The 144,179-nt window shown below is 39.8% G+C and overlaps 2 protein-coding genes and 1 pseudogene across 9 annotated transcripts; 1 reads left to right on the top strand and 2 right to left on the bottom strand.

Annotated features, from left to right (window-relative positions):
* Positions 1–30,036: 30,036 nt before the first annotated feature.
* Positions 30,037–103,649, bottom strand: CPNE3 (copine 3). 5 transcript variants are annotated; one of them, XM_045186102.3, is made up of 16 exons: positions 103,511–103,649; positions 97,554–97,693; positions 97,114–97,293; positions 87,370–87,444; positions 85,398–85,469; positions 73,990–74,073; positions 72,130–72,219; positions 67,665–67,763; positions 63,935–64,021; positions 63,229–63,288; positions 62,584–62,717; positions 51,689–51,743; positions 51,559–51,610; positions 47,805–47,938; positions 46,523–46,759; positions 30,037–31,822 (listed from the first exon to the last, which is right to left on the bottom strand). In XM_045186102.3, the coding sequence occupies exons 2-16, from the start codon at positions 97,683–97,685 to the stop codon at positions 31,760–31,762; spliced, it is 1,554 nt and encodes a 517-aa protein (XP_045042037.1). In that variant the 5' UTR covers positions 97,686–97,693; positions 103,511–103,649; the 3' UTR covers positions 30,037–31,759. The 5 variants fall into 5 exon arrangements, with proteins under 5 accessions (XP_045042037.1, XP_024434023.1, XP_024434024.1 ...); XM_024578255.3 differs by lacking the exon at positions 30,037–31,822 and adding an exon at positions 41,755–44,863; XM_024578256.3 differs by lacking the exon at positions 30,037–31,822 and adding an exon at positions 41,755–44,863 and having other exon boundaries at positions 103,515–103,626.
* Positions 103,650–110,326: 6,677 nt separating this feature from the next.
* RMDN1 (regulator of microtubule dynamics 1) lies at positions 110,327–141,619 on the top strand. Of its 4 annotated transcripts, none has more exons than XM_024578265.4 (10): positions 110,327–110,602; positions 118,053–118,170; positions 127,499–127,595; positions 129,708–129,867; positions 132,441–132,530; positions 135,796–135,851; positions 137,526–137,613; positions 138,781–138,811; positions 140,923–141,056; positions 141,500–141,619. In XM_024578265.4, the coding sequence occupies exons 1-10, from the start codon at positions 110,450–110,452 to the stop codon at positions 141,548–141,550; spliced, it is 978 nt and encodes a 325-aa protein (XP_024434033.1). In that variant the 5' UTR covers positions 110,327–110,449; the 3' UTR covers positions 141,551–141,619. The 4 variants fall into 4 exon arrangements, with proteins under 4 accessions (XP_024434033.1, XP_024434032.1, XP_045042067.1 ...); XM_024578264.4 differs by having other exon boundaries at positions 110,329–110,659; XM_045186132.3 differs by lacking the exons at positions 135,796–135,851; positions 137,526–137,613 and having other exon boundaries at positions 110,329–110,659.
* LOC123478464 (sphingomyelin phosphodiesterase pseudogene) lies at positions 129,874–131,805 on the bottom strand (annotated as a pseudogene).
* Positions 141,620–144,179: the final 2,560 nt, after the last annotated feature.

Raw genomic sequence — 144,179 nt, 5'->3', positions numbered from 1 at the left:
GTAACTGTGTCCTTTTCTCTTGCTGCTTTGAAGATTCTCTCCTTATCTTTCATCTTGGGTAATGTAATGATGATGTGCCTTGGTGTGTGCTTCCTTGGGTCTAACTTCTTTGGGACTCTCTGAGCTTCCTGGACTTCCTGGAAGTCTATTTCCTTTGCCAGATTAGGGAAGTTCTCCTTCATTATGTTTTTAAATAAGTTTTCAATTTCTTGCTGTTCCTTGTATCATTCTGGCATCCTTATGATTCAGATGCTGGAATGTTTAAATTGTCCCAGAGGTTCCTAAGCCTCTTCTCATTTTTTAAAAATTTTTCTTTCTTCATTCTGTTCTGGTTGAATGTTTATTTCTTCCTTCTCCTCCAAACCCTCGATTTGAGTCCTGGTTTCCTTCCCTTCACTGTTGGTTCCCTATACATTTTCATTCATTTCACTTTTCATAGCCTTCACTTTTTCCTCTATTTTGCAACCATACTCAACCATTTCTGTGAGCATCCTGATTAACAGTGTTTTGAACTGTGTGCATCTGATAGTATGGCTGGCTATCTCTTCATCACTTAGTTGTATTTTTTCTGGAGCTTTGACCTGTTCTTTCATTTGGGCCATATTTTTTGTCTAGGCATGCCTGATATGTAGTAAGGGGGAGAGGCTTAGGTATTTACCAGGGCAGGGCAACCCACATCGCTGCTTTGGAGCACTATATGGAGGGGAGGTGTTTGAGAGGGAACAATGCCACTTGTTCAGCTCTTGGCCAGCTTTCAGTCACTTCTTCCGCTACCCACAAGCAAATTGGACCCTTCTGGTGCTGATTCCCAGGTGGGTGGTATGTCCTGGGACCCTGTGGTTCTCTCCAAGGAACTGTCCTGTGAAGCCAGGAGTTTCTGCTACCATCTCAACCCTCACAGATTTTCTCAGTCAGAGGTTTTGAGGCTTTATTTTCCCACACTGGAACCCTGGGTTATGGGGTCTGTCTCACTCTACAGTTGCTCCTCCCAGTTTATCCTCATACAAATGTGGGACTGCCCACTCGGCCAGCCACTACCTCCCACAATCTGCCAGCTGCCACCTTGCCCACCCCAGTCCTCTAGCTGCCACTTGCTGCGAGTCCTCTCCACCCCAGCTGCCTGTCTTTCCCCTCCTACCAGTCTGGATGAATATTTCTTCCTCAACTCCTTGTCCACCAGACTTCCATACAGGCCAATTTTCTGGCAGTTCATGTTATGTTTTATTTTTAAATTTGTTGTTGTCCTTCTTTTGCTTGTGCGAGCAGGCAAAGGGTATCTACCTATGCCTACATCTTGGGGGAAGAGATTGACAAACCTTTAATCAGACTCATCAAGAATAAAAGAGAAATGACCCAAACAAATAAAATCAGAAATGAAAGGAAAAATTACAACTAACACCAAAGAAATACAAAGGATTATAAGAAAAAATTAGGAATAACTATATGCCAAAAAACTGGACAACCTGAAAGAAATAGATAAATTCCTAGAAACGTACAATCTTCCAAAACTAATTCAGTTAGAATCAAAGAACCTGAATAGACAGATTACATCTAGTGAAATTAAAGCAGTAATGAAAAAATTTCCAACAAACAAAAGTCCTGGACCAGATGGCTTTACAGGTCAATTTTACCCAACATTCCAATAACTAACACCTCTCCTTCTCAAATTATTTCATAAAATTCAAGAGAAGGGAAGTCTCCAAAACTCATTTAATAAGGCTAGCATTATCCTAATGCCAAAACTAGATGAAGACACTACAAACGAAGAAAAGTATAGACCAGTGTCCTTGATGAACATAGATGTTAAAATCCTCAACAAAATATTAGCAAACCAAATACAGCAGTGCATCAGAAAGATCATACATCATGCCCAAGTGGGACTTATTTAGGGGATGCAAATTGGTACATTTGCAAATCAGTAAATGTGATTCACCACATAAACAAAATGAAGGATAAAAACCACATGATCATATTAATAGACAGAGAAAAAGCATTTGGTAAAATCCAGCACCCATTTATGATAACAACTCTCAGCAAAGTGGGATTAGAGGGAATATACCTAAACATAATAAAGGCCATGTATGACAAACCCACTGCCAACATCATACTTACCTGTTAAAAACTACAAGTCTTCCCATTAAGATCATGGAAAAGACAGGGTAGTCCACCTTCACCTCCTTTATTCAACACAGCACTAGAACTCCTAGCCACAGCAATCAGACAAAAAGAGGAAATAAAAGTTACCTAAATTGGAAAGGAAGAAGTAAGACCTTCTATATTTGCAGAAGACAGGATACTCTACATACAGAACCCCAAAGATTCCACCAAGAAACTACTAGAACTGATACATGAATTCAGCAAAGTAGCATGATACAAAATTAATATTCAGAAGTCAGTTGTATTTTTAATGCCAGTAACAAACTAACAGAGAGGGAAATTAAATAATCCCATTCACAATTGCTTCAAAAAGAATAAAATATCTAGAAATAAACTTAACCAAGGATGTAAAAGACCTGTACTCAGAAAATTAGAAGACACTGAAAAAAGAAATAGAATATACAAATAAGGGGAATCACATAATGTGTTCATGGATAAGAAGAATTAACATCATTAAAATGTTCATACTACCCAAGAAATCTACAGATTCAATGCAATTCCTTTCAAGGTTTAAATGATGTATTTCACAGAACTGGAACAAATATTTCAAAAATTTATATGGAATCAAAAAAGACCTCACATTGAAACAGCACTCCTGAGAAAGAAGAACAAAGTTGGAGGAATCACACTTCCTAAAATCAAACTATCCTATAAGGCCATCATAATCAAAAACATCATGATACTGGCATAATAACAGATACATAGATCAATGGAACAGAATAGAGAGCCCAGAAATAAATCCAGGCCTTTATAGTTAGTTAACATTTGACAGAAGAAGCAAGCACATACAATGGTCTAAAGATATAGTTTATTCAATATATGGTGTTGGGTAAATTGGGCAGATACATGCAGAAAAATGAAACTAGACCCCCTTCTTACACCACATACAAGAATAAATTCAATTGTATCAAAGACTTAAATGTTAGACCCGAAACCATAAAAATGTAGAAGAAAACATGGGCAGCAAAATATTGGACATTGCTCATAGCATTATTTTATCAGATATATATCTCCAGGCAAGGGAAACAAAAGAAAAATAAATAAATGGGACTACATCAAGCTAAAAAGTTTTTGCATAGCAAAGGAAAACATCAACAAAAATAAAAAGACAACCCACAGAATGGGAGACTATATTTGCTGATACATCTGATAAGGGGTTAATATCCAAAATTTATAAAGAACTTATAAAACTCAACACCAAAAAACAAACAACCCAATTAAAAAATGGGTAAGGGATCTGAGTAGACACTTATCCAAAGAGGACAGATGGCCAATAGACATATGAAAAGATATTCAATGCCACTAATCATCAGACAAATGCAAATTAAAATATCATCTCACACCTGCCAGAATAGCTATATCAATAAATCAACAAATGGCAAGTGCTGGCAAGGATGTGGAGAAAGGGAAACCCTTTTGTATTGTTGGTGGAAATGCATATTGGTGCGGCCACTGTGGAAAGCCAGTATGGTGATATCTCAAACAAATTAAAAATGGATCTGCCTTTTGACCCAGTGATCCCACTTCTGGCAATATAGCCAAAAGAATCCAAAACACTAATTCGAAAGAACATGAGCACTATATCTGTATCTATATCTATTGCAGCATTATTTATAATCTCCAAGATACATAAACAGTCCAAGTGTTCCTTCAGTAGATCATTGGATAAAACAACTGTGGACATTTACACAATGGAACAATTCTCAGTCCTAAAAAAGAAGAAAATCTTACCCTTTGCAAAAACATGAAAGGACCTAAAGAACATTATGCTATGTGAAATAAGCCAGAAAAAGACAAATACCATATGATTTCATGCATATGAGAAATCTAATGAACAAACTGAACTAACAAGGAAAATGGGGACAGATTCATAGATGGAGAGCAGGATGACAGTTTGTGGGGAGATGGTGAAGGTGTGGATGGACTGAGCAAAGATGAAAAAAGGCTCATGGACACACTATTGTCCATGCCCAGGAGTTCTTTCTTTTTTTTTTCTTTTTTGCCTTGTGGTTCTATTTTGCATTTTTCTGATGATTAGTGACATAGAACATCTTTTCATATGTTTATTAACCATCTGTATGTCCTCTTGGAGAAATGTCTATTCAGGTCCTTTGCCCATTTTCCCATTGGATTGTTTTGTTTTTTGGTGTTGAGTTTTATAAGTTCTTTTTAAACTTTGGATATAAACCCTGTATCTGATGTATCAGTGAATGCGTTCTCCCATTCAGTAGATTATCTTTCATTTTGTTGACGTTTTCCTTGCCACCCCAAAACTTTTTGGTTTGTTTTAGTCTCATTAGTTTATTTTTCTTTTTGTTCCCCTTGTTGGCAATTTTTAATTAATTAAATAGTACATTGTGATTTGATTAAAACAACAGAAAATTATATTTGGGGCCCTCACAGCATAATGTGAAATGCCTCAAAGATGAGGCCACACATGGCTGGTGAGCAGGAAATAGTTGTTTTTCTCAATGGCCTTTAAACAAGTGAGACAGGAAACAGAAGTTTCCAGCAGCAAACAATTAAAAGTATGGATTGTTCCCATGTACTGTGTCCACATTGACAGATAAGTGAGCTGTACAAAACAGCAACAACAAAACATGTGGACGGTGTCCACTGTGCACGCACAGGATGTGGTGGAGGAGTAGTATGTCCCCTTGGATTTGACAATTTCCTCAGGATACTTGAGAACTGAAGGGAAACCTTCCAGTACCCGTGAGATGGCATATGGAGACAGTGGTGTATGCGCATAGACCAGTGCTAGCCACTTCCCTCTAGGGCAGGTAAAGGACTGTCTATGTAACACTTGTTGTTGGTAGAACGGATCTGTTCATGCCCTAACCCCTGGAACCTGTGAATGTGACCTTATCTGGGGGAGAAAAAAGGTCTTTGCAGATGTAATTAAGGATCTCAACATGATAATGTTCTGGATTATTGGGAACAGCCCTAAATCCAAAGATAAGTGTCCTCGCATGAGGCAAAAGAGAAAACACAGACACAGGAAGGAGAGGCCAGGTGAAGAATGAGGCAGAGATTGCAGTGATGCAGCTGCAGCCAAGGAATCCTGTAGCCTCCAAAAACTGGAAGAGGCAAAAGAGATTCTCTCCTGAAGTCCTTGGAGGGAACTCCTGACAGCTTGCTTTTGGAGTTCTGGCCTCCAGAACTGTGAATAATAAACTTCTGTTATAAGTCACTGATTTTGAGGTTTTTAGTTAAAGCAGCCCTAGGAAAGGGATATAATACCAAACTCTTTTAAATTGTTAACTTTAGAAATTACAAAAAAAAAAAAAAAAGGTACACTATCTACTTCTCTTTACTTGCCCTATGTAGTCAGTCACCTCCAAGGCCTGTGGATGTCACTACTTCACTGTGTCTGCCATTGATGCATCTGACCTTGTCCATCTCTCCCCAGACAACTTGCTGTGGCCACTCCAAGCCTCCCACTCCAGCAAGCACATCCTCTGCATCCCAGTCCACTCTGCCACCAGAGTGATCTTTTGGAAACACAGACATGATCAGGCTACTACCCTGTGGCTTAAAACCATGCAATGCTTTTGCAGTGTTCTTAGGAATGAGATCAGAGGTTTTTATCCAGATCTACCAGATCCTTAGAGTCCAGCCCTTGCCTACCTCACTGCTTCACCATGCCCTTACTCTTTAATCCAGTTCACAGTTGCTTAAGTGTGTCCACACTGGCTGCCACAGGGAGCTTTCTGCACAGGCTGCTGCCTCTACCCAGATGCTCTTCCCACCACCCCTCACCTCATCACAGATCTTTCGGAACCTCTTTGATCCTGCACTGCGGGACTTCCTAGTTCTCCTTGCTCCATGCTTTGCTTGGACTGTGTTCCTTTCTTTCAGAGAACATATCGGGGTAATCATACACTCATTGGTTCATTTATTTCTTCTGTGTCTTTATGGTTGTGCTAACTGTGCTGTGCACGAAGTGAGGGGCTGTACCCCACTCCTGGGCCCTGAGCCCTGTGCTGTGCCTGCCCCAATGTGAAACTTCCTCCTACTTTGCAAAAGGGGCACTATTCTTGCCAGCTTTGCACCCACAAAACTTCATGTGCCCTGTGTTTTTCTGTTCTGCACAAAGACACAGCTCCCAGGGGCCCTGGCAGACATATTAGATTTGTTCTGCACAAGACTCCCAGCTCTTGAGGCAGTGCCTGGCCCACTTAGTACCTGATAAATAGTTATTGAATAAGTAAGTGAATGTAATTATCAACCCACCTCTGAAAATGGACTAAAGTACATTCAGTTTACCGTGAATATGCATACTCAGCCTTGTGCCCTATTGTCAGCTTTTTATTATTGAGAATAGCACTACTGTGTTAATCTTTGTAAAATTACATTGCTTTTCTTTTATTTCTTTGATGTTTATTCCCAAAGGAGAAACAGGTAGGTCAAAATGTAGGAACATTTTGATGACTCTTGTAAGATATGGGCAGATTATTTTCCAGAAAAATTGAACCAATTTACAATATAGGATGCAGTGTATATCTATTTTTCCCTAGCATCACTGATATGACTTTATTATTCCCAGTAGTTTTGCATTTTAATACATTGTTTTCACTTGCATTTCTCTAAATAGTGCCTAGAAAATAATAGGTCCTAAATAAATATTTGCTAAATAAATTGATTTTCTATGGGCCTATTTATTTTCATCAATGTGACCTTTTACCTTCTGTATTTGTTCCTTTGTTAGCACCTTTTTTTCATCATACGTAATAATTGAGTAGGATTTAGGCATTGATATATCCTTATATGTTTTTAGATAGTCTGGTTTTCAATTAAAATATTTGAGTTCTGACTTTTCAAATTGTCAATTTTGTGGACTTTTTAAAACCCTCACCTAAGGATAAGTTTTTATTGGTTTTTAGAGAGGAAGAGAGAGAGAGAGAGAAACTTCAGTGTGAGAGAGATCCATTGGTTGCCTCCTGGATGCACCTCGACTAGGGATCAAACTCACAACCTAGCTAGGTACATGCCCTGATTGGAGATCAAACCCACACCATGTTTGGTGTATGGGACAATGCTCCAACCAACAGAGCCACGAGGCCAGGGCATCTGTGAATTTTTTTATATTTACTTTATATCATTGTGAAAAGGCCAAATATTTTGAAAAATAATTCCAAACAGTGGAATTCTAAACCTATTTTTTCCCCTTCAAACAATGTTTGCCTGCTTCTTCTCAACACTCAGTTTTTAAAATGGGAATACCAATTTACTTCTTTGGATTATTTTAATTCCGAACTGTTAATCTTCATCAGAATTCCTCCTCTACCCACACCCCTGCCTTTCCCTAAAGACAGAAATAGTAGATACATTTAAAAGTATGTAGAACATTGCTTAATATTGAAGGAGAAAACTTCTCATTTGCATTTTTTCCTATTTTAAACCTGTGAACACTGTCTGTGTTAAAGATAAATGTTTGTACATGTGGGAGTTGTGGTGGTGGGAGACATTGACAGTATCTTGAAAGTGGGGTGAGAGCCAAGCAAGTGGCATTTTTCCCTCTTTGGCCCCTCCCCCCACATATAGCACCACAACATAGCAAAGCGAGTTGCCCTTCCCTGATGAATACCTAAGGTGGACCCCTTACAATGTAACAGGTGTGCAGATACAAATAAATAAGGCACAAATAAAAGAACAGATAAATACTCTAGAAAAAGAACTAAGTGATAAGGAGATAGACAACCTATCAGATGCAGAGTTCAAAACACTGGTAATCAGGATGGTCAGAAAAATGCTTAAGTACCACCACAAAATAAATGAAGAAGTGAAGGCTATGTGAAGTGAACGAAAGGAAAATATACAGAGGACCAACAGTGAAGGGAAGGAAACTGGGACTCAAATCACTGATGTGGAGCAGAAGGCAGAAATAAACATTCAACTGAACAGAATGAAGAAACAAGAATTCAAAAAAATGATGAGAGGCTTAGGAACTTTTGGGACAACTTTAAACATTCCACTATCCAAATCATAGGGGTGCCAGAAGGAGCAGAGGAAGAGCAAGAAATTAAAAACTTAATTGAAAAAATAATGAAACAAAACTTCCCCAATCTGGCAAAGGAAATAGACATACAAGTCCAGGAAGATCAAACAAATTGGACTCAAAGAGGAACACACCAAATCATATCATAATTAAATTGCCCAAGATTAAAGATAAAGAGAATCTTTAAAGCAGCAAAAGAAAAGGAGACAGTTACCTACAAAGGAGTTCCCATAAGACTGTCAGCTGACTTCTCAAAAGAAATCTTACAGGCAAGAAAGGACTGGAAAGAAGTGATCAAAGTCATGAAAACCAAGGACCTACATCCAAGATTACTCTCTATTAAGCAAAGCTATCATTTAGAATAGAAGGGCAGACAAAGTGCTTCCCAGATAAGGTCAAGTTAAAGGAGTTCATCATCACCAAGCCCTTATTATATGAAATGTTACTATATGAAAAGTTGTGACTTATCTAAGAAAAAGAAGATCAAATTTATGAACAGTAGAATGACAACAAACTCACAACTATCAAAAAATGAACCTAAAAAAAAGAAAATAAACTAAGGAAAAACTAAGGAAACACCTAGAACAGGAACAGAATTACAGAAATGGAGATCACATGGAGGGAGATCAGTGGGGAGGGGAAAGAGGAGAATGAGGAAAAGGGTACAGGGAATAAGCGTAAATGGTAGGTACAAAATAGACAGGGAGGTTTAGAATAGTATTGGAAATGGAGAAGCCAAAGAACTTATATGTGCAACTCATGGACATGAACAAATGCAGGAATGCTGGAAGGAATGGGTGTACTGGGTGGAGGGGAATAAAGGGGAGAAAAAAAGATAAGACACTGTAATAGCATCATAAATAAAATATTCTTAAAAATAAGAAAAATAAAAATAAATACATGTTTGCATTTTCACTGCACACCTCTGTATACAGTCTCTTGGATTGTGTAGCACCTTTTTGCCTAGAGCAAAAAGCTAACAATCTAAGTTTCACCATATTTCTGTGAACAATGGTATTATCAGTATCATTGTTTAAATATGTATTCAGACACTCTCAGGACTCCTCCTAAAGTGACTTTAATCCAGTATCCATAACTCTATGAAAAGCCAGGCTCACTCCCACACTCTGGAACAGCAGAGAGGACAGGAAGATGCTGATCATCAGACCTCAGCACAGCTCATCACAGCAGCCTGACCAGCCTCCTCTCCTCTCTCACTTTTTCTAATGTCTGTGGGAAAATCTGTATCATTCAAGCCATAGCAATGGCTTCATCGGCATCAATAGTGTTAAGGTGTAAAGAAAAGACCTTTTGATTTGAGGTCAGCTCTGGTTTTGTGTTATAATTGCAACAAGACTCATCATAAGTGTTTGCTCTTAAACAAGTCACTTTACTGATTCTGGACCTCAGTGTCCAAGTCAGATCATATAGGTAAGAACTCACCTCTCCCAGTTGTGTTGATCAGTAATGTATGATATTGTTAGCTATTTTTACTCTGAACAAACAGTTAAGCTAGTATATGAGTTTGTTTAATACAGTGTTTTCTAGAAGAGTATCGTAGAGTATTCTCCTGGGCATTTGCAGGAATAAAAATCAACCAGGCATGGAATACAATGGACATGTTATTCTTTCTTTCCTTTCTGTTTCCTTAGAATTTTCACCTAGATTCTTCATTGTTTGTCACTTCCTGTAAGGCTGATTCAACTCTGAAATCAAGACCTGCTGGGGGAAAGGCAGCTACATGTTTTATATCTGTGAAATATGACAGAAATCTAAGCATGGAGATTTTCCTAAACAAAAAAAGAAAGAAATTCCAGGTTCACACATGTTTACCTTGCAGTAGTTTCATGCACACACACACACACATCTCCATGTTGCCATTGTGCCTGACATGTACAGAGCTTTGCATACTCAGGACCTCTTATGCTGATTATACCTTTTCTCTCTGACATCAATTTGCTGCTCTCATTCACTTATCCACCTGAGCTATACCAGTACTATGATAATTAATTTTATGTGTCACTTTGACCAGGCTTCGAATGCCTCCATAGCTGACACAACATGATTTCTTGATGTGGCTGTGAGAGTGTTTGAGAAGAGATAGCATTTAAATCAGCAGACTGAGGAAAGATCATCACCCTCACCAATGCAAACGGGATCCTCCAATCTGTTGAGGGCTCGAATAGAACAAAATGGCAGAGGGAGGTCAAATTCACTCTCTCTGCCTGAGCTGAGACATCCCCCTTCTCCTTCCCTTGGACATCAGACATCAACACTCCTGGTTCTTGGGCTTTTGGACCCAGATCTGGGCTTATACCATTAGCTCTCCCTTCTCCCCTCCTCAGGCCTCTGGACTCAGGATGTTATAGCACCAGATTTTCTGGGTCTCTAGCTTTCAGGTGATAGAGTGTGAAGCTCCTAGACCTCCACAACCATGTGAGCCAGTTTATATTACACATATACATATACCTCCCTCCTATACAGTTAGTATACTTGTTACTTAGTACAGCTACATAACACAAATTCATCTTTAAAAGTTCTCAGCCAGAAATTTTACATCTTTTTTTCATAATTAAATATCAGGAATCTATAAACAGTATTTCTGCATAGAGATGATCAGATATGTGTAGCAGGTATTAAGGTGGCCCTGCTTCCTTAGAGAGAGATTAAATATCCACTCAGAAATGCACTTAATAAATGGTAGAGTTATCTTGTTCCAACACCTGTGTTCCTTCCACAAAACTATACCAGGCTGTAAAAATTCTCCTTTTGCCCAACTTCATTTCCCCATGCTGAATACACGGCATGCACTTAATAAATACATAATTGAGTGAAAATCAAAATGGCCCTTAAGTTTTCATCTGAGGTCACAGCAAACAGAGGAGGAACAAGAACTAGAGCCATTCCTGTGTTTTCTGTCCCATTGCTCTGTTCACTGTGACATGAAGACGCTAACCATTAACTTCAACTATTTATTCTCCATTGTGTGCTCTTTCAGAAACTCTACGTGGGGTTAGGGGGAATATTTAAGGATCTTCTTACTAAGCTATTCAATGAGTGAAACTTTCCATTGGTAGAATGCTGGAGAAGAATTCTGTGGACAGGAGGGGGAAAATACTATTTTAAACACTACTAAAAGAGTTTGGGCAAAATCCATCTGGCAGACTAATTGTTTCTTCCATTCAAACACTCATCAAGCACTCCAAACATGTAACCTGTAGGCAAGTTTAAATAAACCTTGAGACATCCCAAAATAACCTGACATTTAAATATGTTACTTCCATTCTGCACTCATAGTCTGACAGCACAGAGACATACTCAGGTCCAAATTAAGCTCCTGGATTCCATCAATCCCTGCTTCACCACTGGAATACCCAGTGTCCAAGGCAACAGAATGTGAATGAAAAGCTTATCCAATCATCATATCTTCAAGTATTAACATCCATTTCATAGAGAAATGGGTAGAAAAATAGATAGGAAGTTGGCTAGATATGTGACTAAGGAGATGATTGTTATGGTAGAGAGATAGATATAGATAGATAATAGAAAGATTAATGGATGGGTGGATGACAGGTAGGTAGATAGTAGATAATCAGATAGATAGGTGGATAGATAGATGATAGATTTAAATTTTATTTTCCTTCCTTAAAAAAAAAGGTGAAGACAGAGCCTATTGGGGAGAACCTCAGGAAAGGCCAAAGGTCAATGTTTTTTTGCCATGGAGTAATAAATTTAAAATGTAAAATCATTGAGTAAAATGAGTAGGCCATGGTCAACATTTGTAGATTCCAAGCATATACTTTCTGTGTTAGAGGAGTAATTCCATTCTTAAGTGTCCTGGATAAGTCCTGGACCCAAATTTAATGTATAGTGCAGGTAAGGGGCCCTGTCTGATGCTTCTAGGTGGACTTTCATTAGGGTTTCCCCTTTTTCTGTCTTCTCTGGTTTTAATGGAGCATTTTATATGATGCCATTTTGTCTCTTCTCTTAACATATCAATTATACTTAATTTCAGAAAAGTTTTGTGGCGGCCCCATCATTTTGCAATATACATTTTAAACTAATCTAAGTCTGCCTTCACATAACACTTCACCATTTCACATGTGTGCAGGAATCTTGTTAGAGAGTTTTCCCAATTATGCCCTACCAGCCTCAGGACACTGATGTTAATTGTTTCACTTATCCATTTTTTGTAGGCACCTAACATTGTGTTGTTTTATTTTTTAATTATCTTGTAAATCAATTAAAATTAAGAGAAATAAAAGATTTTAGTGTTATTGTACTTCTATTTGCTCCTTCTCCAAAGTTCTTCCATTCTTTATGTAGACCTGTGCTTCTAACCTGTATCATTTTCTTTATTTGTGAAGAACTTCTTTCAACATTTCTTGCAGAGTATGTCTGCTAATGAAGTTCCTCAGTTTTTGTTTCCTTAACAAAATCTTTGTGTTTCCTTCACTTTTGAAGGATAGTTTCACTATAATTAGAATTCTAGGTTGGTGATCATTTCACACACTTCTTACTTCCACAGTTTCAGATAAAAAATCTGCTGTTACTATTGTCCTGCAGTTCTTTTCAAGGTTTTGTGTTTCTCCTTCATTTATTAGAGCCTGATCTTATATGCCTAGGAATAGAAGGGGGTTTCTGGTATTTTTTATGCTTGGTAATCCCTGAGTGTTCTGGATCTGCGGTTTGGTGTTTCTTAAGTTTGGAAATTTCTTTGCCTTTACTTCAAATATTTCTTCTACTATTAGAGAATGACATTTGCTTATATACATATGATAAGAACATTTTGAAATGCTCCCCCCCCAGTTCTTATTGTTAGCTTTTTAACATTTAACAACAAATTGGAATGTTCCCTTTTCTGCAGCAGCAGTTGGAGAAGTACATTCTCTGCTATAAACCTTCAGGCGTAGAGCCACAGACCTCCTCATGTCGCACCCCACAATGCAGGGCTGTAAAAGTGCAAACATTCCCATTCCCGAGATCTGTCTCTGTCCTTCCCCCTCCCCCCCATAGAGATTGTGTTTTTCTTTTTATTCCTTTTTTTATTGTTGTTCAGGTACAGTTATCTCCATTTTCCCCCACCGCTCCCCCACATGACAGCCATCCCCAACTTCGACCCTCCATCAAATCAATCCCTTTTTGGCTTTGACCATGTGTTCTTTATACATGTTCCTTGAAAACCTTTCCCTCGGTTTTCAGGAAGATGGCAGCGAGATAGGTGGGAGCGGAGTCCACTTTCCCTCAGCACCAGTGAAACACCTACCTGATCTGAGGAACAGAGCGAACAGGCAATGGTATTCTAGCATATATGAGGATTGGAGGCCAAAGATACAGAACATGAAAGATCTGATGGTAAGAAGAGCGCTTAAGGACAATACGGTCCCTGGGACCTGCACAGGGACCAGGGCTGCTAAAGCCCCATCCCGTGTGCAGGGTCTGCTGCAGGATTCTTGGGAGAGAGCCAGGCTGGGCTGTGTGAGCAGCCAGGTGCTTGTTTGGACCAGGGGGGCTTGGATAGGAAGAATTTCTCAAAAAGAAAATAGAGGCACTCAGCGGCTAGTTAGAGAACTCACCACAGCAGCCCCCACCTCTGGCACCCCTCCCCCACCAGCTCCTGGACTGTCAACGCGAGATAAGCAGCCTGAAGCCCAGTTACCTGAAGCCCAGTTACCTGCACCCAGATTAGCACACTGGGCACTCACACCTGAAACCTCGGGTGGGTGCCCACCGAAAGCAGAGGCTAGCTGCCCCATGCACAGGCCCAAAGCGGCAGACTGGTCAGCCACGTGACCCAGGCCCAAATCGGGGGATCCCTGATCACCTGCCTGCTGCCGGTGATCGACCACACCTAAAAGCACCAGTTTTGAACAACTCCTACATAGCCCCTGCACAAAGAGCCCTGCAGGGCCTACTGGCTCTCTAGGACTAAGGCAGAATGCCTAGCAGAGGGGAGCTGCAGGACTAGGGGAGAATGCATTCCCGGGAAAGACTCAACCCAGTAGGGGCCTGAAGTACCCCATAGCAGCACCAAGAGCCCCTAGCATCTAAGACAGCAAACAGCAAGAAGGGGGAGTGTGAGATGCCCCTAATAGGTGCAACTCAAGGACAGCACAACAGGTGAACTAAAGGCCTTGTGGGGAGCAGAAGGACCCTGAGGAACTGGACTGGAGGCTGAACAACAGCAAAGAGTGTGGCTCAGGAAGGGAGAAAAGTGAAACCAATCCTTCCGAACACCCCCTCCTGTTTCACAGACAGGAAGACCAGCAGAAATAACCTGACAAGTTTAAAGCAAGCAAAAGACTTTTTTTTTTCCTCCTTTCCCCCTGAATTCCTTCTTCCTTTCTGTCCTTCTTTCCTTTTTTATTCCTTCTTCCTTCCATCCTTTACCTCTTTTATTCCTTCTTCCTGCCTTCATTTATTTATACTTTTGTTTTAATTTTTGTTAAAATTCCTTCTTATCTTGCCTCTGATCTTTCTTTATTCCTTCTTCATTCCTTCCTTTCCTTTTCTATTCCCTTTTTCCCTCATTCACTTCTCCTTTTGTTCTTTCCCCCTTCCTCTTTTTCCCACAGGTGAGACAACAAAACCTGGAGTGCTGAAAAGACTAGAGTTAGACCGTGTTAAACCCATAAACGTCAGATCAAGACCAGTGAGCACAGGAGATTAAGGAGACAGCACCACCGAATCCCATTGGCATTCTACAATAGAAGTTCATACCATAAACCCAGGGAGTCAGAATAGATCAATGTAAGAAGCACATGCTAACAAGAAGAGTCTCAAAAACAATGGGAAGACAAAGAAACAATACCCAAATGAAAGGAAAGAAGGAAACCTCACAAAGAATGCTAAATGAAATACAGGCAGGTCATCTATCAGATATTGAACTCAAAGCAATGGTTATAAGAAAGATCAATAAGCTCACAGAGAACTACCAGAAACTACAAGGAAACTACAATGAACTCACTGCAAACTATATCAACATGAAAAAGGAAATAAACTATCAACAAGGGCCAAGAGGAAATGAAAAATACAATTTCTGAATTCAAGAACACAGTAGAAGGAATGAAAAGCAGACTTGATGAAGCAGAGGATCAGATCAGCGAGCTGGAGGACAAAGTAGAAAAAAACACCCAGAAAGAGCAAGAAAAGGAAAACAGGCTCAGAAGGAATGAAGAGGCAATAAGGGAAATGCAGGACAACATGAAACGTAACAATAGCCATATAATAGGAATACCAGAAGGAGAAGAAGAAGAGGAAGGGATAGAAAACCTATTTGAAAAAGTAATGATGGAAAATTTCCCTAATCTGAGGAGAGAAAAAGTCACCCAAATCCAGGAAACACAGAAAGTCCTAAGCAAGAGGAACCCAAAGAGACCCACTGCAAGACACATCATAATTAAAATGGCATATTTCCAAGACAAAGAGAGGATCTTAAAGGCAGCAAGGGAGAAAAAGGAAGTAACATACAAGGGAGCCCCAATAAGGTTAGCAACTGACTTCTCAATGGAAATGCTCCAAGCCAGAAGAGAATGGCAAAAAATATTCCAAGTAATGAGAACCAGAGGCCTGCAACCAAGGCTCTCAATCAAGATAGAAGGCCAAATAGAGAGTTTCCCAGACAAAAGAAGTCTAAAAGAATACACTTCCACCAAACCAGCTCTGCAAGAGATGCTAAAGGGACTGCTTTAAGGAAAGGAAGGAAAAGAGAAAGACAGAGGAACACAGGTAGGAATAAAGGCAATGAATAACTACCTATTGATAATAACCTTAAATGTAAATGGATTAAATGCTCCAATCAAAAGACATAGAATAGCTGAATGGATAAGAAAACATGACCCACACATATGCTGCCTACAAGAGACCCATCTCAGGACAAAAGACTTACACAGACTGAAAGTGAAGGGCTGGAAACAAATTTTCCAAGCAAACAGGCAGGAAAAAAAAGCAGGGGCAGCAATACTCATATCAGACAAAATAGACTTCCAAAGAAGGGCCATAAAGAGAGACCCAGAAGGTCACTTCATAATACTCAAAGGAAGAATCCACCAAGAAGACATAAACATTGTAAATATATATGCACCCAACATGGGAGCACCCAAATACATAAAGAAAATCTTGGAGGACTTCAAGAAAGATATTGACAGCAACACAATTATAGTAGGGGACTTTAACACCCCACTGTCAAAAATGGACAGGTCTTCCAAACAAAAAATCAACAAGGATATTGTGTCACTTAACAATACTCTAGAGGAAATGGACTTAACTGATATACACAGAGCATTTCATCCCAAAGAAGCAAAATACACATTCTTTTCAAGTGTCCATGGAACTTTTTCAAAGACAGACCACATGATAGCACATAAAGCAAGCCTCAACAATTTCAAGAAAATTGAAATCATATCAAGCATTTTCTCTGACCACAAGTGTCTGAAACTAGAAACCAACCCCAAAGGAAAAAACGCAAAACACTCAAAATCATGGAGACTGAATAGCATGCTATTAAACAATGAATGGGTCAAGAATGAGATTAGGGAAGAAATCCAAAACTTGCTGGAAACAAATGAAAATGAACTCACAACAACCCAAAACCTATGGGACACAGCAAAGGCAGTCCTGAGAGGGAAGTTCATAGCAATACAGGCCTACCTTAGGAAGATAGAAACATTTCAAACAAACAACCTAACCCTACGCCTACAAGAACTGGAGGAACAACAACAAAGACAGCCCAGAGCAAGCAGAAGGAAGGAAATAACCAAGATCAGAGCAGAATTAAATGACAGAGAGACTAAAAGAACAATTGTAAGGATCAATGAATCCAGGAGCTGGTTCTTTGAAAAGATAAACAAAATCGACAATCCTTTAAGTAGGCTCATCAACAAGAAAAGAGAGAGGATCCAAATAAACACAATTAGAAATGAAAGAGGAGAGATTACAACTGACACCACAGAAATACAAAGGATTGTAATAAATTATTACGAAGAACTGTATGCCAAGAAATTTGAAAACCTAGGTGAAATGGACACATTTCTAGAAAAATATAATCTTCCAAATCTGAATGAAGAAGAAGCAGAAAACCTGAACAGACCAATAACAGCAAAGGAAATTGAAGCAGTCATCAAAAAACTCCCAATACACAAAAGCTCTGCACCAGATGGTTTCACAGGAGAATTCTCCAAAGCATTTAAGGAAGAGCTAACCCCTATCCTTCACAGACTATTCAAAAAAATTCAAACTGATGGAAGACCCAAACTCTTTTTATGAAGCCAGCATCATTCTAATCCCCAAACCAGATAAAGACACAACGAAGAAAGAAAACTTTAGGCCAATATCTCTGATGAACATAGACGCTAAAATTCTCAACAAAATATTGGCAAACCGCATCCAGCAATACATTAAAAAGATCATCCACCATGACCAAGTGGGATTCATCCCAGGGATGCAAGGATGGTACAATATTCGCAAATCAATAAACATAATACATCAAGTGAACAACAGCAAAGACAAAAATCACATGATCATATCAATAGATGCGGAAAGAGCATTTGATAAGATACAGCACCCATTTCTGATAAAAACACTCAGCAAAGTAGGAATAGAGGGAGCATTCCTCAACATAATAAAGGCCATATATGAGAGACCTACAGCCAACATCACACTCAATGGACAAAAACTTAGAGCTTTCCCACTAAGATCAGGAACAAGACAAGGATGCCCTCTCTCACCACTCCTATTCAACATAGTATTGGAAGTCCTAGCCACAGCAATCAGACAAGAAAAAGCAATAAAAGGCATCCAAATTGGAAAGGAGGAAATGAAACTGTCACTGTTTGCAGATGACATGATAGGGTACATGGAAAATCCTATAGACTCCACCAAAAAACTACTCGACCTAATAAATGAATTTGGGAAAACAGCTGGATACAAAGTCAATACTCAGAAATCAAAGGCATTCCTGTACACCAACAATGAAACTGCAGAAACAGAAATCAGGAAAAAAAATCCCATTTGATATAGCAACAAGAAAAATAAAGTACCTAGGAATAAACCTAACCAAGGAGGTAAAAGACCTATACTCAGAAAACTACACAACACTGAAGAAAGAAATTAAGGAAGATACAAACAAATGCAAGCATGTACCATGCTCATGGATTGGAAAAATTAACATCATCAAAATGGCCATACTACCCAAAGCAATTTATAGATTCAATGCAATCCCTATTAGAGTACCCATGACATATTTCACAGATATAGAATGAACATTTCAGAAGTTTATATGGAACCATAAATGACCCCGAATAGCTGCAGCAATTTTGAGAAAGAAGAACAAAGCAGAAGGGATCGCAATACCTGATATCAAACTGTATTACAAGGCCACTGTAATCAAAACAGCCTGGTAGTGGCATAAAAACAGGCACATAGCCAATGGAACAGAACAGAGAACCCAGAAATAAACCCAAGTCTATACGGTCAATTAATATTTGACAAAGGAGGCAGGAGCGTAAAATGGAGCAAAAACAGCCTCTTCAACAAAATGGTGTTGGGAGATCTGGACAGCTACGTGCAAAAAAATGAAACTCGATCACCAACTTATGGCATACACAAAAATAAACTCAAGATGGATAAAAGACTTAAATATAAGTTGTAATACCATAAAAGTCCTGGAGGAAAACATTGGCAGGAAAATCTCAGACATTCCACGCAGCAACATCCTCACAGACATGTCCCCTAAAGCAAGGGACATAAAGGAAAGAATAAACAAATGGGACCTCATCATAATAAAAAGCTTCTGCAAGGCTAAAGAAAACAGCACCAAATTACAAAGAGAACCAACAATATGGTAAAACATATTTGCCAATGATACCTCAGACAAGGGCCTGATCTCCAAAATATATAAAGAACTCACACGACTCCACTCCAGAACTGGAGAGCATTATGCTAAGTCAAATAAGCCAGGCGGTGTGGGACAAATACCATATGATCTCACCTTTAACTGGAATATAATAAATAGAAGAAAAAAGGAAACAAAATATAACCAGAGACATTGAAGTTAAGAACAATTTAACAATGGTCAGGGGGGAGTGGGGAGAGGACAGTGAGGAGAGGGGATTACAGGAACTACTATAGAGTACACATGGACAAAATCAAGGGGGAGGGTGGAGGTTTGGGGAGGGAGGGGGTTTCAGCTGGGGTGAGGTGGAAGGATGGGGAGAAAAGGCACACAACGGTAATTGAATAACAATAAAAAATTATAATTGAAAAAAATAAAAGAATGAAAGAAAACCTTTCCCTCTTTACCCCCATTATGTCCTCCCACCTCCCCTCTGGTTACTGTCAATTTTTTTTTAATTTCAATGTCATTGCTTATATTTTGTTTGCTTGTTTGTTTTGTTGATTAGGTTCTACTCATATGGTATCTTTCTTTCACTGCCTGGCTTATTTCACTTAGCATAATGGTCTACAGTTCCACCCATGCAGTAAGGAAGGGTAGGAGCCCCTTCTTTCTTTCTGTTGCATAGCATTCCATCGTGTGAATGTCCCATAGTTTTTTGGTCCATTCATTTACTGATAGGCACTTAGGTTGCTTACAGCACTTGGGTATTGTAAATTTTTCTGGTATGAACATTGGGGCACATAGGTTCTTTTGGATTGGTGATTCAGGGCTCTTAGGATATAATACCCACAGTGGTTTTGCCAAGTCAAAAGGCAGTTCCACTTTTAGTTTTCTCAGGAAATTCTACTCTGTTTTCCACAATGGCAGCACCAGTCTGCATTCCCACCAACAGTGCACTAGGGTTCCTTTTTCTCCACATCCTCTCCAACATTTCTTGTTTGTGGATTTGTTTATGTTGGCCACTCTGACCGAAGTGAGATGCTTCCTTACTGTGGTTTTAATTTGCATCTCTCTGATGGCTAGTGATGCTGAGCATCTTCTCATATGTCTCTTGGCCTTCTGTATGTCTTCCTTGGAGAAGCGTCTGTTCTGGTCTTTTTCCCATTTTTTATTTGCGTTGTTTGTCTTCCTGGAGTAGACTCATGTGACGTCTTTATTTTGGAGATCAAACCATTGTCCGAGGTATCATTGGCAAATATGTTTTCCCATGTAGTTGGTTCTCTTTTCATTTTAATGCTGTTTTCTTTAGCTGTGCAGAAGCTTTTTATTTTTATGAAATCCCATTTGTTTATTCTTTCTTTTATGTCCCATGCTCTAAGGACATACCAGTGAAATTATTGCTGCATGGAATACTGAGATTTTCCTGCTTATGTTCTCCTGAAGGACTTTTATGGTGTCCTGACTTATATTTAAGTCTTTTATCCACCTTGAGTTTATTTTTGTGTATGGTGTAAGCTGGTGGTCGAGTTTCAATTTTCTTCATGTAGCTGTACAGATCTCCCAACACCGTTTGTTGAAGAGGCATTTTTACTCCATTTTATGCTTCTTCTCCCTTTGTCAAATATTAACTGACCATAGAGATTTGGGTTTATTTCTGGGCTCTATATTCTGTTCCATTGGTCTTTGTGTCTGTTCTTATGCCAGTGCCAGGCTGTGTGGGTTACAGTGGCTTTGTAATACAGTGTGATATCAGGTATTGTGACCCCTGCTACTTTATTCCCCTTTCTCAAAATTGTTGAGTTTATTCGGGATCATTTATAGTTGCATATAAATTTTTGAAATGTTTTTTCTATGTCTGTGAATTATGTCATGGGTACTTTAATAGGGATTGCATTGAATCTATAAATTGCTTTGGGTAGTATGGCCATTTTGATTATGTTAATTCTTCCAATCCAAGAACACGGTACATGCTTCAGTTTTTTTGTGTCTTCTTTAATTTCTTTCTTCAGTTTTGTATGGTTTTCTGAGTACAGGTCTTTTACATCTTTGTTAGGTTTATTCCTAAATACTTTATTTTTCTTGTTCCTATATCAAATGGGATTTTTTTTCCTGACTTCTGTTTCTGATATTTCATTGTTGGTGTACAAAAATGCCTTTGATTTCTGAATATTGATATTGTATCCCGCTGTTTTGCCAAATTCATTTATTGGGGTCAGTAGGTTTGTGGTGGAGTTCACAGGATTTTCTATGTACACTACTATGTCATTTGCAAACAGTGACAGTTTCATTTCCTCCTTTCCAATTTGGATGCCTTTTATTTCTTTTTTTGTCTGATTGCTGAGACTAGGACTTCCAATACTATGTTGAATAAGAGTGGTGAAACAGACATCCTTGTCTTCTTCCTGAACTTAATGGGAAAGTTTTTAGTTTTTGACCATTGAGTATGATGTTTGCTGTATGTCTCTCATTTATGGCCTTTATTATGTTGAGGAATGCTCCCTCTATTCCCACTTTGTTGAGTGTTTTTATCATACATGGGTGCTGTACTTCATCAAATGCTTTTTATGCATCTACTGACATGACCATGTGATTTTTGTATGTTGTTTATTTTATGTGATATATTACCTTTATTGATTTGTGAATATTGTACCATCCTTGCGTCCCTGGGATGAATCCCACTTGATCATGGTGTATGATCTTTAAATTTATTGCTGAATGTGGTTTTCCATATTTTGTTGAGGTTTTTAGTGTCTGTGTTCATCAGCCAATAGGCCTGAAGTTTTCTTTCTTTGTTATGTCTTCATCTGGTTTTGGGGTTATGGTGATGGAGGCTTCATAGAAAGAGTTTCGGAGTCTTCCATCCTCTTGAATTTTTTGGAATGGTGTGTGAAAGATAGGAGTTAGCTCTTCCTTAAATGCTTTATAAAATTCTCCTGTGAAACCATCCAATCCAGGGCTTAGGTCTGCTGGGAGTTTTTTCATTACTTCTTCAATTTCATCAGCTGTTACTGGTCTGTTCAGGCTTTTGGCTTTTCTTCATTCAGGTTTGGAAGATTATATTTTTCTAGAAATTTGTCCATTTCACCTATGTTTTCTAATTTCTTGGCATATAGTTCTTTGTAGTAACTTCTTACAATCCTTTGTATTTCTGTGGTATCTGTTGTAATCCCTCGTCTTTCATTTCTGATTATGCTTATTTGGATCCTCTCTTTTTTTCTTGATGAATGTGCCTAAAGGCTTGTCAATTTTATTTATCTTTTCAAAGAACCAGCTCCTAGATTCATTGATCCTTAGAATTGTGCTTTTAGTCTCTCTGTCATTTAATTCTGTTCTGATTTTGGTTATTTCCTTCCTTCTACTTTGTCATTGTTCCTCGAGTTCTTGTAGGTGTAGGGTTAGGTTGTTTATTTGAAATATTTCTATATTTTTTAGGTAGGCCTGTATTGCTAAAGGCAGTCCTGTTTCCTCTCAGGACTTCCTTTGCTGTGTCCCATTGGTTTTGGATTGTTGTGAGTTCATTTTTGTTTGTTTCCATAAAGTTTTGATTTCTTCCTTAATCTCATTCTTAGCCCATTCATTGTTTAATAGCATGCTATTCAATCTCGATGAGTCTGAGTTTTTTAGTTTTTTCCTTGACGTTTGTTTCTAGTTTCAGTCCCTTGCAGTCAGAGAAAATACTTGATATGATTTCAATTTTCATGAATTTGTTGAGGCTTGTTTTGAGTCCTATGATGTGGTCTATCTTTGAAAATGTTCCATGTGCATTTGAAAAGAATATGAATTTTGCTTCTTTGTGATGAAAGTTTCTATATATATCAGTTAAGTCCATTTCATCTATCCCATTGTTCAATGCCGCAATATCTTTGTTGATATTTTGTTTGGAATATCTATCCATTTTTCACAATGTGGTGCTAAAATCCCCTACTATAATTGTGTTGCTGTCAATATCTTTCTTGAAGTCCTCCAAGATTTTCTTTATGTATTTCAGTGTTCCTATGTTGGGTGCATATATATTTACAATGTCTGTGTCTTCTTGGTGGATTCTCCCCTTGAGTATTATGAAGTGACCTTCTGGGTCTCTTTTTATGGCCCTTGTTTGAAGTCTATTTTGTCTTATATGAGTATTGCTACCCTGGCTTTTTTCCTGTCCATTTGCTTGCAAGATTTGTTTCCAGCCCTTCACTTTCAGTCTGTGTAAGTCTTTTGTTCTGAGGTGAGTCTCTTGTAGGCAGCATATGTGTGGGTCATGATTTCTTACCCATTCAGCTATCCTATGACTTTTAATTGAAGCAGGTAGTTCATTTACATTTAAGGTTATTATTGATAGGTACTTATTCATTGCCATTTTACTCCCTTCATACCTATGTTCATTTTTCTCTCACTCTTTTTCTTCCTTTTCCTTAAAGGAGTCCCTTTAGCATGTCTTGCACTGCTGGTTTCGTTCAGGTCTATTCTTTTATCCTTCTTTTGTCTGGGAAACTCCTTATATCCCCTTCCATTTTAATTGAGAGCCTTGCTGGGTACTGTATTCTTGGTTGCAGGCCTATGCTTTTCATTTATGGAATATTTCTTGCCATTCCCTTCTGGCCAGTGTTTCCATTGAGAATCCAGTTGCTAGCCTTATTGCGCTCTCTTGTGTGTTACTTCTCTTTTCTCCCTTGCTGTCTTTAGTATTTTCTCTTTCTCTTGGAATTTTGCCATTTTAATTATGGGACTTGGAGTGGACCTCTTTGATTTCTTTTTGATTGGACACACTGTGCATTCTGAATTTTTGTGATTTTTTTCTCATCAAATTGGGAAAGTATTCCATCGTTACTTTTTAGAACAGTTTGTCTATCACTTGCTCTAGTTCTTCTCCTTCTGGTATCCCTATTATATGGATATAATTATGTTTCTTGTTGTCCTGTAGTTCCCTTAACAACTCTTTGTTCTTTTTGAGTCTTATTGCCTGTTCTAGCTCTTTCTGGGAGTTGTTTTCTACCTTGTCCTCAAGCTCGCTGATCTGATCCTCTGGTTCATCTAGCCTGCTTTTGATTCCTTCTACAGTATTCTTCAATTCAAAGATTCAATTCTGCATTTCCTCTTGGCCCTTGTTGATAGTTTTTATTTCCTTTTTCATTTGATATAGTTTGCAGTAAGTTCATTGTAGTTTCCCTATAGTGTTTAGTAATTCTCAGTGAGCTCCTTGGGCTGCTTTATAACCATTGTTTTGAACTCAGTATCTGATAGTTGACTTGCATCTATTTCATTTAGCATTCTTTCTGAGGATTCCTCCATTCCTTTAATTTGGGTGTTGTTTCTTTGTCTTCCCATTGTTTGTGAGACTCCTCTTATTTGCCTCTGCCATTTAAATTCCTCTGTTTTGAGTCCCTGAGTTTGTGGTGTGAACTTCTATGGTAGCGGACCTGTGAGATTCAGTGGTGCAGTCTCCTTGATCTACTGAACTTGCTGCTCTTGGGCTGTTGTTTATGTTGGCTCTCTGCATGAAATTGGGTTTTGATTGTTGTTGAATCGTTCTTTGGTGGGTTCTTCTTCCAGCTAGCTGGTTGAGTGAGGATCACTCTACCCACCACATCTTGTATGCGCTTGTGAAGGTGCTGCCAGAATAAAACCACAAAGCCCAGGGAACAAACCTATATCCACAAATATTTCTCCCCCCACACCTGCAATCCCAATATCATTGGCAAATGAGCCAGTATTAATAATGGTGTAAAGAGATCAAGGCTACTATAAGAAAGGAGAGAAATAAACTACAGTATAATTTCTAGTAACTTAATATGCACTTACTTGCTGGATAAGAAATGAATGTTAGAAAGCTATGCAGGATAGAAAATATTGCTGATTGTGGAGAAAACCACAGTGAATTTCATCCCGGTAGCCTCTAGTATTTACCAGTTTTTTTTTTTTTTTCTGGATCCGCCTCTTGTGATGTCAGATGTTGACCCCATCTGACCTTAGGCAGCCTGCTCCAAGACTGCCAGGGATCTGCTGTCTTTTGCTGTTTTCCTTCTGTTCTTAATCTAATCACTCTGCAGTCAGTAGTGAGGCTTAAGCCTTACAGGGCAAGACAGGATCCCTCCTGGGATTGTGGCTATTGTTTCTCCTCAGGCTGCTGCTGCTCTGAGGGGAGTGGTCTCCCTGAGCAGGATGGCTGCTGATGTTTGGGAGATGACTGATCACTGGGATCCTGACAGCCACTCTCTCAGTTCTTTCTCCAAAGCCTCTGTCCCCAGCCTCTCCTCGGGCATCTATAGCTCACTCTGCCCCTGTCATTGCTGGAACCACAATTAAGTGACTACAAATGAAAGTTTGTCTGTTGTCCCTTTAAACGGCTCTTTACATCTCCAGCTGTCTATCTCTGGTGGAGATCAACCCTGCTGCTTTTCATCACTGGTTGTTATCTGTGTACTTTTGGGGGCTCTGATGTTCTAGGCTGGGGATCCCAGCTCAGGATTTAGGTCCCATTCTTTTCAGGGGGATCCAACTGGCTGTTTAATTATCCCTCCAGTGCTGCCACCTGTGGGTGCCAGCCAACCCTCTCAAGTCTCTACTGCTCTCCTTACCAAACAGGCTGAGCTGAAGCTGATTCTTTGGTCTGTCCAAAGTTATAAGGCTAATCTTTCACTATTGTTCCATTTGTTTGTTCTGGGTGATTTCTTAACAATTTAGTTATAAATCCAGATTGGTCCAGGGAAGAGGTTAGTGTGGCTTCCATTCACTCCTCCACCATCTTGTCTCCTTCAAGATTGTGTTTTTTATTAATGTGAGCCTTCTTTCTCCATGTCTAACTGGTTGACTCTAAGATATTCCATCTATTCTGTCATGTTTTCACTGCACAGCCTGTAGTGTTTTTTTAAACATTTAAATTGTGTTTTTGATGCCTTGGTTTCAGAGACAAACCCTTATTTTCCATGTTACTGGAAATATACCATTACTGGAATGTTAGCATTTTTATTCACTTGTTTTATTCATCCATGTGTTTTATTCATCACTATTCATTGGTCACTTCCTGGATGCAAAATGCCCAGCTATATCTCTGAGAAATACAAAGCCCAGAATTCAGTGACACTCTAGTGGGAAGTTGTATATGAATTACTCTACTACAGAGTAATTTATGATATTGAGAAACAAGGTGATTTTAAGTGTTAAGTATTAAAAGAAATTGGATTCACCTGATATAACCAGGCATCATTAAGGTTTGATGTCAGAGCTCTGTCAGTCAGAGCCTGGGCAGGAAACAGTAGGTGCACTCAAATAAGGTAACTAGGAATGCTTTAGTAAAGGAAAATCTAAGGGGACACAACAAGGATTGTGATACATCATGAAGCTCGTGACAGCAAGAGAGCTGTTTCCATGGAGGGACTGGTCAGGACAGGAGGGCACATTAGGGAACCCAGAGAGTGCTGTGGGAGCTGTGCTGTTAGGACTGGGTGCATGTCAGGAGCTGTGGATTCTGTGAAGAACAGCCACTGTTGACCTAAGTCCTGGAAGGGAAAGGACTGGGTGACAAAGGCTCTGGCTCCACTCTCCTCGTGCTTTCAGACTGGTATTCAAATGTATTCACATTTGGCTGCACCCAAATGGAAGACAGAGGGCAAACCTACAGGGGTGGGAAGGATGGAAAGTGAATCCAGAACAAATAGAGGATACCGAGTCCGGAAAGAGTCTACACTTCTGGCATCCAGAGTGGAAGTCTCATGGACACTGAGAGCTTCATGCAAAGTGGGAGTCAGAGACAAAACTTATCAAAAATTGTTGCCACCACATCTGCATCTTGACCCTCTGCATAATCACCCAAGCTCTCAACAGGAAATGATCTCTGAAGCAGTAGAATGATTACAATTTGATATTTAGTTTTAGCAGACTTGGTGTGGGGATGATACTAGTGACAAAGCATACTTATCTCTCACAGCCTTCTGGCAGCAACAGGAGGAAACTGCCGAACAGCCACCATGGTGGCTCATGGCTTCGCCAACCTTTTAACTCTGGACAAGAAGACAAGAAGACCCTCCAAGATATTCTAGTGCATTATCCAGATGCTGAAAAGCTCCTCATGAAGAAAGCCAGATACCACCTTTTAAACCCCATTTGAGAAGAGTCGGTTTTATTTTGTAACATCCAGGAGAAAAATTATATGGTGATAGCAGTGATCAGCTTTTTCCATGATACACACTTAACAACTGCTGTGCAGCTGTGCATGGAAAACTTCACAGATTAGGGGGAATGCCAGTATTCGTGGGAGATGTGTCCAGAACTCTGCCAGTGCTCTCACACAGCCTTTCTCTCTGTCCACAGTGCTTCTCAAAAGAAGGCTCCTGCCACAGGGGCGACCTCACCAACAAAAGAACTTGCCTTCCTCTTTCTATCAAAACCAGACACCAAAAATGTTAAAAGCTCTCCTGGAAGCACAGGCAGAGCCAGTCTTGTATGACTGTTCAGACTGAAGAGAGAGCAAACCATTCAGGTGAGTAGGGAGAATGGAGGTTGTAATCCAGGGGTCCCCTACCTCCAGGTCACGGACCAGTACACAGTAGTAGGAGCTTGAATGTAATGCTCTTGAGTCATCCTGAAACAATCCCCTTCATCCCAGTCAGTGGAAAATTTGTCTTCCACAAAACTGGTCCCTAGTGCCAAAAAGTTTGGGGACCAGTGATCCATTAATCTTCACAGGTCTATTACAGATTATCTTAATGTGTATGTAAATACAGTCAATCCTCATTATTTGTGGATTCTATATTTGCAAATCTGCCTGGTCGCTACTCTTTACTTGTAACCCCCAAAACCAATACTCACGGTGCTACTGTGGTCATTTGCAGACTACACATGTACAGGGGAGCAAACGTCTAAGTTGCCCGGTACACATTTCCAGTAGACCTACTGCAGCTCTCACACTAAACAAGTGATGCTTCATGTCTACTTAAGTGTTCTGTTTCTCGTAGTTATGTACTTCTTTTTTTCCCCGTTGAAATAAGCACCCAAGCACAGTGCTGAAGTGCTGTCTAGTGCTCCTAACAGCAAAAATGTTTTGATATGCCTCCCAGAGAAAATCTGTGTGTTAGGTGACCTTCATACAGACATGAGTTGTGGTGCTGTTGGCCATGACTTCAATGTGGTGAATCAACAATTCTATTAAATAAGTTCCTCTAAACAGAAATACACATAAAACAAGGTTACATATTGATCAGTTGACAAAAGCATTGTAGCCAGATGCTCCAAGGAACATAACCCTGCATTCCCCAGGGGGCATGGGTCAGGATTTGCTTATTCAGCATTCATGGTAGCTCTGGGACAAAAGAACTGTGGATAATGAGAGTCAACCACTCATGTATAAACAAATACACACCTGTAAATATATAACACATTTTACCAACAGGCCAGTGAACAAATATCCAAAGCCAGAGTAACCTCATAGATTTCATCCAAGCCCTTCATGTTATAGATGAAGAAACTGAAACCCAGTTCAATGTGTTTGATGAGATGACAACCAGTGACAACAAAACTGTTCCTCAGGGAGTCAGACTTCTCAGCCTAAACTGTGCTGCCTCCCAATTCGTAGAAATGTCAAGAAACTCAAATGTTACTGTTGTTTGCTTTCTTTTCATAGTTTTCTGATTCTCATAATAAGCCTATGAGAGCAGATACTGAAAAGTAGAGCAGGATTTCAGGTGTTCTAATCTTATCATTATGTTTTCTCTATAACTGAAGGAATGGGTGGCTGTGGCTCTGCAGAAAATTGGTAAAGCAAATAAAGTCACACTCGAGAAGACTAAAACGTGCCTCTTCCTCTTCCACATGCCCCACTGTGGTGAAAAGTAGGGATACAGTGTAAACCCCTTATTTAATCAGTGTAAACATGAGAATCTGTGTAAAGACTTATGGGGTAAAGAAATGTGTAAGTCACTGTGCAAGTGAAGTTCTGCAGTTCATACAGGCATCTTCACACCCGGTACAAGCCTCTCACAGTATCACAGCAAAGAGCATAGTATATTTTTTCACTATGAAATTTCTACAGTTTATCCTAAATACTACAGGTTCTAAAACTATAGCTCAGGCATCTGCGAGAGGAATGGAGAAGATTGTAGGGGAAGAGATATGAGTTTCTCCCTGAGGATCTGCCATCAGCTTATGCAAGAGGAAAACCACACTTTCTATAGTATTTTATGGTAGTTGGCTAATACTTTTCATTAAAAAATAAATATTTTAAATGTTATCTTTATTAAATAAATAACTAAATATTTTAAAAGCAAAGCAAAGAGTCTTGAACACCTAATTCAGAGAGAATGAGGACCAACAGGAAGAGAATCCTGGGCAGGACAAAAAGGCAGTTCAGATCACCCTGAGAGTCACAGGTGGAGCTGAGCCCCAGTCTCCAGCACATGAGAGATCTCAGCCAAATGACAGTGCATACAAGGCAGACATGATACCCTTCTTAACTGAATTCAGGCCATCTCTGCCTTGATGGCCACCCTTAGTCTGTATAGGAATCAAAAGACTCCAGTGTCTTTGGTTATGATTTCAAAACTAATTCTTTGCAACTGTTTCTTCCAGAAAAACAGTGATCAGTGAGTACTCCAGAGGAGGAGAAGGTAGAGGGCAAGGATGTGAAGATGCAGGAAGAGAGCTAGCAGAGAGACCACTGGACAGATCCAGACACAGAGCAGGATTTGTCCCAGCAGAGGAAAGGCCCCAGAAGATCAGAAGGGCAGCATCACCAGAGGAACTCTCAGTCACTCCCTCATAATCAGCATGGCTCCTTCTGCTGAGACTGGGGAAGAGGTGCTGACAATTGAAGTCAAAGGAAAGATTCAGCATTCAATGTCTGATTACCTTAGATGTAACCTCGCTAGTTCCCAGAGACATTGTCCCCAGTATGGTGGCTTTCATTCATGATGGGGAAAGATCTAAGTGGGACTCAGAAGCCACAAGCCAATCCTGGGCTTTGTTTCTAGAACACGGAGTGTTTTATGCGGTGGTAACAAGATTATTAAGAAACCATCCCTATTCTCTGTTCATTAGCTTCGTGCAGTTGGTAATGTTTTTTGGCTTCTTTTTTCTTGATGATGTTTCTTCCCTTCATTTGATTACCTTAGTCTTGGCTCTAACTCACTAATGTTTTGTCTTAAAAATATGTGTGTGTGTGTGTGTTAAAGTTTTGTATGGTGCTGCTAGTATCTGTTAAATGTTCTATGTATATGAATATTAACTCCTTTGGGGAAGCAGAGATGCTGGGGAGCCCATGGATGTGAGCTGACCCTGCAAAACCACCCCTGGAAGTCAGGTTCCTCAACAAGACTCACAGCCCTGAGAACATCACACTGCAGCAACATGCTGGAGAGGCCTTTGTTACATCTCCTTTGTTGGAGATGTAAACTCCAATGTTTTCCCTCAGACCAGCTGAAATGGCATCAGTCTGCTTCAGTGACCTGGCTCAACAGACTCAGATGGCAGGAATCAGATCATTTCCAACTTCTTGGAAGCAAAATGGACATTTCTCAGAACCTTTCTCAAGCATTTGCTTCAAAAGGTGCCAGATTTGACCATCAGCATTAGTAAGAAGTGATGAAGGTAGGAAGACAGACTGTACACATGTCAGACTGACATAGCTCTGTAATTTGCAGAACCTACATATATAGCCGTTTACAAAATCTCCAAGTTAATAAGGTGCACTTTAGGAAGTTGTCCTCATGAGTCAGCTAGCATTAATATAATTACTAGAGTCTCGTGCTGTGCAGAGGCTAAGAAGCCAGGCTGATGTCAGAAGTAATAACACATATACAATTCTATTCTAATAAATGCCATTAGTATACAACATTAAGTTCTATATAATAAGCCTATTCCCAAGCCCCAGAAGGTGGACACTGAATAGCATTTTTCTCAAAGAGCTTTGACAAATTCTATTAGTCAGAATGCCTAAAACATAGATGCATTTAGCAAATGATGTAAAAATCAATCGCTATAGTAAATGTAGCATTTAGCAGAGTCACCATTTTTTTAATCTTGTGTTAGAGTTCATAAAAACATGCTGTTATACAAAAGGTTGGTGGTGTTTTCAGGGTTTAAGCAAGGGTGTCCAAACTTTGGGCATCTCTGAGTCACACTGGTAGAAGAGTTGTTTTAGGCCACACTTTAAATACATTGCAAAACGTAACCACAAAAAAATCTCATAGTGTTTTAAGTAAATTTAGAATTTTGTGTTGGGCCACATTCATAGCCATCCTTGGCCACATGCAACCCATTGGCCACTATAGGGAACCTATCTGCGAGCCCTATTGGAAAGCCCATATGTGTGTGTCAGCACGCAGGACGCCAAACCCATGAATTGGCTTTTCTGTGGGAAATCAGGCCTGCATTATACCTAGGCTGCTTTGAGGCTTGCTCTTGCTAAAACTCCCTCACCCTGAGGTGAAGCATCAAATGCTTACAGCATGCATATCTTTAAAGTAACTTCCTGAAGTCTGTGCTAATTCTCCCAAGGACTGAAGTGTAACCAGACCAATTACTCTTACTGTTCCCTTGCATTTGCAACATTTTTTCCTTGTTAATCTATAGGAAGTAATCAGTAACATCCTTTCCTTTGTTATCTGTAAAAAGTAATTACCTAAAGCAAATCTGAACATAATGAATGAGAACCTTCTTTGATGTGTGCTATTAGAAAGCCAATAAAAGCCTGTCAAGGCAAGGGTCAAGGTGCTCTCTCCTTGAGAGAGTGGCCGTGCCATCCCTTTTTCTCCACAGGACTTCAGTAGACCATGTGAATTTGTTTCATCTCATCCACAACACCGTGGACACTGCTTGGCTAGAGTCCACATCAGGCCGCAGGTTGGACACCCCTGGAAGAAATGTAGAGAAATTGTTAAATAGTACCTTCTTGATAAAAGAGAACTTATGCATAGAAAGAGTGATTAGAAAATCAGAAAGAAAAGGTGAAAATAAGGCCTGAAAAGAGACTAATAATGGGGGGGGGGAGAATCCTGAACTTATGATTTTATTCTGTCCCCTTACACCCTGTAAAGAAATTAAAATAGAATACCATTGCAATTTTATGCTTTTCCTGTCACTTATTGCTCCTCTGAAACTATCATACTTCAGATACTATCATTTTCATTTTCCAATCTCTCAAACTAAGACCTCAGAATAATCAATATCTCTTCCTTTGTTTATAGAGTATCACCAAATCCTTTTCCTTTCTTAGATCTTTCTAATTATCCTTTCTTTTTCAAGGAAGCGTGGGACAGAGCCAAGGGAGATCTCTAGGGCAGAGGCAAACAGTGTTGGTCAGGTTGATGGAGTCTCAGATAGGCACCTGCCTGCCAGCTCTGTGGCTCTGCCTACCTTTCTGTGTGGGAGAAAGCTGTCCCCCAGCTCTTGGCTTGAGGCCAACCACTTCAGCTCCTCCCAGTATGCTACTAGTGCCTTTCAACCTGCTACCCCAGTGCTGGAGCTCAGAGACAGTGAGTCTGAGTAAGTTTATGTGTGGGTTCTTTAAGAAGAACTGCTTGAGACTCTAGAAGTTTCTTCCACTGACTCAACCTCTGTTAGTTTTTGCAGCCAGAAGTTATGGGGTCTTATTTTCCTGGCACTGGTGCCCTGGGCTGGGGGGCCTATTGTGGGGCTGGGACTCCTTGCTCCCAAGATATCCCTCCTGAATTTTTATCCACCACACGTGTATGTGAGACCAGCCCATTCCACATCTCCATCCCTCCTATTTTCTGGGTGGATGTGGTTTCTTTAATTCCATAGTTGTCAGACAGTGGCTTTTCCACATGAATGGCTGGGCTTGGCTCAAACTTCACAACTTTCTAGATCCTTTCAAACAAGCTGGTCTCAGTGAGCCACCAGCCCTGTACCTCTTGCTAAGTGGCCCTAGGCACTGCACGGCAGCAGCCGGATTATACTGACAGCTTGGCTTCACCTGAGAATCTCCAAGCCCAGCAAAAGTAGTAGCCATCTCAAATTGCTCTATAGCTCAGGCAGAGTGGCCCTGGGCAAAATACAGGTGGGGGCTGACCTTGCCCTGCACCACCCAGAAAACCCCAGAGCCTGCACACCTAGTAGACAACTACAGACGATGTCAAAGCACCACCACCCTTCCCCTGCACAACTGATCTTCCATGGAGGGTGAAGGATGGTGGTCAGTGGCCACAGCCAATACTTGCAACTGACTGGCCTGGCTAAATTCCTCCCATTGACCTGCCAACAGCCCTGAGTCTTAACTACAAGAGGAGGCTGTACTCAGCCCACAAGAAGGGCACACCTCGAGGACCCAGCTTGGGTGATAGGGGAGGGTGTGCCACTGGACGCTACAGGACACCTACTACACTAGGCCATACTATCAAGACAGGGAGTCATAGCAGCTGTGCCTAAGACATAGAAACAAATACACGGAAGCTGCCAAAATGAAGAGACAAAGAAACATGGCTCAAATGAAAGAACAGATCAAAATTCCAGAAAAAGAACTAAACAAAATGGAGATAAGCAATCTTCCACATGCAAAGTTCAAAACACTGATTACAAGGATGCTCAAAGAACTTAGTGAGGACCTCAACAGCATGAAAAAGATCTAGTCAGAAATGAAATAAATTTCTAATTATTGAAATAGAGAATAATTTAAAGGGAAACAACAGTAGAGGGAATAAAGCCGAGAGTAAAATCAATGACTTGGAACATAAGGAAGCAAAAAACAACCAATCAGAATAACAAGCAGATAAAAGAATCCAAAAAAACAAGGATAGTGTAAGCAGCCTCTGGGACAACTTCAAGTGGTCCAACATTTGCATCACAGGGGTGTCAGAAGAAGAGAAAGAACAAGAAATTGGAAATCTATTTGAAAATATAATGAAAGAAAACTTCCCTAATTTGGTGAAGGAAATAGACATGCAAGTCAATAATATCCAATAAAAGAGATGGGCAGTGGGGGAAATATTCAAAGTGATGAAAAAGCAGGAAACTACAGCCAAGATTGCTCTATCCAGCAAAGCTATCATTTAGAATTGAAGGGCAGATAAAGAGCTTCCCAGACAAGAAAAAACTAAAGGAGTTCATCATCACTAAACCATTATTATATGAAATTATAAAGGGACATACTCAAGAAAAGATCAAAACTATGAACAATAAAATGGCAATAAATACATACCTGTCAACAACTGAATCTAAAAAACAAAATAAGCAAACAAGAACAGAGACAGAATCATGGATATGCAGAGCATTTTGATGGTTGCCAGATGGGAGAGGTTGAAGGGGAATGGGTGAAGAGGTGAGGGGATTAAGAAGTACAAGTAGGTAGAGAATAGCAATGGAGATATAAAGTATAGTATAGGAAATGAAGTAGCCAAAGAACTTACATGCATGACCCATGGACATGAACAATGGTGTGGGGATGGCCTGAGGGAGTGCAGAGTGCTGGGTGGAGGTGGGGCAAAGGCAGAAAAATCAGGACAACTGTAATTGCATAATCAATAAAATAAAATAAAATAATAAAATAAAATACCACTGTCTTCACCCATTTTAGCTACTGTAATAAAATATCACAGACAGGTGGCTGATAAACAGCAGAACTTGACTTCTCACCACTCTGGAGGCTAGACGTCTGGAATCACAGCCCAGCATGATGAGGGAGGGCCCTCTTTCTGATTCATACAAGGCTCCTTCTTGCTGTGTCCTCATGTGGTAGAAGGGGCAAGGTATCCCTCTGGAGCTTCTTTTATAAGAGGCTCCAGAATGATCCCATTCATGAGGGCAGAGCAACTCCTTCTACTGTCCTCTTTGGGGGTTAGGATTTCAATATATAAACCTGAGAGGAAGGTACCAACATCCAAACCATAGCAATCCCTTTGACCATGTGACTTCTCTGCTCAGGGACCTATGAGTCCCTCCTACTGATGAAATCTTATTTATTCAAATGTAGTTAACACTACCCAACCAGACCCTCCATGGAAGCTAGTCTTCTTGCTTTTTCTGGATCTAGGACCTACCCTTCTTCCTCTGGCATTTCTCCCTGCCTCCTGGCAAAGTTGGAATGTGTCTCTTCTCACTTGCCTCTGCCCTATACTTCTGACTCTCTGCCAGCTGCCTCTGAAAACATCAACCCATGATGAGTCTAACCTCATGGGACTGTCTTTGCACTATAGGAAGTACCACATAGTACAGATCCATTGTTTTCTGATTTCTGCTTAATTGTAAATTATAACAAGGCAAAGATGAGCTCTTATTCTTTCTTTGTATAAAGACAGAAAGCCCAGGGTTTTTTTTAAACAGAGAGAGAATATTAATAGGAGATTCATGAAAGAAAAATAAGTAGGTAATGAACATAGAAAAGATGCTTGACTTCCTGTGCTCAAAGAAACACTGCTCAGAATAAAAATGGAATACCACTGTCTATCCATCAAATTGGGAAATATTTGAAAGCAGAAAACAATACCAAGTGCTGCCAAGTGTGAAGTTGGAGATGCCATTCTGGCAGGACTTAGCATAATCTGGCAGCACACCCTAGAACTCATCCATACTGCTTCAAAGACATACCCCAGAAAATCATCAAGCAGGTTTGCAGAGAGAAGGTGAGAGGAAAGGCATTGTTTGTAGTATAAGCAAATGGAGGCAGCTATGCTGTCTGTCCCAGGATACACCAGGGCTATGTGTGCAAAGAAGAGCAGTGTGTAGAGACATGGGGGAAGACAGTGCCTGCAGGACAAGGAGAGAGGCCGCAGGGAAGCCCACTCTCTAAGTGTCCTGATCTTGCTCCGTCCACCTCCAGAACCATGGGAAAATAAATTCTTAGTGTTCAGTGCCATGCTGTGGCATGCTGCAATGGCAGCCCTCGCAGACTAATACACTTAGTTGCAGGAATCATGGTAGGAAACAGCTGTTGGTTGGAGAAATAGGACAGAGGCACAGGAAATGGGATGAGAGGAATGTCTTGGGGATTCAAGAGGCAGTGGTAAGAAGGGCCCAGGAGCAACCATGAGTAAAATGTTGAGTCCCAGCCTTAAATGTCCTCAGCTCATTTGCTAGGTGCATAACAAGCACATTTCTCCCAAGAAATCTTAATAAATTCATTCTTCTTCATAAGGACCATAGCCTTATCATTTCCTAGTTCCTAACAGACCCCAGGTCCAGAACTTATTCTTGATAATATTAATTCCAACTTTGCTTAAAAATGTGAAGTATGAGAGAAGGGTAGGCATACAGTAAAAGATGGATGGGGAGACTTTTTCCCTACATTTTCTGATTTAAAATATTTTTTAAAGATTTTTTCCAGGATAGCATATCTAAGTTTGTGTTCAGTAAAAAGTAGCTAAGTGGAATCTCCAAATGAAACATGGATGGAGCAAGACCCAGACTCCTGAGTATACCTCTATACCTCTGCCAGGCTCCAAGGTTACTGCTGAGGTTTTTGCTAAAGTAATCTGCTTTACAATGCACAAGCCCTCCAGGTGTCAGTCTTCTATACTTTCTTCACTCTTCTCAGCTAGGAAGTGCTCACACATTCAGCTTTAGCAAACCTCAGAGGTGAGGTTCCCAGTGAGGGAGTCTTATACCCCTAAAGTCACAAAATGAAGGCAGGCTGACTACCCAGTGAGGACACTGGAAAAACTTCAGTGACGAAATTGACTGTGGGGTGTCACTGGAGTTTAGCACTTTAAACACTACATCATAAATCCCACCTTATCTTGGCCAGAGATGTAGACTGAGCTTCCCCTACATCTTTCTTCCCCACCACTGCAAACCCATCTCTCTTCTGTGGACCCCCACAGTCCATGGTCACTAGTTACATGACTAGTCAACAAGTTTCTTTTGATGATGCATAGAGCTCTAAAAGCTCTTCCCCACCCCTGCCTGGATATGACCTCAGGAGTCAGTCACCAGAGCTGTAGTGTGGAATGGGAGGGCTGAAAAGGATGTGCCCTGAGAAGCTCTCCAGAGGGAAAAAGCAAGGAGTCACTCAGCTGAAGCTCCACCCTTCACAAACAAATAGTTAAGGAAGCAAAACAATGTGTTTCTTATAGAAGTGATTTTTTTTCACTGTGGGCCTATTTATTCAACAAGCAATTTTCTCTGGCTCCCTGAAGCCATTCCCAAGTGTTATTTGCTCAAAAATGATTATAAAAATAAGCTCTTATACCAGTTTCATCAGTGGGCTTCAAAACTCAGCACAACCTTTAAGTTGTTCTCTACTTTTAAAAAGTGCCAGTTCTGCTTTACATTGTTAGATTATATCAATTAGTCTTTGGTAACAAAAACTCAGTGACTTAAAATAACATCCATGATTCTATAGTTTGCCGGTGTGGGCTAGGTTCAGCTGGTGGTTCTTCTGAGATTAGCTAATTCTGTTCCAGCATTAGTGGCTGGTTTAGCTAGGGGCAGCGAGTCTAAGAAGTCTCAGATGGGACAGCGTATCTTTAATCCATGCGGTGTCCCCTCCTCCAAAGGCTAGCCCAGACATGGAGTATGCACAGGGTTGCTAGAGAGAGAAAGTAGGAGCAAGGCTGTCAAGGTCTGGGCTCAGAATTGGTGCATCATACTATTACCAAATTACTGTAGGTCCCAGGACCAGCCAAGGGGTAGAGAAATAAGATCCACCTTCTGATGGGAGGACTGCAAATTCCCATTGCAAAAAGGGTGGATACACAGAGGGCGAAGGGTGTGGCCACTTTTACAATCTGCCACATAGAAAGGATTGCCAGATAAAATACAGGCAACAGGTAATGGATAACTTTTTAGTATAGGTATATCCCAGGCCATATTTAGGACATGTCTATACTAAAACATTATTCACTGTTTATCTAAATTCAAATTTAACTTGATGTCCTGGATTTTTAATTGTTAAATCTGGGAACACATGCCAAAATAAACAATGCCTTTCTTTATCTAAACCAGACAACTTTTTATTTATTTTTTTATCCTTACCTGAGGACATTTTTTCATTGCTTTTAGAGAGAAAGGGAAAGAGAGAAACATCAATGCGAGAGAGAAGCATTGACTGGTTGCTTCCAGTAAGCACCAAGACCCTGCCTGGATAGGGGATCAAACCCACAACCTAGGTACGTGCCCTGACTGGAAATTGAACCCACAGCCTTTTGGTTGTAGGACACTCCAACCAACTGAGCCACACTGGCCAGGGCTAACTAAAAGAGACAACTTTAAACTTGAAATTAAAGTGTAAACTACACCAAGTGTTGTATCAGAATCCATTAAAAATCTCTAAGTACAGCCACAGAAAAGGAGTAACTGGGCCCTTCTCCATATTCTAGGAACCATCTTTGGCTAAACACTGGCATTAAATAACCATAAAATAATATATAGCAGACTCTGTTTCATTTCAGTTATACATTAGGTGTAACATTGCTACATAGAACACCAACAGAAGAGTGTACTTTCATTATTTTGGGCCTATTCTGTATTTATAATAGTTCTTCTACTTTCCTATGAGGAATTTTTTTAAATCTTTGAAAGACATTAATCATTAATTGCTATGGAATTTATTATATTGAATCAGACCAAAGGTACTTAAAATATGAAATTATATTCATATTTTTAATTCATATTTTAAGTAACTTATCCTTACACTGTAGTAAAAATTGATGTTTTCCTCTATGAGTTTTTATTGGCTGTATTTTTCCTGCTATAACTTTTCTGAGTACAAGTGATGGTGCAAAGGTCAAATAAAATGCTTCATTAAGCAATACAACCTGACATTTCTTGACAACAGCTTCCTCGGGGGAGGAAAGGGAGGCACCCTGAAATGCAATAACACCCCTTACTGCTACTCTGCTCCTCCAGTCACTCTGCACACAATGACTGTACAGAAGTACAGGGACCCTGTCTCCCCACAATCCTGAGTAATGAAGAATTCAGGCCCAGGGCATGCTGAGGCATGTTAACAATTCTTTGATGCAGTTTATTGTACCCAGCTTTATACAAATCTGCCTCTGTTGTTTATTTCAGAATCTTAGACTCTAAAGGGAATTTAAAGATTCCCACTACCAGGCCCTGTTACACAAATCACAAAACAAAATCCTGTGCCCAGGATCACTGCAGAGGGCAGCACAGCTCAAGGAAAAAGGTACCACACTATCTCAAACATGAAGATCCTGGATGTATAAGTAGCTTCCACGTCAAGAAGGACTTTTTCAAATAATACATTCCCCAAGATTTCATGGGGCAAAATGGCAGTCAAGTCTGACATGTTAGGATATTTATATTCCATATCAGAAAAGAAAGTTTCAGATTTCGCTTGTCCTTCAGAAAGGGACTAAACATAGTTCACTAAACTAGGAGTATGAAAAATTATTACAGTTGGAACTCTGCTGTCCCATGTGTAAAATGAGTAAAGAGATTCAGTTATGAAATAAAAAGGATTTTACAGCATGTGTATCATCAATATTGACAGCCCAGCCACTTTCTGACTTCAAGACACTGTCTGTTTCTTTATCTGGGACTCCTCTGGCTTCATCATAGAACCTGATGTGACCTTCGATTTCCATGTCTGTTAGGGAGAGCCGCCTAAACGCTGCACTTTTCTCTGGGCCCTGGGAATGCAGGAGTGAACAAAATGAACAAAAAGCCCTGCTTTCTCAGCACTTGCACGTGAATGAACGAAGATGACAAGAAACCATGAAAGTAAACCCTGAACAAGGAAGAAGGGTAGAAAGTACTGGGGAACGGGGCACAATTTTAAATAGGGTGGCAGTGACACTGAAGACCTGCAGGAATGAGGGAGCAGGCTGCCAAGTGAATAGAGACCTGTAGACGGGCTAAGAGTACACCAGGCACATCCCCACCAGAGCAAGAAAGTCCACGAAGGACCAGGCAGAGATGGTAGGAGATATATATGGAAGAGGAGCAGAGTCCACACCAGAAACATGTGGAAAGATGGCAGGGTTTGTAGACTGAAGGTGCCAGTGGAGAATGATTGGCGGGAGCTGTTGTGGAGTAGTGGGAGTGAGCTGGAAAGTGTGTTGTTAGTGGGAGACCAAGTACTTGAAATTGAGATTCAGAGGGGCTTGTTAGGTATAATGAAGAGGTCCAGGGCATGACCTCAGGGGTGGGCCAAAGTGAGGTGGAGAACAAGATGATCACCAGAAGGAATGGAGCTGATCTGATCTGATGATGAGTCCAAGCTGGAGGTTTTCAGAGGCAAATCCTACCTGAAGCAGAAGGGGGGCATTTACCTGCCTCCATACAGAGTGGGAGGTCTACTTGAGAGGGTGAGAGGGTTGCTAGAGGAAGTGAGTTTCCACTGGAAAGCCAGGGGTTAATTAAAATAAAGAATGATCAAGTGCAGAGGGAAGGGACTTCTTTGGGAAAGGACATAGCTAATGAATGACACAGCTCCAGGGCACAGAGGATGTGGTCAGACAGGGCTACAGAGGAGCCACAGGAAAGGTCTTGCTTTGTGAGGACTGCAGGGCTGTCCTGGGTCCCTGGGAAGCCAGACAGCAATGACTGAAGGAGGGGGCAGCTGGTCCCTTCGGCACTGTTCCGAGCTCCCCTTTGTGCTCAAAATCTCCACGCCTGGAGGCAGAAGACATATCACCCAGCACAAAAGGCTGCCTCATCTTTGCTCCAGTTGTTTTCCTGTCACATGCTGTCTCCTTTTTCCTTAGATGGTAAGCTCTTTGAGGTCAGTTAGAAATTTCACTCCTTGTGACTTCACCTGTTGGTTTGCAGTACTAACTCTAACTCCTGAAATTCTTCGGAGTCCAGTGCTGGAAACAGGTGCTGGTAAAAATCCAGTGCCTGGTGAGTCCACTTGTGGATACACCAAAGATCCTCTGGCTGTCCTTCCCCTGTTGCCAGAAGGCATGACCTCTTACAGTACTTGTTTCACTGATCACTTCTTAGGAGGAAAAAAGCAATAGCCAAGCTAAAGAATCATTCTCCAAGGACACTGTAACCTGATGTGAGGTTTCTGGAGAATTTGGCCAAAAACAGCCACACTTAGTGACAAGTGCCAAGGGTGCCCATCTTGCTAAAAGCAAGGTTTGGCATCCTGGGGATCTGTGTCAGCATCAGGCATGAGATGCTTCATGAGATATGGCACTAACATATCTGGAGGTGGAGGCAGATTGTGGCAGAAAAAGCAGAATTCAGAACCTGACCTACAATCAGACACTGAGCAAGTGTATGAAGCAAGACCCATCATCCCTTTGTTGAAGTGCTTTCAGTGGCAGCTGTGACCATTAGCCTGAGTCTGTACCCCCCTGCATGCCCCAGATGGCCCCAGATGTGACCCCACCACCCTGCACTATATATTCCAGCAAATTTAAATTTCTTTCCTAAAACATTTCTCTCCATACTTGCTGTTGACTTGACGACTTCACAAGTGCTTTTAAACTTCTTCGCCCAGCTAACTTTCAGGTCACAGCTTAAAACCACATCCTCAGGGAAGTACTCCTTGCTGGCTAGGTGGAGCAGGTCTCCCTACGATATATTACATCACACACTGATCTCATGTCCCCATAACACTCATTTAATATTCTCTTTCTCCCCACTCCCAATCCACTATTTCTATGAATGCAGCAACTGTGGCTGCCTCAGTCACCATTGTATCCCCAGGGCCTTGCCCAATGAATGCAACAGAAGTAAAGCAAAAAAATTTTTTAAGTTAAGTGGATATACTGTCCTGCTTAACACGACTTGTAAAATGTGAGAAGCATTATTTCCCAGTTCATTCTAGCTATAAGCTAAGAACCTTTCCCTTCTATACCCAGAAAGTATCTGGAATGCAGTCAACATCTTTTAAATTAATAAACCCCACAAAATGTTAACATCACTCAAACTCTTTAATTCAGTAAAATATGGAATACAGGCCACTTAACATACTACATTCACTTTATTTCTAACTTTGCTGATAGTTTTGATAACATGTAGAGAAGAATAAAAATGAAAACAAGGCATTATTGTAGCACATCAAGAAATATCTTTATCCAAAGGGAATTCAAATGGAAGATATGCTTAACATCAACTAATAGACAAGGTCCAGCATAAATAACGCCCTTATTTCATTACAAACTCTTTTATTACAAAATCAGATGCATGTAATTCTGTAACAAACAATACCACAGTCAAACACACCATGTGACATTTTAGGTGAAATGTTCAAATTAAAACTATAAATTATTACACCCATATTATTACCCTACCAACCACAGTCAAGCAGGCCTTACTTCTGCCAGACCCTGTATTTGTAACTTATATACTTATTGTCAAGGATGATATCCAAACAGCACAAAACAGTTCTCGCAATCACAGCCTTGCTTGTGTGTCACTTCCATGACTGTCAACTGCATATTTGGAGAGATTGACCAAGATGACTTTCCAGGAGATACACAAACAAGGCAAAGCATGAGGATGAGGCATACTCAGCAGTGGGCTCTGAACCTGCTCAGAGACAGCAGTCAGGTATAAGCTTTGGACCCAACTCTACGCCTCTGTGACCTGACAGTGCTGACTGGTATACTGTCCTCTCCATACAGGCATGTGTGAGAAATAGTGCGTCCACCCAGGGCACCGTCACCCCAGCATATGCTTGTAACCTGTCTGGTTATTGTTTCTTTAAATGCACTTTAAGTACTAATGGCACTTGAATGAATGGAGGCACAACAGGGTAAGGGGCTATTTTAATATAAAACAATAGTAAATCACACACAATGAGGTAAAATATAAGAATTGTACAGACTTTATAAAATAATTTACAAATTGTAACTGCTTTTATTCCAAACTACAAGAAGGTATCCATTACCCTAATTTGCCAGAACCACAGTTCTTATGAGAAACAGCATCTATTGATGAATTTGATCAAAAATGAATAATAAATAATTTAAAAAAGGAATAATTCTGGTTAAAACCAGAATATGACATTGTGAAGATCAAATCAGTTGCACAGTAGTGTCCAAAGTACTGTGATCTGGGCAGTGGATCGATGACCAGTCACACCCAGTGGTCCCTAGTACCAGTTAGTACCCCATGCAGAAGATGCTGGTGCTGCAGGGCTGGTTAGCATTAGGGAGTACAGAGGGGCTTGGGAGTGTGTTTAAAAAAGAAAACTCTGAAAACCACGGCAATATACATGTGTTGCATCCAAGCCAAATAAAATTAGAACACAGAACAAGAAAAGCTCCAAACTTGGAAGAACCAGGTATTTCACAGAACACGAGATACAAGCTTTGGTGCAAGTTTCAGGACTGAATGGCATATTAGCATAGCCCTGGATGCATCCACTTGAGGATTTGTGATCAATATGAAGTTTTTAATGTTGGATTATTAAAGATGATTGGCCAATATACAGATACGCGCAGTACTTGGCACAAGGGTCCTTGATAACTATTGCTGAATCTATTTTGATGATAACATGTTTGCTTAGTAATATGTTATAAAGGGGAAAAATCAGGGGGAAAAGCATGTAAAGTGTACTCTATCTTAAGGTAGAAGTTGTACTTTTTAAAGTTATAACAGGTTTTATGCTTTTTTAAATGTTTTCTTCCTTTTTTAAAAAAGATTTTATTCATTTATTTTTAGAGAGAAGGGAAGGGAGAGAGAAAATGAGGGAGAGAAACATTGATGTGAGAAAGAAATACTGATCGATTTCCTCTTGCACATGCCCCACTGGGAACCAAACCCACAACCCAAACATGTGCCCTGACCAGGAATGGAATCAGCAACCTTTCGGTTTATGGGACGATGTTCCAACTGAGCTATACTGGTCATGGCAGGTTTTATGCTTAATACAGTACATTCTGGGCTTCGGAAATAGCACATTATTAAAATGGAAAACATAATTTTGATTCATTGATAACCATTGTCGTGAATTTAAAACTCAGAGCAAAAATGTTACTTAAAAAAAGGAGAAAATATCTAAATGATTATATACAAATTAACATATGTGACCTTAGCAAGCAAAGTATAAAACTGTCCTTTCTTAATAAGCATAGTCTTTCTTAAGTGAGAAGGAAATAGAATTCTGAGTCAGTCCTCATAGTTTTCCTGGACAAAGCAATCTTAGCCATTAAGAAAAAAAACAGTGAAAATGTTCTAGTAATGAAGATTCTAGGACAAGCTATTGCCAGCAGTTGCAGACCCTGAGCTCATGGACCTCATGGACAGTGTTCCACATACACCAAAAGGACTGAGTAGTAAACACAGATGGCCACTTACACAAGGATGAGGTCGCTCACTGTGTCAAAACGACTGGGTGTGTGCCTTGTCATTCAGCACTCTGCAGGAAGTCCTGGTGCCTGCTGCTGCACTGTGAACTGGGCCATGAACTGGACCATGTCTACCCTGCCACAAACTCAGGTGCAGGTGGGGGCACTGGTAGCCTCTGGAAAAGCACTGAACTGTTATAGGAACAAATACAGCGTCACCTACTTTGAGAAGCCTTGTCACCAAGATGGACATGGTCTTGTGACACACAAAGCACAGCAACCTGAAATTGCACCACCCCAACAGGTTTTCATTTTTTCTATTGACGAACATTCAAAATGGCATTTTCACCCTATGAAAGCAAACAATTAAAACAACAAAATTGGCTTTCCTCACATGAGTGTCTAATCCAAACAGCCTGACTGCAATTACTAGAAGTCACAAGCAACCACTGAATTGATTAGGCAAAGATTAAATTAGCACTTTTCCTCCAAAAAAAGAGTAAAGAGAATGCTTTAAGTAAATGGAATACAAAGAAAACTAGGTTCACATCCTAAATGATGGTTTGAAAGTATGTGACATCATGTCCATGATCAGGGGAGGCAGGAGAGATTTCACTTGGTGGCAGTAGCAGAGTTCTTGGGAGGAAGGAGCTTGTACGTGTTGAAGTAGCCCACCACCTGCTGGGGGATCTCCGCCAAGACACACTGAGCCAGCGCCTCTTTGGGAGCCTAATGAAAACAGTCAGATTACTACTTTAGCAACCGAATGTTTCCTGCTCTTCTAATGAAGACTAAGAATACCACACGAGTCTGTAAGGAGGAGCAATCCCCATTCCTAGGCCTGCATCTTGTCTTAGGAACAGTCCAAGAACATGGAATAAGCTAAAGAATGCTTTCTATCCCACTGACATTTATCAAGTTATTTCCTGGTGTGTGATGACTTTTTGTTGTCATTGTTCTTTAACTTTTAAATGTGGGTCTTTCATTCACTAGGTATTAATTTTTTTAACTTTTTATTTTGAAATAATTATAGATTTATAGGAAGATGCAAAAATAATACAAAGAAGTCCCATGTATCTACATGCAGTTTCCTCCAAAGGTAACAGCTGCTATAACAGGACAATGTCAAAACCAGGACAGTGACATTGGTACAGTTCACACACCTTAACGAGATTCACTAGTGTCGCATGCTCTCATATGTGTGTTTTTGCATGTGTGCACACGCAGCTCTATGTGTCCATCATCTGGACAGATCTGTGTAACCATCACCACCATCAAGATACATAATTGTTTCATCACCACAAATACCCCCAATATCTCATACCCTGCCCACATCTTGCCCTCTACATAGCTGGTGGGGATATACAATGGCACAGCCACTCTGGAAAAGTTTGACAGTTTCTTTAATAATTAAACATGCAACAATCATGTGGTCCAGCAACTGCACTTCTGGGTATTTATCCCCGAGAAATGTTCACACAAAACCTGTATGCGGGCCCTGGCTGGTGTGGCTCAGTGGATTGAGCGCCAGCCTGCAAACCAAAGGGTTGCCAGTTGGATTCCCAGCCAGGGTACATGCCTAGGTTATGCGCCAAGTCCCTAACTGGGGGCGCATGAGAGACAACCACACATTGATGCTTTTGTCCCTCTCTTTCTCTCACCTTTTTTCTAAAAATAAATAAATAAAATCTTTAAAGAAATTTAGAACAAACAAAAAAAACCCATATGCAATGTTAATGGAAGCTTTGCGTGCAATAGGCAAAACTAGAAACTGAAGACATTCTTCAAACAAACTGGTGCACCCATAGTACGGAATACTGCTCAGCAGTGAAAAGGAATAAATGCAGCAGCTTGGCTGAGTGAAAAAGTCAGTCCCAAAGGTTACATGCTGTATGATTCCATTTCTATAAGAGTCTTGAAATAACAAAATCATATAAATGAAGACCAAATTAGTGGTTGCCAGGGGTAAGGAGGGATGAAGGGGGGAGGGCATAGGGGTGGCTATGAGAGGGCAACATGGGGGATCCTATGGAGTGGGAACTTGCTTATATCAATGTACCAGTTTTACAAGATGTTACCATTGGAGTAAACTGGGTAAAACAGTCTCCTGAGAGATTTTCATCAAATCAACTTCCAGTTTGGTAAATTCATCACATACTTGTACAGAGTTTTTCTGTTGTCAGAGAGGTAAAGATGTAATATATTTTAAGATATTCACAACAACACTGGTTTAATGGTTTATCACACAGACAGTAAGAGGCAGTGTACAACTTGAAGTGAAACCACCCTCTCTGATCAGGGCTCTTCAAATGGAACATTCCCGCACCTGCTCTAGCACCTGCTCAAGCATCTGGTTGTAGACTGGCAAGTAGAAGGAATGGTACTCACGCTCTGGAACTGTCTGAAAGGCACAAACTGGACAATGTCTCTGATAGCAGCCTCGCCTGACGGGGAACGCAGACTCCCACTGTCACCGTCCAAAAATTCCATGGCACTGAAGTCAGCGCTGCCCACCCCAACTATGATGATGGACATGGGCAGCTTGGCGGCATTGACGATAGCTTGCCTGGTCTCATCCAGGTCTGTGATCACACCATCCGTGATGATTAGGAGCACAAAATATTGCTGCCAAAGAGAACAGTAGTCTAGTGAGCAGCTCAAGCTCGCGCGCAATAAAGGCAACGGCTGCTGACATCAGCCCTTCAATGAGTCATTAGTGTCCTTCTTGCTTGTTTTCCTTGCCAGTCTCCACCTAGGACACCATCTAACAATATTCTGAGATCTCTGATGACAAGGGAATTTACCGACAGAAATGCTGCCGGTTCATTAAAGTGTAACAGACCACAAAATAGGGTGAGCATAAATTCATGGGAGCAAGACATGGAAAATCACAGGAATAATCATACTGACTTAGCTAAAGCATTAGATCTGTCAAACTACCAGGCAAGGGAGCAAGTAATAATTCCGATGAAAAGCAAGAGAATTGTTTATCATACAAAATTCACTTAAAAAAATGGATATGGTTGGGGGTGGCGGTAGGGGACACTCTCACTTCTGTCCTGTCTGACCAATCTTTTCAGAGAATTGTAAAATGTTATGTAAAGTTGTGACTCCATCATTTGGTTCATTCAAGTCTGGAATGGGAGTAAGATTTGTAACAATAGTTAAATGTGCTGAGTGTTCACTATGGCCAAGACCCTGTGTACTTAATACGAATTATCTTATTTCACTCTTTGGACAACTGTATGAAGTAGTCATCCCTACCTGATTCATCAGAATACTGAAGCTAAGAGAGATATAGCATCTAAGGTCTTACAGATAAGGGCTGTCTGATACAAAACTTTTTAGTACAGTGAGCAATTCTGCAAAAGCAATTCAAGTTGTAAGTAATTAGATTATGTGTTAGGTCTACCTTTATTTGGGGGTATGGGGGGTAGAACCAACTTAAAAAATTAATTCAAGAGACAGAGAAAAGACTCATGGGTGCAAGGGCTGCTTGTTCTTGCCTTGTTTGTAATGATCACTAATACAACAAGTGTTACTCCAAAACTGAGGTTGACTGTACCATCACTTTGCTTTTTTCCTCTGTAGCACAACAGTCAAAACAACAGATAAGTGGCACTAGGAGCAACTATGACCCACAACTCCATGCTCTGGTGACAGCACTTACTGAAGCTGTCTGCTGCTGTGTAGCTGCAGCAGCAAACCTGGCCACATGGTTGATGATTGGGGAGAAATTTGTGGGTCCATAGAGTTTTATCTGAGGAAGGCATGCCCGATAAGTCTCCACGATGCCTTGGATACCTAGACCAGAAAAGCAGTATTAAACATTTTCACATGCAATACAACTGTTCATTATTCACCACCTAATTTAATTATATGTACATATCAACATACAGTGCTTTCAATAGTTAGAAGTTCTATATTAAGGAGTTCCTCTAAGCTATATACAGGAGTGGGCAAACGTAGGCTTACACTCATGAGCATGCAAAACAGTGTTTATTCTTGTATTATTAATTACTTCTTGTATTATTTTCTGTACGAACAACTGTAAACCTACTCATGCCCTACCCCACCCAGTATATCACACACATCCATAGCTTTGCTGCATCTCAAAATCCAATAAACCCTCCCCTCTCCTAAGAGAAGGCATTAATTTTCATCTTAGCAAAATTATTCATTAATCTATACTAGGATTGTTACAGTGCTTGATTTTAATGCGTTTTAGGAATGAAACTCTTATGTAAAAAGAGCTGTGAAAGAGCTGCTGCATCATAAAACTGACTTAAGAGGTGAAAAAAAAAGTGACTGACTAGATACAAAAGTATATGTATGTGGCCAGAGGCCCCACAAAAATGCCAGCTGGCTATAATCCTACTGGTAATTCCAGTCCAGGGTTTCCTCGATGACTTACGGCAGCAATTTCTAAGCAGTGTGCTGCAAGAATTTTTAAAACATGAAATACCTGACTGTTTAGTCTGGGGCAACTGACCTCTTTTCCCTTAGATTGTCAAATAAAAAAAATATTGCCCTGGCAGGTTGGCTCAGTGGATTGAGTGCTGGTATGAACCAAAGGGTCGCTGGTTCGATTCCCACTCAGGGCACATGCCTGGGTTGTGGGCAAGGTTCCCCAGTAGGGGGCGCTTGAGAGGCAACCACACATTGATGTTTCCCTCTTTACCTCCCATCACCTCTCTAAAAATAAATAAATAAAATCTTAAAAAAAAATGACAACAGCCAACACAACAATTGCCATCCAGTGTGAATGAATCAAAATTATACCTTTTTTGTCAGATAGGCAACATAATATATTTTTTGGTGTGCTGCAGAATTTTAGTAATTAGCTTATGTGTGCCATGAGATGAAAAAGGCTAAAAATTGCTGACTTAGAGGTCAAGCATGGCATGACGAGCTGCAGAACTCCACATACCCACTTCTGGGTCAGTGTCACACTCCACTGCAGGTTTTGGGCACTTCAGGGCCTGCTAGGGTGCTGTGTGCTGGGTCTGGGCAGGACCTGGACCAGCTGTGAGCTGTGCATGTTAGTGAATGGGACATCGACGTCTCAAAAGACCCACTGTTTGCTTTCCCTCTGCCACAGAGCAGTGCACCCCAGAGAGTGGCTGCTCCTTTGGCCCAAGTTCCAGACAGAGAAGAAATAGAGCAGACCTACAGCCCAGTGATAAGTGAAGCTGAGTAAGTCACTGAGATCTGGAGACTATTTATTATAGCAACACAGCCTGGTGAAAGCTGAATAACATTCCTGGTAAAAGTGCTGCTGATGCTGATATTAGCGCCACACATGCACCTACTGATTCTGCCCCAACATTAGAGTCAGACACGGGTAAGATACTGGAACCTCTAGAAATTCCCTCCAATACTTGCTGAGATCATCAAGTAATCTTCCTCAGAAGACTGTTGATATAAAACCCAAACACGTTTCTTGCTTAAAAATGTGCAAACAGAACACAGAGTAACAGAAGAGAAGCATGGACTTGGTTTAAAAGCTTCAGAGAAGCAAGTCTCTCCCCTTAAAATTGTAGAGTTCCCATAAACTACCCTTAGTCACTTTGCACTTAGAAATGAGCTCATGAACAGCCCTTAAGAATATAAGATCGATATGTAGAGGAGATTCTACGTGCAAAGATGAGGCTGTAACCAGGGTCAGTCAGTCCGCTCATAACAAAAATCATATTGACACAGACGAGCAGCAGGATGCTACTGCAGTGACCCATGCTGTGGATAATTGAGTCCATAACCATAGCAATAATAGCTTCTTCCACTTCTGTCATCTTAGTTTGCTCTTCGGTCTGAAGGTGTACAAACTGTTAATTAAATTTCTTCACAGATATCAAGTGCCTTCAGTTCCTCCACTAAGGTTGAATTATGCCGAAATCTTTCCTTTGCATTACAGGAACAAGCAAGACATGTTATTTATTTCTGGGCAAATAAATTCCATGATTAATTTGGAAAAGAAATTCAACTTCCCCTTGCTTTAAAATAAAGCTGTCTTTTTTCTGCACAGCATCTCTTTTGTCTAAAACCAAATGGATTTTTTCCTGACTGTAAACCAGAAGTAGAAAAGCTGCACTTCATGGCAGCCTAAAGATGGGCTTATATTACTCAGAGTAAATGAACTTCTAAAATAAATTATCACATAAGTTATCCATATTCGTTGGTAATAAACAAAACTTACAGATTCCAAAGACTTTCTGATTTCATCTTAAGCAGAAAACACATTTCTTGAAAAGAATAATATTCTCAGTTTCAAATGGCTATGGATATAAAAGGTCACCACCAAGCCACTGAAGTGTATCAAAGGAGCACTGAATTAATCTGTGTGGAAAAAGTGTTCCAGAAAAAGGAGAAACCCTGATACAAAGTCTCCCAACACCATGTTCACACGCTTCTATTGTACCTTGTGAACAGAAGGAGAGGACAGGCTCTTTTGTTCAAATTCCATACATTTTGTAATTGTCAAAAGGACCCATTGCAGAAAGTCAGCTTATTGTGTACAATTTTAAGCCTCTATCCCCACCTTCTTTTCTTCCTCCAAACTTAATTTTATGGGAGAGTTGGCATTCTAGGTTAATTGCTCAATGGGGTAAAGGAGGAAAGCACTTGGATATCTTAAGTATTAGGAAAGCTGAACCACAAACGTTGGCCTTTACTTCCTGCACAGAGGGAAGCTGTTCCTGGAGCCGAGCCCTTTGCTCCTCAAGCCACCCACCCACTCATGGAAGACTGAGCACAAGCAACTTGGTGCTGGATACTTTCCTCACAGAGTATCTGCTCCTCCGAGAGGAGCTTCAAAAGACTCATATACTGAACTACTCATTTCACTGAAGGGTCAACTTATACATGAAAGGAATATGACTGTATTTATTGACCTAGTCTCAAGATTGAGAATTCTGTTGTTCTATTAAACAAACCTCTTAAAGCAGAAGAACTTAGCCTGAGATCTTTATCATCATAATAGTGATGTCACCACTTTCACCAACTGGGTGCAATTCTTCTGCTTTATGTGACAGAAAGGTAAATACATCACAAAAGAAACCTAGAGTACTAGCTGGGTGACTCAGTTGGCTGGAGCATCATCCCATTTACCTAAAGGTTGTGGATTCAATCCCCAGTCAAGGCACATACCTAGGTTGTAGGTTTGATCCCTGGTTGAGGCATGTACAGAAGACAACTGATTGACATTTCTCTCTCACACAGATGCTTGTCTCTCCCTCCCTCTCTCTCTCTCTCCCCAGCCCCTTCCTCACTCTCTAAAATCAATGAATAATATCCTTCGATAAGAATTAAAAAAAAAAAAAAAAAGAAACCTAGAGAGGGAATCTGAGTAGCTTTAAATCACAAGAAAAAACCAAATACCGGTGAGGTTCTCAGTTTACAATGTCCTTGTGGGTTTTTTAACTCACCATTACAGTAGGGGTTGGATGGATTAAAGTTCATGGGAAATTCATGCGAAACCTGAAGAGGAAAGAGGGGCTGATGAGGCTGGTTTTGCTTCTGTAGGAGACAAATCTTTAAGTTGGGATTTCCTCTTACCTGCCACTGAGGAGGTATCTGGGCTCCAAAGCCAAAAGCTGGAAACATCTTATCACTAAAAAGAAAATTTTAAAAAAGGTAAAGGTTGTTTTTTTTTTGAAAGTAGAGTTTTATCTTTACTCATATTAAAACCAATAGGAGCTTCTTTTTAAAAAGTTTAAAATCTTTAAAAGACGATAAAACAAGGATTACCCATAATAATCAGAGAAAAAAACGTTAATGCATGGCTATTCTCATTCTCAATATTTTTATGTGCTTTGAGGGAGAAAAATATCTCTTTACATACCTTTATAAAAATGGGGTTCATATTCCTATATTTTATAACATTATTTTCTACTTATTATTTCATTGAATAAACATGTAATCCCAAAGCCCTAAAAACCATAGGTTTTTCATTTGTTTACAGCAAACTCATGTGGCAGTAAAACCTGAGCTCAACTCATGTGGGATGATTTGCAGCCACGTAATAGGATTATTCATACACCGGCCACATAAACATGGTACAAATGCCACATACAAAACTCTCAAATTTATGCAGCGAACAGTATGACTATTTGGCCCCAGCAGTTTAGGAATAAGGGGCATGGACCTGGATCTATAGCGGCCTGTGGATGGTGCGAGTATTCCCTGTGTGGACTTCTCCCTGCATCCTGCCACATAAATAAACCTCGGCAATGAACAAGCTCATTTCCTACCAGTGACATCCTTCTCCATGTAAATTCTAACAGCTCTTCTTGTGGACTGAACCTACATAACATGTCAGATCTTTTCCCAGTTTATAATCTGTCTCTTTGTTTACAGTATCTTCCCCTTCATAGTATTAATATTAATATGAACAAATAAAGTTTTTTTCATGATTTCTGCTTCCTCACTGCCAGACTGTGAGCAATCCACATCTATTTTTCTGTGGGAATGTTCAGGGTTGTCTTTGCTGTTAAACATGGCCCATCTGGAAAAGTCTGGAACCAGATATGATGCAGACCAATACTTGCCCATTTCCATTTCCATTCTCCACTTCGTAACAGGCCACCCAAGCCAGAGCCCACTCAGCTGACCCAAGCTCCTCGGCCAGGACAGCGGGAACATAAGTCATCTGAACAGGCCCCTGGGAAGGATGCACACGCACCCCAGCTCCCTCATCTTCCACTGCTGGAGGACCCAGGACCCACCACAGCTGCCTGACCCCAGGGTGGATGTTACAGGTTGAGGAAGGTAGAGCTGCCCTGTCAGTATGAGCTACTCACCTCTACCCATGAACACAAAAGGGAAACCTCTATTTGGTCAAAACCACTTTGTTTTTACATGTCTAGTTCAGCAGTTTTGCCTGTAATTTATACGGAATAGTATCCTAACCAAATTGAGTTCTTGTCCAGTTTGACTGCTGTTGCAGCCCTTTTCCCCTGAAATGACACCTCTATCAAATGCCAAGTTCAAATACACACTTGGGTCTATTTCAAGACTGTTTGCTTTGTTACACAGGACATATGCTAGTTCCATAATCGTAACTCATATGCCTTTAAAATGTTTTACTACCTAGTAGAACAAATTCCGTTTCTTTTTTTTTTTTCCTGAAAAATTTCTTGGTTATTCTGATTCATTTTCCTTCTAGAAAATTTTAAGAATTATTTTGTCAGGATTCCAATGCAACTTTGATTAAAGTTGATTAATTTAAGGAGACTTTATATCTTATATCATTATGGCATCTGTATGTCTAGAATCGTGGGATATCTTTCCATTTAAACAAGTCTTCTGTCTCTTAGTGCAATTTTGTAGTTTTCCCTCAGTAAACATCCTAGACTTTTAACTAAATTCATTCTCAATTTTTATTGCATTCTGAATTGTAATCTTTAACCCACTATAACTTCTTTAATCAGTTATTGCTGGTTATTGGGAAATTGTTGATTTTTTATTTTATGTTGTCTCAGACCACCTTTCTGAACTCTCACTACTTTCTTGTATTTTTTACTACACTCTCTCAGGTTTGAGTCCATTCCTGACGGATCTGCTGGAGTTGATGTCTGAAACTGTCTTAGTCTGCTGCCTCTGTGAGGAGTGGCTGTCCCCTTCCATCCATAGTTCCTGCTCCACTGTGGTTTCCTGCCTCTTTGAGCCATCTTTGGTTAAGTTAAAGCTTTCTTAAAAAGTTATCCTTTAATCCAGATTCTCTAATGTACTAAGAGAAAGTTTCGGCATATAATTTTTAATGTTTTTTTCTTGAATTTATGCCTATAATCACTCTCTCATTACTAATATTCTAATGATATTTTCTCTTTCATGGGGGTCAGTGTTGGCAAAAATCTGCCTTGGTTTTGTTGAACTTCCAAAAAATCACATCTTCCTTTATTTAATAATGTGGTGGCTTTTTTAGAACTCTCTAAGCCATTCCTTGCTGTTCAGAGGAAGTTAGTGCAGTTGGGAGAGCATGTTGCTGGTCAGGCTCAATGCTGCTTCTGCCATTACCAGCCAAGGGACCTGGACAAGGGACTACCCACACCTCAGTGTTCTCTGCAAAGTGCAGGTGACAAGAGCAGCCCTCTCTTGTGAGGATATGATTAGGTAATCATCATGTAGAAAGTGCTTAAATCATCCCCAACACTTAATAGCTGACATGTATATGGAATCTGCTATTATGATGATGTCTTTTATTTCTGTGTTTTAATTTTATTTTATTAAAAAGCTAGTCCATTTATATTCAATTCTTTAAAAATAAAAGCAGGTAAACCAGAAATTCTCCTGCATGAAGATAGCACCATGTACAGTCTTCTCATTACCCTCCATTTCTAGAGAGCTTGATATCACACTTTGGTCTTCTCTTTGATCTAATAACCACCTAACAATTTTTAAACTTCAACATGGTAAATTCTCTTTAGTTATCCCTTTCTTGTTAACTTCCAGGTGGCAGTCTGAGAGACTGACCCTGTGAATGTTTTATTCTTTATATGAGCCCCATTTTGACTGTATGACTTTGAAATTTTTATTATACTTCTGTTTTCAATGGAAGTACTTTGATACTGTTATTAAACATGCCCATAGTTATATTTTCATTTTGTATTATATAGCAAAGTGCTCTATAAGTAACTTTTTACTGTTTTTATGAGTTGTGCCTTAAATTCTATGAGGCTAGTACTAGGATTGCTAACTTTGCTTCAGGTTTGTTTGCATTTGCCTGAAAAAGCCACTTCTTTAAATGTCATCACAGATTAATGAAAAGCTACTCAATAAGTAAGGGCTTTTGACATAAAGTAAACGGTAAAAACAAGTGAAATTTTATACTGGGCCCCAACAGATCCAGAACAAAAAATTACCAATGCACTAAGTTACCATTAAGATAATTTTACGGAACATTGGAAGATGGCGGCAACATAGGTGGGAGCGGAGTCCACTTCCCCTCAATGCCAGGGAAATACCTAGCTGATCTGAGGAGCAGAGCGAACAGCCAACAGTATTCCAGCATATATGAAGATCAGAGACCAAAGATAGAGGACATTGAAAGATCTGATGGTAAGAAGAGTGCTGAAGGACAATAAGGTCCCCGGGACCTGGGACCCGGGACCACGCGGTACTAGGGCGGCAGAAGCGCCAGCCCAGGCGCAGGGGCTGCTGCAGGAGTCTTGGGAGAGGGCCAGGCTGAGCTGTAAGCAGCCAGGTGCTTGATTGGACCAGGGGGGCTTGAATAGGAGGAATTTCTCAAAAAGAAAAACAGAGGCACTCAGGGGCTAGTTAGAGAACTCTCGGCAGCAGTCGCAGCCCCTGGCGCCCCTCCCCCCTCCGCCCCTGGACTGCGAGCGCCAGATCTGGCGCTCACCTGAGGCCCAGTTGCGCGCAAGCAATTAGCGAACTGGGGGCACACACATGAAACCCCGGAGGGGCGGCCACACCTGAAGCCTCCGAGAGCATCTGGAGCAAGGGTTAGCTGCTCCACCCACAGACCCAAAACCTCGGACCCCTGTGCTGCGTGATTCAGTCCCAGGGTGGCCCCGCCCCGCCCACCCCAGAGACTCAAGCCCAGGGCGGCTGGATCAGCCGGCTGGGCGTGCACGCCTCCCAAGCCAAAGCAGCTGGATTGGCTGATCAACGGCCTGATTGCCTGCCAGGGACCACACCTACAACGCCTACCAAACACTTGCCCATAGAGCCCTGCAGGGCCTACTAGCTCTCTTGGACAAAGGCAGAACACCCAGCAGAGGGCAGCTGCAAGGCTAGAGGAGATTGCAGGCTGAACAACAGCTAAGAGTGTGGACCAGGAAGGGAGAAAAGTGAAACCAATCCTTCCAACCACCCCCTCCCATTGCACAGACAGGACGACCAGTAGAACTAACCTGACCAGTTTAAAGCCAGCAGAAGATTTTTTTTTTCCCCTTTCCTCCTTTCCCCCTGAATTCCTTCTTCCTCTCTCTCTTTTTTTTTTTTTTATTCCTTCTTCCTCCCATCCTTTACCATTTTTATGTCTTCTTCCTGCCTTCTTTTATCTATTTCTATGTTTTAATTTTTGTTAAAATTCCTTCTTATCTTGCCTCCGATCTTTCTTTATTCCTTCTTCCCTCCTTCCTTCCTTTACTCCTTTTCTATTTCCTTTTTCCCTCCATCCCATTTTTTTTTCTCTTTCTTCCCCCCTTTCTCTTTTTCCCACAGGTGAGACAGCAAAACCTGGAGTGCTGAAAAGACTAGAGTTAGACCGTGTTAAACCCATAAACGTCAGATCAAGACCAGTGAGCACAGGAGATTAAGGAGACAGCACCACCGAATCCCATTGGCATTCTACCATAGAAGTTCATATCATAAACCCAGGGATTCAGAACAAAGCAATTTAAGAAGCAGAGGCCAACAAGAAGAGCCTCACAACCAATGGGAAGACAAAGAAACAATCTGCAAATGAAAGGAAAGGGGGAAGTCTCAGAAAGAATGCTAACTGAAAAAGAGGCAAGTCAACTATCAGATACTGAGTTCAAAGCAATGGTCAACAGGAAGCTCACCGAGCTCTCTGAGCTCAAAGAGAACTACCGGAAACTACAATGAACTCACTGCAAACTATATCAACATGAAAAAGGAATTAGAAACTATCAACAAGAGCCAAGAGGAAATGAAGAATACAATTTCTGAATTGAAGAACACAGTAGAAGGAATAAAAAGCAGACTTGATGAAGCAGAGGATCGGATCAGTGAGCTGGAGGACAAAGTAGAAAAAAACACCCAGAAAGAGCAAGAAAAGGAACAGAGGCTCAGAAAGAATGAAGAGGCAATATGGGAAATGCAGGACAACATGAAACGTAACAATATCTGTATAATAGGAATACCAGGAGAAGAAGAGCAAGGGATAGAAAACCTGTTTGAAAAAGTAATGATGGAAAATTTCCCTAATCTGAGGAGAGAAAAAGTCACCCAAATGCAGGTATCACAGAGAGTCCCAAGCAAGAGGAACCCAAAGACACCCACTGTAAGACACATCATAATCAAAATGGCAAATTTCCAAGACAAAGAGAGGATCTTAAAGGCAGCAAGGGAGAAAAAGGAAGTAAAATACAAAGGAGCCTCAATCAGGTGAGCAACTGACTTCTCAATGGAAATGCTCCAAGCCAGAAGAGAATGGCAAAAAATATTCCAAGTAATGAGAACCAGAGGCCTGCAACCAAGGCTACTTTACCCAGCAAGGCTCTCAATCAAGATAGAAGGCCAAATAAAGAGTTTCCCACACAAAAGAAGTCTAAAAGAATACAGCTCCACCAAACCAGCTCTGCAAGAGATGCTAAAGGGACTGCTTTAAGGAAAGGAAAGAAAAGAGAAGACAGAGGAACACAGGTAGGAAATAATGGCAATGAATAACGACCTATCGATAATAACCTTAAACGTAAATGGATTAAATGCTCCAGTCAAAAGACATAGAATAGCTGAATGGATAAGAAAACATGACCCACACATATGCTGCCTACAAGAGACCCATCTCAGGACAAAAGACTTACACAGACTGAAAGTAAAGGGCTGGAAACAAATTTTTCAAGCAAACGGACAGGAAAAAAAAGCAGGGGTTGCAATACTCATATCAGACAAAATAGACTTCCAAAGAAGGGCCATAAAGAGAGACCCAGAAGGTCACTTCATAACATTCAAAGGAAGAATCCACCAAGAAGACATGAACATTGTAAATATATATGCACCCAACATAGGAGCACCCTAATACATAAAGAAAATCTTGGAGGATTTCAAGAAAGATATTGATAGCAACACAATTATAGTAGGGGACTTCAACACCCCACTATCAAAAATGGACAGGTCTTCCAAACAAAATATGAAGAAGGATATTGTGTCACTTAACAATACCCTAGAGGAAATGGACTTAACTGATATATACAGAGCTTTTCATCCCAAAGAAGCAAAATACACATTCTTTTCAAGTGTCCATGGAACTTTTTCAAAGATAGACCACATGATAGGACACAAAGCAAGCCTCAACAAATTCAAGAAAATTGAAATCATATCAAGCATTTTCTCTGACCACAAGGGTCTGAAACTAGAAACCAACCCCAAAGGAAAAAACCCAAAACCCCCAAAATCATGGAGACTGAATAGCATGCTATTAAACAATGAATGGGTCAAGAACGAGATTAGGGAAGAAATCAAAAACTTCTTGGAAACAAATGAAAACGAACTCACAACAACCCAAAACCTATGGGACACAGCAAAGGCAGTCCTGAGAGGGAAGTTCATAGCAATACAGGCCTACCTTAAGAAGTTAGAAACAGTTCAAACAAACAACCTAACCCTATGCCTACAAGAACTGGAGGAACAACAACAAAGACAGCCCAGAGCAAGCAGAAGGAAGGAAATAACCAAGATCAGAGTAGAGTTAAATGACATAGAGACTAAAAGCACAATTGTAAGGATCAATAAATCCAGGAGCTGGTTCTTTGAAAAGATAAACAAAATCGACAAGCCTTTAAGTAGGCTCATCAAGAAGAAAAGAGAGAGGATCCAAATAAACACAATCAGAAATGAAAGAGGAGAGATTACAACTGATACCACAGAAATACAAAGGATTGTAAGAAATTACTATGAAGAACTGTATGCTAAGAAATTTGAAAACCTAGATGAAATGGACACATTTCTAGAAAAATATAATCTTCCAAAACTGAATGAAGAAGAAGCAGAAAACCTGAACAGACCAATAACAGCAGACGAAATTGAAGCAGTCATCAAAAAACTCCCATCACACAAAAGCCCTGGACCAGATGGTTTCACAAGAGAATTCTACAAAGCATTTAAGGAAGAGCTAACCCCTATCCTTCACAGACTATTCAAAAACATCCAAACTGATGGAAGACTCCAAACTCTTTTTATGAAGCCAACATCATTCTAATCCCAAAACCAGATAAAGACACAACAAAGAAAGAAAACTTCAGGCCAATATCCCTGATGAACATAGACGCTAAAATTCTCAACAAAATATTAGCAAACCGCATCCAGCAATATATTAAAAAGATCATCCACCATGACCAAGTGGGATTCATCCCAGGGATGCAAGGATGGTACAATATTCGCAAATCAATAAACATAATATATGACATCAACAACAGCAAAGACAAAAATCACATGATCATCTCAATAGATGCGGAAAAAGCGTTCGATAAGATACAGCACCCATTTCTGATAAAAACACTCAGCAAAGTGGGAATAAAGGGAGCAGTCCTCAACATAATAAAGGCCATATATGAGAGACCTACAGCCAACATCACACTCAATGGACAAAAACTTAGAGCTTTCCCACTAAGATCAGGAACAAGACAAGGATGCCCTCTCTCACCACTCCTATTCAACATAGTATTGGAAGTCCTGGCCACAGCAATCAGACAAGAAAAAGCAATAAAAGGCATCCAAATTGGAAAGGAAGAAATGAAACTGTCACTGTTTGCAGACGACATGATAGTGTAAATGGAAAACCCTATAGACTCCACCAAAAAACTACTCGACCTAATAAATGAATTTGGCAAAACAGCTGGATACAGAGTCAATACCCAGAAATCAAAGGCATTCCTGTACACCAGCAATGAAACTGCAGAAACAGAAATCAGGAAAAAAATCCCATTCGATATAGCAACAAGAAAAATCAAGTACCTAGGAATAAACCTAACCAAGGAGGTAAAAGACCTGTACTCAGAAAACTACACAACACTGAAGAAAGAAATTAAGGAAGATAGAAACAAATGCAAGCATGTACCATGTTCATGGATTGGAAGAATTAACATCATCAAAATGGCCATACTACCCAAAGCAATTTATAGATTCAATGCAATCCCTATTACAGTACCCATGACATATTTCACAGATATAGAACAAACATTTCAGAAATTCATATGGAACCATAAACGACCCCGAATAGCTGCAGCAATTTTGAGAAAGAAGAACAAAGCAGGAGGGATCACAATACCTTATATCAAACTGTATTACAAGGCCACTGTAATCAAAACAGCCTGGTACTGGCATCAAAACAGGCACATAGATAGACCAATGGAACAGAACAGAGAGCCCAGTAATAAACCCAAGTCTTTACGGTCAATTAATATTTGACAAAGGAGGCAGGAGCATAAAATGGAGCAAAAACAGCCTCTTCAACAAATGGTGTTGGGAGATCTGGACAGCTACGTGCAAAAAAATGAAACTCGATCACCAACTTACGCCATACACGAAAATAAACTCAAGATGGATAAAAGACTTAAATATAAGTCGTAACACCATAAAAGTCCTTGAGGAAAACATTGGCAGGAAAATCTCAGACATTCCACGCAGCAACATCCTCACAGACATGTCCCCTAAAGCAAAGGACATAAAGGAAAGAATAAACAAATGGGACCTCTTCAAAATAAAAAGCTTCTGCAAGGCTAAAGAAAACAGCACCAAATTACAAAGAGAACCAACAGTATGGTAAAACACATTTGCCAATGATACCTCAGACAAGGGCCTGATCTCCAAAATATATAAAGAACTCACACGACTCCACTCCAGGAAGACAAACAACCCAATTAAAAAATGGGCAAAGGACTTGAACAGACACTTCTCCAAGGAAGACATACAGAGGGCCCAGAGACATATGAAAAGATGCTCAGCAACACTAGCCATAAGACACAATCAAATTAAAACCACAATGAGGTACCATCTCACACCAGTCAGAGTGGCCAACATAAAGAAATCCACAAACAAATGTTGGAGAGGATGCGGAGAAAAGGGAAACCTAGTGCACTGTTGGTGGGAATGCAGACTGGTGAGGCCACTGTGGAAAACAGTATGGAATTTCCTCACAAAAGTAAAAATGGAACTGCCCTTTGACCCAGTAATTCCGCTGCTGGGATTATACCCTAAGAACACTGAAACACCAATCCAAAAGAACCTGTGTACCCCAATGTTCATAGCAGCACAATTTACAATAGCCAAGTACTGGAAGCAACCGAAGTGCCCATCAGCAAATGAGTGGATCCAAAAACTATGGTATATTTACACAATGGAATTCTACTCAGCAGAGAGAAAGAAGGAGCTTATACCCTTTGCAACAAACAGCATGGATGAAACTGGAGAGCATTATGCTAAGTGAAATAAGCCAGGAGGTGAGGGACAAATACCATATGATGTCACCTTTAACTGGAACATAATGAATAGAAGATAAAAGCAAATAAAATATAACCAGAGACATTGAAGTTAAGAACAATGTAACAATAGCCGGGGGGGGGGGGGTGGGGAGAGTGGGAAGAGGGGATTACAGGAACTACTATAAAGGACACATGGACAAAACCAAGGGGGAGGGTGGAGGTGGGTTCACCTGGGGTGGGGTGGAGGGATGGGGAGAAAAGGCATACAACTGTAATTGAATAACAATAAAAATTAAAAAAAATTTTTTTAAAAAAATGAAGACACTGCATACCAAAATGTTTGGGATGCATTAAAACAGTGCTTAGAGAAAAATTTACAGCATTAAATGCTTATATTAAAAGTAAAAGAGGTCTCAAATGAAAAAAAAAAGAAAAAGATAATTTTACTATGGCTGCCAAGGAAATGGATGTGTTAGGAAATAGTGTCTATGACTGTTTACAAAATGTGAGATGGCGGTGAGATAGGTGGGAGCGGAGTCCACTTCCCCTCGGCACCAGTGAAATACCTAGGTGATCTGAGGAACAGAGCGAACAGCCAACGGTATCCCAGCATGTATGAAGATCGGAGACCAAAGATAGAGGACACTGAAAGATCTGACGGTAAGAAGAGTGCTTAAGGACAATAAGGTCCCTGGGACCTGTGCGGGGACCAAGGCAGCTGAAGCCCCGTCCCGGGTGCAGGGTCTGCTGCAGGATTCTTGGGAGAGAGCCAGGCTGGGCTGTGTGAGCAGCCAGATGCTTGTATGACTGTTTACAGAATGTTTCATCTGGATTTTCCCTAATGAGTAAACCCCAAGGAAACTAGGTCAAAGAAAAAACAGCCTGCTGATTGCAGTCAGGTGTTAAATAAACACAGTGTACCTGACATATTGTAAATGATCACAGACCACAATTAGAAGTTAAAAGTGAAAACTAGGACTGGGCCCTATCTGGTGTGTCTCTGTGGACTGAGTGCCGGCCTGCAAACCAAAGCATTGCCGGTTCAATTCCCAGTCAGGGCACATGCCTGGGTTTCCGGCCCGGTACCCAGCAGGGGGTGTGTGAGAGCCAACCACACATTGATGTTTCTCTCTCTCTTTCTCCCTCCATTCCCCTCTCTAAAAATAAATAAATAATATCTTTTAAAAAAATCTAGGATAGTCACAAAGATAAAGACAAGGTAGGAAAAAGTCACTCCCCCAGTAGTCTATCCCCCCAACTCTTATCGATCAGAGGAAACAGAAATTGCTCCTTCCAGGAGTGAGGAAAACAAGTCATACTCACGCATCATAATCTTGAATGACCAGTCCCACAGACCAGATAGCGGTCAAGTACTCATTCACACCGCTGGGGCTGATGTAATGAAGGGAGTCAGGAGACCTTGGGTCACCATTGGAGCCAGTGAAGTCTACCCCCACCTGCAAGTAACAATTGCAACCCTTACTACTGAAGGTAGGACACCTACACTGATGTCCAAGAGGGCATCAGGAGACGAGACACAAACACTCATTCTGAGGGCTGCCTCTGTTTCCTCACAAACACCTGAGACCACAGGTATATCTGGTCAAATAATTTGAGCCTCAGCATGAAACAGCCTGCCATTCCCATTTGCTAGATGCATTAGATCATTAATTATTACCCCCATGACTTTAGATGCAGGGCTTGTTTTTGTTATGTCTGTTTTTATTATTAAACTTACCACAGGATAATCACTTTTTTGTACATAATCTGCTTACTGTTAGAAAGAAGGAACAGATCTTACTAACAGATGAAAGCTTCAGGATGTACACAGACCACCTGTCTAAGAGAGACTACACATAGAGTGTAAATTTCAGCACAAAGTCAGTCTTGCAGGAAGAGAAAGTGCACTGCAAAATGGAAGTGTTCTTCCTGCAAAAGTGACTTTGAAAAATTCAGTGAGTTACTTACAGTAAAATTCAGCTGACATCCTCCCATAATATAGTCAAGGAATGTGCATTCCACTGTAATCTAAAAGCAAATAGCAATGGTTAAAATGCAGGCTTTCCTCCTGAGCAAGAGAAACAAAGAGCTCTCTGACAAAAATTTTTAAGTTTATGAAATGAATAGAATTGATACAAACATGTGGAAGCCAATCATGCACTTAAGTTTAAGGCCCCTGCCCTACACGTCATGAATTGGATTTTACTTCAAGATAATTAGAGCAATGTTCAGATTAGAATAAAACGGCCAAAACTGAAATATACTCATTTTACGTTTTAAGAAACTAATGATGAATCTAACGTGTTGAGAGCTTTAATAAACATAATAATCAAGATATTTTTAAAAGCCCACTTGTTTGTTGTAAGAAATCTCTTGGATCACTCCCCGTCAACTCATAATGTCATTCCTGCCAATGCAGTGGAAAAATACCACAGGGCCTCACATTTACTAAAGTAACAAAAAACCTTAACATCCTATCCTTTGCTAAAACCTTGTCAAACCTTGGAAGCAAAGTTACCTGAAAGATTTCTTTACTATTTCCTACTCTGTTCTTCTCCCTAATGCATGTGGGCTCATGTGATTCTCAGCTGCCCCAGATACAGCTGTGATCTACCACACTGATAGAACTGGAAGGGGGCCCTCATTACATGAACAGTGGTCAGGGTCAACTGACCTCACACTGCTTCACACTGATGACACCTGAATTCTTGTAGCTCTTTTTCTTCTGTCTCTTTTTTTCATTTATGCATTCAAATTCAATCTGTAGCAAGAAAAGACAAAAGGCTTGTTCTCACTAGTGATATTAGAAATGTCAATGTAAATTTATTAATTTTTTTAGAAAGAGGGGAAGGGAGGAAGAGAAACATCAATGTGTGGTTCCCTCTCACACACTCCCTACTGAGGACCTGGCTCACAACCCAGGCATGTGCCCTGACTGGGAATCGAATCAGCAACTCTTGATTCACAGGCCAGCACTCAATCCACTGAGCCACACCAGCCACGGCAGAAATGTCAATGTGAATTCAAACGAGTGATTTTTTTCTCCTGGATCAAACTACCTACTAATGTAGGTCTATTGCAAAATACAACTCTGAAACAATGACATAATCAACTAAGTATGTGAAGTAGTGAAATTTCCAAAAGGCATTCCTAAAATTATATACATTTTAAAATAATTTGTAAATATAAATTTCCTTGCAAATCTGCTAAGTAATAATCTTGTTCTTTACAATAAAGGAACTAAATTGTTTTACTCCCAGTTGTTACCCTCACAGGAAACAAAATATGTTGCTTAGAAAATAAGTAGAAACCTACCATCAGAAAACAAAAATATATGAACACCAATTCCATGGTAAAATACATCATCTCTTTCCACTGGGAATGTGTGTTACAAATAGATCTAATGTTGTCCTCAGTACACTTCCTTCCCCAGAGAAACTGGTCTGCCTTCCCACCTCCTGTCCACCTGTCCATCCATAAGGCTTGGCTCATGTCCTCCTCTGTTCTGGTCTTCTCTGATCTTCACTTATTTCTTTAAACGTCTGCAGCCATAAAAAACTAACTAACATACTTTGTTATTATTCTCAATTGTTTCATTCATTATTTTTTTTCATAGCTAGAGTATAATGACCTCCAATTTATACCTTCAAATTCTCAATGTCTTACCTAATAAGTACATAAGGGATACTTAATTAATACTTGATGAGTCAGCTCTTCTGGTTAATAGAAAGCAACTTCTATATTACTAATTTTCTAAAAATCAAACATTAAAAAGTACATTTGATACAATGATATAAAACAAAAGTATGTTAAATATTTTGAGGGTTCGGGATCCTTCCAGAGTCTCGGTCATCATCATAAATACTAATTACTGAGTATTTCAGATGCAGAAATGTTCTACATAGAATTCTCACTGGTCAAAGGCTGCATTACTTCACGTACTCACACTCTCATAAGGCAGATGCTGTCTTGGGCACTGAGAACAGAGATTACAGAGCCCTGCCTTTAAAGAACAAGAGTGAGCAGGCCTGTCACCACATTAACATTAAAAGCTTCATTTTTCACAAATTAGTTGGAATTACAAAAAAATTTACATGATCCATTATCTTTTAAAAGCAGGTCACTTACTAATTCTGGAAAATAATGAACTAATCCCACTGAAACATCAATCCAGACCACTCCTCATATTTAGTTCCTTCAGGAAGCCTGCTTTACTTTAAGTATTCAGGTTTTCAACATTTTCCATTAGTTCTGCCTTAAACAAAACTTTAAATAGAATATCTGCAGCTGAATTTTGCTGCTGTGTTAATTCAAAATCTATTAACTCAAAGCCAAATTAATGTCTGCCTTGAAACCATAAGTGGGATTTGAAAAGCCTCTCCTCCATCCCACCAGCATCTCGGGACTGGCTGCTTCTAATACCTGGGCTTTGTGACCAGAAGCAGGGACAGACTGAAGATCTCTATGTGACCCACTAAACTAATTCTAGCCCCTTTATGTCTGTTTAAAACTCATTTCTCCCAACTACTTAAACCAAATGGCTCATAAGTTTTATTTATTCGTTCAATTTTTAAATTTTGATCTAAACCTCTCAGCATCTTCTTTTAAGTCACATCACCCACGACTTGGTGAAACAGACCTTCTCACCTGGCCATGACCTCTTACCTGTAAAACCCCATGGCTGTATTTTCAAAAGCAAATGCTATAAATATAAAACATGAGCACATTTCAGGTCTCTAAGCAGCTAATAAACATTCGTATTATTATATTATAAGTTACAAAGAGCATAAACACCTTATCTCATTCAAACTAGAAAGGTAAATAAGATGAAAGCAATTTATAAGTTTTACTTAAAAAATTCTCTGGAACAGTATTTAACCACATTGGTTTAGAGATAGAAAAGTTTCAGAGGCACTCTTAGAAATATGTTGATATGCTAAATGTAGTGAAGGCAGACACACTGTTACTAGTAGACAGTTTCTCCAGAGCGCCAGGAAGTCTCCCCATTGTCCAAGATGGTTAGCATGGGGAGGTTCTTATATTGAGTGCACAGAAAGCTAGAAATATCAACGTAGAGGGCTGAGTATACAAAAAATAACAAGATAATTGAATAGAGAAAAAGCCCTTCCCCACCCCTACCAGACTGGGCGTGGTACCAGGGGAAGGTAGGTACACGTGCCACAAAGTCAAAATGGCATGGGGGGGGGGGGGGATACTGGACCAAAGAGGCCAGTCCATCTAGCCTGGGAAAAGAAGGGATTGGTTGGGAGATAAACCCACCCAAAGTGCACAAAAATTTGGGAAGTTGATTGGTAATTTTGAAAAAGTACCTGGTCCATCCCATGCCTAAACTAATATAATCCCAAGGGAACACAGAGGTTCTCTCTTGCTCATGACTTGAGGGCTTGCTTTCTTGCTTGCTCATGACCTGGACTCGCATGGTACACTTGTCTATTCTCTCTACGGGTAGCCCATGGCTTCCAGGAGGGAGTCTCTTTCTCACTCTCTTGCTTACTTGGGAATGCTTTTGCCCACACATCTGTATGCTCTCCAGGGATTATGTGACCTTGCAGCCCTAGCAGTTACATGGCCCCTGGTTATGTGGGCTCCAAACACAGGCTCCAGGAGGGAGCCTAAAATGAATAGCAACCTAGAACAAGCCAAGCTACCTGGATGGGGACTATGACAGCTTAGCAGCCACCTGTGGGCACCAAAGGACTGTGCTTTAAATTGGAGCAGGAATTCTGGACATTGCCTTTTGTCTTGGTTTGGCTGAGGAGAGGGGCTTTGAGATGGGAGTCTGCCATTCCCCCAGATTGTGCAGCACCTGCATAAAACTTCCTTCCTTTTGCATCAGCAACTGCCTCACATGTTTGGCTTTTGTGGCAACAGCAGCTGAACCCCTGTTTTTTTGTTTGATTACAACATGATCTTAATATAAGTAGGGCCATTAGATGGCAGCCATATTCCCTCATTTGAAATACCATATCCGTGCTTTCATGCTTCCCAGGGGCAAGGACAAGTCAGAGAGAAGAGCCAGAGGCAGGCTGTAAAATCACACACAGTTCAAAAAAAAGTGTACACAGGTATTTGTCCAGTACTGTGGATATTAATTTTTGTGACCAATGAAATGCCAAACACTTGAAAAATAAGAATTTTCAACCAAAACATGAATGTTGTCTGTAGCCAAGAAAACAAAACCTCTAAATCTTCGTGTAAACTCACAGCCAAGTATGAATTTTGGGTCATCTGATTATTAAACAAATAAAATCCACAGACGTCTGAGCATTATATAATATGGAATAAAAAATGTGGTAAACATGTGCTATGTCAAGCAAAAAAATGAAATACTAACCTTATGGCCAAACTGCCAGGTATTTTTAAACAACAAAAATACAACTTACAGGTGAGTTCCTGGAGGCTTCTTTCAGTTTGGTCATGGTGGTTTGAAATGTCCCAATGAGATCATGTGACCCATCATTATCATAATCATAGCACTCTACCTAGAATTAAGTATGACAAAAATATATAAAAATCAACATAACTGTGTTAAAAAAGTATTGGCTATAATCAGTGGGACTTACCAAGAAGTGCCATTTTCATTCAAGTAAGTAAAAATATTCAGTGTGGCCCTGGTTGGTGTGGCTCAGTGGATTGAGCACCAGCCTGCGAACCAAAGGACTGCCAGTGCGATTCCCAGTTGGGGCTCATGCCTGGGTTCCAGGCCAGGTCCCCAACAGGGGGCACATGAGAGGCAACCACACATTGAGGTTTCTCTCCTTCTCTTTTTCCCTCCCTCCCCCTCTCTAAAAATAAATAAATAAAATATTTAAAAAATATATTCAGTGTGCAGGTCTCCTTGGAGAGGTAGGAACTGACTTCCTGGAACCCTTCCAAAACCTAGTGACCCTGGGATGGGTTCCAGGGCAGATCACAGACAGATGAAAAACAAGTACTGTTCAATTTCCACATTAAGCTGTTTCTAGTACCTCTATCATGTCCTCTATAAGTGCTGATAAAATCAAAACTAAATTACACCTCTTCCTCATCCACTTCTTTACCTTGTTATCACTGACCAACAGCTAAAAGCCATTATCTGAAGGAAGACAGGAAGCCAGTGTGTAGGCAGCTGGAAGGCATAATTAAATTCTAGATGACTTAAAATCATCAAAGAGTGTTTCATCCTGCCATCGGTTAAGGCTTGGCTTGCATGGGGGTTAGACATGATAAAGTCAGATGACAGCACTCTGAGGATCACAGCTCCTACGATGAAAAGGAAAACTCAGGGGAAAAAGTACTGAATCCCTTGTGAAGTCTTTGCTGCCATGTAAGGCCGGTGAAGTCCAGCCTCAGCAGCAGCTTTCACTCAGTGTGTGCTCTGTCTCAAAGCCGAAAGCACAGAGCTAAATGTGTGATTTGCATGCAGTTTGGTGCCAGGTGGACAGATGTATGGAGAATAAATATTCACAATACCTGAATTATATGTTGCAATGAGAGACTTAAGGTGGTGTAAGCTATTAGCAAGCAGAGGTGTTACAGTGAACAATGAATAACCAATGTCTTCTTAGTGCTTTTAATTTCAAAATAGATCATCTTATTTCTGCAAACCCTTATTATATATACTGCACACATTAGCTATTAAGCTTGTGAGGTAGCCAGAGAATTAAACAGTCTTGGAAGACAGTTCTTGTGTGGGGCCCAACATAGTTAAAGGAAAGCTGTGCTAAGGACTCTCGAATCCTTTTAGAACCCACGATTGCCTGTATCTAAAAAGCTATTGGTATTGACCCCATGCCATCTTGCTATCATCCTTTACAGAATTATATTAATCATCAAGCTAAAGTGCTCATAGCATTTCATAGCATGAAATTAATAAATTCATAAGGCTAATGAGGCTAATTTCATAAGCCTCACCATAAATTTTAGGATTTCTACATCTCACCTGACAAAGTGATTTTTTTCTTCTTAGTCTATGAGAAGCGAGTCAATTACTTATCATAACAGAAAGCCTTTCACTCCATTATTTCCATTTTTATTCAGGAAGACTAACCATTGGCCAATGAATAAAAACAAACAAGGTCTAGAATTGCAATTCTGAGTAACTGTTAAGACTTTTCATTTGTTGAAAGCACTTTGGCCACTGACCAATCCTGAGAGTTTGACTCTTGCTCTGTGTATGTGATGCTCAGTTTTTAAGCCCAAAGGCCTTTATCTAACTTTTAAAGTGTCAGGGAAAAGAAAAATAATAATCTTAATTTTTTCCTAGAAGAACTAAAACAAGATAAAGCCAAAAACAATCTTAATATTTTAATAATTTCATTTTAATAGTTTTTTATATTTATGGACAACAGAATGTTACATTTTAGATTTGCATTCAGTAAACTACAATTTGCACCTAAGGCAAAATCAAGCTTTGATAATGCCAAGATTTTATTTAAACAAAGCATATGGAGAGCTAATACTGTTCATATGTTTAGTCTGCCTGAAACTTCAGAGAATGTAAAAATAGTTTTCAATTTTAATTTCTGATGACTCATTATATTGCCCCATTGAAGGCAAATGTTTGGTGCTAAAGAAATGTGGCATTTATAATGCTGGCAAATGTTCAGGTACAGTTTGAGGGAAGGTGATGTAATGACTGTGTCATTTAATTTCTCTTCTCAAGAATTCAAATATTAAGACTACTGTCTGCTTTAAACAGTAGTATCACGGTATTTGTGAAACAGAAACACATGCATATATACATCTGTGCACAAGTATATATGTAAAGAATGCACACACCACACAATACCACAACTATACTAAGGCATTCCCACTTCAGGCAAGGTGGCAGCATGCATGATTATTTCTCAGTCACTGGATGTTATGAAAATGATAATACATGCTAGAGTGCACATTCATACTGCGGCAAAGAAACTGCTGATGACTGTAACTCTGTCCTCTGCTCTGTAACTCTTTATGCACCTCTAAGCATTTTCCAAATACCAAGAGAATCACAGATGTATGACTTCCTGGTATTACAAAGAGATACAAACAGTGATGATGTGGCAAACCAATTTGTATGTCATTAAAACAAACTGAGAAACTTTTAAGAATGGAAGGCATTCATCAGAGTAAGCTCAGAAAACCAGTTTACTTACTATAATAAAATAGCCCTGTATGCAAGCCACTGTGTGCAGAAAAGGTTTAAAAAACATTGTTTCACAGTTAACATATTACAATCAAATAGTTTTGATTTAGATATATTTTCACAGTCTCTCTTGCTTCTCAGATTTAATGAAGCTTCAACTTACTACTTTTAATGTGAAAAGCAAAAGCTCTAGATTTAGTACAATAATAAAAAGTAAATTTAAAAAAAAAATTTTTAAGTGTTTATTTGAGCCAAACTGATGACATATGCTGGGGGGCAAGATATTAAATGCTCTCCAAAGTGATTTTTAAAGCTACTTTTCTACTATTTATTTTGTACTGTATGTGCCTAAATGGTATGTAGATTATTTTGAGCTAAAGGCAATTGAGACTCTGTGGGCTGAAGAAAAATTTATGCTCCCCCCTTAACTATCTAGAAGACTTTAAATTAGGAGACTGACCCATGATGCCAGTTATCATCAGAAATGACTTTTTACTTGTCTGTATGGCAGAGCAAACTAATAATCACTGAACATGTGCTATCCCTCAATGACCTTCTGACACCCCAAGGTGTCTTACATCCTCCCTAGCTCAGAATGTCTTCTAGACCTAGTTTCCTTTTGTGTCTCTGACTCTCTTATGTAGGAGGGGTTCCCCTAAATATGTAATTAAGTATGGTCGATTTCTCTTGCTAACTTGTCTTATGTCTATTTGAATGTTAGACCAGCCAACAGAACCTTGAGAATAAAGCTTATTCCTCCCCCCATCCAAAAAGCTAATTTTTCACTGCTGTTAGAAATATCACACAACTTATTCTGACATTATTTTTTAAAGTTCTCTGCAGTTTTCAATAATAACAGTATCTGTACTGTGTTTAAGAGTTTATAAAACTTTAATTTTTGCTAATTTAATCCCCACTTTTTTGTAGCATAGACATTATTTTCCCTATTATATAAGTAAAGGCATCAGATGACCTGCCCAAGACCCTTTAGCTACCTCAGGGACTGAATTAAAACTTGGCCTGTTGTCTGATTCTCAATCCTCCGCTTGTTCTGTGCCATCAACCTCCCTGTATTCTCCATACTCATTATGAAAAACAAAAACAAAAATCCATATCAGTTTGCTGACCTCGGAACATAAGAAAAGACTTCTATTTGGAATCTTATGTCAACAAGTAACTCTAGTATAAAAATGTCTTTAAAATAATATATATTTTTTGATAAATGGTTAAATTAAGAACATTTTAAACAATTCTTAGACATTTGCTGATACTCCTGGTTGCCACTCTGCCTTCCTGATCCTCCAAAACTGAAGCCACCTAAAGGTTTCCAGTGCTTGTATTTTGCTCTAGAAGTAGGTGACAGAAATACCACCATTCTTCATTCTCTGCTATGCTAGGGGCAACATCTGCTTTATCCACAAGGGACACACCAAAGGCAAAGAGGGTAGTTAAAGGTTCTTATCCATGGAGTAAAGGAATCTTTTTAAAAGGCAAAAAAAATTATATTATTTTACTTTAAAAATAAAAGAGTAAAATAAAAATCATAACACATTAGGTCAACAGATCAGTCAAACATGTTGTATCTTCAAACTATTTACCATCAGAAACATCTCTCCTTTAGTATTCCTACATATGAACAACTGAATCCTACATGTCTCTGTTGCATCATGTACTCTCTTTAAATACTATCGAATCAATTTTACAAAACAGGTGAGTTTGCATAAATAATTTCAAATTACCTTAACAGTTTTATCCATATCTCCATAGCACAGTGAGTTAAGAGAGATTTTAAAAGGCCTCCAAACGGGATTCAAGTTGTTTTTAATAACCTATAAAAATAGATTTTTCAAGGACAGTTAGGAAACCATTTGGTTCATTAGCATTTTCTTCTTGCCTTTCCTAGATTCCGCTGTGCTTTAACCATTTGCCTGTTACCTCTTTGGCCAGTAAACTTTTTCACTGAGAAACTAGCTAGGCCAATATTATACAACTGTTACATGAAAGCTGTGATAAACTGTCTAGTTGTGATACATGCTAAGAAAAGAAAAAAACTACTTGGGAAATACATCCACCCATTACAAGATATGCTTGTGTCAGATATCAGGGTTTCCAGGGCAGGATATAGAGAAATGAAATATGAAATAAGAAAGTCTGAGAAAGGACTGTGGTGGGTTGGATTTGGTTAAAGAAACAGTCTTGAGTTCATAATTAAACTTTTTAAAATATACATAAACATATATAAATGCTTCCCAGCTGAGTAAATTGAAAAGGCCTAAATGCTATGATGTCCCAGTAACAACAAGTACATCTAGCCTTCAGATCCTGGCAGCTAAATACCACCACCCTCTGAAAGGAATATAGTTGCTTCAGAGAAATGGGTTGTTCCAGACCTGGTGCAGAAGCAGAGGGTGAACTGAGACTGTAATATAAAATAAGAGAATGCTTAAAGACTTAAAGACTAGGTGTCATGTTAAAAGAAGCCAGGAGCCATTTGAAGGCACTCCTCTGGTCAAATCTGGATTAATTTGAGCAGTAAAATGAATGACAGTAACAAATTACAAATAATGAACACGCTATCTTATATCCATGAGTCCACAATGACACTAAAAATAAAGAAGGAGAAAGACAGGGACGAGTATCTGCTAACATTCTTGAAGGGACAGAAAATATAGGAAAGAATCACTGTGTTATAACCCAATGTAATTGGTTTCGGCATGGGTCATAAGTAGATGCTAAATCCAGTGGGTGAAAGGTGGGAGAACAGCCTCAAAGTGACACACCACAGACCACCTATTAATTATAAAGGATTGGTCACCAGCATAACCACATGGGCAAGGTTGGCATCAGCAGTACTGGGCAGCCTGACACTGTGGGTCCCCTGCTGGTATACAGCAAGAGACACACAGAGTAGTCCTGATGGCCACATCTCAGCAGAATCTAGCTGTGAGGAAACAAGACTCCAGAGTGTTGGACATACTGGTCTTGATTATTCAAGAGATTTGATGGCAGGGAGGTGTAGGAAAGCAGGAAGAAGAATCTTATGCTGGGAACATAATAGCCAAATGTGCCATAATAGCCAAATGCAAAATGTGAACTTTGATTGATCCCGGATAAAAGAAAACAATATGCTTATAAACATGTGAGACAGCTGGAAAGGCCTGAAGACACTGTTATAAACCATGTTAACTCTTTCATATGTGGCTGGGTAAGAGAATGCTCTTGTTCTCGAGAAATTACTATTAAAAGGTGAATAGTTGCCTGCAGCCCACATCAGGACGGCTCTGAAACAGGGAAGCACCTATGTGCAGGTGTGTGAGTCTATGTGTGTATGTGTGTGTGAGAGAAGGTACAACTATACAGGGATACATTACAGTGTTCTTTACAGGGTTTTAAATTTTTCAAAATAAAAACTTTACTAATAATTAAGCAGGGTAGCACCTCCTCATTAAAAGAAAAAAACATCAGCATGTTGACTGTATGTCTCTGGCTATATATGTCTGAACTCAGACATTTTTATAGCAACGTAATTTGAAAAAAAAACTAGATTACTACAATTCTGAAGGAAACCTCAACCCTACTTTTCAAATTCAGATGTTCACCTCTGTTCGATGAATCATGAGCCAGTTTCCATCAGATGTCTGCTTGTGGAATTCCAGGTATGGATCTGACTTTCCAAATAGATCCTACATTAAAAAGAAAAAGCCATTATTCTCCTCTAAACCACTTTATGCCTATTACATGTTAATAACACCTGAAGTCTGCAGATATACAGAGCACAGATATACAGAGTAGGGTACCGTAGGAAATACAAACCCATCTCCGTCCTCACAGACTTGCTGACATCTACCAGGAGAACTGTGATGGTATTTCTGATATATGCTCCTAGTCCTTAATTCTCAAAACACACGATGACTTTAAAATATAGTGATCAACATCATCCATCAACATAATACATTTTGGGCTGTTTTCATTATGGGCTGTTTTCATTATTAACATTGTTCATTCACACAGCACTGGGTAGTTTTTACATAAGCAATATTCCAAACAATAGTTATGCCAACTCCCTGAGGGACCAGCAATAAAATGGATTCGGAGGGGTTAAATGATTTGCTAAGATGACGTATCTAATTGCTGATGGACCTGAGTGTTGACTCCATATATTATCCTTCTATGTCCAATTCCACACACAAGGGAGCAGAGGTAAATATGTGGAGTGTGCAACAGAATTACTACAAGGGCACCCATTTTTTTCTTCTGTAATTTCCCACACTACTCTTATACAGTGCTCAGCACACTGAGTGCTCAAAACTGCCCTTACCACCACCCTCAACACATACACACATAGGAGATAAAATTATAGAAGGATATACAAATCACTCCCATAAGTAAACTCAAGTAATGAGATTATGGATGATTATTTTCTCATTTTCATTTATCTTCACTTTGAAATTTCCATACTCCTTAGAATACATTACTTATTATTTGTTAAAATGAAAGACACCTGTTAATTTCACAATCCTATGTGCAGCTATGTTCTTCAATTGAAGACTTTTGAGTCCTGAATTAACCTCAGTACTAAATTAAGAACAAAGATAGTACTATTTCCCTACTTAGTACAGTTTACTGTCAGGCAAGAAACATAGTTGGTACAGTCAATAAAATATAAACACAAGGACTAGGAAGAACTAAAATTTAACTTTATGTGCAAGAAGAATCATAACTAAATGTAATAAGCCACTCTATGCCACATTTTATATTATAAAACTAATAACAGCATTATACAGAGACATTAACTTTCTAAAAACACACTAACCTACCCTGTCTCACTTACTGTAGAAATAAACCTATGACAGAGGCAAAATAGCATTATTACTATTTTGAAGTTAAGAAAAGAGTCTTTATTTAAAATTTCATTAAGTCAACACAGTAGTGAAGCAAGGTGGTGTTAGCATCAGAACCATACACAGACAATGGAAGGGCACCGCTCCACTGAAAACAACTGTAGCTCAGAAGGAGCCCGCGTGTGTGCTGTATGAGAACTTAATGTTTAGTAACACGGGGCCACAAGTCAACATGAAAAGAATAATTGCTTAGGGAAGATGGCAGCAAGATAGGTGGGAGCAGAGTCAACTTCCCTCTGCACATGGGTGAAACACCTACCCACTCTACTGAGGAACAAAGCAAACAGCCAAAAGCACCCCAGCGTTTATGAAGATAGGAGACCAAAAAGTACAGAGGACACTGACAAAACAGAAGGTAAGAGGATTGCTTCAGGACAAAAAGGTCCCTGGGACCAGCTCCGGGACCAGGGCAGCTGCAGCCCCAGGCCCGCCCCTGCCGGGCCTGCCGCAGGACTCCTGGGAGACAGCTGGGTTAATGGCTCCCTCCCCTGACAAACAAGGCCTGAGCCACACCATGAGACCTGGTTGCTTGAAGTCTCAGGGAGGGGAATAAGGACGAAGTGGTAAACCCACAGAGACCATGGGTGCTGGCTGGGGAGAGTTGAGAGTTGGGCTGTGTGGGACCCTGCCCTGGACAGTCCCTGGTCTAGCTGGACAGGTGGGCTGTGTGAGAGGATAGGCCCTTCCTTGTACAGAGCAACAGGATTGAGCAGGAGGATTTTCCCCAAAAGAAAAGACCCTCAGGGGCACTTTGGGGAATTCCCCTGCAACAACAGGTCCAGTCTCCTCTCCACCCCGCCCCCTGCCCCTCCTAGGAGTGTGCACTCCCACCTGGGACAGAGCATCCACCAGGGAGTGTCCGCACCTCATCTCGGAGGGAACTGAGAACACAGCCACCCGGGAGAGTGTGTATCAAGGAAAGCTCTGTGCACACACCCATAGCCCTGAGGAGGTCTACCATAAAAAACACTGCATAGAACTGAGAACACTAGGATACCTCCTAGAAGAGGAAACCCACCAACAAAGGAAACACCAACAGATAAGAACAGAAGAAGTTGAAGGAGGGAGTGGAAGTCACACTAAGTCAACCTAGGACCTATCTGAAAACACATATAAACAGTGAAGAAGTTACTAAGAACAAAACAACTGAACAAGAGCAAGAGAAAAGCCTCAAAACCTTGTGCACACAGAAGAACCAGCTCTAACACAACCTGCCCACACCTGAACAACAGAAAACAAGAGGTGGGGGACAGACTGACCCTCAGATAACCAGGTGGTGGGAAAGACCCACCAAAGAAAGACCCAAAAACAACCAAAAACCAAAGATATACACAGAGCCAACATCAACCACAGCCCAAGATATGTAAGATCCGGAGATCTAGGAGACTGTACCACTAAATCTAACAGGTATTCTATCACAGAAGTTTACACCAAAAACCCAGGGGGTCAAAGCAGAGCAGCTTAAGAAGCAGAGTCTAACAGGAAGAGTCTCACAAACAATGGGAAGACAAAGAAACAATCCCAAAAGGAAAGGAAAGGGGGAAGTCTCAAAACAATGCTAAATGAAAAAGAGGCAAGTCAAATATCAGATAATGAGTGCAAAGAACTGGTTATAAAGAAGTTTCATGAGCTCACACAGAATTACCAAAAACTACAGGGAAACTACAATGAACTCACTGCACACCATATCAACATGGAAAAGGAAAAAGAAACTATCAACAAGGGCCAAGAGAAAATGAAGAATACAATTTCTGAATTGAAGAACACAGTACAAGGAATGAAAAGCAGACTTGATGAAGGAGAGGATCAGATCAGCAAACTGGAGAACAAGGTAGAAAAAACACCCAGAATGAGAAAGAAAAAGAAAAGAGGCTCAGAAAGAATGAAGAGGGATAAAGGGAAATGCAGAACAACATGAAACGTAATAATATCCATATAATAGGGATACCAGAAGAAGAAGAAGAAGAGCAAGGGATAGAAAATGTCTTTGAATAAGTAATGATGGACAACGTCACTAATTTCATAAAGGAAAAAGTCACACAAATCCAGGAAACATGGAGAGTCCAATGAAGAGGAACCCAAAGAAGCCCATTTCAAGACATATCATAATTAAAATGGCAAAATTCCAAGACAAAGAGAGGATCTTAAAGGCAGCAAGGGAGAAACAGGAAGTAACATACAAGGGAGGCCCGATAAGGCTAGCAACTGACTTCTCAATGGAAATGCTCCAAGCCAGAAGAGAATGGCAAAAAATATTCCAAGTAATGAGAATCAGAGGCCTACAACCAAGACTACTTTACCTAGCATGGCTCTCAAACAAGATAAAAGGCCAAATAAGGAGTTTTCCAGACAAAAGAAGTCTAAAGAATATACCTCCACCAAACCAGCTCTGCAAGAGATGCTAAAGGGAATGCTGTAAGGAAAGGAAGGAAAAGAAGGAGAGAGAGAAGAACACAGGTACAAAAAATCGGCAATGAAGAGGTACCTATCAATAATAACCTTAAATGTAAATGGATTAAATGCTCCAATCAAAAGACATAGGAGAGCTGAATGAGTGAAAAAGCATGATCCACACATATGCTGCCTACAAGAGACCCACCTCAGGACAGAAGACCTACACAGACTGAAAGTGAAGGGCTGGAAAAAAATTTTCTAAGCAAATGGACAGGAAAAAAACGCAGGGGTAGCAATACTTACATCAGACAAAATAGACTTCAAAAAAAGAGCCATAGAGAGAGACTCAAATGGTCACTTCATAATACTCAAAGGAAGAATCCACCAACAAGACATAAACATTGTAAATATGCTCCTAAAACAGGAGCACCAAAATACATTAAAAAAAATCTTAGAAGACTACAAGAAAGATATTGACAGCAACACAATCAAAGTAGGGGATTTTAATACCCTCCTGTCAAAGATGGACAGATCTTCCAAACAAAATATCAACAAAGATATTGTGGCACTTAACAATACCCTAGAGGAAATGGACTTACTGATATATATAGAGCCTTTCATCCCAAAGAAGCAAAATACACATTCTTTTCAAATGCACATGGAACATTTTCAAAGATAGACCACATGATAGGACACAAAAGAAGCCTCAACAAATTCAAGAAAATTGATATCATATCAAGCATTTTCTCTGACAATAAGGCATTGGAACTAGAAACAAATCACAAGGAAAAAACCCCAAAACACTCAAAATCATGGAGACTGAATAGGATGCTATTAAACAATGACTGGGTCAAGAATGAGATTAGGGAAGAAATCAAAAACTTTCTGGAAACAAATGAAAATGATCTCACAACACCCCAAAACCCATGGGACACAGCAAAGGCAGTCCTGAGAGGGAAGTTCATGGCAATACAGGCCTACCTAAAAGGAATAGAAACATCTCAAATAAACAACCTAACCATACACCTACAAAATCTCGAGGAACAACAACAAAGACAACCCAGAGTAAATACAAGGAAGGAAATAACCAAGATCAGAGCAGAGTTAAATGGCATAGAGATTAAAAGCACAATTGTAAGGATGAAGAAATCCAGGAGCTGGTTCTTTGAAAAGATAAACAAAATCGACAAGCCCTTAAGCAAACTCATCAAGAAAAAAAGAGAGAGGACCCAAATAAAAACAATCACAAATGAAAGAGGAGAGACTACAACTGATACCACAGAAATACGAAGGATTGTAAGAAATTACTATGAAGAACTATATGCCAACAAATGTGAAAACCTAGATGAAAAGGACAAATTTCTAGAAAAATATAACCTTCCAAAACTCAGTGAAGAAGAAGGAGAAAGCCTGAACAGACCAATAACTCCTGAAGAAATTGAAACACTATTCAAAAAGCTTCCGACCCACAAAATCCCTAGACCAGATGGTTTCACAGGAGAATTCTACAGAGCATTAAAGGGAGAGCTAAACCCTATCCTCCACATATTATTTCAAAAAATTCAAGAAGATGGAAGGCTCCCAAACTCTTTTTATGAAGCCAACATCATCCTAATCCCAAAACCAGATAAAGACATAACAAAGAAAGAAAACTTCAGGTCAATATCGGTGATTAACATAGATGCTAAAATCCTCAACAAAATATTGGGAAACCGCATCCAGCAATACGTTAACAAGATCATACACCATGATCAAGTGGGATCCATCCTAGGGATGCAAGGATGGTACAATATTTGAAAATAATAAACATAATACACCACATAAACAAAAGCAAAGATAAAAACCACTTGATCATATCAATACATGAAGAAAAAGCATTTGATAAGGTACAGCACCCATTTATGATAAAAACACTCAGCAAAGTGAGAATAAAGGGAGCATTCCTCAACATAATAAAGGCCATACATGAGAGACCTACAGCCAACATCATACTCAATGGACAAAAACTTAGAGCTTTCCCACTAAGATCAGGAACAAGACAAGGATGCCCTCTCTCACCACTTCTACTCAACATAGTATTGGAAGTGCTAGCCACAGCATCAGACAAGAAAAAGCAATAAAAGGCACCCAAATTGGAAAGGAGGAAATGAAACTGTCACTGTTTGCAGATGACATGAGAGTGTACATGGAAAATCCTATAGACTCCACCAAAAATACTCGACCTAATAAATGAATTTAGCAAAACAGCTGGATACAAAGTCAATACTCAGAAATCAAAGGCATTCCTGTATATCAACAATGAAACTGCAGAAACAGAAATCAGGAAAAAAATCCCACTTGATAGAGCCAGAAGAACAATAAACCACCTAGGAATAAACCTAAACAAAGAGGTAAAAGTCCTGTACTCAGAAAACTACACAACATTGAAGAAAGAAATTAAGGAAGACACAAACAAATGGAAGCATGTACCATGCTCATGGATTGGAAGAATTAACATCATCAAAATGGGCATATTACCCAAAGCAATTTATATTCAATGCAATCCCTATTAAAGTACTCATGACATATTTCACAAATATAGAACAAACATTTCAGAAATTTATATGGAACCATAAACAACCCCAAATAGCTGCAGCAATTTTGAGGAAGAAGAACAAAGCAGGACGGATCACAATATCTGATATCAAACTGTTTTACAAGGCCACTGTAATATAAACAGCCTGGTACTGACATAAAAACAGGCACATAGACCAATGGAACAGAAGTGAGAGATCAGAAATAAACCCAAGTCTCTATGGTCAATTAATATATGACAACGGAGGCAGGAGCATAAAATGGACCAAAAACAGCCTCTTCAACAGATGGTGTTGGGAGATCTGGACAGCTACGTGCAAAAACATGAAAGTTCATCACCAACTTACACCATACACAAAAATGAATTCAAGGTGGATAAAAGACTTAAATATAAGTCGTAACACCATAAAAGTCCTCAAGGGAAACATTGGCAGGAAAATCTCAGACATTCCATGCAGCAACATCCTCACAGACACATCCCCTAAAGCAAGGGACATAAAGGAAAGAATAAACAATGGGACCTCATCAAAATAAAAAGCTTCTGCATGGCTAAAGAAAACAGCATTAAAATGAAAAGAGAACCAACAGTATGGGAAAACATATTTGCCAATGATGCCTCAGAGAAGGGCCTGATCTCCAAAATATATAAAGAACTCACACGACTCCACTCCAGGAAGACAAACAACCCAATTAAAAAATGGGCAAAGGACTTGAACAGACACTTCTCCAAGGAAGACATACAGAGGGCCCAAAGACATATGAAGAGATGCTCAGCATCACTAGCCATCAGAGATGCAAATTAAAACCACAATGAGGTATCATCTCACACCAGTCAGAGTGGCCAACATAAACAAATCAACAAACAAATGTTGGAGAGGATGCAGAGAAAAGGGAACCCTCGTACATTGTTGGTGGGAATGCAGACTGGTGCGGCCACTGTGGAAAACAGTATGGAATTTCCTCAGAAAACTAAAAATGGAACTACCCTTTGACCCAGCAATTCCACTGCTGGGATTATACCCTAAGATCCCTGAAACACCAATCCAAAAGAACCTGTGCACCCCAATGTTCATAGCAACACAATTTACAATAGCCAAGTACTGGAAGCAACCTAAGTGCCTATCAGCAAATGAGTGGATCCAAAAACTATGGCATATTTACACAATGGAATTCTATGCAGCAGAGAGAAAGAAGGAGCTTATACCCTTTGCAACAGCATGGATGGAACTGGAGAGCATTATGCTAAGTGAAATAAGCCAGGTGGTGAGGGACAAATACCTTATGATCTCACCTTTAACTGGAACATAATCAACAAAAGAAAAAAGCAAGAAAATATAACCAGAGAGATTGAAGTTAAGAACAATCTAACAATAGTCATGGGGGAGTGGGGAGGGGACAGTGAGGAGAGGGGATTACAGGAACTACTATAAAGGACACATGGACAAAATCAAGGGGGAGGGAGGTGGGTTTGGTTGGGGTGGGGTGGGGGGATGGGGAGAAAATGCAGACAACTGTAATTGAATAACAATAAAAATTTTTTTTAAATTTCGTTAAGTCAGTAATAGTAGAACTAAAATAAGAATTCAAAGTCCCTGACTCAGGCCTCCAAATATGTTACATGAGAAAAGGAAGGTGGAGGAAAGTGTGCACGTGATATGATACACTTACCAAAGGGCCTGCGGTGGAGTGGGGACAATACAAATACAAATACAGACAGACACACATGCACACATAAATCAATGACAGATACACACATATATGAGGGGGGACCCCCCCAAAACCTAGAATTTATTTATAAAAATTGTGTATTTATTCTTAAATGCCTAAACTTCAGTCACCTTCAAAGTAGTCTCCATTTGATGCAATACACCTATCAAGACGTTTTTTCCAGTGTTCAAAACAGTTTTTAAACTTGTCAATTTTGATGCCTTTCAGTGCTTCTGCCATTTTTTGTTTCACCTCTTCCACATCGGCAAAACATTTCCCTCTGAGGATATATTTCATCCAGGGAAACAAAAACAAAGTTGCTCAGGGCAAAATTGGGTGAATAGGGAGGGTAGGGCACAGGGGTCACGCCAAAAACTGCTGAATACTCGGCACAGTGTGGGTAGGTGCGCTACTAAACTACTCATCATGAAATGAGCAAACACGCTGAATGAGTCTTCAAAAATATTTCACTGAAGCCAAACGTAGCCTCTCACTATAACGCCAGCTGGTACACTGATACACATGAGTTCCAAGAACACTCACCCAGAGAGGGAAGCCTGTAATATAGGGGCCCACCCTCCAGAAGATAATTCCAGGTTTTTTGAGTCCCCCCTCATACATATGGATATATATGTATATGTATACAGACACACAAATATATACACATATATATATACACAAAAAACCTTAGTTTTTTTAGGGAATTGAAAGATTAAACCATAAAATGTAAATTGAAAAATATTACCTATGGGAGGAAAAAACAGCAGACAGGGAAAGAAGGTAAGTTTCTTAAATATACCTTGTTTTATAGATCTGGCGTTGGAACCATGTATATTTTTTATATGATTAGAAAACAAAAATAAATCAAAAAAGTTTAAAGGAATTCATAAATGTCAAAAGCAAAACTCTACTATGTGTCAATGTGACAGTATAACCATTCAGAGAAGATTTCTTTAAAACAAAAGTATTTGACTGTATAACCAAGTGGAATATAACCAAAAGGATAAAAAACTTCAAAGAAAGCTCAAACCATTTCCAGTAAAAATATTTTAATTATAACCTGGATATTTTTATTCTGAAACTATTTGATACTATATAAGACAAAATAGATAAGCAATTATGTTAATATCTTTAGGAACCAAGATTTTCAACATAAGAAAAAAACAGGTATAAATATAGAATTAAAGAAGTAGAACGCTGTAATTCTATATCTGAATATCTGAATTGGAAATAATTGTATAAACTTATAATTTAGTTTTTCTTTTTTCTCACATTAAAACACTCATGATGGAGGTTTTTAAATTTTACTTTATGTACAAAGAGCTAGCTAGCATTGTTTCTATGTTAAGGCAGATGTCTTAAATAACCAATTCAAGGAAGTTCACTTGGCCCAACTTAACAAAGCCTATACTTTCACATACTGACAAAAATATAAGTGGCCCCTATGGAAGCCATATGTCCAATCAGACCACCCAGTTTGAGCAGACCCAGCAAGAATGAGAACCCTGGCCAAGTTTTCTTGGATGGCTCCAGTAGAGCTGTTGGTAACTTATCTTGCTCTCTGCAATACAACAAGGCAAAAGGTAATTTAGTTTTTCTTAAAAAATAAAATAAAATCTTTCCTATATCTGACTACTGACTGAGAAGTCACAGAAACAATGAGCAACCACAATAAACAACTCCCTAGCACCTGCCTGCGGTCTCTAAGTACCAGCTCCCACCGACACACAGAATAGTACCATTTCATGTGCCAATCTGGAGCAGAGACTGAATGAAATGAGCCTGGAACATGTGTCTTCCCATGGGGCAAGGAAGCTATCAGAAACCCCTGGGTTGTCCAGATGGTTTCAGGGATAAATTAAAGAGGTCCCCAGAGGCTGAAGTTAGAATATTCTGAGTATCAATAAGAATTAATCAAAAGGGTTCACAGCAATACTAAAAATAAACAACAAACACACAAAAAAACCCTCATTGGTCACATTTAGAGAATAATAGGGAACCAACTTATTATTCCAAAAAATGGTATATACAGGAAAAATGTCAAACATTTTAACCTGCCTTTTCTGTAAAAACTGTACCTCAAAATAAGTAAATGCCCAATGTGGAGAATAGTTTCCTCTATAGAAGTATTCTCACTGATAAATGAAGAAGCAATGACAGCATGAGAGTATCACTATTTTATAGACCCTTAATAAAACAATATGTCTAGATAGTTATCATATCCCAAACTACACACTTGACAATGTGAGCCTCCTGATTATGGGTCACCACCTATGAAACTGCCTTACTGACAACTTAAAAAACTATCCAATCATACCTCTAGATTCAATTACCAGCTTACAGAAATCAAGAAATAATGGTGGAAAGAGCAGCAAGTTACATGACACCACAGGGATTTAAGCAGCCATACACACTGTGGAAACTTCTACAGGACAAAGTATTCAATTTCCTTGTGGAATAAACTCCACAAAGGATGGATGGATGGAAAAATGGATGGGAGGGAGAAAGGGACAAACAAGACAAGGAATAAAGGAGGAAGGGATGAAGGAAAGAAGGAAAAGAAAGGAGGAAATTTATAGGTTAAAATGATTTAAGAGACACATTAACCAATTATATTTTTTTAAGAATCTTTTGATATATACCAGAATATTTACAGATGAAATGATGGCTGGGACGAGGAAAAGAAAATAGGGGTAGAGATGTAACACAATTGGTCATGAGTTATAATTGTTTAAGACAGGTAATGGGACATGAAATTGTTTTAAAAAATACTATTCTATTTTTGTATACGTTTAAAGTTTTCAAAAAAAATGTCCCTGGCTACTAGTCTAACATGTTTGCAAACTAATGTGTAAGGAAATGCAAATGATGAAGAATATTGATTGGATAATAAAGTACAAAAGCATGCAAAGAATTATTCTAATCCATGTAATATACTACATTATTGTGTTATTATGTAATACATTCATCCTCATTAAAAATATTGACTTCTGAATGCAAAGAGGAAATTCTGTAATTAATAAAGCATGAAATTTTTGCTTTTTTCCTTAAGGTAATCCAATACACACTCTCTACTATCTTTTCCAATAGCATTAATGCTTGTATTGACTCCTCTTTTGAGCCAGAGAAACCCTTTGATTATATTGAGAGGACAGAGGTAAGGGGAAATGAGTTCTGCTTATGCACACACACAGATACACATACAGAGACAGACACACATTTATGCAGACATACACAGACACATATATAAACACAGCTACACACTCACATACAGAGATACACATACAGGAAAGCAGGATTTGGAAGGAACTAAAACTCCAAGCGATGCTCAGATGATGGAGCTTATATTAACTGCAATATTATTTCTCAAACAAGAATTACTGTGTGGCAAACAAGATATATTCCTGTTGAAGTCTGCATCACCTACCTACCTTATTATCCAGTTTTCTTGCTTCCATTTCAAACAAGACCACTCTGTTATCCTTTATTTCTTCTGCTGAAATCTAAGAGCAGATAAGGTAAGTGAAAGAAAGCTTGTTTTAGGGATTCTGATACACTCAGGAAGTACTGATATTCTGTTACCTAATAGTATATAAAGCCTATGTTGTATAAATAAATTCTAAAATGGTTAATAACTAAATGGTACATTTAAGAGATTTATCATTATAGCTCTTATGTACATGCAATAAATATTTTCCCAAAATATGTTGAATCTCATTATGCACCTTTCTTTTTAGGTCAAATCTCATTATGCATCTTCCTTTGTAGAGGCTGTTGCCCCAACTGGATTTCCTAATTCCAGTGAGAAATCAAAGACCTGGAGAAAGTCACAACACCAGCTAAAGCCCTCTAAACCCTGAGGAGTGAGGAAATCATACCTAGAAAACACTATCAATTAAAATATCACATCACTATTTTTCATTTAACTTAACTGAGTTATTAGCTGTCAAAGGCCCAAGAGCAATAAAGGTAACTACCCACAATGTTCTCTGTGCCACGAAAGTTAGCACTCCCACAGACTGAACATTCTTATGCTTTAGGAAATTTAAACGAGAGTGAAACAGCTGCTCAGGGGAATGAGTTTCATGATGGAAATGATCCTAAAACGAGGCTCTCAGGGAGCCAACCTTCCACTTGCAGAGCTAAAATCAGAAACTATTCCTCCAGGAGTGACTGCCCAGACACAAGCTCCATAAGGTAAGATCATTAAAAGCACAGCATTAGGGTATAATCCCAGCAGTGGAATTGCTGGGTCAAAGGGCAGTTCCATTTTTAGTTTTCTGAGGAAATTCCATACTGTTTTCCACAGTGGCCTCACCAGTCTGCAATTCCACTGCTGGGATTATACCCTAAGAACCCTGAAACACCAATCCAAAAGAACCTGTGCACCCCAATGTTCATAGCAGCACAATTTACAATAGCCAATTACTGGAAGCAACCTAAGTGCCCATCAGCAAACGAGTGGATCCAAAAACTATGGCATATTTACACAATGGAATTCTACGCAGCAGAGAGAAAGAAGGAGCTTATACCCTTTGCAACAGCATGGATGGAACTAGAGAGCATTATGCTAAGTGAAATAAGCCAGGCGGTGAGGGACAAATACCATATGATCTCACCTTTAACTGGAACATAATCAACAAAAGAAAAAAGCAAACAAAATACAACCAGAGACATTGAGGTTGGGAACAGTCTAGCAGTGGCCAGGGGGGAGTCGGGTGGGGACAGTGGGAAGAGGGGATTGCAGGAACTATTATAAAGGACACATGGACAAAATCGGGGGGGGATGGTGGGGGTGGGGGAGGGAGGTGGGTTCAGCTGGGGTGGGGGGGAGGGAAGGGGAGAAAAGGCATACAACTGTAATTGAATAACAATAAAAATTTTTTTTTTTTAAAAAGCACAGCATTATATAACTTGGGATCTAAAGTGGGAAAAGACATACATTCATTGGCCCAGGGCCAGATGTCAGCTGGCAAGTCCTGCTGGGAGGATGGGGAGCAGAGTCTGGGCACAAAAAAAGAAGGCGCCAGCCATGTCACAGTGTGAGACCCATCAGGAATAAAACCCATCCTGAAAATTCTGTCATTTTGAGGGGATGACTTTGCTTAGCATTGAGGCAGGTGGATCCATTCAGATAATTAAGTGTTTCTTTCAAGTGAGGAATTTATACTTCCACAAGAGTAAGGCATATCACCAATTGCTCTGGACCCTGTGAACAACTTAAAACCTCAAAGGGATTTTGTGTGTGTATGTTTGTGTTTCTTTTTTGGCACACACGTTTCCCATTTGCTATTGCTCTCCCCAGGGCAGGAGGAAGGTGCCATTCAGATGAAATGATAAAGCATGGCTGTAAGGTGTGCCCTCTACATAAATCTTTTTAGACAAAAGACAATATCTTGTTACCGTGATGCTGCCTTTACCCGCAGGTCTGCCATTTTTAAGTGCCAGTGGTCGAGTCAACTTCTTACTGGAAACAATCTATTAAAAGAAGAGAGTGACAAAAAGAGCTTTTTCACTTCATCTCATGAAATTTTAAACTGAATGGTTTTGAAAAAAAATTTGAGTATAAAGTTATTAAGTCCATTCTGTAAGGATGGAATGATTATAAAAATACATGGACACATTTAAAAATCTTATTTATTTATTTTTAGAAAGAAGGAAAGGGAGGGAGAAAGAACGGGAGAGAAACATTGATATGCCAGAGAAACAGTGATCAGTTGTCTCTCACACGCCCCAACCAGGGACCTGGCCTGCAACCCAGGCAAAAGCCCTGAACGTGAATTCAACCAGCAACCTTTTGGTTTGCAGGACAATGCCGAACCCGCTGAGCTACACCAGTTGTGGCATGCTTGAAGAATACTGGAGACATTTAAAACCAACTGGAGAGTTCCAAGATGGTGGAGGAATACATGGAAGCTACACTAACCTCCTCCCAGGACCAAGCTGGAATTACAACTAAGTTGTAGAAAAATTATCCTGAATAACCAATTGAACATAAGTTGGAGAAAAGCCTTACAACCACAGACAGACAGAAGACATCACTTCACCACAGTGAGACTGGTAGAGAGAATGGAGGAGACGTGAGAGGGCTGGCAGGGCTGCCACGGGTGGCAGCAGAAATTCCAGGGGGATATTTCAGCAGCCAGAGGTTCCCCCTGAGAAGTGTGACATCTAAACACCAAGTTGGGCTCTCCAACCTACAGCATCCAGAGCCTGAAAAGAACCCAGGTAACATCCAGCTGTGAAAAGCAGCAGGCTTTCTGTCTGCCAGGAAGAGATGGATGAGGATAAAGAAAGCCTCTCACAGGGCCAGTGCACAAAATTCAGTTTGCAGCATGTACCCTGGGCTGTGGCAGAGGGAGGGAAGAGTGGATTAGAGACACCTGAGGAGAGTCTGGGGTTGGTGGCTCTGGAGAGAGAATAGAAGGAACAGCTGTCAGGATCACTACACTGAGTCATTCTATATACTGCAGAAGCCATTTTTCTCAAGTGGAACACTCCCTTTCAAGTGGCATCAGCCTGAGCGGAAGCAATAGCCCTGGCCACAGGAATTACCCTGCCCCACCCTGTGGTGTTTAAGTAGACTGCTAATTAGAGCTTGAGACTGTATCACTGATCAGTTTAAGACACAATATACAAAGCCACCAAAATGGGAACACAAAGAAACAGACCCCAAATGAAAGAACAAGAAAATTCACCAGAAAAACTAGATGAAATGGAGGCAAACAATTTATCAGATAGATTTAGAGTAATGATTATGAGGATACTGAATAGCATGAAAAAAGACACAGAAACCATAAAAAAGGACCAGTCAGAAATAAAGAATGCAATACCTGAAATAAATAATATACTGGAAGGAATAAATAGTAGGTTAGATAAAGCAGAGGGCAGAATCAATATTTTGGAAGACATGGTAGAAAAAACAGACCCAGGCAGAGTAGCAAAAAGAAAAAAGAATTTCGAAAAATGATGAAAACTTAAACATTTTAGACAACATGAAGCATAGTAACATCCATATCATGGGAATATCAAAAGGAGAAGAGAGTGAGATTGAGAACCTATTTGAAGAAATGATGACTGAAAACTTCCCTGATCTGGTGAAGGAAAAAGACACACAAGTTCAGGAAACTCAAAGAGTTCCAAACACATTGGACCCAAAGAGGCTTACATCAAGACACATCATAATTAAAATGACAAGGCTTAAAGACAAGGAGAGAACCCTAAAAGCTGCAAAAGAAAAACAGGTAGTTACCTAGAATGGAGCACCAATTAGACTCATTTGAATTCTCAAAAGAAATATGACTGGCCATAAAGGAGTGGCATGAAATAGTCAAGGTAATGAAAAGCTATGATCTACAACCAAGGCTACTGAACCCAGCAAGAAAATAAAATTGAAGGAGAAATAAGGAGCTTCCCAGACTATAAAAAGCTGAAGGAGTTTGTTAACACCAAACCAGTACTAAAACAATGGTTAAAGGGCTTGTTTTAAGAAGAAAAAGAGAAAGAAAGAAAAAAACAGATGGAAATAGTCTAATGATAAAATAGCACTAAATATGAAGTATCTATGAATGATCACCTTAAATGTAAATGGCTTAAATGCTCCAACATAATGACATAAGGTAGCTGAATGGATAAGAAAAAAAGATCCACAAATATGCTGCCTCCAAGAGACTCATTTCAGACCAAAAGATATACACACAGAATGAAAGTACAGGGATGGAAAAAATATTTTATGCAAACGTAAGGGGAAAAAAAGCTGGGGTAGCTGTACTTATATTCGACAAAATAGATTTTAAAACCAAGACTACATTTAGAGACAAAGCAGGACACTACATAATGATAAACGGAACAATCCAGCAAGAGGATATAACCCTAGTAAACATTCACACATCCAACATAGGAGCACCTAAATATGTAAAGCAAATCTTAATGGACATAAAGGAAAAATCGACAGAAATACAGTCATAGCTGGGGATTTTAACACCCCATTGACTTCAATGGATAGATTTTCCAGGTATAAAATCAACAAGACAGCAGCCTTAAATGACACACTAGATCAAATGGATTCAATTGGTACCTTCAGAGCATTTCACCCCAAAGCAGCAGAATATACACACTTTTCAAGTGCACATGGAATGTTTTCTAAGATAGACCACCTGAAAGGACACAAAACAAGTCTCAATAAATTTAAGAAGATTGAAATCATATGAAGCATGTTCTCTGACCACAATTCTATAAAACTAGAAATCAATCACAAGAAGAACACTGAAAAACTCGCAAAGATATGGAAGCAAATTAGGATGTTATTAAAGAATGAATGGATCAACAGTGAGATCAAGGAAGAAATCAAAAGATAACTCGAAAGAATTAAAAATGAGGACACAACAATCCAAAATCTGTGGGATTGGGAAAGCAACAGTAAGAGGGAAATTCATAGCATTATAAGCCTATCAAAAAAAAAAAAAAGAAAAAGCTCAAATAAATAATCTAAATTCACATGAAAGGAACTTGAAAAAGAACAAACAAAGCCCAAAAGAAGTAGAAAAAAAAAGGAAATAACAAAGATCAGAGCAGAAATAAATGAAATAGAGTCTAAAAAATAATACAAAAGATCAATGAATCCAAGATCTGCTTCTTTGAAAAGATAAATAAAATTGACAAACCTTTAACCACACCATCAAGGAAAAAAGAGAGAGGACCCAAATAAATAAAATCAGAAATGAAAGAGTAGAAATAACAACTGACACCAAAGAAATACAAAGGATTGTAAGAAAATATTATAAGTAACTATATGCCAACACACAGGACAACCTGGACAAACTGAATAAATTCCTAGAAAGATAAAATCTTTCCAAACTAAATCAAGAAAAATCAGAGAATCTGCATAGACAGATTACACCTAGTGAAATTAAAGCAGTAATCAAAAAAACTCCCCCAAAACAAAAACTCTAGACTGGATGGTTCACAGGTCACTTTTATCACACATTTCAAGAAGAACTAACACCACTCTCTCTCAAATGATTTCATAAAATTCAAGAGGAGGGAAAGCTCCCAAACAATTTTTACAATGCCAGCATTATCCTAATGCCCAAACCAGATAAAGACAGTACAAAGAAAGAAAATTATAAGCCAATATCCCTGATGAACATAGACACTAAAATCCTCATCAAAACATGATCAAGTGGGTTTTATTCTGGGAATGTAAATCAATAAATGTGATTCACCACATAAACTAAATGAAGGATAAAACCATATGATCATACCAATAGATGCAGAAAAAGCACTTGATAAAATCCAGCACGCATTTTTGATAAAAACCCTCAGCAAAGTAGGATTAGAGGGAACATACCTAAATATGGTAAAGGCTATATGTACAAACCCACTGCCACCGTCATATTCAACTTTCATAAACTACATGCGTTCCCCTTAAGATCGGGAACAAGACAAGGAAGTCTGATAACAGAAAGGGAAATTTAGAAAGCAATCCCATTCACAATTGCTTCAAAAAAAAAACCTAATAAAGCATGTAAAAAGACCTGTACTTGGAAAATTATAAGACACTGAGGAAAAAAATAGAAGATACAAATAAGGGGAAGCACACATCATGTTCATGGATAGGACGAGTTAACATCATTAAAATGTCCACACTACCCAAGAAATACATAGATCCAATGCAACTACTATCAAGATTCAAAATCATTACCCAAGATTAAACAGAAGGAGAGAATCTTAGAAGCAGCAAGAGAAAAGGACACAGTTACCTACAAAGGGGTTCCCATAAGACTGTCAGCTGATTTCTCAAAACAGACCTTACAGGCAAGAAGGGACTGGCAAGAAGTATTCCAAGTCATGAAAGGCAAGGGCCTACATCCAAGATTACTGTATCCAGCAAAGCTATCACTTAGAATGAAAGGGCAGATAAAGTGCTTCTCAGATAAGGTCAAGTTAAAGGAGTTCATCATCACCAAGCCATTATTATATGAAATGTTAAAGGGACTTATCTAAGAAAAACAAGATCAAAAATATGAACAGTAAAAATGACAGCAAACTCACAGTTATAAACAACCACACCTAAAACCAAAACAAAAGCAAACTAAGCCAACAACTAGAACAGAAACAGAACCACAGAAATGGAGATCACATGGAGGGTTATCAATAGGGGATTGGGAGGGGGAGAGAGGGGGAAAAGGTACAGAGAATAAGTAGCATAAATGATAGGTGGAAAATAGACAGGGGGAGAGTAACAATAGTGTAGGAAATGTAGAAGCCAAAGAACTTATAAGTATGACCCATGGACATGAACTATAGGGGGGGAATGTGGGAGGGAGGGGGTGGGCAGGATGGAGTTGAGTGAAGGGGCAGAAATGGGAGAACTGTAATAGCATAATCAATAAATATATCAAAAAAATAAAAAAACATATGAGCAAAAAAAAAGATTCAAGTGACGTATTTCACAGAACTAGAACACATAACTCAAAAATTTATATGGAACCATGAAAGGCCCCACATAGCAACAGCAATCTTGAGAAAAAACAAAATTGGAGGAATCATGCTACCTAATATCAAACAGTATTATAAAGCCATAGTAATCTAAACAGCATGGTACTGGCACAAAAACAAACCTATAGATAAATGGAACAGAATAGAGAGCCCAGAAATAAATGTACACCTTTATAGTCAATTAATATTCAACAGAAGAAGCAAACACACACAATGGGCTAAAGATAGTTTATTCAATAAGTGATGTTCGGAAAATTGGAAGGATATATCAGAAAAATGAATCTAGTCCACCTTCTTACACCACACACAAGAATAAATTCAAAATGGACCAAAGACTTAAATGTTAGACCTAAAATTATAAAAATCCTAGACGAAAGCATAGGCAGCAAAATGTCAGAAATTACTCACAGCAATATTTTTTCAAATATATCACCCCAGGCAAGGGAAACAATAGATAATATAAACAAATTGGACAACATCAAACTAAAAATATTTGCATAGCAAAGGAAATCATCAACAAAATAAAAAGACAACCCACAGAATGGGAGAACATATACACTGATACATCTGATAAGTATTATTGTCCAAAATTTATAAAGTACCTACAAAACTAAACACCAAAAAAACACACAACCCAATTGAAAAATGGACAAAGGACCTGAATAGATACTCCTCCAAAGAGGACATATAGATGGCCAATTGACATATAAAAAGATGCTCAACATCACTAAACATCAGAGAAATGCAAATTAAAAACACAATGATATACTATTTCACACCTGTCAGAATGGCCATCACCAATAAATCAACAAATGAGTGCGGGGGAGGATGTGGAGAAAGGGGAACCCTTTTGCACTGTTGGTGGGAATGTAGACTGGTATAGCCACTATGGAAAGCAGTATGGAGATAGATACCTAAAAAAATTAAAAATAGATCTGTCTTTTGACCCAGCAATCCCACTTCTGGGAATATATCTAAAGGAACCCAAAACACTAATTCAAAGGAACATAAGCAGCCCTATGTTCACTGCAGCTTTATTTACAATCGCCAGGATATGGAAGCAGCACAAGAGTCCATCAGAAGATGAGTGGATAAAGCAACTATAGCACATTTATACAATGGAGTACTACTTGACCATGAAAAAGAAAATCTTACCCTTTGCAACAGTACGGATGGACCTGGAGTACATTATGCTAAGTGAAATAAGCCAGTCAGAGAAAGACAAATACCAGATGATTTCACTCATATGTGGAATCTAATGAACAAACTGAACAAACAAGGAAAATGGGGACAGATTCATAGATGGAGAGCGGGATGCAGCTCCTGGGGAGACGGTGAGGGAGTAGAAGGATTGAGAAAAAAGGAAAAAGGACTCATGGATATGAACAACAGAGTGATGATTGTTAAGGGAGAGAGGTATAAGGGGACTAAAAGGTAATGGAAAAAATACAATAAACAATAAGTCAATAAAAAAAATAAACAAATATTTCACCCCTATTGCTAAAAGGCAGGCCAGGCCTCAGAACTCTTACCAAATGGGGTTCAGTTTTTTAACTGATGTAACTTTAATGTATAACCCTCCCCCCACAAAACAGCATTTTGATTAATATAGTAGACTAGGCTCTCAATCAGCTATAATCTCTCCTATTCATTTTAAATTTAGCTATATTCACTTTTTTCCAAAAACAGTAAGTACTTTAACTTCCCTTTGGTACTATTCATCAAAGTTTTTGAAAACTGATCAGCTCCATTGTGTCCTTGAGATATAGGAAATGCCATGATTGCCAAACAATTCAACATTGGAAAATGAACTTTTTTTTCATAATATATTTATTGATTATGCTATTAGTTGTCCCATTTCCACCCTTTCACTCCACTCCATCCTGTCCACCCCCTCCCTCCCACATTTCCCCCCTAGAGTTCATGTCCATGGGTCATATAAGTTCTTTGGCTTCTACATTTCCTATACTATTCTTACCCTCCCCCTGTCTATTTTCCACCTACCATTTATGCTACTTATTCTCTGTACCTTTCCCCCCTTGCTCCCCCTTGACTCCCCTGTTGATAACCCTCCATGTGATCTCCATTTCTGTGGTTCTGTTTCTGTTCTAGTTGTTGGCTTAGTTTGCTTTTGTTTTTGTTTTAGGTGTGGTGGTTAATAACTGTGAGTTTGCTGTCATTTTTACTGTTCATATTTTTTATCTTCTTTTTTTTTAGATAAATCCCTTTAACATTTCATATAATAAGGGCTTGGTGATGATGAACTCCTTTACCTTGACCTTATCTGAGAAACACTTTATCTGCCCTTCCATTCTAAATGATAGCTTTGCTGGATACAGTATTCTTGGATGTAGGTCCTTGCCTTTCATGACTTTGAATACTTCTTGCCTGTAAGGTCTCTTTGGAGAAATCAGCTGACAGTCTTATGGGAACTCCTTTGTAGGTAACTGTGTCCTTTTCTCTTGCTGCTTCTAAGATTCTTTCCTTCTGCTTAATCTTGAGTCATGTAATTATGATGTGCCTAGGTGTGTTCCTCCTTGGGTCCAGCTTCTTTGGGACTCTCTGAGCTTCCTGGACTTCCGGGAAGTCTATTTCCTTTGCCAGATTAGGGAAGTTCTCCTTCATTATTTGTTCAAATAAGTTTTCAATTTTTTGTTCTTCCTCTTCTCCTTCTGGCACCCCTAGAATTCGGATGTTGGAACGTTTCAAGATGTCCTGGAGGTTCCTAGGCCTGTCCTCATTTTTTTGAATTGTTTCTTCAATCTTTTCTGGTTGCATGTTTCTTTCTTCCTTCTGGTCCACACCATTGATTTGAATCCCAGTTCCCTTCCCATCACTATTGGTTCCCTGTACATTTTCCTTTGTTTCTCTTAGCAGAGCTTTAATTTTTGAATCTAATTTGTGACCAAATTCAACCAATTCTGTGAGCTTCCTGATTACCAGTGTTTTGAACTGTGCATCTGATAGGTTGGCTATCTCTTCGTTGCTTAGTTGTATTATTTCTGGAGCTTTGATCTGTTCTTTCATTTGGGCCATTTTTTTTTTTTTTTTGTCTTCCCGGGCCTGTTACACAAAGGGGCGGAGCCTTAGGTGTTCACCTGGGCGGGGTAACGCTGGTCACTGTGCTGTGACACTGTGACGCTGTATGTGGGGTAGGGGCCGAGAGGGAGCAATGGTGCTTGCTCTACTCTCTGCCTGACTTCAGTCACTCCCTCAGCCACCCATAATCAAATTGGGCCCCTCTGATGCTGATTTTCGAGTGGGTGGGCTTGTGCACACTCTAGGCCCCTGTGGGTCTCTCCAGTGAACTCTCCTGTGAGGCTGGGAGTTTCTCCTGCTGCCGCCTCAACCCCCACCGGTGTTTTCAATCAGTGTTTTAAGGCTTTATTTCCCCTGCGCTGGAGCCCTGGGTTGTGTGGTCTGCTTCGCTTCCCCGCAGTTCCTCCCGGTTTATCTATGCGTGAATGTGGGGCCACAGGGTCTGCCAGCCACCACCTTGTGGGGTCTGCTCACTGCAGCCTGGCCTGCCTCATTCCACAATCCGCCACCTCGCTGGGTCCGCCAGCCACCGCCTTGCCGTGAGTCCTCTCCGCCCCTCCTACCGGTCTGCATGAATATTTCTTTTTATCTCCTTGGTTGTCGGACTTCCATACAGTTTGATTTTCTGTCAGTTCTGGTTGTTTTTTGTTTTTAAATTGTTGTCCTTCTTTTGGTTGTGGGAGGAGGCACAGTCTACCTCCGCCTCCATCTTGGCCAGAAGCGGAAAATGAACTCTTAAAAGACAACCATGAGCAATAATTGTCACTAACTTAAAGAAAAAAGACTCCTTCCTCTGAAACCTTTCTTACTCTATACAAATGTTCCTTACCTCTACTTAGAAGTCTGGCTGTGAGCCCACAGACACACTCCTACGGTGATGAAACCTGTCCTGTACCAGAAAGATGTAACTATGATAAACAAGGTGAATGATCAGAAAGAGACAGGAGAGAGCATCCAGTAGGCTCAGCGGGGTCCCACAGACTCTAGGTTGAAAGCGAGGCAGCCCAGCAGGTGAGGCGCTAGTGAGGGAGGGCCCAGTGTGGGCCCTGGGTACCAGTGAAGCCAGTTAGAACATGAGAAGTTGCTGGCACTGTGATGGCATTTATGACTAAACATAACGACTCACACACAGCAGCTACGACAGTGGTTTCATTTACTGAAATGTTGAATGAACACCCCAAATGCAAACACATATGGTCCCTGCCCTTAGGAATGTAACAAATGCTATAATGCTGAAGCCCACCATAGCAATGTATGCATTGTCTTTAAAGTGATTACATGGTTTCCAACTTTAAAAATTAAACTAATGAGCACTTATGAAAAGGACAAATATTTCAGAGATGTGAAGTACAGCATAAGAAATAGTCAATAATATTATGATAACAGTAAATGAAGTCAGATGGGTACTGGAAATATTTGGGGAACACTTTATAAGGTATATGATTATCTAACCACTATGCTGTATACTTGAAACTAATACAAAATAATATTGAATGTAAACTGTAATGGAATTTTTTTTCATAACTGGAAATTTAAAAATTTTTTAAAAGGTCTAATTCTTTAGTAAAAATTTAGACACAACATATTATAGCAGCGACTTATACTCACTTGTCCAAGGGTACATTCACATTCTCCCAAGAAGTCATCATCGCTCAGCTCGATTGTTTTGTTGTCAATGTCATAAATCCCAAATTTCAATTTCTGAACCACTTCAAAGTAGTAATCAATAATAAATGTCTTGGAAAATACGGGATTCAAGCAATTCTTAATCCTTTCTGTGCGCTCAACCTGTACACAACCCCAAAACAAAAACATTTCTTCAAGTCAAAGGTGAACCTGCATTTTAAAATTTTTATGTACTACGTCCAACTAAATATAGGCATGACATCTAAGGAAGTTCCCATATGTTTGTTAAAAATTCTAGTCAAGGACAAACCTGCCCAAACACTGCACTAATAGATGAGATGGTTTTATGGTTTTTAACATTTTTAAACATGTTGTCAAAAAAGCAATTCAGCTTGCTTTTCACCTGTAGTATTTAATATTACCTCATACCACTGCTGACCGCTTGTATTTAAAAATAACACACACAACGGGTCCGACTTTGACCCTATGTCTTTATCCAGAAGATTGTCACAGGAAATATTCAGCTCCACCTTCATCACACACTGGGCAGCCATCTCTTGAGCTGTGAGAAAACCAAGGAGATGAGAAATGATGCCATTGAAATGGTGCTTCAAGAAGCACATCGTTCCCAGTGAAGAAGCAGAACTCTCAGGACAACTGTCAGGACAGGACCTAAGAGGGAATTGACTGGAATAAGACTAAGTGCCTCCCAGCAAGTCAGATGTCACTGATATTGCTTCAGTCAAACTCTTGCTGGCATAAGCTCATTTATTATATGACATAAGACATATTAATAGTCTTTTCACTTCCCTATATATTTTACCATTCATAAAAAGTCCAAGTGGCATTTATCTATGAAACAAAATACATTAAACTACAACCTTAATATTTTATTTGTTTATTTAACAAGATGCTAAATGAGATATTTTCTGTTTTCAAAGAATTTTGCTAAAACCCAAACCTGGGGAATAAAAGACCCCCAAATACACCCTGTCTTCCCTACCCCTGCCCATTTTACAAGAGTGGTTCTCAACCTTGGCTGCTCACTGGAAGCACCTGGGAGCTTTCAAAACCACTGATGCCAGAGTTCTCCACTCAGAGATTACTGTGACTGATTTAGGGCCCACCCAGCCTCAGCTCCTCAGATGGTTCTAATGTACATAAGGTCAACGGACCCACTATTCTACAAAGAGCATCTGGCAAACAGGCATGGCTCACATTGTCCTCCAGACTTGTCACAAATACCAAAGTTAGCACGACTGTCATTGACCTCTCCAGTCAAGAAATGAAGAGGGCTGGGGATAGATGGAGCCCTCAGAGGCTGGCCTTAAGAGGTAACAATTGCTGAGGGTGAGTTACTTTCCTCCCTGACACCCAGTCAGGTAAAGGGACTGAAGGTGTCACCAAGAAGAGGAGACAAGCATTGCATTCCCCTGCCTGGTAGGCCACTAATAGCATCTAGCATGAAGTAGGGGCCCACAGTGGGAGGACAGGTCCTGGAGGGAAGAAGGTGCCTCCTCCCTAGAGGTACTGGAGGCCCTTAGAATGTGGAATATTTGATCCATGAACTTCTAGAAGAGCATGATTCTAGATGAACTTCTCTAGGTCTGTGTTTCATTTATTAAATCTGAGTTTTCATCATTTTAGGTAACTTTTAAGGCCTCTTCAAGTTAATGTGCTATGACTTTCATTTAATCACAGTGAATACAAAACGTATAGAAAGTGGCACTAAAGGAGTAAGAATATTTTTTCAACAAAGTAGAAAAATATCAGAAAAGTTGTAAGAACCAAAAAGAAAAACAGAAAGAAAAGGATAAGGTTTTCCAAAGTCAGCCTCCACCTTCCACTATTGAAAAAGCCATATCTGAAAAAATACCTATATTCAGATACTTTCCCACTAATTAGGTACCTTTGCTTGAAACTATTATTAAACTCCCTATCCTGTGATGACTTGGAAAAATAAAGCTCATCGACAAATGAAACGCAGGCCCAGTGCCTTGAGTCCATACAGCAGGACAAGGAGGCAAGTTTTCCTACCACGCACATAGTAACTCATCACTAAACCCTCAGGGCAGCAAAAGGAATCAGTTTCTGGCTACCACAAAAAAATAAATTTCCAGATACTTGAGTTATCCTGAATAAAATCTAAATAGTAATACTATTGCTGATACCCGAACATTCAGAATGGGGAAAGCAGGAGTTACTACGAAAGTGTTGACACTTGATCACTCTTGATTTTAAAACTAAGAAGTATGTACAGTTTCACCCTGTCCTTATTGCTTGCTACAAAGTGAGAGATTAACTAAGGCCCCTTCCTTGATTTCTCTGGAAAACCCTTAAGATATATAGATCTGTCTGATTCATAACAGGCTACAGAGTTTACTTAACATTGTTTCTGGTTATACTACTTTTCTAATCCCTTGGCTACAGTATATACATTTTAGAAATCTCATGATTACATTTTCTAGCCTATCAAATAAAAAGTTCACCATAGGGGCACTGAGTGAGGTGTTAATAAAAGTCAGATGCAATGACAGTATCTCAATATTGCCTCACTTTATTACCATTACCCATATACCAAGTAAATCATCTTTTACCAAAAAACTGCCTTGACAAAAATCAAAGCTGCATCTTCTAGTAGAAAATTCCAGCTCTTCAGCCGAAAAATTTTTAAATTATAAAGCCTCTATAAAACTGCTGGCCAGATGGGCTGCAGGCAGGCTGGATGTCATGTTGAGGCCCATTCACCTCGGAGACTGAAGTCCCTTGGGCTCCTTATTCCTATCCCAGCATTTTAAGAACTTCCTACCTTCTGGAATACCTCAGATGTTGGACCAGAAATCAGAACTTCTCAGCCGCCTGTTATCCACCTTTGCGTAATTCTAACACCTGGCTTCCTCCTCTTCTCAGTGAGCTCATCTATTTCATTGGGCCAGATGGGCATTTCACATGTCACTACATTCTCCTCTCTAGTCGTGATGAACAAAAATATGAAAATTCTCTCAGTTCAAAGCTGCAACATCAACAATCACTTTGTTCTCAAGGCTTGAAAGTGTCTATGTTGAGCAAGGACTGTGAGATGTTTATACATTTCCCGATTTCAAGAACATTCCTTGTATGGTTGCTTAGCACTCCATTTCAGCTGTTTGTATCTTTCCGGTAAACCCTTTCATACTTCCTGATCAGGAACAGCTGAATAGTACTTAGTACTCTTCATTCACTCAGTATCATTCTCACAGATGGCCTATTGTGCCAGAGATTCTGCTAAGGTTCTGGGGGGACAAGAAACCAAACAGACACACATCCCTGCCCTCACACAGTTACACTGCCGGGAGACAGTAAGTAAAATTACAGTGAATGCAGGTGGTAGGAAGTGCTAAAGAGAAAAATAAAGCAGGGAAGGCAAACAAGGAGTCCTGAAGGCGGCATGGGCAATTTTAGATATTTTATAAACCTATTTTTGACAACACAATCAGGAAATACTTGTTTTGATTTTTGCTTCCTAACCCCTAGAGAAGAAAATGTGGACAGACAAGTTCCTCTTTACAGTTGCAGGGATGTATTTTAACATTTGCTGTCTATCACCTGAGTCTGTAACAGGGTAAACTAACCTCAGAAAACTGAAGAGGCCTGATGACAATGGATAGCACAACCACACTGTTGCTTTGGTAATTTTCACAGGAACCAGACATAATACATCCGCTTGGTAAAAGGGCATTTTGAAATGATTTGCTAAAATGAATATGTAGTGTTTCCTTCCATTTTTCATGGGGAAACTGTATTAATATGCTATCCAGCTAACTTATATTGGTAATTTTGATCATTACATTGACTAATTTTAATGTCTTTTTAAAATTATGGTTGCATACTGGGAAGCTGCTCAAATATATTTATTATTTTTTTAATCCTCACCCGAGGGCATGCTAATTGACTCTAGAGAGAGAGAAAGGAGTGGAAAAGAGAGAGAGAAACATCGATCAGTTGCCTCCTGAAAACACCCCAACCAGGGATCAAACCAACAAACCTAGGTATGTGCCCTGACCAGAGATTGAACCTGAATCCTAGGTATGTGCGCTGACTGGGGATCAAACTCACGACCTTCTGGTGTATGGGATCACTCCAAAGAACTGAGCCACCCAGTCAGGGCTTCAAATACATTTAAGCCAGTATAATCATTTTTCAGAATGTTATCAAAATATATACATAATGTCTGTTTTTGATAATCATGTAAGAAACTTAAGTAATATAGTTAAATAGAATCTATGATGCTTTACTTTAGGTGCTAATTTAAACCTCCTTCTCAGCCAATGTTTCAACAAATTTCCCAGCAAGTATCTTACAGATTTCTTTGGACTTTAACCTGATTAGCAATACTCCAAGACAGGTAAGGAGGTAAAAGGAAAATAGTAGTAGGCAGGAAGCTAGCCTGCAGGGTGAAGGTAATAGTGAGCACATTAAAGGAATATCCACATTTGGACTCCTCATCCTTGAGAGTGGCATTGGTCCTCACTTAGATACCCACCTAAAAGTTCATGCTTTCCATGAGCAGTGGTGGCTCATTACAAATTATTTTTAATTTTAAGATTTTATTTACTTATTTTTAGAGAGAGGTGAAGGGAGGGAAAAAGAGAGGGAGAGAAACATCAATGTGTGGTTGCCTCTCATGTGTCCCCTACTAGGGACCTGGCCTGCAACCCAAGCATGTGCCCTGCCTGGGAATTGAACCGGTGAGCCTTCGGTTAGAAGGCCGGCACTCAACCCACTGAGCTACACCAGCCAGGGCTCATTACAAATTTTTGAAGGTCAAAATGTTATTTAATCATATTTTACATCTAATGCTAACCTTAGTTTTGCTGACTTTCTAGCACAATATTTACTGACTGAAGAAAGTTTTAAAAAAGAAAATTCTAACAGTAGTAGAAAAAAGTACAGCTGTGTCTAAAGGTAGAGAACCAAGAACTGATAGACGCTGAGGTCAGCAGGAATTGGTTATCAGGACAGACACCGTGGAGGAAATGTTCAGGACAGTAGTGGCAGCGTTGTAGAGAGCACATGTATAATCCTTAGATTGCTTAATGCTATGTGGGAATGAAAGTCATTGTCTACAAAGTATTCACAGTTATAGGTAAAATTAGGAGACGTGTCTAGTCATTAAGCAGCCCTTAAAAGGCAAAGGCCTCTTTTGTCCCCATTCTGACATTTCTTGTCCCTTTGCATTTTTTAGACACTAGATCTGAGAAAAATCCTCAACGAGTGGGCCTGCTCTTATCCAGAGAGCCTCAGTGTGTCCAGTAGCAAAGAATGATCTGAGTTGTTTCAAACCAAAATGAAATGTATTTTTCTAATTAATCAACCAAAAGGAACTGCCTTTAAAAAAAAATTCTCACAAAGGCAAAAAGAAAGTGGCCCTGGGTACCACAAATGACTATACTAGTGTGGCTGTAACTGTTCTTTCTTTCTTTCTTTATGTGTGGTTGCCTCTCCTACCCCCTACTGATGACCAGGCCGGCTACCAAGGCACGTACACTGACTGGGAATCACACCAGTGACCTTTTGGTTTGCAGGCCTGCGCTCAATCCACTGAGTTACAGCAGCCAGGGCCTTGTTCTGTATGTGCCTAAGTCCCTGTCTCTGAGCGCTGGGCCTGCACCAGTTTTCTTTGAGCTGGCTTGTTGTGCCCAGGGCTGGAGTGTGCTGACCCGTTAGTGACGAGTAGGATATACAAGGCACACACTTTGCTGTATTACAAATATCATCGTATTTAGTCTTCGTAACAACACTGACATAGGGTATTTGAGTTTTGCTTTACAAATGCAGAAATAAGTCCTAAGTGGTTAACCTGCCCAAGGTCACACAGCTAATAAACCTCGCAGAGATCTGAAACCTCGGTACCCGGTTTATTTCAAAGAGTAATGTTCTTACCTCTAAGCCCCATAGCTTGTGATGTCAAACCGTACAGACCTTAATTTCAACCCTAATGGTAAATTGGCGACTCTGAGCTTCCTCCAGCTTGAAACGGAGTAATAATTGCACGTTAAGTGGTGAATGTAGGTATCGAATGGGCTAAAGCTTACACCACTTGTCACGGTGCTGAGTCTGCTGAAATCGCCACCGCACGTCCGACCCAGCATGCCCTCTGTCTGACAGTCAGTGCAGAGGCCACCGCACAGAAAACACAGTGGATCGAGGTGGAGCACGCGGTAGCTGAGCAGCCAAGTGGCCGGTCCAGCACTTCCGCCCCGCCTGGTGCAGGCCCCATCTCCTGGCGCTGGGTGTAGGCGCGCCTCTCTGGTTGTCCCTCCCGCTGCAATGCTCCCGCACTCCTAACGCCGGACCGACTGCCCTTCTCCCCCGAGCCACCACACCGCAGCCCGCTCACCTACAGCCTCAGCAGCGAACACCAGGGAGCAAGTCTAAAGTCAGGCCTACAGCAGTCTCCACGACGCAACAGGACTGGCCAGCCGGGCGAGGCCGACTAGCGGGCGGAGGAAGTAGGCGGGGCCGATCGGGTAGGGGGCGGGGCGAAGACGCAGATTTGGGAGGGGTGGGGTCTAACTAAACGAGGAGCCGAGGAGCAGTGGGGCCGACTGTGCCAAAAGAGGCGGGTAGAGATGGGGTGGGCGGGGCAAAGGCACAGGCCCTCCCACTGGGAAGCACAAACCGCCAAGCCCTGGCCCAGGCCAATAGGCTCCTGCTGGTGGGCTGATTCTTCAAGGTTTTCAGGAGACCTTTCTCACCCAGAACCGCAGGTTCACTTTGGGTGTTGAAGTAGGTTATTTGGTGCACCAAAATTAATTCCTAAAGGACAAAACAATTGAAATATATGAGAAAATTAGTCCTGGGGAGATTGTTCATTTGGTTGGAGCGTCATCCCATACACTAGGAGGCTGCCCTTTGATTCCTTGTCAGAGCACATACCTAGGTTTTGTTTTTGATCCCTGCTTGAGGCACAGACGGGAGACAACTGATGGATATTTCCCTCACATTGATGTCTCTCTTGCTCTTTATCTCTCCCACTCCTTCCCTTCCCTTCCCTTCCCTCTAAAATCAATAAACATATCCTCAAGTGAGGATTAAAATATTTATATGAAAATTATACTTCTACCTGAACCAGGAAGAATCAGAATAACCATTCTTACTCAGAGCACTTTCAGTGTGCACAGCCTGAGCCATTTTATATCCTTAATTAAATTTAATCCTCACAATTTTGTGACACATTCATTGCCATTATCCCCACTTCACAAAAGAAAAAATGTGATTGAGAAACCTGAGTTTTGGTCACTAAGTGTCAGCCTACTTGCCTAAAGTCATATTTCTAAGTAAACTAACCCCAAAGGCCCTACCTGATAAAACAAACTGTGGGAAATACAGAACTTGTGTCCAAGGAAAACAGACAAAATCAATTGGCAAACACTGGAAAAAATATTTGCCATCCATCTCTAACAGTCAAAGGGTTAGTATCTTAAGAATAAATTGATTTTTTAAAGTTTTTAAATTTATTTTTAGAGAGACGGGAAGGGAGGGAGAGAAACATCCATGTGAGAGAGAAACATCCTCGTGTTGCCTCTCATGTGTGCCCATGGACTGAACTGCAACCTAAGCATGTGCCCTAACTGAGAATTGAATTGGTGACCTTTTGCTTTGTGGGATGGTGCCCAATCAACTGAGCCACATGAGTCAGGAAGTACAAATTGATTTTTAAAAATAGAAAAATGAGCAAAGGATAATTATTTAAATTACAGAAATGGAAAATGAAATATATGAAGAGGTATAGACTTTTCTAACTAAAAACTACTTTTAATCCAAAAAATGAAAACTAAATACGTTTTGTGTAGAGCAGGACCAATCAAATGGCATTGGGAGGGGGAAAACACAGTCAAGATAGGATAAAGTATAAAAAAGGAAATGGAGTCTCTCATGTCAACTAAGATGGCTGTCAGTCAGCCATGACACTTTGGTTCAGGAGGGAAACTACCTAAGTCATGCTAGGCACATTTGGCAAGGAGACACACCTAAGATATCTGCACATGTGACCAGAACAGCCATGTCTGCAGACCAGGACCACCCATAGATAGACTCCTGGGGGAAATTCCCCACTTATCATCAGGGGTGCCAGGACACTTATCAAGAGACCCAGAAGGGTGGAGTATACCACTTTCAAGATATAATTGAGGCAGGCCCCAGACCACTGCTGAGACAGCTGAGCTCTACACAGCAACATACTGCTCCATGCCGTGCTTGGCATCAGCTGCCGGAGGCTCTGCCCTGCTGGGTTGAGGACCTTGTCTGTTCTACTGCTAACCTGGCTCCAGAAACCCTTCCTTGTAAGATATTGACAACTCCCTTGCCGGACCTGCAGACTGAGACCCTGGGACTTGGGCTCATTATGCCCCATTGATTGCTCTGTGTGTGTGTGTGTGTGTGTGTGTGTGTTGTATTTCTCTTAGATTGTTAGAGTGGGACATTCATGTATGTTAATGTTCCATTTTGAGTGAACCTGCATGCAATAAAATCTGAGTGAATAGCATAGTTACCTTGTGTGACTCTTGTCTATTCCTTGGTGCCAGGCAGCAAGCTGAGCAGTTGCCCAGCTGACATATAGGAAAGACTATATTGGCAACATATGTTTGTGACATGTTTAAATAATCATATCAGGACACATGATGATCCAGAATGTGCTGGATGCCTACTATGTACCAGGCATTGTTCTAGATTTGTGATAAGCTGGGGATATACAGAAGCTTTTATCCTAGAGGGAGGACAAATAATAAGTGAATTATTATAAGTGAATGAGATGATTTTAAGTAGCCATAACTACCATGGGGAAAGTGATAAGGATGATTTTGGGGTAACGGGAGCTTACTTGGGCTGAGGATCAGGGAAGGTTTAAGGAGGCGATATTTGATTTGAGACCTGAAAAATAAGATAGAGGCAGTCATGTAAAGTTCTGAGGGCAGTGGGATGATACAGGGGCAAAAGCACCAGTAGACCTTGCAAGTTGCAGGAGCAGAAACAAGGCCTTTGTGATTGCAGCATAATGGGGAGGGAGAAGAAGTGTTTTGTTCAACCTTTTGTTTCACTCTTGATTGTGCTTTGATATTTAAGTGAAGGTTGCCAGGCACACCACTAATTTAAGTGTAATTTTCAACATTTCTGGAATACATAGTTTTCCTACCTAACCATTATGATCTTTCTCTCCACTAAAATAGGAGGAAGGAAAAGGAAATGGCTGTGTACTTTTAGTGCCCAATAAGCAATCTCATTTCAATGCATAGTTCAGTATGCTCATCCCTTCTGTTCAACCTATTGTCTAAATTCTATTCTACTTACATTCTTGTTCACTTTTCCACTTATTCAACACTTACTGAATTCATATTATGTATCAGGAATAACAACATTTAAGAAATAAAGAACAAATATGTATTGGACTTAACAACTAGTAGAGATTTTCATGGATGTTAAAATGAATGAGATGTTCATAAAATCAATGGATTACACCAAATTTTGTGGCTTAAAACTAACAGTCACATATTATCTCTCATGGTTCCTGTGTCCAGGGATTTAGGAGTGGCTTAGCAGGCCATTCTTCTCATGTCCTTCATGACATTGCAGTCAGGTATTGGGCAGGGTTGCAGTCATCACACAGGGCTGAAGGATCTACCTCCAAGGTGGTATACTCACAAGTAGCAATGGTACTCTATGTTGATGGGAGACTTCAGTTTCTCTCCACGTGGCCTCTCAATAGGGCTGCTTGAAATAATGTCCTAAGGGCATGGCTACTGGATTCCTCCAGAGTAAAACTCCAAGAGATCCAGGCAGAAACTCAATGATTTGTATGATGTAGCCTTGGAAGTCACAGGCCATCACCTTTGCAGTATTCTGTTGGTCAAACAGACCATCGTTGATTAAATGTGGGAGGGATTCCACAAAGAACTAAATTCAAGAGGAAAGGATCTTTGCCTACATTCTCTGAGGCTGGCTGCCACAAAAGTCTAATAAGTGTTCTGAAACTAAATATACAAATAAAACCTAATTTCTCCCCAAATCTATTCTTCCCATAGTCTTCTTTATCTCCAGTAATGGTAAAGCATTCTTTCAATTGTTTGAGTCAAAATTCTTGGAGTCATCTTTGACTCCTCTCGTATCCCATCTCTTTCTGGTCTGGTCTGTCTGCTAATCCTGTCAACTCTAAAAGTGTATCTAGATTCTGACCATTCATATCTTCCAGCCTAGTCTAAGCCACCACTATTTCTTTCTAGATTATTTGAATACTCTAGTAACTGCTTTGCTACTTGCTCCCCTTCAGTCTATTTTCAAAACAGAAGAATCTAATTAATGTTTAAATTAAATTATGTCACACACAATCATACAAAAAAAACCCCAAGTTCTTACAATTGCCTACAAGGTCCTGCAGTACTTGGTCCCCACCTTCTCTCTGACTTTCTCTCTTGTACTCTTCCCTTTGCTCACAGAACCCCATCTAGAGTGGACTTCCTGTTCATGGAAAATGCCACTTGCTTTCCCAGTTTAGGCCTTTCCATTTTTCTTCTACACAAAATGCTGTGCCCCCAGATATCTTCATGGATCTCTCCTTCTTCTTTGGGTCTTTATTCAAATGTTTCCCTCAGTGAGGACTTCTGTGGCCACCACCCTATTTAAAACTGTAATACTAACACAGAAATGCACTCTTTACCCCTTCCTGCTTTATCCTCCACTTCACTTATCATAATCTATATCTTTTACTATTTATCTTAATATATTTTGCCAACTATTATACATACTCCATTAGAAATTGTTCATTCACTTCTAGAAGAGTAGCAGGCATATTATGTAATAAACATTTGTGTATGAATGAAGAAATGGTGCCAAGACTTGTAATAAGACAAAAATCAGACATGTCATTGACTGTACAGTATAGCAAAGGCACATGTTACCACTTCTTATCAACACATTACCAGTTGTTATCACTGCAGCTCCAAAATATACTCCATTAACAAATAATCCAATATGAAAATAATATTATAAAACATGCTCAGAGCCATAAAAGATATGAAGGTATATTTGGAGAATCAAGAAAAGCTTCTCTGAGGAATTGACATTTGGACTGAGAGCTAAAAGATGAACAGAAATTACCTAGATAAGAAATAAAGGAGGTGGGTGGAGGGATGAGAAGGAATCTTTCTTTTTTGGTTGTTAAATGATCTTTAATTGAAATATTTTCCTTTGTAGTTGTTAAGTAGCCGGGCATTCCACTGCACCACTGTTGATGTCATCTATGATGTCATGAGGGTGGTGGCCATCCTTATGAAGGTTGTGGCCCACAAACTGGGCCGTCCCCAGGATCTCTTTAATGATTTCAGAGAGTTCTCTAGCTAAAGATCAGTGCCACATCTGTCAGCAATGTTGATGATCTCAGGAAAAGTGATATTTCCACTGTGCTTAATGTCTTCTTTTCCTTTTCTTTTCTTTTCTTTTTCTTTTTCTTTTTTTTTTTTTGCAACTTTCTGCCTTGTGGTGGTTCTTTGAGGACTTTGATAATAGGGCAGAGGCAGAAGGCACTACCTCAATCTGGGCCTGTCTGTTCTTAATGGTCAGTTTCACTGTAATCCTCAGACCCTTCCAATCACTGGTTGCTTTGGCGATGTCATCACCAACCTTTTTTGGAGAAAGGCCCAGGGAGCTGATCTCCGGGGCAGATGGGGCCCCGACTTCCCCACCAGTGCACCTCAGGTAAATGACTTTGATCTTGTTGGGGTCGAACTTCGGTTGCAAGGTGGAGGCGGCTGGTGTCTGATGAATCCGGATAAGGGACCACCAAAGAAAGTTGCACCTTTGCACCCTTCGAGTGGAAAGCCAAAAGCGGGATGAGAAGGAATCTTGACAGAATATGATTTGGGGAGGTCTGAGGCTCCTCCAAGGAAAGAAAAGACAGTTTCTCTTGCCCGGAACCAAGAGAAACGTATTTCAGACTTAAAGAGATTAAAGAAACATGACAATTAAATGCAATATGTAACCCGATGTGACCCTGAGTTTGGGAGAAATAGTTGCTATAAAGGACAGCTTTGAGGCACATTAAATAATAGTATTCTGTCAGTTTTCTGAATTTGATCATTGTACAGGGATTAAACCAGGGAATGTCTTTGTTGCTAGCATAAAGAGTCATATGTGTAATCTACTCTTAGAAGGTTCATCATCAGAAAATAGTAGTAGGAATATTATATGCATTCTACATGTAATATATGTGAAGAAAGATAAATGTGACAAAACATTAACAATGGCTAATTTTTTGTTCAAACTGAAAAGTGTAATTAAAATTTAACTCTGAATGAAATTATCATAAACTAGATTTCAGGATTATCGTGGCATCCAGTGGTATAAGCCTATTATTTAGCAACACTGAGGGAACTACCAGCAGAAATATGTAAAAGTGGTTCCCTCTGGGAAAGCAGACTAGGGTTCAGCAAATGTTGGGAAGAAAATAATAAGTCACTGATGAAATCCTAAAGAAATGTGGTTGATTTAAAGGGACGTTGGGAGACAGCAATCAAAAGGTAGCACTGGACTCGGGGAAGATCAAGTGAAATAAGAGTATGCGTTCTCTTTGTATCAGAGTAGTAGTAAAAAGACTGTAAATGCAACCTACTTGCTGAAACCAATGTCTTGCCTCCTCCCCCATAAACAGCTTTGCTGTGCCCCTCGTAGCAGGCACTGAATTAGGATCAGGACCATTGTTTACTTAGTTGAAGGGGCCTGCCAAGTGTCTGCGGGGGTCAGGATTTCAACCAGACCCAGAGCTTCGGAGAGCAACCTGAGAGTCCGGCTCTTACTCGCTCATCTTCCCCAGCGTCTCCCTACCCACGAGGGTTAGCTCGTTTCCCTCCGCCGCGCCCCGCCCCACCCAACGGCATCTGTCTACCCAGGACCCCCAGCACAGTCTCCCTTCCTTTGAGGGCCACAAAACTGGAAATAACTAGCCCTTGACTTCTTGCAGACTTAAATGCTCGGGTCTATTTCCGAGCTTCCAATTCTGTTCTGATAGTCTAGCTCTGTCTCTAAACTGTAACACACTCCACAAATCAGGAACAAAAAAAAGAAATTCTCGCCGCCCCAGTGCCCTACACTCAGAAGCCCGAAACGCGCTAAGTCCCACCCACTAGGGGTATACCCCGCCCACCGGAACCTTAAGCCAGACACCTTGCGCCGAACCACAACTTGTTTGTACGCAGACGCGTGCGCCTGTAGAAGCGCCGGAAGAAGCGACAGCAGGAAGCGGGAGGTCGTGCTCTCCGTCTTGCCCTCCTTTGCGGAGCGTTTCTAAATGGTGATGAGTCAATTCCGCAAGGAAATCATGGTGCTGGCTTCTTACCTGTGGCGCTTTCTCCCTTCCGGGCGTGTGGCTGTCCCCCGACCTCGGCTTCCGTCGCGGGTTACCGACGGGCGCGGAACGTGCGTGTGGAGCAGCGCCTCAGAGGTAGCCGCTGAGTTCTGGCTCATGGGAAGGGCGCGTGCTGGCTACCGCCGCACACAGGCAAGAGTTACCCTTCCTCAAGCCTTCTTTCCTTCCCGAAAATGGCGCCGCGCTCCTCATCCCCAGCCTCTGCCTGCGCTTCCTACGAAAGCTAATTTTCCCAGCACAATATTGTGGACGCTGTGAGGTGGCCCTTGGATTGTCCGGTTCTGGCGTTTCTATTAGACTGGCTGGGCCTTGGTTTATTTCCGGAGAAGACTTAGGGGCTGAGGGTATGCACCGGTGCACGTGACATTGCATTTGAACTGGATGTGTTATTCTTTTAAACTCTAAAAACCCTTTTTTGAGCGCCTGTTGTGTTCCTTAGTGGGGTTGGGAGCTGTGTGAAAAAAGGGCTCGATTTCTTTTCCGGCGAAGCTTGCAGCCAAGTGGGCAGGTATTAGGGAACGTGGGTGGAGAGAGGGAGGGGTGGTACTAAGCATGAAATTACTGAACTTCAGGTTTTTGAGGCAGAGCATTGGTGAAGTTAAAATTCTAGAGGACTGTGATATATAACATTTCTTGAAGGCTTGCTGTAACCATTGTGTTAAGCATTGCCTCATTTAATTTTCATTCCCATTCTATGGAATAAGAAATGTTATTTTAACCATTTTTAAAAAGTGGAAACTGAGGTAGGTAGGGTTAAATAATGTGCCCAAGTCTCGTAGCTGGGAAGATGCTGGATTTGGTGGCAGGTTGACCCATCTCCCGAGCCCATGAACTGCTTGTTGTTGCTGTGTTAAAAACATGGAAACTAGAGAAGCAGCATAGAAAGGGTAGAAAAAGACATGGTCAGAATACGAAAATACAGCACCTCCTTGCTTAACGTGGGAGGTAGGGCAGAGCTCGGAGACAATGCAGGTTCGATCCAGGCCACTGCAGTTAAGTGAGTCCTGATTTTTTTTTTTTGGGGGGGGGGGGGGTGCTGTTGGAGGGTCTCCTTCAATTTGTTAAATTTGAAACACCTGTGTAACAAAACAGTAAGCGTTAAGTTCCTGCTGCATCTCATCAACCTTATAATGAGACAAAGTTATTCCAGAACCTGCATTCTAATGACATTCTAAGCCAAAGGCAATAACAAAAATTATACTCTCCAGGTATGTTGAATTTTTAGGGTGTTGTAACTATGTATTATTACCAATTTACCAGTTATTGATGAATTTTCAAGCCTTTGTCATTGTAGTTTTCTTTTTCCAAAGTTTTTCTCCAAGCATAGTAAGGTCAATAAGTTGAGTTGGAGGTACTTATTTCCCAGGAGTTTGCAGAGTGTGGAGGTTAATTCTGAGGGGCTGAGAAAACATTTCATTTGTCTTTTTAATTTGCAATCTATGTTACATAACACCCATCTTGGAATGGTTATTTTTCAACAAATTTGTACTGAATGTTTTCTCTGAGCACAGCTCTGTTCTATGCTGAGGATACAATGAATGTGGGAAACAAGCCGTTTCTCATTGATATTATAAACTGGAAGGAAAGGTGGCCACACCTTAGTAAAGGACAGTGAAGTCACACTAAACCTGATCTTGAAGAGAGGAAAAGAAAAGGTGTGAGCAGTTAAGATGAGAGCTACAGAGTGATGAGGACGACAGTATTTTTTTTGTTTTTTAAGATTTTACTTACTTTTTTTTTTTTAGAGAGGGGAAAGGAAGGAGAAAGAGAGGGAGAGAGAGGACACTGTGTGGTTGCCTCTTATGCGGCTCCAAACCAGGCCCCTGGCCTGCAACCCAGGCATGTGCCCTGATTGGGAATCGAACTGCTGATCCTTTGCTTTGCAGGCCTACACTCAATCCACTGAGCTACACCAGCTAGGGCAGTACAACAGTATAGGCGTTGAGATTAGAAAAAGGGGTCTTTTTAAGGAATTAAAAGTGACAAGTCTGGAATGGGAGAGTAAACTGAAATAAGGCTAAGAAGTCAGCATGTACCAGTTTTTTAATTAGCTGTTACTGCACAACAAATCATCACAGAACTGAATGGCTTAAAACAAGTGGTTTCTGCTGGTAAGGAGGAGCCCAGGTGAGGCTTAGCTGGGTGCCTCCAGCTGCAGGTCTCTTGTGAGGTTAAATCAGGCTGTTCAGCTGCTGAAGTCTCAAGTGAAGGCTGGTGCTGTGCTACCTCTGCTTTGCCCTGGTGGTGGGGCAGTTGGTTAAGGATTGTTCTGTTATAGCCCTTGAGACTGAGGAATGTAGGTCTTATTGGCCACCAGAGCCAATCTAGGGGTGTTCCCTGGGCAGTAGCTGCAGAAACTGGCAGTGATGTGGAGGGAGAGCGTGATGATAGTGTTTACCCTTCGTGGTGCCTGGAGAGGGTCACTGTTGGTCTCTAGATGTGTGCTATATTAGATACTTGCCCTTTAGGCTGAAGTTTTAAGCTAAGCAAATAAACCTCTTTCACAGAGAATTCAGGCCCTTATCAGTCAGCTACCTCTGTGATGGGCTCTGGGATGCGTGAATCTAGGAAAGTCTTTTATGCATGGTTTCTCACTTAGTGGTTGCCTAGTTGGATGCCAGTCTCTTTGGCCTTCTAAGCAAGATGTTCTGGGGGCTTGTCTCTCAGGTGTGGGTCTTAAAAGTTGGGGTGTCCAATGTGGGGTTCAAAACCTTTGCTCTTCAGAAAGAAGAGTTCTGCCCTTGTGGATTGCTGTGTCAATGGGTTTATGGCAAGACTGTGTCTCTGCCTTTCCCACCTGTTTCATTATGGGTTTTTTCCTCACTTGTTTGATGAGGAGTCACTCAGCTAGATTTTGACTTTGTAGCTGTAGATTTGCTGTGTCTATAGGATGAGCTGTGTTGGGGTCCTCCTTTAATCGCCCTTTTGAATGGGAACCTGTTGGGGCCACTGTGGAGGCCACCAACCACAGCCAGGGTCTGAAAACCTTGTAAACCTGATTTTATTCTAAAGGTTATAGAAACCATGAAAGAGTTTTAAAACACATGGTTTTTAAAAATTAGATTTGCATTAAAAACAACTTTTTGTGTAGTGTCAAAAATGGATACGGTTGTGGATGCTGGAGACGAGGTAAGGATCATTGCTATAGGAGAGGTGAGCACTGTGGTGGTTTGAACTGTAGTGGGGGCTGTGGGACTGGAAATCAGTGGTTGCAATCGGAGGTTGTTATGGAGATAAACTTAGCTGACTCAAAGGATAGATTTGGTGTAAGGGTTAGAGGGAGGAGGTCAAGGAAGAGTCTCAGTTTCTGGCTAGAGCACAGGGTGTGGGCAGTGGTGCTGTTTGCTGGGATAGGACTACAGAAGGCAATCTGGGGGCTCAGGGAGGGGATGAATTATGTTTCAGGCTATTTAAGGTGAGTGTGATGAGGTGGCCAAGGTGACCTGTGGAATAGACTGTAGTTGGACAGGTCAGGTGTTTACCTTCTGAGGTCAGGGCTGGAGATGCAGATTCAGGAGACTTTAGCACATAGTTCTAAGTAATGCTGTGGTAATAGTAAGACCAGAAGGAGGACTGGTACCCACCACAGAGCAATTACATCATTTAAGAGGAAGAGTAGCTGGCAGGAAGTTAGGAAACCAAGAGATGGTGGTAACATCTTTCTTTTTATCTAGTGATGAGTTTGTATTTTTGAAGTCTTTATAGCTTGAAGTTAGTACAATTAATGTTGAAGGGAAGACATGTTTAAGAGATAGCTTCTTCTATTGTTCAACCAATGTTTTTGAGAACTCATTGTGTGAAAGGCATTGTGTTGGGTGAATGAGGGGAAATGGCACATTCTAGCTGTCTCAGTCTCACAAGTTGTTAGTGTTTGGAAGTGTCACTGAGTCCACATTCTTTTAAGTGATTTTTTTTTTTAGTTTCAGAAGCATGATTTTATCTACTTTCTGGGGTGAACAGAGAAGTCTACTTACAGTAATTGACTGATGCGTACAACTGCAAACTGTTCCTTCGTTAATTTACAATAAGACATGTAAATGCCAGCTGCCTAACAGTGCACTACTCCCTCTAAGAAAGCCAGAATGTTGTTTATTCAGCATGATGTCAGCAAAGAGAGTTAGTTGGACACCCTAGATCAGGGGTGGGAAACTTATTTTCACTAGGGGCCACATCAGCCTCGTGGTTGCTTTCAAAGGGCCAAATGTAATTTCATCTCCTTAACAGTTAAGGAGTAGTTACATTTGTACAGTCCTAAAATTATTTCGGCCCTTTGAAGGCAACCATGAGGCTGATGTGGCCCCCCGTAAAAATGAGTTTGACACCCCTGCCCTAGCTGTATAGTTTCCTCAAGTCCGTGCGACCTTTTCTGCTATGTGATCTTCCTGCCAGAGCTTGGGAGCTAGGAGATTCCCTGATCAAATCTTAGTCTTTTTCCTGTTATTTTATTTTTTAAATGTTTGTTTTATTTTATTTTTGAAAGAGAGAGGAAGGGAGGGAGAAAGAGAGAGGAAGGGAGGGAGAAAGAGAGAAATACCGTTGTGCGAGAGTTGCATCAGTCGGTTGCCTCTCGTGTGCTCCCATCTGGAGACCTGGCCCGTAACCCAGACACCTGCCATGACTAGGAATCAACTGAGACCTTTTGGTTTCCATGAGGGCACTCAATCCACTGAGCCACACTAGCCAGGGCCCTCTTTTTTTTCTAGGTACCACCATCACCGTGTGTGTGCGTGCACACGCACACTCAGCTATATTCTCTGCCTTGCCCTATCTTGCTGCTTCTAGTTAAATAAAAATAAACACAGAAAATTCAGTGTTAAAAATGAGACTACATCAAATTTAGTTTTACTACTTTGTTGTTAATGTGTTTTGAATCAAGTCGTGTGCAGTATCCTGAATACTCATGCTCAAGAAAGTAAATACAGGCCCTGGCCGGGGTAGCTCAGCTAATGGAGTGTCATCCAGATAGATATGCCAAGGTCATGTGTTCAATCACCGGTCAGGGCACATATAAGAATTGATTAATAAATACATAAATAAGTGGAATAACAGATCGATGTCTGTCTCTCTCCCCTCCACCCCCTTTCTTTCTCTCTAAAGTCAATAAATAGAAGAGTAAAGAAAGCACCCAGCAAGGTGTAATATGCCAGATTCCTCATTCCTACTGTAGATACTTAAGAGAACTTAAACCGTGGATTGGGTATGGCATGGGATAGAGTCAAGAATGATTCTAGGGTTTTGTGTTTTGTTAATCTACACAATCAGAAGAATTAGGTTGTCATTTACCTCGAAAGGGAAAACAGGAGTGGAGTTAGGGAGTTGATAGCTGTCTTGGCTGATGAACGTGAGACATGTGTTGTACTTCATGTATAGAGAAGTGTTGATTAGGTAGCCAGCTACATTTAGGATTCTGAAGTTTAGAGGAGACATCCTGGCTCATATTACATGTGCGGGTTTTGGCATGTTGATGGCATTTAAAGTCTAAGTGCACTCACCGGAATGCTACAAATAAAAGGAGGTCTGAGACTAAGCTCAAGACTCATCTTGGCAGGGAGGTGTTGGAGATGAGGAACCAACAAGAGACAAGCTGTTACTGAAATAGGAAATTCAAGAAAGTAGTATTTTGAAAGCCATATGAATAGTGTGCCAAGAGTTAGAATAGCAGGTGCTGAGGAAAGAGGCTGGATTGGTTACAGACAATCAGTTCGTCTTGACTGTGCCAATGGTGATGGTTTTATAGGTTAATACAGTGTCATAACTGGTACACGTTATGTATATGCCATTTATTATATGTCACACATCTCATTATAGTGGTTTTTCAAAATCAAACATCGAGCCCTGACCGTTGTAGCTCGGTTGGTTGTCCTGAAAAACAAAAGGTCGCTGGTTCAATTCCTGGTTAGGGAACCATCCTGGGTTGCAGTTCGGTAGCCAGGCCAGGCATGTATGAGAGGCAACTGATCGATGTTTCTCTTCCTCTCTTTATCTCCCTTCCCCTCCTCTCTAAAAATAAATTAATAAAATCTTTAAAAAAACCCAAAAACCAAACATTCATTCATTCGTGATTTAAGAAAAAAACACAGGAGGGAATTAACCACTGTCAAGTAATGTTGATGAGTCAAGTAAGAGGAGAAGTGAGAAAGGCCACAGGGAATGGAGCGCCTTTGTGGTTACCAGCCAGATACCTGCAGTGGAGTGTGGGCTACAAATGCTTTGTGTGTGAGCTCTAAAGAGAAAGAATGGGGGGAAGAAGTGGAGGTCTGAGTACAGATGAATTTTTAAAAGAGTTTTGCTGAAAAGAGGAGTCAGAAAATGAGACTGAAGGGAGATGTGGTCAGGAGGAAGTTCTTCGCTGTAAGAGAAAGATCCAGCATACCAACATGGTACAGCTTGTTGTTATACAGGTGGAAATGAATCAGCAGAGAGGGAACTACTGATGCTGCATTGTCCTGGGAAAGGGAGTAAGACCCACACATGCCATCTTTCCTGTTGGTTTTGGGGATTGTGGCCATAGTTGTGAAAAGTTAATTTCTAAATCTGGATATACTCTTTATTTTATTCATTGTTTACTGAAAACTATGGGTTTGTAGATCACTTTTAAAGATATCTTAAAGCTATTTCCACTTTTTATGTATACTAATTACCATATTTAATATTTTTCATCTTGTCATTGTTTTAAGACTGATACTGTATTGGTTTGGCCAAAAAGTCTATGTTTTTTCTGTACGACGGCTCTAGTAGTGCTTAGTTGTCTTTAACTTCATTCAAAACAATTTTGTTAGATTGTATTGTGACAGCTGTCACATCAGTGTGCATTTTTAAAAAATCAAAATTGGTGAGTTTTTATGTATCCATTTTAATATCAAAGATGAAAGAAGATACACAACATTTTCGGTGTATTATGCTTTATTTTTTCAACAAAGGTAAAAATGCGACTGAAGTGCAAGAAAGATTTGTGCAGTGAATGGAGAAGGTGCTTTGACTGATCAAACATGTCAAACGTGGTTTTCTAGGTTTCTTGGTACTATTGACATTTTGGCCAAAACATTTTTTGCTGTGGGGCCATCTCATGCATTGGAAGATGTTTAGCAGCACCCCTGCCCTCTACTCCCTAGAAGCCAATAGCGGGACATAGCCAACATACTCAAAATTTCCAAATCAGTGTCTGTTGTTTTAAGGAAAAAACTGAGCAGACTTTTTGGCCAACCCAGTATGTTGGTGTCTTATATTTTTTCAAACAATTATACTGTCCATGCCTCCTCAATCCAGCACTTATTCAGCATGACAGATTCTTAGATAAGCTACCTCCCTTAGCTGTTATAAATCTTTTCTTAACAGGATTTGCCTTCCCTATAAAGTAATAATGTGAAATAGTTTTACTGAAGAATTTGATAAGGTAAATTTTAAGCAGTATTATTAGGATTGATTGCTTTGGGAAAGGAGGAGAAAAGTGATGTAATATTTGCTTGGTGTAGCAGTTGTTTCAAGTTTTTTGTTTGATGACCTCTGACCATAATTGTTTCCACAGGTGACAGGAAACCCAGTAGCTTTCAAAAGAAGCCTTATATTCTCAGCCTTGTCTTATTTGGGTTTTGAAACTTACCAAAATCTTCCTTCGGCTGCTGTGGTTCATGCCACAGCCAAAGGTAAGTCAGTTAAACATCAGGAACTCTTAGTGGTTTATGTTTGTCATTTCAGGGTTAATAACTTAGTTATTTTTGAATACAGTTTGAAATTGATGTTGTTAAGAGGCTAGATTATTTTCTGCTTTCCTCTACATGTCAGTCTGATACATTTTCTTTTAATAACTGCAGCTCCTTCAGTGAGAAATACTGTATTAACACATTATAATTTTAATAGGATCCTTGAGCTAAGACTGATACCTTTTTTCCCTTTATTTTTATTGTAGACATTATTACAGATATCCCCATTTTCCCTTCCCTTTACCCACCTCTACCCATTCCCCACACCCTCTTCCCTATGGCCATCACCAAACTGTTGTCTGTGTCTATGGGTTTTAAATACATATATGTTCTTTATGATATATTTTTAAAGGGCTGGGGGGTTGTGGTGGGAACAAAGAATATCCTACAGAGACCATATCTGGTCTACAAAGCCTAAAGTTCTTACTCTCTAGATGTGTATAAAAAAAGTTTGTCAATCCCTACTTTATAGTGATACAATGATTCTTTTGTTCCCTTATTGCTAAAGTGTTACAGCTTCTTGGTACAGTTGAGAAAAGCTCAATTACTTTGAGATAGAAGTACTTAATTTATAAAGAATGCAGCCCTGGCTGGTGTGGCTCAGTGGATTGAGTGCTGACCTGCAAACTCAAAGGTCACTGTTTCGATTCCCAATCAGGGCACATTCCTGGGTTGTGGGGCAGGTCCCCAGTAAGGGGTGTGTGAGAGGCAACCAGACATTGATGCTTCTCTCCCTTTTTTTCTCCCTCCCTTCCCCTCTCCGTGAAAATAAATAAATAAATAAATAAAATCTTTAAAAACATGTAGTTTGGTACTAAATATAAAATATCTGGTTGAAAAGTAGAAAAATTACACCAAATTTCTTACTTACATACTATGATAAACATTAAGAGTTGTCATATTTTAAAAATTAAATTTAGTTAAGTTGTGTACATAGAACCAAAATTTAAGCATATTAGACAAAGTCTTTTAATTGATACGTTAAGATCTTTTTCACAGGACCCACTTTTTAATCAAGAAAGGAGTTGGGGAAGGAAGCAGAAATTTGATTTTGAATAGCTGTTCATGTTAAAGTTCTGGTAGATGAAGAATTTCAGAATATTAGCTAAAAATTACTAGTTACTGATTTTATTTATCTGCGAGTATTCTTTAAAAAAGTAGGTAGTTGAGAACTTCTGTTTATATCTTTGTTTTTTGTAATGTATCATTTTAATGAAGGACAAAATAGAGGACTTGGTTTTGTTACTGGCTCAATGACATATTTTGGCAAATAGAAAAACTCAGCTTTTTAAAGCTCCGTAGACTTTTCACCACAGCTCTAATATTCACAACTGTATAAAGTTAGGATAAGCATATTATCACATTGTAATATTAATTTTTAAGAAACTTAACCTTGACAGATGTGCTCAGCGGTTGACCTTTTAAGATCTATGTGTGTGTTCCATTCTAATAGTATTTTTTAAAAGATTATTTATTCATTTTTAGACAGAAGGGAAGGAGGGGAGAAAGAGAGGGAGAAAAATATCTTTCCCTTCTGTGTGGTTGCCTCTTGCCGGCCCCCTACAGGGCTCTGGCCTGCAACCTAGGCATGTGCCCTGATCGGGAATTGAACCCGTGACAGTTTGGTTTGCAGGCCGGTGCTCAATCCACTGAGCCACACCAGCCAGGGCTATAATACTAATTTTGGAATAGATGCTCACCAAGTTAAATTTTTTCCAAGTCAAAGTGTCAGCAGAGATTAGAACTCTTATTTTTCTTTCTTTTTGTGTCTCTAATGCTTAGTTTGTGTGTGTTAGCACCAACTCATTATGTAAGTGAGTACAAAGTATTTGTGCTCCTGAAAAACATAATATGGCACTTTGAAAGGCAAAGCCCAAATTACTTTTAGCCCTCAATGATGGTGGTCTGTTTTTTTTTTCAGACCATGATCTTTTAATTTACTTTAATACTTACCTGAGGATATGTTTATTGATTTTAGAGAGAGAGGTAGAACGGTTGAGGGAAAGAAAGAAACATCGATGTGAGAGAGAAACTTTGATTGGTTGCCTCCTGAGTGTGCTCTGATAGGGAGATTGAACCCACATCCCTTTGCTGCAAGGGATGATGCTCCAATCAACTGAGCCACCTGGCCAGAGCAGACCATGATCTTAATGACATAAAATCGCTGCATGTTCAGTAACATACAAATAATATTTTAAGGTGCTAGACTCCGGTGAGGCCCACCTGAGCTGAGTGTGGCCCTGTGCAGTCTCAGGATAGAGGCAGTCTTGCTGTCACCAGTTTCCTTATTCTGCAACCCCCATGTCCACTCTCTTTCCCCATCTCTTGAATGAGAGCGGGGAACTGGGCCCTAGGACTTCTGTGGGCCAGCTGGAGGTGCCCACCTGCATTGGCCCTGTGTGCCTGCAGGTAACATCTGTGCAAATGGCAATTGTCGGGTGTAAGCTTATGAAGCATTTTCCTTCAGAGACCACTCATTGCAGTAAGATCTCCATTGCAGGAACTGTGTCATATGGCCTCGTCTGTGCCATCAGCACCTTTTGAAAAGCTTCAGTGATGAACTTGGCTTTGCAATGTTGATGAAGGCAGACTGCAGGGTGGCACATTGGGTCTTCAACGAGGCAGCCCTTTCCTGTTCCCCGGAGAGGCAATCTTGGTACTGGAGACTCGAGCCTGGTGATCATTGCAGCAAGCTCACACCCCAGAGAAGGGAAAATGTGCCTTGATGTAGTCGGGCAAATTGTGTCCACCTTTAATGACTCCTGTTGTCACCCCTGCTGCAAACTGATAGTGTTTCCAGTCCCATGGATGTCCTCATGTATGTAGCCTGGAGTATATTCCCAAAAATCGCCACTGGAAGTGGTGTAATCTGGACACTGCCTGTGTCCATTTGTTATTGGGCAGAGGCTGGTGTCCATTGTGACAGCTGTTGTGGAAGGATCCCTGGAAGGGTTCCTTCCCACAGGGGTCACGCCCAAAACTGTTGGACACTCAGCTCTGTGTGGGCAGGTAGACTCCTAAATTACTCATCATGAAATGAGCAAACATGTTGAAAGAGTCTTCAAAAAAAAATTAACTGAAGCCAAATGCAGCCTCCCACAGCAACACCAGCTGGTACACTGACACAGATGGATTCCTAGAACACTCACCTAGAGGGGGAAAACTGTACAAGTGGCCTGCCCTCCAGAAGATAATTCTGTTTTTATTTTGGTCCCCCCTCGTACATGGCAGAAATAACTCAATGTTCCAATCCTAGCACTAAATAAAACCTTGGAAAAAATTAACATTTTAATATTCCAAGGTATACCTTATTCTGAAAACTAAATTCATTGTGCTTATAATAGAGATTTTAATGAAACCTACCCTATGTTTTAGAATCCTTTTTCTTTTAAATATATTTATTGATTATGCTATTACAGTTGTCCCATTTCCCCCCCCACTCCGCTCCATCCTGCCCACCCCCCTCCCTCCCACATTCCCCCCCCATAGTTCATGTCCATGGGTCATACTTATAAGTTCTTTGGCTTCTACATTTCCTACACTATTTTTACCCTCCCCCTGTCTATTTTCCACCTATCATCTATGCTACTTATTCTCTGTACCTTTACCCCCACCCCCACTCCCTTATTGACAACCCTCATGTTCTAGTTGTTTGCCTAGTTTGCTCTCGTTTTTGTTTTATGTGTGGCCGTTAATAACTGTGAGTTTGCTGTCATTTTTACTGTTCCTATTTTTGATCTTCTTTTTCTTAGGTAACTCCCTTTAACATTTCATATAATAAGGGCTTGGTGATGATGAACTTCTTTAACTTGACCTTATCTGAGAAGCACTTTATCTTCTCTTCCATTCTAAATGATAGCTTTGCTGGATACAGTAATCTTGGATGTAGGTCCTTGCGTTTAATCTTGGCTAATGTAATTATGATGTGCCTTGGTGTGTTCCTCCTTGGGTCCAGCTTCTTTGGGACTCTCTGAGCTTCCTGGACTTCCCGGAAGTCTATTTTCTTTGCCAGATCGGGGAAGTTCTCCTTCATTATTTGTTCAAATAAGTTTTCAATTTTTTGTTCTTCCTCTTCTCCTTCTGGCACCCCTAGAATTCGGATGTTGGAACGTTTCAAGATGTCCTGGAGGTTCCTAAGCCTCTCCTCATTTTTCTGAATTCTTGTTTCATTCTTTTCTGGTCGGATGTTTCTTTCTTCCTTCTGTTCCATACCACTGATTTGAGTCCCAGTTTCCTTCTCGTCACTATTGGTTCCCTGTACATTTTCCTTTGTTTCTCTTAGCATAGGCTTCATTTTTTCATCTGTTTTTCGAACAGATTCAACCAAGTCTGTGAGCATATTGATAACCAGTGTTTTGAACTGTGCATCTGATAGGTTGACTATCTCTTCGTCGCTTAGTTGTATTTTTTCTGGAGCTTTGAAGTGTTCTGTCATTTGGGCCATTTTTGTTTGTTTGTCTTGGCGCGTCTGTTACTGTAAGGGGCGGAGCCTTAGGTGTTCACCAGGGCGGGATAATGCTGGTCACTGCGCTGTGACGCTGTACATGGGGGAGGGGCCGAGTGGGAGCAATGGCGCCCACCTCACTCTCCTCCGGATTTCAATCTTTCACTCCGATACCCACAATCAAACTGGGCCCCTCTGGTGCTGGTTCCCGAGTAAGTGGGCCTGTGCACACTCTAGGCCCCTGTGGGTCTCTCCAACAACCTCTCCTGTGAGGCTGGGAGTCTCTCCTGCTGCCGCCCCAACCCCCACGGGCGCTTTCAATCAGAGGTTTGAGGCTTTATTTCCCCGAGCTGGAACCCTGGGTTGCACAGTCTGCTTCGCTGCCCACCGTTCGTCCTGTTTATCTGTGGGTGAATGTGGGGCCCCGGGGTGCTACCCGCCACTCTGCCTGCCCCACTCTCTGCCACTCTGAGTCCGGCCCTCTGGGTTTATCTGTGCAAATGTGGGGCCGCAGGGTCTGCTAGTGCTCGGACTGTCTGTGCCATTTGTCCCACACTCCGCCAGTCTCAGTCCCGCCACAGCCACGCGAGTCCTCTCCACCCCGGTGCCCGTCTCCGCCTCTCCTACCGGTCTGGATGAATGTTTATTTTCTATTTCCTTGGTGTTGGTCCCCCTTGCTGTTCGATTCTCTGTCAGTTCTGGTTGTGCGAGGAGGTGCAGTGTGTCCACCTACACCGCCATCTTGGTTCTCTCCTGTAGAATCCTTTTTCTATTTTCAAGCATATTTTGACCACTTGAAATATTAATGCAAAGAAAAGAGTATGGATGTTTATTTAGCTTTCCTTGATTTTTTTTTTTAGCTTTGTTTCCTTAAACAAAACATTAGTTTATAATTAGTTGATTGGCATGTTCATTTAATTTGTTTATGAGACCAGGATGAAGCCCTTGGTGGGGGGGAGGTCAATTAGTGATAAAATATAGAAGCCCTGTTTTTTTATAACTTGGAAAATGATCCAAGTTTGTGTGAAAATATAACTTCATTGGTCCTTACAAGTTTTCCTTTGTCATCTCTCTCCTTTTTCTTTCCTATGCTGTGATTATTATTTTTCATATTTTTTGAAAGTGGTCTTCAAATAATTCCATGCATCAGAACTTATGCTTAATTCTCTTTAAACCTGTTTCATGCTCATTGAAACCAATTCATTATTTTTTCCAGTTACGGGATTAAATCATTCTAAATTGAGCCTTTTTTAGAACTTAATCTAAGGGCATAATACTGTTTTTTCGACATTCTAGTTGGATGGGATTGTGGGACTCCTTTTTTAAGGCATTGTCTATACTTACCATTAGATTGTATCAAATACCTACTTGTCAGCAGTAATTGAAACATTCCATTAGTAAGTTTTTTATTTCCTTAAAATAGGCAAAATTTAAAGCCCTTGGGATATGCTAGCATGAGAGAGAGAAAGAAAGTTCACTTTTAAAATGCTTAAAAGTGGCTCAACCTGCATGACCTTCCTAAATTACTTCCATTGTCTCTTCACTTCTTACCTTGATTTCTCTTTATTGAAGATCCTTTAGAGCTGAGGTCAGTGCTCCTTTACATGTACCCTTGTGTTACTTTAGGGCCCTTTGTAGAGGCACTGTCTCCAGTCCTGCTGGGGATTATTGCTGTGAAAATTTTTCCTTAAATTTTAAGATGTTGCTGGTGCTTAGACCCTTTTAGTATCTAGAGAAATCTTAAGAGTATCTAGAATATTTAGATACTCATTTTCTGCTAAGTCTTCTGCTGAGAAACTCCAGAAACAGAGCTATTTTACCTGTTTAGAGTAGTATTCATCCCTGTCCAGGTGCCTCTCATATGCCTCAGTGCACTCAGCAAGAAAAACTAGAAAACCTAAGTTTGCTAACTTACACATGTAGTCACATCATTGATTCTTTTTACATTGACTTTTTTTTTTTTTTTAAATGCAAAAATTCATTCATTGCACATACTTGTTTTAGGCTAAATTTAAAATTTCGCTGTACAATTGTGAGTGAATTAATATCAGTTTATCTCGAGATATGTATTGATTATGTTGAAGAGTAATTTATTTTTAAAATTATCCTGATTATGCTATTACAGAAAAAGTAATTTACTTTAAAAGTTTAGTCCATTTTATAGAATATGGTCTCTTTATATCAGTAATATACCTTATTTTTAAATATTTTCAGGAAAAGTACAGAGCATTAAACAAGTAAAAAAAAAACAACTGATTTACAGAGATGTCAGTGATCTACATGCTCCCACCTTAGTGCCTGTGTGAGTCTGTAGTATCAGAGTAAGTGCATCTTTTCTTATAAATTACCCACTAAATGAGTTTAGAAATTTCTGTTTACAGGAAAAAACATTTTTAAAATCTGGATACTGTAGCTTATGGTACTGTACTATATAAAGAAATTGGAGATAAGTGATTTAAGAAGTTATAAAAGTATAATACACACAAATAAGTTAAATTATTTTAAATTATTCACTAGATTTCTACATTTTAAAAAAAGTTACATGGGTAATGAATGTAGAGTTCCTGGATCATGTTAAGGACAGTGTCTCTTTATCAGGCTCCTCAGGGTGTGGAAGATAAAATCAGTGAGTAGAATTAAATGTGACTTTGCTACTTAGACATGCCATATACATATTTCAGTATGCCAAGTCAGTATATTTAATATTATAAACATGTTTCCACGCACTTAGTGACTTAGTATCTTCCAGTTCATAGTGTAGAAGCCCCAAATGGGTCCCACTCTGTTCAAGTCAAGGAGTCAGCAGGGCTATGTTCATTTGGAGGCTTGCAGGGAGAATGATCCTAGTGTTTTCAGCTTTTAAAGGCTTTCCACATTACTTGGCTGAAAACCCTTTTCCTCCCTATTCATAGTGACGGTCATATCACTCTGACCTTGACTCCATTGTCATACTTTTTCTGACTTTTTTCTGCCTCCCTTCCCCACTTTTGAGGACTTTTGTTACTATCCTGGGCACACCTGGCTAATCCAAGATCATTTCCTATTTTGAGGTTAGCTGGTTAGCAATCTTAATTCCATCTATAAATTTAACTCCCCTTTATTATGTAAGCTACACATTTTTATAGGTTCCAGGGATTAGGATGTGGACATGTTGCGGGTCACAGTTCTGCTTACCACAAAATATTGACTAAGAATGTTAAGACTGACTTAACTCTTTTTTAAAGAATCTTTGGGTAGTTATAACCTAAATTTGGAGGATGAGCCACTGATAAAAATACAGAATAACATGGAAGCCATTTAAATTATTAACCAACTGTGTGATTATTACTGGGTTAGCCAAAAAGTCTGTGTAGTTTTTCCTTAAAGGACACGTTTTTTATTCTCACTAATAACTTTATTGATTTGGAAATTTTGAGTATGTTGGCTGTCTCCCACTATTGGCTTCTAGTGGGTAGAGGCTAGGGTGCTGCCAAACATCTTCCAATGCATGAGACAGCCCTACAGCAAAAAATTTCTTGGCCAAAATATCAGTAGTACCAAGAAACTTTGCAAACCACTTTTGACAGGTTCATTCAGTCACAGCACCTTCATTCACTGCACAAATCTTTTTTTGTGTTTCAGTTGCGTTTTTACCTTTCTTGAAATAATAAAGCATAATACGCCAGAAATGTTGCATATCTTCTTCCATCCGCAATATTAAAATGGGTGCACGAAAGTCCACCAGTTTTGATGTTTTAAATGTACACTAATATGACAGCTGTCACAATACAATCTAACAAAATTGTTCTGAATGAAGTTAAAGACAACTAAGCACTACTAGAGCCATCGTACGGAAAAAAATGAAACTTTTTGGCTAACTCAATATTAAACTGTAGCACCTAAGGAGATTGAAATAAGATTAAAGAAGAAAAAAGACTTTAAGGGTTTCTTTGCTATTGTCATTTTAATTTTTCTTAAACTAGTATGATTATATCATGATTTTATCATGTGGTTTTCTCATATTTTTTTCTTTTTTGATGATTCAGGTTTTAATACTTCAAAAATTTAACCTCAAATACACTGATTAATTAAAGCATTCCAAGATAAATAACAAATTGAACTCAATACATTGGAATGTTGGTTCATTCGTAGGATTGACTAGTAAGCACCCTTATTAAAAAAAAAATTCAGTGTCTCTTCTTTAGTAATAATTGGAATATCTTGAAATTCATATTTAAGTTTTTCTAGTAAGTAGTCAACTTCAGAGCCTTACATTGTCTATAAGGTTTATGTGTTTGGTGGTAATGTCTAATCTAGTTAATGAGTTTGTTGGAGTATAGCGTGAATCAGGTAAGTTTCAGATTCTTCATACAGTTAATTTCATCTAAATTTTTGATGACAGATTTGACTCTTTCTGTAAAGTATCTGTATAAGTCAGGTCATAAAGCAAATCTAGTAAAACAGTGTGGTTCAGTACATGCAAATTAATAATTTTTAATACTGTAAGTGGAGGTTATATCATCGTTTTTTACAGTGGATGGTACTTAACAGTAGCAACATCAAAAACCAGAGGACATAGGTACCATAACTTGTCACAGGAAGTTCTTTTTCTCATTTTAAAAAGTGTACCAGTTTTAGTACCAGAATAAGTTGTCTAATTTTTTATTTTCCATAGTATAAATAAATCACTGACTATAATAGCTTCATAATTATTTCTATTACACTTGTGTTTAGATACTTCAGGATTTTGGATCTAATTTTCTTTGCTTATATATGAGTTTGTGTTTCTTAGAACTCTTGCTATCTGGCTTGGGAAGACCTACTTTACTGTGTTATTTTCATTTATAGTCTTCAAAGTTGAAGAAATACTCCAACAAGCGGACTACCTCTATGAAAGTGGAGAAACAGAAAAACTCTATCAGTTGTTGACCCAGTACAAAGAAAGGTGAGCAGAGTGTGACGGGCCTGGGTTTGTGGTTTTCTCAACATCTTGTGTTATTTAACACTTAAAATGAGTCTTAGTGCTGCAAGTCTTTATAGTTTTTTAAAGATTTTTACTTTCAAATAGTATTTCTTTTTTTAAAAGATTTTATTTATTTTTAGGGAGAGGGGAGGGGAGGGAGAGAGGGAGAGAAACATCAATGTGTGGTTGACTCTCAAGTGCCCCCTATTGGGGACCTGGCTGCAACCCAGGCATGTGCCCTGATTGGGAATCAAAACCTTTGGGTTTGCAGGCCCGCGCTCAGTCCACTGAGCCGTACCGGCCAGGGCCAAAGTTTTACATTTCTTAGAGTTTCATTTGCAGCAGGCTATTTCTTATGTTAAATAATTTGCAAATGCTGCATGTATGTCATTGATTTAGAAAAGGTTCTACTTATTACAGTAGAATATTGAAATATTTTTTCTATTTTGTTAGTTTGCTTTGGATCATACAAGTTAAGGTGCTGAATATTTTAAGGTCATCTATATCATATGTTTTTCATTTCTTATAAATTAATTTCTTGATAGGTATAAGATTTTAATGAATTTGGGTGCTTATATGACTTCACTGAATGGTATCTGTGTATCATGTTAGAAGCTCAGTCTTTAGAGAAACTAAAAATATCTCCTTTTAAAAAAATAGTTTACATGTTTAGTCCAGAATATCAGTGTGTATTCATTTGGGGGGAAGATGGAGGTGGGGTAGATCCAGCTGTATAAAGTGAGTCAAATAAGGCATTTCCAGGTCACTGATTAACCTCATCTCCTGTTCTACTGCCTTCGTTAGATTCTTAAGACCCATCATTTTACTTCCTAAATGTCTATAGGACCAATCGCTCCTTCCATGGTTCCCTCAGTAACTTGAGAAGGCTGGCTTGGCATTTTAAGCTCACTTCAGTAATCACTTGAAAAGTAAGCTGTTAGGTAGTTACCCTATATTCGTTGAATTATAAATACACTATTGCTTCCTTTAGTTTAAAAATTTTATGTGAGCCCTGGCTGGTATATCTCAGTGGATTGAGTGTGGGCTGCGAACCAAAGGGTCGCCAGTTCAATTCCCAGTCAGGGCATATGCCTGGGTTGCAGGCTGGGTCCCCAGTTGGGACCACGTGAGAGGCAACCACACATTGATGTCTGCTGTCTGTCTGTCTGTCTCTCTCTCTCTCTCTCTCTCTCTCTCTCTCTCTCTTTCTCCCTCCCTTCCCCTCTCTCTAAAAATTTAAAAAAAAAAACGAAAAATTTTATGTGAATACCACTTTTTTTTAAGAAGTACAAGGAGAGGCAAAAGTAGGTTTACAGTTGTGAGTATATAAAGCAGTTTATTGTATTATTTATTATTTATTGTATTATTGTCCATACTAACTATGAACCTGCTTTTGCCTCACCCTGTATATAATATAGTAGGCTTAAAGGCAGACATTTAATAAAAAGGAATTTAAGGCTAGTTTTAAAACTATTTCTAGTTCTTAATTTTGATTACTATTTATTAAACATTTATTATTTTATATAATTATATTTAAGTGGAAGTTCTTCAAGAAGTCGAGTGCCCTTTCTTGAAATATGCCATGTCTTGTGGCATGGATTCATTTGGAGATTACACTGTACTCATTCATTAATACGTACGTACTTATTATATATCTGTTCTGTGCCAGGTATTGTATGTGGGGCTAGGGTACAACAATTTTTATTTTAGAACAGACCCTCTTTGTCAGGCCTACGTGTATGACGTGCTCTCTGAAGCCCAGTGCAAGCAGTCAGCCTCAAGTTATATGTTGCATATTATAGGGCAAGTGTTTGGAGAATTCAAATGCAAAGATATTTTCTAAGGAAGGTAGTATTTCAGATATAACAAGTTAATATTTATGTATAATACTAGATATTGTATAGGAAATTTTTCATCAAATAAAGCTGTGTGAGAGAAAATAACAAATTTAACATGAATAATGGCATTTGATACCGTGTTGCTTGCTATACCCTCACTGTCCTGAAAGACCATATGTATTCGTTAGTGATGTGACCTTTGACAGTTTTTAAAAATGCGAACTAAAGCAGTGATTATATATCTACTTCAAATTAGTGAAGATGCAGAGTTACTGTGGCGTTTGGCTCGGGCATCACGTGATGTGGCTCAGCTTAGTGGAACTTCAGAAGAGGAGAAAAAGGCCCTGGTATATGAAGCCCTAGAGTATGCGAAAAGAGCACTAGAGAAAAATGAAGCAAGTTTTGCAGCTCATAAGGTGAGGTGCCTACAGTAACAATGGTTACCATGTACTGAGGGTTACACTGGTCTACACTTATCAATTATCCCTAATTTACATGGAAAGATCATTCTCTGTGTTGAAGTAGGGATGAGATGTATTTTCATAACACTTTTTCAAACAGAAGTTTTTTCCTTTGCAGTCTTGAATACTTAACTCTATCTTCATGAGTTTATGATAAATTATTTCTGTGAATGCTTATTTTCATGAATTACCTATATCTTTACTCTTAGTAGTACAAAAATTTGGCAGATTTTTTTTCTCATTTTCCCCACATTCTATTTCTGTTCTGTGAGACCAAGTGTAACTTTTCACATGTAACTCCACTACCTTCTGGATTTCCTAACTGGATAGAATAATGGTTTTCAATGGACACTGGGGAGAATATGGGGCATTATTGATGTTTTTGATTAGGACATCACTTTATCACGTTGGACTGTCCTCAGTAGAGCCCCAGGTCATTGTGACATTTCCAAATGTTCCCTTTCCCCATAAACATTTTTTTTACAAAATGTTTCCAGTTTCCTGGCCCACTTCCCCAACCCTCCTGACACTTGCGCACACACACACACAGGTTTTATATTAAGGATAAAACAGATACAAATCCTTTAGATTTGTTGAGACTTGTTTTGTGGCCCGGAATATGGTCCATCTTTGTAAATGCTCTTTGTGCATATTCATTCAACTGCTCTTGAGAGTATCTTAGAAGTGTCATTGAGATCAAGTTGTTGATAGTGGTGATCCAGTCATCTGTATCCTTACTGATTTCTGTCTACTTGTTCTACCAATCATTGAGAGTGGAGTGAAATCTCCAAGTATAATTATAGATTTTGTCTGTTGCTCTTTGCAATTGTATTAGTTTTTATAACATTTACTTTTATTTATTTATTTTTAACTTTTTTGAGTCCAAGTCTCTTATCTTTATTTTAAATGCCTGGAAGCCAGGCAGGCGGTGGCAGCAGTATAGTGTTCCTGGCTGGCCAGCACAGGCCTGGTGTGGCAGCTCCATCTGGTCTGCCAATGGCAGTGCCAGTGGAGACCTCTGCCTCAGAACAGCCTAGATGCTGTGAACAGGCAGAGCTGCCAACCCTCCTTCATATCTTGCTAACCCAGCTCCAGGAAGGAAGGTGCTGTTTCCCTTGTGTACTGGGGGCCCAGGATAGGGTCTTTACCAACATCCTTCTCCCCACAGTGGCCCTCTGGGTTTTTTGCTCCCATCCTAAGACATGCATTCTCCCAACTCTGGGTGCTAGTAGAGCCATGGGCATGGCTGCAGGCTCCAGACATCAGAGAGGCTTGCATCTGACAAGAGGTGGTGACACAGAGCCGGGCTGTGGGAGCCAGCTGAGACCTGAGCACACAGAGTAGTGAGGACGTAGGGTGAGCCACAGGGATTGAAGGGTGGGTGGCCCTTACGGTAGAGAGATGAGAAAATCTGAAATAGCTGTGTGTCTCCCTGCACGTGGTATACCAGGTCATGCCAGGTGGTAGGCAGTACATTGGGCAGCCTGTAGTTTTCTCGAGCCCCGTAGAGGAGGTGCCAGTGTGGAGTGGCTTCTGGATCATTTGCCTGAATCAGATTCAGGATGTAGGTCTTGTGATCCAGGACCATGTGAGAGCTCCCCAGGTAGTTGCTGTCTGTTTGGTAGACCTAGTAACCAGGATTAAAGCTGATGTAAGTGGTGGTGCTGGGTGCCAGAAAGACTATAGAGAGCAGGCAGCTCAGGGTTTGCTTGTCATAGAAGACTTCAACCTTATTCCTGTGGGTGTAGCCAAAGAATTGACCAGCCAAGGTGTTCTTGCACCTGGCTACAATTCAGCAGTAATTTCAGGTCCTGTTCTTCAGGCAGTGCTCTGGGGGTATGTGGCCAATTAGCATATTTTACTGTGTGTAACACGCACTTTTTTGCCCAAATTTTTGAGGGAAAAATAAGGATGTGCATTATACATGGGTAGTAATAATTCTGTATCTACCATATTTTTTGGGACTATAAGATGCACCCCCTCCCCCCAAATTTGGGAGGAGAATGGGGGTGTGTCTTGTAGTCTGAATGTAGCTTACAGTCCTGGCTCGTTTGGTGGGGAGGTGGTGGTGGAGCAGGGCTTTTTTTCCTATTTTCCTCCTCTAAAACCTAGGTACATCTTATGGTCTGGTACGTTGTATAGTCCTAAAAATATGGTATATAAATGTTTTTAATTATTTATGTTTATGCATTAAAAATGTAACTGGAAAGCAATAACTTTAGAGTTTTCTAAATTCATACTCACACCATACACATGAATCATTATTGTGTTGATGACTTCCTTAGATATTCAGTCCTCTCTGCTCTCTGCTTTGTACTCTGGTTCTTTATAAAGATGTGCCATCCTTGAGTTCCTAAGGACCATGACCACTTTTCTTTGTATATTCCAGTATATATAACACAGTATTTACGCTAAGTAATTTTTTGTTGAATGAGAATGACTACTGAGGAATAGTTATTCACTTTTACCTTGTATTGAATGGACTATTAAATATTGTTATTCTTACACTTTTTGTCTTTTATTTTCAGTGGTATGCAATCTGTATTAGTGATGTTGGAGATTACGAAGGCATCAAGGCTAAAATTGCAAATGCATATGTTATCAAGGAGCATTTTGAGGTACTGTTGAATTTAAAAAGCCATTAGCTTTCTGAGTAGATTTGTCTCACTTATTCCTCGCTGTTTAGCAAACCACCTCAAACTTGGTGGCCTCAAGCAGTGACAGGTTATTTCTGCCAGTTCTGTGGGTTAATAGCACCGAGCGCTTCTGTTCTGTTTGGGGTAGCTCAGCTGACTCAGAACTGCATTCACCGGGCCCCTTGGCTGCGACAGGTGTACGGGATGGACTGTTGTCTTCAATGGTTTCTCTCCATTTCGTCATTGGCCCATGCTGCTTTTTTAATTATTTTTTTTAAGATTTTAATTTTTTTAGTTTAGACAGAGGGGGAGGGAAAGAGGAAGAGAAACATCAATGTGTGGTTGCCTCTCACATGCTCCCAACTGGGGACTTGGCCTTCAATGCACGCATGTGCCCTAACTGGGAATCAAACCAGTTGACCCTTTGTTTCACAGGCCAGCGCTCAATCCACTGAGCCACACCAGCCAGGGCTGGCCCATGCTTCTTTATTGCATGATTGCTGGCTTCCAAGAGTGAGCATTCCAAGGGAAAAATCCCAGTGTGCAAATTTGCATCATACTTGGTAATATCCCATCAACCCAAATAAGTCATGTGGCCAAGGCCAGTCTGTGAGAGGGGACTGTGCAGGGTCCCATACTGGGAGGTGTGGTCTCTTCTAACAGTCTAACAATCTCTGTTCCATTCCCATAGTAACAGTGCTGTTTATGCTGTGATTTCTCTGTGTGTGTGTTTTAGTATCTCCCCTTAAAGTTAATTCATGTATTCATGGTAAGCTCTTCCTCAGCTGCCAGAAACTCCTTTAAGTCTGTGTGTTCCATGGTGCACATACACACTATTCCACTGTCTTCTAAACAAAACTGCCATTGAAAAGCTAGCATGTTTATTTCTGTTGTGACATTCTACCCAGGGATGTCTAACCTTTTGGTGTCTCTGGGCCATACTGGAAAAAGGGTTATCTTGGTCCACACATTAAATACTTTGCAACATGTAATCACAACAAATCTCATAATGTTTCAAGTAAATTTTTGTGTTGGGTCACATTCATAGCCGTCCTGGGCTGCATGTGGCCCATGGGCTGTGCACCCTTAGACCATCTTAAAAATACGAGAGAAAAGAAAGTGACGAAAATATGTATAGGGATAATGTTAGTCTGTGTAACAGCTTTTCTGAATTTTATGGTGATAGTCTCAATTCCTAGTTTTTTTTTAATGACTAGTGAAAAAGTACACTGAGTGAGGAGTCAGAAGACCTAGCTTCTTACTCAAGCATCAGTAGTATGTACACGTGTATACATTGCATTTTAATAATACACATTTTTCATATTTTAAGACCATTGAAATCGACTGCATTATATAGCCAGTGGTATCTTCTAATTGCTTTTTCTTTCTTAGTTGTACATAATATAAAGATATGGCATAGACATGGTATCTTAGACTCAATGAAATACAGTATTTTTCTGAGTGACATTAGGTACATCTCCTAAATTATTCTGCCTTGGTATGTAGGAATACATGACAAATAACTTCCAGTATGAACAATGAAAAATGGAAGAAAATATATTAATGTTTACTTTAAAGAAACAGTGAAGGCTATAGGTTGTATTTTTAAAAAATGTTTTGTATATGTTTTTAAATGTATATATGTTCAGTATATTTAAAAATGACAATGTTTAGAATTTATTGTTTATACTGCTATTTCAGACTCCATTATTGTAGTTAAAGTCAGAAGAAATTATTGTCTTTAGATTGTTTTTAAAGACACTTAAACTGAGTTTGCTTGAGAGTAGCCCATCTCACCCATCCCATAAGAAAGTTGAACTCTTATGCCCAGGGTACCATGTATGTGATGAATTAACTGACTTCTTCTGCATCTAGAATGGCACGAGACCTGTACCTGTAGACTGCAGAGAATAATTACATAATTTTTTGTAGGGCTTAATTTTCTAGTGGAACTCAAATAGAAATAGGGAAAGATAGCTTAGAGTAAAAGTTGTATATGTACTTCAAAATATATTTTGCTGTAAGTCATATCACAATATTTATGGGAAAGTAAGTTTTTTGATCAGTGTTGCTTCTTACCCATATTATTGAAGCTAGAGTTCTGCCAAGTCATACTTGTTAGCCTCATTCTGTCACCTCTACTACTGCCACTGACATTGATTAGTGAGAAATCACGTGCCTGGTACTTAAGAAGTAAAATTAATGGTGACAAAAGATATTACTGTGTTAAGCACCTCCTGTTATTTGCTCATTTCATTTTCACCACAGCCCTGGGAGGTATAGTATTTTCTTAATTCTCTCAAAGAGCATACCTAGGCAGGAATATAGAAACATGCCAAGGTCAAAAGTTAGAAGTCATGAACTGTGATTCAAACCCAGGTAGTTTGGCTTCACAGCCCACACAGGTGACCAATACAGATGCTTGAAAATGTGTATCTCACACATTCCCAACTGAAAGTGAAAATGTTGGTGTACAGAAAAAAATAAGCTAGGAAGTCTGTTTTTAAAAAGGGATCTTTTATTTTTAATGGTATTACATTAATCTGTGAAACTTCCTTAGCAGTTTTCAACAAAATAATGTATAAGAGGAGTAATTTCATTAAAGTTATTCTGTAGTTCATGCTTTACATTAATTCACACAGGATATCACATAGTAAATAGAAACTACGGACACTTTATAACATATTTTACCTTGTGCATAATCCTATTAATGAATTCTGTGAATAAATAGTGCTTACTTTTTCTTGGTTAAGTATAGATGGGTAAAGGTTGACCAAAATCTGCATACAAGGGGCTTTCTAAAATTATGTACTTCATTCTTCTATTCGGAGAGAATGCTTTTTATTCACATAAACAAAAAAGAACTCGTTTATTTTTCTTTTAATCTAGAAAAAGAAACATGAGAGCTATGGATTACTGTTAAAATTAGCTTTACTTCCATATTTCGTGTTTTTCTCATCTTGAGAATCACTATTATCGGTTTCTGAACTCTATAAAATATTGTAACCTTAATACAATTTATTTAATCATGTATTGAAACAAATTTAACCAATTAAAGAATCAGGGAGGAAAATTGGTATGGATTATCATGGAAGAACTGAAATGAGGGGTTGCAAAAAATTATTTTTAAATATTTTTAAATAAAAATAAAATTTTTAAAAATAATTTCATGGCTTCTTCAGTAAACATAGTGAAGTTCCTGTTGCTGTTTCAAAAACAAATGATTGATTTTCTCATTTCTTGTTAGAAAGCAATTGAATTGAACCCTAAAGATGCTACCTCAATTCACCTAATGGGTGTTTGGTAAGCAAATTTCTTTGAATAAATATTACAGTAGTATTTAGTGTGATCTGATTTTGTAGTGTATAAAAAAAAGCAAGGTGTAAAATATTTTTAAATACTACTTGGCAGTCAGGAGTGCTTTAATCCATTAAATTAATTAGCAGTTGTGCCTGTATTGTTAGAAAATACTAAATTTGATTGTGATCATGTTAAACATTGTTATTCAGATCGTTTAGAAACAAGTACAGTCATCCCCTGTTATCCATGGGGCATATGTCCAAGAGCCCCAGTGGCTGCCTGAAATTGCAGATGTTAACTCTGTATATGCTGGGTTTTTTTCCCTACACACACCTTTTTTACTTAAACAGAGCGCTTACAGCTTCTCTTTGGAGTATCCAAATTGCCAGCACCACTAATTGGTGCTTTGGGGTTGTTAGGAAGTAAAATCAGGGTGACCTGTACACAAACACGATACCTCAACAATTGATCTGATAACAGATGGTTACTGAATGACTAATAGATGGGAGCGTCTACAGTGCAAGGACACTGTACAAAGGGATGATTCAGGTCCTGGGTGGGACTGTGCAGGTCACACGAAATTTCATCACACTACTTGGAAGGGCATGCAGTTTAAACTTATGAATTATTTCTGGAATTTTCAATTTAATAGTTTGGGACTGCAGTTGACCATGGTAACTGAAGATGCAGAAAGGAAACCATGGATAGGGAAGATGACTGTACTAAGACTGAAAAGGCATTAGAATTTTGTGGTAGACTTTAAAATTCCCTGTGATGAAAATGACTGTTTATTAGGCAAAGTGAAATTGGTTCACTAACCACTGTGGGGGCGCATAGGGCAGGAGCCTTAGAGGACCCCTGCACCTTGAGTGCATCTGAGAACAAGTTACCCGAGTCTGAATGTCATCTTGTTTCTGTGTAACCTTGTCCAGTGTGCTTCAGTTTACTTGTTGGTTGAAGAGTTCCTGAACACAGCCCTGGCACTGTCTTCTTTATGTGTAGTTTCCAGGGCTAAACATCTATTGTCTTCTAAGAGGTGACAATATAAACTGCCCTGAAACAAACTTCTGGGAGAGGGAAATCTTCAGGACAAAGGACATAACTAAACTAACCAAATGCCTGCAATCACTGAGTCAGGTGCTAGTGAGTAAAAACATGAGTTCAGATGTAGTTGAAGACCCAGCACTTTCTTCCTACTCAATTCAGAAAGGTGTCAAGACCTTTGGATGTCAGCCCATTTTCCTTACCCTTTTAAACATATGCACTTAAAACTGTTGGTTGCTATTGATTTCATGCATGTCATGTTTAGTTTTTCTTAATCATTTTTAACTTCTCTGAGTTACTTTTCTCATGTAAAAACTTAGGGTAATGATCCTGTTTCATTAGTTGTGTAAGTAGATGAGAGGAAGGAACTCACTGAACTCAGCACCTGGGACATGGTGAGCACTCTGGGCAAATGACACAATGTTATTACTAGTACTGTTGTGAACTGTTCATATTTGATCACAAAATACACCCTAATTGATGGGTCAGTATAAATGTCAGTCTCTGCATAATTCAATATGACTGTTAACCTACTAAGTATTATGTCCACTAGGAATTGTTTAAAACAGACTGCTTGATTCTCTTTACGAGAAAATAAGGTGCAATTCGATGTATGAACATTTGCTTCTTTAGGTGTTACACGTTTGCCGAAATGCCTTGGTATCAAAGAAGAATTGCCAACATGCTGTTTGCAGCCCCTCCCAGCTCCACCTATGAGGAGGTGTGTGATGTCCTTGGCACAGTTAGTACTGACCTCTGAGGTGCGCTGCATTTGCAGGGCTCCCTCTGGACTGGTCAGTGTGGCTGGCACAGGCTTCACTGTGTCCATGACTGTATGAGTGCAGTTTCTCTGGGTGGAGGCTCATAATGCTGGTATATTGTCAACTAAAGTAACCAATGGCTAACAGCTGCGTTTTCTGTTTGAAATTTGTACTGTTATTTAATAAAGTCATCAAATAGAAAATAGAGCAACTGTTCCTCAGCATGTTTTAGGGACACGTTCTGCATAAGTCATTTACCTGTAAAATAAAGCATGACTTTAACTGATAACTTTTTAAAAAAGTTCTTTTGAAAGGCTCATACTCTGTTATTTTCTCAAGGCCTTTTGCTTTTCCTGTTAAAGATAAAATTTGAAAAGGATTTCTGGGCAAACATTTTGGGTTTACTTGTCACAAAATTTTCAGAGCAAGGAAATAAGCAGTTTTGAAATAGTACTTGTATCATAATAAGGAGATGTCCTGTTTCCCCTGCCCCTAAGGTATATAATTAGAGCACATTTGGAAACTATTTACTTAAAAGAATGCATTCTAAGAAGAAAGGTCTGTTACAATAAATTAATTATGGTTTTAATAAATTAATTTTCCGAAGTTTGAGCAAAACTTCGGAAAAGAAGTTTTCCGAAAAAACTGCGGAATTTTCTTCCAAAAAAATTGCGGAAAAGGCAATTTCAGACTCACAATAACATTTTATATAGGAATTTCAACAATAAAGGACTTTAAACATTCACTGGTATAACGTGTATCACTGAGTAAATTCTGCTTTTGATTTTTATCTAATTTTCCCTGGTAGTCATTGTTGGGACTTAAAACGAGAAAGATCAAAATAGCCCAGTTGCATGTGAACACTTCCTTCCTCTGCATGGGATGCTGCTTTGGGACAAGTCATGGTTAGAAGGGTCCCCACGTAATCTGTGCTCTGGGGATTTAAGTGTAATGTTTAGTTTTGCTATGTTAGCTCTCACTGTTGATGAATTGACCCTTATTTTAAGATGTTTTCATTTACTTCCTGGCTTATATTTAATACAGGAATAGGTTTTGAGAGAAAAAATTTTAATATTGAGTCTGCTTTAATCTTTTTCATTATGTTTGGGTTCTTTATGTTTTTACAGGCCTTAGGCTACTTTCAAAGGGCAGAGCAAGGTAAAATATTTCACATACTACTATTAAAATTGTGAATAATAAAAACTTTAAAGCAAAAATACTTTATTTATTCTGATACACCTTTGTACTACATATTGTCAAACAATTCTTACTGTTTTTATTCAGTAAAGAATGATTGAGTAAGAAGTAGCCCGTACTGCATTTAGATCTGCCATTCTGGAATGGTCTTTCATTTGATGTAATTCAGAGGCTTCACAGGTTGTCTTACTCAAGATCACTCAGCTAATTAGAGGCATTTACATGGGAACTCTGGTTTTAAACCAGGGCAGTTGTCCTGCTGCAGAAGAGTTTCATGTCACTCTTGCTCAGAAGAATGGCAGCCTGCACAGTGACACCAGCCCATCTTGTGTTTATCCTTTTTAATATTAACACAATTAGAGAAGGGACATGAGCATGTGTTACCAAATATGCCAAAAAACTTGCAAATGTTTTTATAAAAATCAGAAAAATTAAAGACTTTATTAAATTTGAGAGCCTACTCCAATAGACCTGTTCAAATACGTATATGATAGCAAAGCAGTTTAAAAAGAAAAATACTGATTTCAGAGAGAATGAGAACATCAGTTTGTTCTGTTTATGTAGGCATTCATTGATTGATTCTTGTATGTTGCTCTTACCCCAGGGATTGAACCTGCAACCTTGGCATATTAGGACGATGATCTAACCAAACTACCCTGCCAGCGCAGCAAAGTATTTAAAAAGAAAACAAACACTTTTTCTGAATAATTGTCTAAGAGTTAACTAGCTCTCTTTAATACATTAATTCCAATTTACTGTTACTGCCTTCCATTGGTATCCTCATGATGGTAGTTTCATGTATCATGAATATGAATATGGGAATGAAGTTTCCTAAAAGGGTGTTAGATAATGAAGGATTAGGAGTATTGAGGAAAACATGGTGTTGCTCTCCTGGAGCTAAAATCCTCAGTAACTGATCGTTCTCACATTTTACCTGAAAGGTCACTTGCATGAGGCAGCCTTTCCTTGTAGCTCATGTCTTGTTTAGAAGTCCCTCCTCTGCCCTAAGTACCTTTAAGCTCTCCCACTGGGGTTCTTGTTACTCCACAGTGTGAATACTTGTCTGCATGACTACAGCTAAATGCAGGGAAGATGGGGGCTTTTTTTGCTCACAGTTGCATCCTTGCTGTTTAGCCTGGTCCTGGGCAAATTTGCTGAATGAGAGAGATGAATCAGTGAATAAATGACTTGCACTTTACCCCAAGGAAAACCTTAAGCACATCCATGTGTCATCTTGCAAATATGTTAACATGAAAGAAGTAAAAGAGTTTTGGGTTAAGGAGCAGATAAAGATAAATTACATCCAGGAAGAAGTATGATTTGAATATAGAGGTCCCCAAGCTGATTCACAGAAACTGTAAAGAATTAATGAAGTTTGTGAGACCAAACCATGCTTTCATTCATAGGCTTTGTGTTGACATTTTTCCCTCAGCCAACAATGTTCTCCACTTTTCTGTTTAAAACCCTACTTGGCCTCCAATTCAGCCCAGGGATAACCTCTTAAAGAGTTAGTTGCTTTTTTCTTAGGTTTCTCATCTTTTCTTTCTTACATTATATTTCACTGTCCTCATGTTCCTTTTCATTATAAATTCCAAAAGAGCAGATTGTTCCATCTGTGCATAAGGGCAGCTCCCATCCAGTATGTGTTGGTACAGTGTGTGTATCATCACAATGTCTCATTCAGGAAACGTCTGCTGAGTGCATGCTATGTTCTAGGCACTTAGGGTGCGAGACAGGGAAAAAAGGTGATAAAGGAAAGTCCCTGTCCTGTGGTAGGTAACCTGTCTCCCAGTGACTGGATGGAGCAGCTGCTTTATAAAATGCCATGAAATGATGAAATGAAAGTTATGTGTAATAGAATCCTAGCACATAGTAGATAGTCAATTACCTTGTTTTACACATCTTTTGGTGATAATGAATACATAGTAGAACAAAAGAGTATCCCAGTTAGCCTAATCATTTATTGACCACACAAATTTATTTTTGGAATTTAGACCAAAAAAATAAAGCCATTAAAAATAAAAGCAGTACTATTTCTTCTGAGATAATTTTTTTTTCTTTCTTATGAACAGTGGATCCAAACTTCTACAGCAAAAACTTGCTTCTTTTAGGAAAGACATATTTGAAGCTACAAAACAAGAAGCTGGCTGCTTTTTGGCTGTTGAAAGCCAAGGAGTACCCGGCACACACAGAGGAGGATAAACAGGTAATGTCTCCAGTGAAGTAAGGCAGATAGGTTTCCATTGAGGCAGTCTTATACATGAAAGTGAATTAAGAACTTTAAAAACATAAGTTACCTAAATGCATATTGTTGAAAACAGTAGCATTCATTTCAAACATGAATTATTAACATTTATGCTAATTTCTGTACAACATATGCTTAGTTACTTTCAACAGTTATGAATTCCTTGCTGCAATACCGAGTTATTCCTGTTTGACATTCGTAGCTGATCAAATGAGATTTCTAAAATAAAACGGCAAGGGGTGAGTGGGTGGGTGGTTCTGGCGTGCGAAAGAGTCACTGCTAAGAAATTTTATTAAAATAAGCTATCCTGATTTTTGGAAACTCTTAGAAACTGCAGTCTACCTTATGAACTTAAACTTCACGAGTTCTACTGTCTATTTATAACATGTATTTTTCCTTTTTAGATACAGACAGAAGCTGCTCAGTTGCTTACAGGTTTCAGTGGCAAGAATTAAGAATTTTTCAGAGAAAAAAGAAAACACCTGAAATCTAGGAAACACTGCCTTTTCATCACATTATAAGTATGTTAACCATAACTGTTCTGTGGCTGTTTTTTTAATGTTGTGACCATTTAACAAATACACAAAATTCTAGGTTCTTCACAAATAACAAGTCAAAAGAAATAATTGCTATGAAAGGGTAGAGGTGTCTCCATGGCTCGGGGTGGTTACCACGTGTCTGAGACACTAGCAGTTCCAGGTGGTGTGACATTTGAGGACTGATCACATGGGATGGAGAGGAGCAGGAAGGAAAAGCCCATGAGGAGGGGCACCTGAGGGTACATTTTCAAGTTGGACTGGTTCCGAGTTGAAATCATGCAGAGAGAGGGGGCAGTGAAAGTTAGGTTGGGAATTGAGGGTTCTGGGTGTAAAGCAGTTAAATGATGTATCTGGGAGCCAGGCTGCCTCAGGAGGGAACTGGAAACGAGTGATCTCCATGTGTGATGTGACTTTGTCTCACAAGTGGGTTGATCTGGGACTTGACAGAGTCCAAGTTCTGTTCCCTTATGGGTTGAAAGCATCTCAGAATTTGAGGGAGAAATGGAATGTAAGGTGTTTAAAGAGGCAGACAGTACTGCTTCCTTCAGGCTGGATGCCACCCTACAAAGTCCAAAGCTTGTAAAAAAGGAGGATTTTGAATGTGAGTGTATGTGTTGGGAGCTCCTCGGGGGGCTTAGGGAGGTATGGTGTCGCAGTGGGGCAGAAGGGATGATGTGCTGTATCTTATGTGCGTTCTGAAACACAAAGGAATACAAAGCAATGGCTCTGCCTTTCTCTGTGTACATAGTCATGTTTATTCCTGAATCTTGAAATTAACTGTAGATGACATATTTCATCTCTAGATACTTCATAATCTCAGAATACGGCCCTCTTTCACAAATCCATGATCTCAACTAGAAGTCCAATTCCTTATTATCATCTCATACTGAGTCCTTTAAATTTCCTCAAGTGTCCCACAATGTCTTACATTCTTAAAAACTAGGATACAAACATTGTATATGGCATTTGATTTTCCAATTTCATTTTGTAAAATCTAAAGTACTTCCCCATCTTCTCTTCTCAGCAGTGACTGTGAAGCAGCCAGGCCAGTTGTCTTAGATCACAGGGGGTAAACACAAGGCCCGGGGGCTGAATTCAGCCCTCCACCTTGTTATATCTGGCCGGCACCTTGTTTCTACCTGGTGGCAGTGCCAGCCTCCTTGCCCCTCGTTAAGGAGTAGTTGCATTTATACAGCCCTAAAATTACTTTCGGCCCTTTGAAGGCAATGGTGAGGCTGATGTGGACCCCAATGAAAATGAGTTTGACACCCATCTTAGATTGTCTCTTATTCAGTGGGCCTTACTGAACTCACTTTGAGAACCATTGGCCCACCTCACTTTCAGGGACCCCCAGTTAATTATGTTGGATCTTCTGTGCCCAACTTGACATTTATCACTTTTGTTTAGAGTGACTTTGTTATTTTCTGGAGATGAATTAGCAGGTAATGAAATGGGAGGTTTGGGTAAATGCTGTCTCCTGAGTGATTTGTGTGTGTGAGGAAGGGAAAGAGAAACATCAGATTGTTGTTCCACTTATTTATGCATTCATTGGTTGATGCCTGTATGTGCCCTGACTGGGGATCAAACCTTCATCGTTGGTGTGTTGGGACAATCTTCTAACCAACTGAGGTACCCAGCCACAGCTAAAAATGTGTGGTTTTTTAACTTTGAAATAATTATAGACTCATAACAAGCTGCGAAAACTAATACAGGGAGGTCCTGTGTGTCCTGCCTTGCTTGCCCAGTAGTAATGTGTAACTAAAACGGTCAGACCCTGTTCAGATTGATCCACTTTGAAGTGTTCTCATTGTGTACGTGTGCAGTTTTGTCACCTTGGAGATTTTTGTGACTGTCCTAGATTCCTTGTCATCACTAAGCTCCCTGGTGTTGTCTCTTCAGTCATACACACCTCTCCATCCTGATCTGTTCTCTATATTTTGTCATTTCAGGAGAGTTATGTAAATGGAATCGTACAGTACCTGAGCTTTTGAGGTCCATCTAAATCCAGTCAGTAGTTCATTTCTTTGTATTGTTGACTGTTTCATTGTGTGGGTGTTCCCGTTCATTTAACCTGAATCTATTGAAGGCAGTTAAGCCATGGGAATCTTTGGTGCTGTGATCATTAGGTACATCTCGTAACTGGGATAAACGCTTAGGAGTGTAGTTGTTGGGCCTGTTACAGAGCTGTTGTCTTTTCCCTGTAACTAAGGGGCAGCTCCCTCCTCTAGGACATGGCACCTTCCAGGGTTTTGGTCCTATGCACTTTCTCAGTCTCTGCCTTTTGATTCCCAGGAGTATGATGATGGCCCAGGTCTTCCTTTGGGTTAGACCTGCTTGGGGACTTCGGAAGCCCAGTCTGTCCTCCTTCCTATGTAGCCCCTCTGGGCTCCTGTCCCAGCACTGACTGCTCTTTTGAGATGCTTATTTTCCCTTGTTTCCCCTCCTATGTGAGTGCACAGATGTTCTTGTTCTGTCTTGTAAGCATTACAGACTGGCTGGGTGGTTAGTGGGACCTCCTTGTAGACATTTCCTTTTTTGAGGTTGT

This window comes from Desmodus rotundus, chromosome 8 (assembly GCF_022682495.2).
Source record: "Desmodus rotundus isolate HL8 chromosome 8, HLdesRot8A.1, whole genome shotgun sequence".
NCBI lineage: Eukaryota > Metazoa > Chordata > Mammalia > Chiroptera > Phyllostomidae > Desmodus > Desmodus rotundus.
This window is presented reverse-complemented; position numbering and strand designations above follow the sequence as displayed.

Coding starts and splice junctions, on each gene's coding strand:
- RMDN1 (XM_024578264.4), top strand. CDS start 110,450: ATGGTGATGAGTCAATTCCGCAAGGAAATCATGGTGCTGGCTTCTTAC. Junction 110,660..118,052: donor CTGGCTACCGCCGCACACAG/GCAAGAGTTACC, acceptor TTGTTTCCACAG/GTGACAGGAAACCCAGTAGC. Junction 118,171..127,498: donor GGTTCATGCCACAGCCAAAG/GTAAGTCAGTTA, acceptor TTTCATTTATAG/TCTTCAAAGTTGAAGAAATA.
- CPNE3 (XM_024578255.3), bottom strand. CDS start 97,685: ATGGCTGCCCAGTGTGTGATGAAGGTGGAGCTGAATATTTCCTGTGAC. Junction 63,289..63,934: donor TCAGTGTGAAGCAGTGTGAG/GTCAGTTGACCC, acceptor ATTTGCTTTTAG/ATTACAGTGGAATGCACATT. Junction 46,760..47,804: donor CACAGCAGCAGACAGCTTCA/GTAAGTGCTGTC, acceptor TCTCTTTGGCAG/CAATATTTTGTGCTCCTAAT.